This window comes from Struthio camelus, chromosome 4 (assembly GCF_040807025.1).
Source record: "Struthio camelus isolate bStrCam1 chromosome 4, bStrCam1.hap1, whole genome shotgun sequence".
In the NCBI taxonomy this organism is placed as follows: domain Eukaryota; kingdom Metazoa; phylum Chordata; class Aves; order Struthioniformes; family Struthionidae; genus Struthio; species Struthio camelus.
The window spans coordinates 5,714,620-5,828,092 of record NC_090945.1 but is presented as its reverse complement, the minus strand read 5'-3'; the positions used below and the strand labels follow the sequence as shown (position 1 = coordinate 5,828,092).

General features: G+C 45.7%; 4 protein-coding genes and 1 long non-coding RNA gene across 36 annotated transcripts; 4 read left to right on the top strand and 1 right to left on the bottom strand.

The window, feature by feature from the left end:
- Positions 1–247: 247 nt before the first annotated feature.
- Positions 248–49,368, bottom strand: WRN (WRN RecQ like helicase). 22 transcript variants are annotated; one of them, XM_068941232.1, is made up of 36 exons: positions 49,326–49,368; positions 47,894–48,012; positions 45,504–45,619; positions 44,393–44,538; positions 41,410–41,558; positions 38,994–39,143; positions 36,929–37,001; positions 34,936–35,047; positions 33,929–34,343; positions 33,173–33,253; positions 31,977–32,121; positions 30,637–30,712; positions 29,844–29,911; positions 29,354–29,462; positions 27,499–27,567; positions 26,900–26,982; positions 25,610–25,716; positions 24,630–24,817; positions 23,651–23,825; positions 22,824–23,005; positions 21,516–21,617; positions 21,062–21,154; positions 19,520–19,661; positions 16,077–16,247; positions 15,902–15,996; positions 14,244–14,316; positions 14,020–14,093; positions 12,215–12,296; positions 11,831–11,943; positions 10,366–10,480; positions 8,910–9,035; positions 7,050–7,212; positions 5,782–5,996; positions 4,242–4,313; positions 1,611–1,735; positions 248–375 (listed from the first exon to the last, which is right to left on the bottom strand). In XM_068941232.1, the coding sequence occupies exons 2-35, from the start codon at positions 47,987–47,989 to the stop codon at positions 1,613–1,615; spliced, it is 4,299 nt and encodes a 1,432-aa protein (XP_068797333.1). In that variant the 5' UTR covers positions 47,990–48,012; positions 49,326–49,368; the 3' UTR covers positions 248–375; positions 1,611–1,612. The 22 variants fall into 22 exon arrangements, 21 of the variants coding, with proteins under 21 accessions (XP_068797333.1, XP_068797331.1, XP_068797330.1 ...); XM_068941230.1 differs by lacking the exon at positions 49,326–49,368 and adding an exon at positions 49,069–49,184; XM_068941229.1 differs by lacking the exon at positions 49,326–49,368 and adding an exon at positions 48,971–49,091 and having other exon boundaries at positions 14,244–14,385.
- LOC138067107 (uncharacterized) lies at positions 1,199–38,985 on the top strand. Its single transcript, XR_011140765.1, has 4 exons — positions 1,199–1,489; positions 3,493–3,636; positions 4,225–4,327; positions 38,144–38,985. It is a non-coding gene; the product is annotated as an uncharacterized lncRNA (long non-coding RNA).
- A 111-nt stretch (positions 49,369–49,479) lies between the features above and the next one.
- On the top strand, positions 49,480–89,849 carry PURG (purine rich element binding protein G). 11 transcript variants are annotated; one of them, XM_068941249.1, is made up of 6 exons: positions 51,631–70,421; positions 70,875–70,938; positions 71,154–71,271; positions 79,636–79,817; positions 80,462–80,639; positions 81,188–89,849. In XM_068941249.1, the coding sequence occupies exon 6, from the start codon at positions 83,411–83,413 to the stop codon at positions 84,953–84,955; it is 1,545 nt and encodes a 514-aa protein (XP_068797350.1). In that variant the 5' UTR covers positions 51,631–70,421; positions 70,875–70,938; positions 71,154–71,271; positions 79,636–79,817; positions 80,462–80,639; positions 81,188–83,410; the 3' UTR covers positions 84,956–89,849. The 11 variants fall into 11 exon arrangements, with proteins under 11 accessions (XP_068797356.1, XP_068797355.1, XP_068797352.1 ...); XM_068941245.1 differs by having other exon boundaries at positions 51,631–69,690; positions 70,168–71,271; XM_068941246.1 differs by having other exon boundaries at positions 70,875–71,271.
- Positions 89,850–89,926: 77 nt separating this feature from the next.
- PPP2CB (protein phosphatase 2 catalytic subunit beta) lies at positions 89,927–103,878 on the top strand. The gene is made up of 7 exons (XM_068941179.1): positions 89,927–90,253; positions 98,640–98,849; positions 99,093–99,266; positions 99,778–99,867; positions 101,376–101,537; positions 102,356–102,474; positions 103,122–103,878. The coding sequence occupies exons 1-7, from the start codon at positions 90,152–90,154 to the stop codon at positions 103,192–103,194; spliced, it is 930 nt and encodes a 309-aa protein (XP_068797280.1). The 5' UTR covers positions 89,927–90,151; the 3' UTR covers positions 103,195–103,878.
- A 47-nt stretch (positions 103,879–103,925) lies between these two features.
- Positions 103,926–113,262, top strand: GSR (glutathione-disulfide reductase). The gene is made up of 13 exons (XM_068941178.1): positions 103,926–104,098; positions 104,577–104,603; positions 105,289–105,377; positions 105,954–106,023; positions 106,679–106,826; positions 107,497–107,551; positions 108,418–108,517; positions 109,364–109,450; positions 109,906–110,067; positions 110,449–110,560; positions 110,874–111,005; positions 112,044–112,177; positions 112,835–113,262. The coding sequence occupies exons 1-13, from the start codon at positions 103,970–103,972 to the stop codon at positions 112,982–112,984; spliced, it is 1,395 nt and encodes a 464-aa protein (XP_068797279.1). The 5' UTR covers positions 103,926–103,969; the 3' UTR covers positions 112,985–113,262.
- Positions 113,263–113,473: the final 211 nt, after the last annotated feature.

The following is a 113,473-nucleotide window of genomic DNA, read 5'->3' as shown; positions in this document are numbered from 1 at the left end:
ACAGCATACAACACAAAGGACAAGGCTTGACCTGTATATGCAATAACAAGAATTTTTTTCCATGTTGTGCACATAAGTGACACTTTAAGAGCAAGAATGACCACAGCTGCTACCAGAATTCACAGACTGATTCATGCTAATGAATTAGAGCTCAGAAGGAGACAGCAGACAACGTAAAACATCTGCTAAGCAGGACATTTTCACCAACCTGTGTTTTGCTTTGAGCTTGACGAGCCACCTTGTTCTACCTTTGTTTTCTTCTTCTTGGAAGATGAGGAGTCAGAAGATGGCGCTGGACGTTTTTCTACTGCTGGTGTGGAGAGGGCACGCTTTTTGAATAGCTCTCGCTCTCTCAATAAGCTTGGATCCATAATTCTGTTAAGAAAAACAAAGATTAAATAGATTCAATAAAACAATTAGGAGTATAGACATCTAATTATAAAGTTGTTTACTTTTAGTCTTTTTCCTTCTCTTCCTCTTCACCAACTCCAAGAAACTGATGTTTACGGGGATTTAAGTGTCAAAACACAATCTTCTTGCCAAACAAGAGCCAGAGACTATGGAATATACTTTCTGAATCAGTCCGCAGCTTCGCGTACGTTTGCAAGAATACACGCAAAGCCTACTTGCTTAACACTGAGCTTCCGTCTTTTTGCCGAGTCTGTCTGAAAGCTCTATAATACTATCGCGGAGCTTTAAAGTTACTGGAGTGACAAAACTTCGGTGGCAGCGCGACCGGCCGCCCTCACACTGGCAAGGAGCCTGGTTCACCGGCGCACCCCGCCTTCCTACGGGCGGGGAAGGGGCCCGCGGATGTCCCCGCGCAGTCCCCTGCCGTGGCCCGAACCCCCCACCCCCCCCCCCAAAGCACGGAGCCCCCACCGGCCCGCTGTCCCGGCCATACCGGCAGTCCTTCCCCGCCTCGCACCGGGCCGCGGACCGGAGGCCGCGCCAGCCCCGCGCCGAGCGTCGCCAACCACCGCCGCGGGCAGCTCCGAGGTAACCGAGGCGCGCGCGCGCCCCTCTCCTCCCGCCAACGGTCACCCCCTCCCTCCCTCCCTCCCTCCCGCCGCCAACAGCCCCCCGCGCGCTCACCCGCCCGGCCGAGCGCGAGCACAGCGCCAGCTCCGCCGCCCCCACCTATGGGGCCATGCCGCCGTCCCGGCAGCCCCCGCGCCGCCGCCCCACCCCGGAAGCGGGCCCGCCGTTGCCGTGGCGACCGGCCGGCTGCAGCCCTAACGGCCGTAACGGCCCGCAGCCCCTTCCCCGCGCCGCCTTTCCTGGGGACCCGCCGCGCCGGCACAGAAGAGAGTCGAGCCGCTCCGGCTTTTTCTTTTGTTGTTTAATTCGAGAGTCTTTCGACAAGAAGTTTCACACAGTGAAAAGCTTAAACGTGCTATGACGGCTCTCCCAAGGAAGATGAGCTCCAAAAAAGGAAAAAAAAAAAAAAAAAAGAGACGAAATCACTGTGGCTACTGTAAAGACACAGGTAGGCACAGTAGTAAGTTTAGAAATGGAAGTACCGCGTTCATTGTTTAGTATATGTTAGCCAGAAGGCTCTCTAGGTGGGGGGGGGAAAGGGGAAGCCGGGGGGGGGAGGGGGGAGAGACCTTCAGTTAAAGAGTCCTCTTCTTGTGCCTGCTTTGGGTTTCTTGTTCTTCTCAAGAGAGGAACTAGTTGCCTCCGAGGTTCCAAACCACTCTGGCACCTTTCTCTTCAAAGGGAGATTTGAAGTCTAGAAGAAGAAAAAATATGTATATCTTGCATTTACAAAAGAAAGCTTGAACAGTCTGACTGTAACCCCTGTAGTCCTGCACTCAAAACAGAGCTCATGAGGAGAAACTGAGGTGTCCACAGTATTCCTGGAATTTATATAGCTCACAGTGCAACACTGTTTTAGAGTAGTTCAGTGAACATGAATCACACTACACTAACAAGAGAACCAAGCCTTGGAAACATTTAACTTGAAAAAGCTCACTGGCATACTTTTTAAAGTTGTTATTGAAACATTCAGGAATTGCCAAAAGAACAAAAGAATGGCCACAAACTGCCAGAGAAGAGAACAGCAGATACTGAACATAACCTAAAAGATGACATATTCTGGGGGAGGAGCAACTTGGACACTCAACTGAAACCCACAGAGGAAGCTGTGAGTGCCTGTAACTGCCTCTGAGAGATACTTTTCTATCCCTCTCTCTACGAACATAAGCAGCCCAGGCAAACCCATGGATAGCGTATATCCCCTAAGGAGAGCCTGAACATACCACATTCTCTAGGACTGCATCTATTGTTTTCACTGTGGTTGGAACAGATATTGTGGCAATAAAAAGCCTTTCATTCCATGAAGAGCTTACAGGCAGTAGGTAAATTTTTGTTAGTCCTTCAGCCATCCATGTTTAAACAACACAACTCCATGCTGCTGAAGCCTATCCTTCCTCAGGCTGAGACGAAAAAGACTGCTGGCAAGCTACCGTACGGTAACACAACAGGAGGCCTGATCTCAAGCTGGGAGAGGTTGAGACAGTCCCTGCTGCAGAGGTGTGTGCATGAGGGCTCCCAGCCAAAGCTTAGGTCGAAGCAGGAGGCATACACAGACCAACACGCCAAACAACACTTTGTTCCCAGTTCAGAACAAAGGGGCTCAACTCAGAACAGATGTTCTGGATGCTCTTTCAAGCTATGACCACCAGATGAATAAGCAAAGATTTGCAGGAGTTAAATTCGATTGAGCTTGCTGAGAAGGCCTTGTGTTCTAGTACTCAACTTTCGCAATTCAATAGCCACAGAGCAAAGTAATTGCCTGGGCTGAGGTCTGTGACCCAGGAAAGTATCAGTGGATTCAATAACACAGAGCTCAACATGGATGATCTGATATGAGTAGTGGTTCAAATCGAATAGCTCCTGTGCTGTTCAAAGAATTACAGACTTATCTTCCCTCAGGGATGTCTGTTGATAAACCGGCCAGACTGCATGATGGTTTGTCTGCATCAGGTTTTGCACTCACATCAGTAACCCAGCCTCAAACTGGGAGTCAAGGCAAGTTGTACCAGGAGTGGTGCTGCTCAGAGCAATCCAAGCTCCTTTCCGACAAGCACAACATACATGCTTATGGGATTTTCTTTGTATACAAGACCAGTGCAAAAATCCTTAATGCGGTCAACGTGCAATCTCACTCCACCGATGTGAAAGAAGAAAACTAGCAAAATGTTCTCTCTAAACGTTGGAAACCTCTGCCACTAGAGGGCTGGCAAGATCTACTGAGGGAAAAATTTTCTGAACTGAACTGCTGCTGTACAAGCAGTATATTCAGGCACAAGCAACAGCAACAGAAAGGGGCATGCTGTCTTTACATTAAGCATATTAACAGAAGAAGTTGCTTTGCAAATTCACACCAGGCCTTTCTCTCAAGGTTTCTGGGTACAGGAAAGAACCAAAATATAAGCTGGGATTTTGGTTTAAGATCCGAATCACAGGTCTGCACTCTGTTCTTAGCACAGAGCTACAGGCAATCTCACTTTTGGCTGGCAGTCAGCAAACAGCTCCTCCTCATCCAGATTGAGGGCAGACTGTTTCCAGGAGGCCAACGTGATGGACATCTGACAGCCTGCTCTGCTGCACCTCCTTTACTATTACCAGGTTAGTTGCCATCCATGCTCTGTACAGACTTTCCATAAGAGAGTAATAATGCAGTGATAAACATAAATCTGCTTTAAGGCTGAGATATGAACAACTAACTAAATTAAAGGGAAAGTTATTTTTAAAGCAAATTAGTCTGTAGTTGTAAAAGGAGATCCAACACCTCCACTTCATGAGATCACTAGTATTTCTTACCCATTTCACCCAATAAGACATGAGCACACGAGATGCATTTATTTCTTAAACAAGGGAACTGGAACTTGTACTTGAGTACCTTTTGTAGTAGAGAACACTTCATCCATCCCAGTGGCTCTGAGAACTTTGAAATACTTGCTTCTGATTCAGAAGCGCTGATTTCGATTGCATTTTTCCAGCAAAGGGGGTTAGTTAAAAAAAAGGAGTAGCAGGCACAGATGCATTCACTTTCCTAAGCTCTTATATAACACCTTTTGTCTAGTGTGCAATGGAGTGAAGTTTCAAATCCTCAGCTTTTCAGAACAACCAAAGCTGAGACTGTAGATCAACTGTACATCTCTGTCTTTCTTAAAGCACTGCTAATGGGAAAGTCTATTGCATGTGTTGTTACAGGAAGAACACCTATTTACCGAAGCTGAGGGCACCACTTGCGGATGGTTTTTTTCAACTCCTTCCTTCTGCGTAGGCTTGACAGAATTACTCTGTAAAAGCAGCAGTAAGTAAAGTTGTTAAAATCCGAGAACATTCGTTAGCGATTTTCAAGGCTGTTTCCTACAGGGAGTTATTGGAACAAGGATATCTTCATTGACTTTCATCTCTTTCAGAAGACGATTTTAATTAGCTTTTGGATTCCCAGTCTACTCATTCTTATAATATTAATTTGACTTCTAATAGTGTATCATTCCTGTTATTAGCTGCAGTAGCTAACCATAACAAAAAAAAAAATATATAGAAGTGCAATCATAGCTCAAGCAATTGAGCTGCCAGGGGATCAACTTCAGGAAGAAGAAAGCTCAGACATGGATATTATGAAACCAAAAAAGGGATTAGGAAGGCAAGAAAATCCATCAATTTGGTGAAATAGCAAGGCTTGAAAAAAAATTATTTGAACCAGAGCTGAAAAACACACTAAAACTCCTGTAAATAACAGACATTAAATCCTAGCGCAGGCAGCAAAAAGATTCAGTTTGGAATTTATTTTCAATAGTCCATTCAAAAGGCTACCCTGCACTGAGCGACTCATGATGGAAGTGCTGAGCTAGGACTTGGGAGATGGGTGGGATATTCAGAGGCCAGCTTGAGGCTCAGAAAGCTAACCTACCCTTTCTCAAACAGCAAGTAAGAGCTCCTTATTCCCTGCTCTGAAGAGAGATTTCCTCTCAGTGACTCGGACTTACAGCACGGTGCTTTCGGTTGTGATTACAGCTTGCCAGACAATCCTGGCAGGCATCGCCACTGGCTTTCTCACCTTCTCAGCTCTCCTGGAGTCTTAAGACTTTCTGGGCAGAAAGGCGATCACTTTTCCCACATAAGGTACCAATGCATTGAAGTGAGGTGAGGACAGAACTTGGACTTTGCAGCTACAAATGGTCCATGCTTTCATACTGGGGAGAACTTCAGATTTCTACTTTTTCCTCCAGCTACTTTTTCCCAGCTACTATAGATCCTAGATTTTGACAGGGGACTTTTCACATCTACTTCCTGAAGGCCTGGAGGACAGCGGGAAGTGTTCGTCCCTACTCTCTGGGGTCACTATTAAGCTGCAGTTATGATGCTCTAAGGCAGCAGACCACTAAGTTTCTGGATCCTTTCTGGACTGCATGACCATGGCCCACGTGAGCTGCACATGAGCTGAGAGTCCCAGAGAGGAACAGCTCAGCCCAAGTGACATACTAAGCAGACTGCAGCTGGGCTGCATAGGGGCAGCATCTGCCATCTTCCTAGGTCAGTAGTTTGCAAGGGGAACCCTCTGGTTCTGGCCTGAGGTTTGCTCTCACAGAAGGAAGTGAGGCAGTCTTGCTCAGACGTGCAGGACAAAGTGGAACAGGAAGATGGAAACGCTAAAAACCTCTTCTGCAAATGCCAGCAACATACAGTGCTTTCAGCCTGCTCGTACAAAGGCAGAACATGCTTTTTTACAAAAGCAGTTCTGTAACTTCTCTTACCAACCTTTGTTTCAGTCCCCAAAGTGTTTTCCCCATTTGCTTCATGTGCTCCCGTTTTTTCTTGCTGCCTGCCTGACCCTGCCAGTGTCCTTTTGTTGTCTGAACCATCCTGAGGCCTACTTCCATCCTCTTTCTCCAATACTGCGATAGTCATCCTGATGAGATACGTTTCAACAGCTGCAGGAACCAGCTTTCTAATTGCTTGAATTTTGGCTGTGTCTTGGAAAAAAATATAAATACAATATAGATTATTATTTTTAAAACCCCCTGCCCTTTATTCACAGTGCTTCTCTGCTGTAAGATAGAGTTGTTGTCCCTCATTAAAGTATAGCATAGATTAAGGCATGGAAAAGGTTAAGAAACAAAACACAGTACGTGACTTGGGCCCATAAGCTCATGGGGTAAATTCCCAACTCATTCATATTCACACAATCCTACTGTCCTTACATATAGTCTAGAAGTATTATAATCATCTGCCTCTAAGTTGCACCTCAGTATCAATCACGTTCTCTTGAGAGGCAGACTATATTAGTTCAGGCTGAAGAGTCCTCATCTTCTCCCATGCTGGAATGGGGAGCTTGCACGGCATTAAGTTTAAGCAAACAAAGTCTAGCTGGGCCAATAGCTGCTGCTGAAAAGATGCATCAGTTAGTTTGCCATCTGACAGGAGTATGGAAGCTAGGAAGTCAAAAAACTCAGGAAGCCAAAGTAATTAAGCTCCTGGGGCAAAACTGAACTCCAAGTCACTCCATCCTCAGAGCCAGAAGTCAGCATAGATTTGTCTTCAGCCCTTAAACTAGCCTAGGGTGCCAGATCACTGTGTTAATATTGAAAACTCTTTTCCTGCACTGATTCAACCTCATCACAAGCAAATAACTTCCAGATAAGTTTTTTGGAGAAATTCTACAGCTCTTAATCAGCATATTGTTTGCAGATGCCAGAGACATGTTGCCAGGCTGACTTCAACTTGCCTGCTCTAAAGTTGTGTAAATATGGAATTAATTAAAGAATGATGCCTGGAGCTTTTCAACAGCTACAGAGTTGAGGAAGGGTTTGTAGAGGGCTACCCTGCTTTGCTCTTTAATGAGTCAACATTGTCTTGAAAGAACAGGAGGTCCCCTTGGCATTGCTGTGCTCTGCCTCGATATTGCCACAGGCCTTCCAAATGAGGGGTTCTACCTAAAGGAGCAGCAGAGTTGTCAGTTTTTTTCCATTCTCTTCATCTGTATGCTACTATCATTAGAAGCTTCACATTAGGGCTGTGATTCTCACCTGAGTCAATGGGAGGATTACGGATAACATCAGAAACCATCTGTTGAACTTCTGGAGTCAAACCTGCTCGTTCCAGGTTGACAGGGTAGCCAGCTTTCATTGCCCGGCATAGGTGATTGCCAACCTCAGAAAGAGGAAGAGATCTGCTCTCACTTATAGTCCGCTGGGGAAACAACGACAGAAGGAGTTAAGGTGACAAAAGTGTCTAAAATAGAACTAAAGGCCCAAAGCCTGGCAAGTTCTCATTCTCAGAAAGCAACCAGGCACTTGTCAGCACAACAGAAAACCCAGGGCACTTTGTTTCACCCAATATCTCCGATTTGTTTTCCAACTTGTAAAGAACATTTTTCTCTTGAGGCTATTGTTTCTTTAGCTTGAGTGCAGTGCCTCACCTTGAGCTTAATTCAGATGTTTCTGAATTAAGGGGGTTCTACACAAGAAGGGTTGTGTGTGACCACCTCTAAGGCTCAGAACCCTTAAGCTTTTAACCTTGGTCTCACAGCTAGTCTTGTCTCCTCTTCTCTACCAGGGTGTCCAGGACACGTTCTTAGATATTCTCTTCTTGTATCCTTGTGGTTTAACCTCACTCACTCCTGTGGCCTGTTTATATCTCGCATTCCTTGTGCTCTGAGATTGTCACCATCATCCTCATTCCACTATGTGGCAGCTAAATCCCACAACAGAACAGTTTTTACCACAAAGGAAATGAGCACTTTCACCTGGTAAGTTAGAGCATTAACCCAGCTTCTACTTTGTGAAGTATTTCTTTGTTAAAGCCTCAGATAGCTCCTGCTAAGTAGTCATTCAGCTACACCTGACCTTCCAGGGGCCTGTTTGACTCAGGACATGGCTAATTGTGCCAAAACAAATTCATACCTGTTCATTTTCACATTTGTTTAAAAAAAAAAAAAATTGCCTCAAGATATTTGCCTTGAAGAAAAGCATCTCAGACTTGTGGTACCTAAATTTTAACTTTTTCAAGGACAGATTTCAAACTGATTAACTTTCCTTCTTTGGAAGGACAGCTTTCATGTTTCTACTGACTTCTCCCCCAGACAATACACATCCTGTGCATATAACAATCAGGGTTAGTAGATAGAGAGCATCAAGCTACCAACTAATAACTATACAATTGCTTTTTGTTAATTAGTGCTTAGATGCACTTTATTTTAGTGACTATCTGACAGGGTTTACCCATACTCTTGGGAGGCACAAAGCAAAACTTGAAGCAACTTCAGTTTCCTGTTGCAGAATTAAAAAGCAATAAATAAAAAAAACTGTATACAAGCAGCTCATGAGGCTCATCTTCAGTGCCACTGAGGACATGGCACAATGTCAGTTTAGTCACATGCCCTGCAACACTTAAACGTTTAACTCCGATGTGACAGGTAACTTTACCTCAGCTTTTTTCACAAAAAGAAACCGCTTTCAAAATCTGAACTGGAAAGCTGCATTAATACTTCGTCTTTTAGTTTTGCACTCAATCTCCCTATGAGATTCATTTCTCAACATTCAAGTCTTATGCGTGGAGATGGGGCAGGCAAAGGGGATAGGAGTTTCCTGTCTCTAATTGATGCCATGCCAATCTCTGCAGGCGCTCTAATGAGTAGGGGGCTGGGTACCATCTTGCTGCAGCCTAGTTCACAGCAAGACCAGTTCTTCATACTTGTGGTCAGTACAGATGAGTTAGATGGGCTATTATTTGCCAGGGAAGATACAGCTTCAGTGCTTTAAAGCAACCCTCTCCAGCACTGTGCAGAGGATTTGAGAGAACAAACTTGCAAGTCCCCTGCCTGCTAGACACAATATCCCTGCTGTTAGTTTTAAACAGGGAAGAGACCTCCACGGGGAAGAACATACCAAGGAGAGATTCTTCTCTTGGAACAGGACATACGTGACATGCTCAGATGGAGAGAGGGTTCCAGCACGCTTCCAGGGAGTTGTTTCTTTCTGGTCTCTAGATCCAGACAAAGGGAATGCATCCATCTAAATGATATAAAGAAGGAGTATATCCCAGTAATAACCAATGGGTCAGCCTCCCCTATACAATCTGAAGAAGTAACAGAAATGGAGTCATTTATCTTTGAGAAAGTTGGGTTTATCACTCCATGTTCCGCAAAGAAGAAACAAAAGGAGGAAACAGGATGGACATCTACATATACCCGCCTTAATAAAACAACCATGGGATTGTCCAAGGGACTTGCAGAAACCGCCCCCAAACCAGGATCCAGATCAAGACAAGACTTTTTAGTTGGTACTCTTTACATACATACGTGCAACTATTTCATCAGAATCGTGGTAGTCTGCTGTTTTGTATGGGAAATTCCTCCCATTTATTTTCTATTTTTAAAACTTATGCCTAACACACACATACACGCACAGATTTCTTTAAATACAGAAATGCTTTTGGTCTCCTTACCTCAGTCCTAACAGCTTGATCTGCGAAGCAGAAAACTCCTAACAACGTTAAACGTGTTGTTCTCAAGCATTGAGGAGAATTAGTGATACTGCTCTACCTGCTTTCATAAATCTGTCTGCTGGTCTGGACTAGCAGAAATCCTGCTAACTCTAGATGTACAGAAGAATTAAAACCCCAAAGGGAAACTGCTCTGTAGTTCCTCCCACACTCTGCTCCATTACCATCTCCGCTGGTGCCATCTCTTGCCATAGTGACCAATGAGGAAGGCACAGTAAGAGGTGCCACTCTACAGACTAGAATGGACAGAAGCAAATCAACTATGAAAAGAGCCAACTCAAAGCGTTCACAATAGCCAGAAATCAAAGCCGTTCTGCAGGACTCCCAAATAACAACTTAGGGAAAGCAAAGATGAGTCCTGCCCTCCAAATCTTCTGAAACAATAAACCATGGTGAGGCTACACACCCTATCTATTTAGTCTCCATCCATCCATCCTCAAATCAGGATGTTTAGCTACAGGGTCTAGGTAACATGGCACCTACTGGGTACCACCCAGGCTAGAAGGGCAGCTTTTGTAACGATATTGTAGACTTTGAGGATGACAACAGCAGTCCAGAACATCAGCCAGGTCTGATTGTCATGCCTATGCCAAATGCCTCACCGTGGTCCTTCAGGACCGATACCACCATGGAGGTCAGCTTAAGCAGGAGCTAAGAGTGCCAAGTAGCATGCTCCAATTTGGGAAATATATTCACAGGCAAGGCTAACGTAGGTTAGCTGCCCTGCCTGGATGGCACAACTGTGATAAAGACAAACTCTGAAGGAGAAATCTGACAGCTGTGGACCAAATTAGTTCTTTAAGGCTCTTGCATGGTAGCAGGCACTTGGCTAAATCCTACCTGCAAATTATTCACTTGGCAAAACTCCTTAATTTCAGCCAGGAGAGGAGCCAACATGGTAGATTTTGCTTCGGATACACCATCAATTCTCTTCACATTCTCAACAGTCGTAGGCCTGGTTCAGGGTGAACAATAAAAATCAGTGGGAACTTCCTAAGCTGATGCTTTGGAACATCAAGCATCTGTGAATGACAACATGCACTTTGGCAAGTAAAGTAGCATTACTGTACTTTTATCATCTTTGCAACTAATAACGAAGTCTACTGTTCGCATTTCTGTGTCCTGAAGCTTGGCCACAGCAAACACCTTGAATTTGCTGCTTAACACACAAGTCTTTATTTGCTCTTTCCTTCCAAGAGTGTGTAAGACCAGAGATCTTACATGGAATAATAAGAGAGACACTCCCAAAACAGTTATTTAACATACTTTAGGAGCTGGGGAAGGCACTTCCGATGCATTACAGACTGAGCCGCCCTACAATACCCAGTCTTATAATGGGAGAACCAAAGGAATATTTTTTGTTCGTTTCCTTTTGATAGCTGTGAGAGCAACACTAACCTGTGCTTATTCATTTATGCTACAGAACTACCCATGGATATGTAGGGAACAGCTCTTGACCTGTAGCTCTTTTAAACCTTATCAGGATAAGAACATAGTAAACCGATTCAAAAAAAAATATATCAGAGAGGAAGTGGGAAAGGTAAGAATCGGCACGGTACATCATCTTTCCCCCTCTGACTGGGCAAGCTGACAGGAGGTCTGGCTACAACAGCATGTGCAAAGTAGGCATTTTTGAAACAAAAGCTACAATGAAGAGGCAAGTCTGATGTCAGTAATGCCATCAAACTTGCACAGGTGAGCAGTCTATAAGGGTATTACAGTAAAGGAAGAGCCTCAGGAAAAGAGCTGCTGCTCTACCAATGAGGCATGCTCTCCCAACAAGATCAGAAAGGGGAGTCCCGAGTTTCAAAGCACAAGTCAGTGAACAGACTTTATCAGGCAGCAGCAAAGGAACGCAAAGTTTGACTGAAGATACTCCATAAGCAGAAATACCCATACCCGAGTAGTTCACACACTGAAAGGAGTCATGTCAGCTCTACTATTATTAGTGTGCAAAATCTCACTGCTCCTCAGGCCTGTTAAATGGGGGTAGTAGCATGGAACAGAGAAGCTTTCCAATAACAAGAGAACTGCCCAGACAGATTTGCGACATACCCAAGCTCAGAGACACATAGCAGATGCACTCTATTCTTAATTCATTCTTTTGGTAGCACTAGGTTCTTTAACAAACTGGAAATCTGCTAACCTCTCTACTGCGATTAAAAAAATGACTGAACTAGAAGCGTATATGGGAACACAATTCTCCAAGCCACTGACACTGGAGAAGTTGCATGCTAGCTTGATTTTATTTTACTCATTTGGCTTGCAGTCTTTCGCATTTACATAACACGCAAGCAGACCTCACCTTATCTGGGCCATCTCCACCAGGACCTTATTGGTTGCCAAGACAGCTGGAGGAATTAACTTCTCATTAGCTAGCTTCTGTCTAGCCATCAACAACTTGCCATACAGGGCAGTCTGTGAAGAAGAAAGCCAAATTCTTTTGAAGTAGCTTTAGATCAAGCACATCAAAATAACTAAAATATGAGAGGAAAAACTATAGCTTCCCTCATCTTTCCTCAAATATACAACAACAAGTACTGCAACCCATTAACAATCTTAACACATTTAAATTCTCTCCTGGAACTTCTGTTCAAAACCTTTTCCAACATTAAGAGCCGCCCAGCCCAGCTGCTCCAGTACAGCAGATATCTGCAATTCACAGATATCCTTCCCCTTTCAGACTTACCTGTAGTTCTTTTTCTCGAGATGAAACATCAGGTTCTACGGACTTTGAAGGAAAAGATTTGACTGGTGAGCACACGGGGACACTGATGAAAAATAAAGAAGTATAAGGTCAGCACTTGTGTTGCACCAATTGATTCACGTACTCTGCACAAGGCCGGGGGAGAGCAGCAACCTAACTTATTCTTTTGCCTCCTGCCTGGTGACATGGCACCTCATGCTAGCAGGAGCGCTGGCACAGGACTTAAGCCTATCAAGGCAGCATTAGCTTTAGGCTAATTCGCCTAGTGGATCACGACATTGCCCACTGTTAGCATTTTTGTAGCATCATTACTCTTTTCCATGACAGCTACTAAGAAACTGTCGCTTTTGTCCTTTGTTTCTTTGCAGACAGGAGTCTCAAAGCAAAATCTAACAGGTATCCCCTGAAGCTGATCCTATACCTTAAAAATAACCTTTTATTGTACAGAGCTCAAGCAAGTGATGAAAGCTGCAGTTTTGTGAACTAAGAACCTCTATCCTTACCTATAGCTGGATTCACTTGTTGTTAACAAAGCTATGTTTTTATAAGTGCTTGTCCATTCATAATATTATTCTAACAGCATTCCACAAGGAAAATCTTGCATTTTTCCCCCATTGCTGACAACGTTGATCCTGGCCAAACAGATCTAATAAGTTTAAAAGTATCAGTGACAAGGACACAGCTGCTGTGCTGTAAGCAGAATTAGCTGTTAGTGCTAGGCACATCTGCATAGAGACCAGTGTCACAGCAACCAGCCTATAGGCTCCTATTCTTAGGGAAATTTACCTCTGTAATTATGCTATTATTGTTGTATTGCGATACTGCAAGTAGACAAGCTAGAAAAAGAGCGCCCTTTCCTTGCTTTGCTAAGCCAAGTGTGAAATAACACTTGCTTTGGAATGTTGTCCCTAAAATGATCTTTCCCTGTACAGCTGCAGTGGTAATTATTCAGCTTAAATGACATATCCTATTTTCCAGTCTTCTGCCAGCATCAGGCTGCTTGCCTGAAGGAGCAATACAACTGTTCAAAAACGTAAAGTGAGTTTAATCTGAAGCATCACACAAGCCAGGAAAACAAGTTTTTTGGCCTGCTTTTTGCAGAAGCTTGTTTTATTTCCTTTGACCTCAGTGAGCCTCAACTTCTTTTCAGTCAGACTAGCGTAAAAAGGCAGAAACCCATACCTACACGCTCACTACGGTCACTGCACAAAGTATACATTCAGTTCTGCCATTCTGCCGCTTTTAGAAGTCAGGCACATGCATTATATTTGGAAATTGTTCGAAAACAATTATTCTGTTTCTGATTTTAAGTCAGCACAACTTAAAATCCATGACAACTTAAACTACTACCGAAGACTACAACAACTGAAAATACAGGGACCAGTAAAAAGTACCCAATTTAAAAGAAGTTGCTATACCCCCCTCTTTATTAACTTTTTTTTTGGGGGGGCTAGTGGACCTGAAGTGCTACCAGTGAGAATGTTTCCACCACTGCAGTGGTGAATAAAACTTGCTTTGCCTGTGACACACTAGGAATATATTGAAGTTTAATGCAGCTTGCAAAATTCTGCAAAGCCTGTTAAATGTAGTAATTCAACATGTTGGCACATAACATGGCACATTAAAAAGTTTTTAAAACTTTTTAAAATATCAGTAACTTCTAATCATAAGCAGATCTATTTTATTATGGTCGCTTTGAAGAATACTATTTCAAGGGTCATATTACAAACAGTATCCCTATTAAATAGTTAAACCATTGCTAACCATTTGAATTTAGAATACCGTACCTGTTAAGTGTCTCATTGCTTCCTGTAGAAATTTTACCTTTTCTCTCGGTAGAAAACATTTCATACAAAGACATCTACAAGACAAACAAATGCTGATTTAACAGTCTTTGCAATGCAGCTGATATAAGCAGCACAACATTAATTTGCGAGACCATGATATAGTTAAAACTTTTAAAGCAAAATGATTGACAACAGAACGCAAGAAGAGTTGTACTCATACGGACCTGTTTGACTGGTGAAAGCTTTGTTACTTTCCCATCTGGGGAGCGCTGTTCAGAGACCACAGGTGCAGGTCTACTGCAGTAAGAAAACGAATTCAATCTTACTGGAATCAGACAGACGATCATTCGTACAGTGAGGCTGCCACTTAAAAAGAATTACGTGGCTAAGCAAACCAAACTGAACTTTGTATAGGGATATTTTTAGAAAAAAATCCACAACAAATTCTTATTGGTTTTCTTAAAAATATTAAGACCTCCATTCTTTAGGGAAACATTGAGGACCTCAAAGATGAAGGCCTGCTAGAACTACTGAAACTTTTTACCAGGAAAAAGAGTCTAGTCATCAAAATCCTCGTGTTCTGTAAGACAGAAACTGATTTTTTTTGACAACATTGTCTAAGAAAAAGATGCTACTTTTAAGATCCCATTTCTTGAGGAAAACAAATCAGTACCAGCTTTATGCTGTACACTAACCTCACAGCTGTCACTGCTTCTTACTGTTTTTGAACAAACAAAAGTTGGTCTTCTTTTAGCGGACCCATAGACAGTTGCTAAAAAAAAGCTACAGAAATGTAGAATTACAGAAAAAAGAAAACTGACATTGTCTCCTGGTGTTGCTAAAAAAAGTGATAAAAACCTGTTAACAACAGTCTAGATACCCAAAAGGTCACCATTGAAGAACTAAGTTCTAAAGTTATTTGTGGCGACAGCACAGTTGCTGCAACTTCTGGTTCATTATTCTGCACCTCAGAAGAGTTGGCCAGAATTGTTATTTGTGAAAACCAACAGCACAGTAAAATTGCTGTTTATTAAGTGTAACTGGAAGTGAAAGATTACGAGCAAAGTTTCACAAGCTGTAGTGTTGCAGCAATATACTCTGCAGCAAACACCTGGGACCACTGGCATAGAAACAACTCCTTTTTGCAGCTACACTCACCAAGACTTTAAATAATTGAAATAAATACAAGATAAACATATTAGATATTTACATTGAAAATTCTTGTTACAACACAAGCACGTAGTACCTGGCTTTTCTGCTTCACTGCTTAGCTTGCGTTGTAAGATAAGGTGGGTCAAGCGCATAATTGAGAAAACAAGCTGATAACTGCTCTAGTTCCAACATGAAAGACTCGTGGCGTAACATATCAGCATTAGAAAGAAGGTAAACTTTAACAGTTTTGGGGTTTTTTTGTCTTTAGCCAACTACTTTCCCCATCAGAAAGGGTTTCTAGAACATGCTTCCTATCTACTCATATTTATTCAAGATGAAGAAATTCCATGTTCTGAATAGCTTTGGTTGGGCAGACCAGAAGGATATCTGTGAATTACCTTTTCCCTCAGAGGGCTTCCCAGTTATGCTACCTTTTGATTAGCTGCACTGAAGACCTCAGTGATGAGGCACTGTCAGCTTTTAAGCCGCTGCACGCACTTTCAGGAGCGCTAGACAATGTATTACCTTTTATATCAGCAGTTAGATAACGTTGTCTATCCCAGCACTCCTGCTGATTTTTTGTACCTTGAAACTGCCAAAGGGAAAAGTTTGGCTGGGAAGTCTAGTGTAGAAATCTCCTGTCCAATCTAGGTATCTCCAGAAGCAATCTTAAGAAACAGCTTGTCTGATGTTGAAATAATATAAAAGCACTCAAGAAAACATGCATTACCTTCTAGGTGGTTTCCTTACATTTAGGTCTTCACTAGACTGTAAGAGAAGGCTCGGACTTGAGGCAGATCCAGCTTTTAAAAGCCAGTTTCTACCCTGTAAGAAACACACCATACGGTTTAGCTATGGATTGCTCAGAAGAGTCTCAGACAGGATTGTTTTCCACCAAAAATTACCTTCTGAGTAAGCGCACATATAGTTGTAAACTTGCTATGCCCAGAGGCTTCTCTGAGAAATCCCTCATTTATCAGCTGTTGGGCCAGTGATTTCCACCAGTTCTCTGGCCAGTCTTTTCCACTGCCAAAAAGAGCATGTCTTCGGTATCTGTCTGGCAAGCGCTGAGAATTCTGAAATCATCAGAAGAACCAGTTAGACCTCTCCAGTTCTTGTGGGAAGGAAAAAAAATGCCAGTTGTAACCGGTGAACCAAAAACCTGAGAGAGAAGGAGCACATCTCCAAGAGCATTTCTCTACAGTTCTGTAATTCTCTACTCTCGCAAATTCTCTACAGTTTCTGTAAAACCACAAATCAAAGCTTTTTATTTGAACTTCCGTACTACCCATTCAAGTTACCCCACTTACAACAGCTGAACAATGAGATGATAAAACTATGTCCTTGTTCATGTCACCTGAACAGCAGCTGCACCTCTGCTAACCTCATCTACTCCTGGACTTCCCGCCAAGGCAGTCAAGAGACCACGACCAGTGATTTTCTTTTGTAGTAAGGCCCAGGATAAAGCTGCACGGAGGTCACAGAGCTGTTAAACACCTCCCTTTGCACATGGGGAAGGTTACAAAAATGACCCAGCCATCAATGGCAGCAAAGAAAAAATAACCTAGTGCAGTTCACATTTATCCATGCCGGAGTAATCAAACTCACGCTACACAAATTCAAACAAGCATTTACCTCTGTTTTCCTCAGTTAACAAGAGCCTAGGGATAAAAAAAAAAATCTACAGGTATTGCTTAAGTCACAGGATGGGATGGGGTGCCAAGCCATGGGAGAAAAGGCCAGCCAGCCCCACCCCAGATGGGAGCTGTGCTCTAGCCACCCTGCGGAGCACCTCTTCTCCAGCACTGACCCAGTGCTGTGAGCCTGCTCGTGGGCAGAGCGGGCTCACAGCACATGTTGCCTCTGCTCTTCCTCCTCTAGTTGGCTGCCTGTTTCAGAGTTTAAATCTTTCTATTTCAAACTCAGTAAGGGGTGTGTTTACGTCACTGGTTTATTAGTCTCTTACCAATGATTCAGAGCAGAAGAAAACTGATTGGTAACTGCCTGATGGATCGTTGTCCCCTGAACTCAGGATCCAGACAGCCCCTGTTATTTGGGGACTTGCTGAATACCTTTCTTCCACTATGGAAATCAACAGCAGGCAAAAATAAAAACAAAAAACACACACAGAGAGGGAGAGGGCGCGTGCATGTGTACACACATGCAAATATATAAAATAAATATTTTTATAGCTATATTGGGGGGAGGGGCAGGGAGAAGTGAAAATGGTTTATGGTCATCTTCCTCTACTCCCCGCCTGGAGGTCTCCCTTAAGGACTGAAAGAAAAGTTCTCGCACAGAGAAAAGTATCAGCATGTGCCAGGCACCGGAAAAGATGATGCCTTTTTTCCATGACATAGAGCATTAAAGCCTTACATTAGTTATTAAGGTAAACCGTTTCAGTAATTCTCACTGTTGCAGTTCATGAAGCTGACAGTCCCAAGCCGCATAGGAAGGCCTCACGGCTCTGATGGTGAACATGGCAACTTCACACCCAATGCAGAGTATCTGCATTCGTGCATCTGTGATGCAGGTTCAGTAAGGGCATACCCTGGGGGTGGTTGTAACAAAGGCGTTTTTGACTAACAACTATAATGCTGAACCACAGGAGACAGTGGAGTGGTAGCCGATACAGAGGAGCAAGGAAGCCAAATAAAAGCCAAGTACAAGAAAAGCACAGAGAATGCAGTGCTCAGCACATGGTGGGCTACTGGTCTCCCTAATGTCTCCAGGAATCACAGTAAAGAGCGTTTAAGAGGAGAAGTTCGGAGAGCCAGGGAGAGAACTCCTCTCCAGCACACAAAGGGAGAAGAGCAGGAAGAGGAGCTTGTTTCTGACTTTTAACAGCAAGGGATCGAAGCAAAGAGCGCTGGCTGGTAAAAGATGATCATGTTTTAGAAGTTGCTTTAAAAAAAAAAAAAAAGCATTGGTATAAAATTTCAGTCAAGCAACTCTTTAATGCAGAGTTTCCCAGGGGACCTTGTTGGCTTCCGTGGTGTGACTCAGCTTTCAAATAATAAGGGAAATCTCATCTCTCCTGTGGTCTACCTGAAGACTGCTGGAGGCCACCTGGACTTATTTGTTGTTAAAAAGATACTCTTGAAGTTAAAAAAAGACCATCTAATTTTCCATAAACTGTACACAAACTTTTCAAGCAATACAGCAGTCATGTTCAGGCAGATATAACAAGCAAAACTTATGCACTATCCCGTAAGTGGCACCATATTTTTTCTAGAAGATGCCCAAAGTGATTCAACAAAGCAAACAAAAAAACCTGTTTACGAGTATGTTAGCCAGTACTTGAGGGAAACAGCAATTTTTAGTTATTCGCATTCCAAATTTGACATGCTCTTCAGTTTTCCCAGTAATGTCTAGCACTTTAACCATCCAGACTACTTTAAAATTTGTAACCGTTTTTTTCCTACACACACTTGTGATAAGTTAACAAGTTATTTTCTTAATAAAAGGGAAAAAAAAAGGATGGTAGCATTCGGTCACTTTTAATCAAGAACTGCAGGTAATTTTTTCCAGGCTGAAAACATATTTGAAGCAATTTTGTTACTATGCCCATGTTCCTTCTGGTCAGTTTCTCCCCTACTGTTTAAAAAGCTTTGTATTTGAAGGTGTGTATAAACCATTTATATTCATATTTATATTCATATTTATATTCATTCTAATATTCTATTTCCCATCTCACAACCCCAAGCAGGTCAGCAGTACGAGAGTAGAACACAAAATAATCTGCTTTATTCATAAACCAGCAGTTTATCACGAAAAGATGTGTTTGTTCTTAACTAGGAAACCACTACTCCTTTCAGGATAACGGAAATCATGGAGAAGCAACTTAACCATCTCTGTAAAAACATCCAATTCACTATAGAAGATACCTAAGCTCAAGGTTTATAGGAAGAGCCTCAGAACCTCTGCCAATACCTGGCTTGTCCTCTTGTGTGTCCCCACAAGGCAAGTGCCAGATCCTAATTCTGAGCAGAGCTCTTGCACCATGAAGGGCTCACTGCTGCACCTTTAGAAAAAAGGGAGGTGTGACAGGAAGATCTTGGAGGCAGAAACTGTTCCTTTGTTGTACTTGCACACAGTCAAGTAAACATGCTTAGGAAATATTTTTATTCCTGTTGCATCTAAACACAAAACCGACTAGTGAAGTGCAAGGGGAGCACTGCTGAGCACCTTCTGAAAGTCTATCCTACCTCTCTCTACAGAGATCTAGCTCTCTAAGGAAAAGGTACTGAAAGATACATTGATGTATTTTTAGAACACCAGGAAAGAGGGCAGGACACCATAGCCGTCCCTCCACTCTCCAAACACAAGGATTTTCAGTGTCACTTACAGACCCTCGGAGAAGCAAAATGGGGGCTTTAGTTCCAAACTTCTCATCCAGGGCAGTCACTGCAGACATCAGCTGGTAGGCTTGCTTTCCAAAGTCCTGTAAAATTCCTTCCGAGTCACTGCAAGTTGCAAAACGAGAGGTTCTGAAACAAAGAAAACTAAGATGAATTACATTCAAGTCAAGTCCCCTGCCCCTCTTTTTTGTTTAGTGCATGATCACTAAGCAAAACACACACTTTGCAAGTTCCATTCATACAAGCAATTAAATAGACTTTTAAAAGCAAAGATCTAAGTCTGAAAGTGAGACCAAGCAAAAGCCAGAGTCCCATGCAGTTAGGACAGCTGGACAACCAAATACTAAATAGTTCTTCACAGTACTTGCTTTGACAGAACCAATGTTGTCCGAAAAAAAAAATCTTTGGCATTATTTAGTGTTTGAATTTTTGGACTGTTCGTAGCACTTAACACACTTTTTTAATAGCACCTAATAGCCAAAAGGCTTTTTTTTTTCTCCTCTCTACAAAGAACAGAAAAAAAAAAAAAAGGAAAGAGCAGCCCCACTAAAGATTTTCTATGGCTTGTTATTACATGTAAAACTGACTTGAGGAAGAACCTATCCAAAAAATTATTAACATAGGTCCCCCCAAAGGAGAATAAGACAGAGAGGACAGAGATTTGTTTCAAGCGATTTCAGATCTGCAGCACAAATCCACCACATGGTCCTTTCCTGGCACAACATCACTGCCAGCAGATTGAAAACTATCAAAGAACAGAATTTATTTTAGAGATCTTAGTTTCAAAGAGCTTGGGCAAAAATGCCTTAATCCCTGAGCATACGGGAACCATAGCCAAATGGTTCACTTTTTGCAGAGAACACAGCATAACTTCTTGTCTCCAATCAGAAAATACTATGCTGCCAGCAAGTGCAGATAGACTATTTATTGTAATTTCAAAAGTGTGTGTGTATGTGCACGAGAGGCAGAGGGAGGTGTTTCTAGTCATAACTCCGAGTACTGATCTCCTTGCTTCCCTTTGGCACGTTTATGAGACAACTAGTAATGCTAAAAAGAACATAGGTCAGCACCCACTATAACAGGAGAAGTGCTCCCTTATCACTCATGCAATACAAATTTAGACACATGGTAGCGCAACCCACTTCCAAGTGTTTTCTTTTGGGATTAATTATTCAAGATAATTGCTTGATAAGAACTGATGCCAAAGACTTACAAATTGCTATGAAAAAAAAGTGTATTTCACAGTATAAGAACGTTCCTCTGAATCGTTTAAACCATTTTAGGAACTGGGACCATACTTTGTTTACAGGCTTTTCCACGGCCTAACTTAGCACTTACAAGCTGTCTCTTGGCTTGTTCAACTATTGAGTAGCAAGTTAACAGAGACAGTTGTTCAAAGATAAACTTCAGAATGAACATCTGCAAAATGAAGTGCATAAAAAAAGTCAAACCTTTTTTGACCATTTGCCTGGTAAGTCAGCCTGAGCGAACCCAACTTCCCGTATCCGTCTTCAGGGAAGAATGTTTACCTGGTCCTGCAGTTATCACAGCATTCTTCTGTGCCCATGATGCCCGAGGAGACCTTTCTGAGTTGTTTGTCTTCGAAATGAGACAAGATGATTCTACGCAAGGGAACATGGGGAATTAAATAAAAGCACAAGAAGTTACCCATTAAATTCGTTCCAGAAAAAACAATGAGTCAAAATCAGCATCATTAATTATTTCACCAAGGAGCCAATTATTTGGCCTTCGTTCCTCTAAAGGAAAGGAAGTTCGCTTTTTTGAAAGCTAAATAAGAAACACATGATGCATATATAAACAAAGATGCTAAAGGCCATATTTCTAGCTACTGCTTTTAAAAATTGAAGAACATGTTTGCAGAACACATTGCACATAAAAAGCCTTCAGTTGTGACTGAGCCACAAGGGCTCTTAATGCTGACTCCGAAACTACAGAAAACACGAAATAAAATACAATACTCACTTCCTCCTGCAGCTATTTGAGATAAGGTACTTCTCTATTTTTGCCACCATCTTTAATTTATACAGTCGGAACTTTTCATTGCGTATCTCGTTTAGACGATGTCTGTCAGTCAAGAGGAAAGACAAATAACCTTAACTACTGATCGCTACCCCCTCCGTCCCACAATGAAAGTGAAACATGTCAACTTAATTCAAACAGCTGTCTGTCTAGAAACAGCAAGAAAAAGAAAACTCCTACTAAAACCAAACCAAGGCCTGCCTGCTTCTCCAGAAGCTTGATCTTTGTAGCACAGAGTATTCAGAAAAGCCCCATACTCGTGCTCTTCCACATATGGCAATTATTCTCAACAGGGCAGATGGAGAGATCCAGAACCTCTCCTAATTCCACAAGCCACTACGCTTCAGAAATGGATGCTGAAAGGCACAGAGCAGGGAGGGAAGAGGCTATACAGGAAAATCCCTCTCAATCTCCAGTTTTCCAAACAAGCTCTGGCGGATTATAAAACGTGCTAGGACATTAACCACCACGCTTTTAAGAAATCAAGGAACAGCATGTTAGGCCACCTATTGCATACTTCAAATACACCCTAGGGCAGTCCCTGAAAGCAAGCAACTGAGAAAATAGCATGGAAGTGCCTTGGAGGCACATGGAGAATTCACTCTCCCCATACTCTGAGCTGCTACATATGAGCCCAACCTGAGCCACCATCTGCACCACGCTCCCTGTGGCATGCATGGTGTGGATAATAAGCCAATACTGCATGTGTTCTCATCACAGCTACACTGTTTCCAGCTCAAAGTTGAGTGGGGAAAGCTTTTGCTTGCCTGTAAAACAGCAGGAAAACGTATGCTTTCAGACTCTGGCAGTCTAGGGACACAAATTCAACGGACTGAGTTGCAAGGTGCTTCTGTGATCCTACGCTAGCTAGGGACAAAACCAACAGAAGACCTCTACAAGCAGAATTCCCCCCTTAAAAACGAGGAATGGAGAGCTGCAGGTACTTCTACAGCATCAGCACCTTAAGGGAGAGGTCTGAAAGCAACTCGGATGATTTACAAGATTTTATCACTGTCTGCCTTACAAATCTTCTTCAGGAAGCAGAGCTGGACCAAACACAGGCCCAATAAGATTACACTTTTTCTAGAAGATAACACACAACCATATTAATGTATGCAGAAAACGGTTTTTGGAACCACGCTGTTAAATTCATTACAGTTTCAATCAAAACTTCTTTCTTCTCTTGCTTCTCTTTCTTTGTAGCAGTAAGCTTTGCTATCCATGTCAAATCAGCTGTTCTCAATCACTTACCTGTTTAAAGCCAAGTCCGCTGACGTCCACAATACATGACAAGCAGCAGGAAGCCCATCACGACCAGCTCTCCCAATTTCTTGATAATAGGATTCCATTTCCTTAGGGGCACCATAATGAATAACCTTCCGGATATCCGCCTTATTGATGCCCATTCCAAATGCCACTGTAGCCACAACACACTACAAAACAAGGACCACACAGAATACATTTTGAACTGCACCTTAAAAAATAGGTCTAGATTTCTATTAATGCTCAGACACTTGATAATAACTTTTCACTACAGACTCAAAATTCAGCCTAAAATATGCAGGCTACAAGCTTACTAGCAGTAGTGTAGGAGTTGAGTTTAAGAACCCCAACAGTGGTAGGAGCACGAGCACAGGATTATACTAATGAGAGCGACAACGTGTTGTGACAGAGGCTACAGTTTTTTCAAGCAGTTTTTCCCAAAAAGAGGGGCACAAAACACATCCTGAAGGGGAATGCAAGAAACCCCAGGATAATTCTTTGCCTGCTCAGCTGCAGGAAGAAGAAAGCAGCTGACAACTTGGCAGGGCATGGTTCCCACTACCACCAGCTTCCTCAGATGCTATATGCTTTCAAGAGATTTAGTAAAGGATTTTGAAACACATGCCAGAAATATTACTGTCAGCACAGACCAGCAATTTCTTGCCCAAAATGGGAGATATACAGAGGAAACCAGAAAGACAGGCTGGTATTTCTAAGTTTTTCCTCTGTATATGTTCATGCAATGACTGCCCCATTTTCTACCAGAAACCCTACTGTTACAGATGTGGACTATGTGCACTTCATTTTCCACGTACCTGAATTTCATCCCTCATGAACTGGTGATGGATATTTCTCCTTTCTTTGATTCCCATACCTGCATGGTATGCACCACAGGCCACGTTCACTTTCACCAGCTCAGAAACAACTTGTTCGGTGGCCTTTCTTGAAGGGCAGTAGATGATAGTGGGTCCTTCAAACTCGTACGTGGAACTGACGAAAGTAATAGCAACATGTAAAGACATTGCTAAAACACGTAAAGATGCAGAAAAGGAGAAGCTACCCGTCTGCAAAAACTCTACTTGACCCTAATTAAAAAGATGTAGCTTTTGCAGGACTTCAAGATTTAAAGATTTCAACAGTTTGTAAATCTGTTTTCTATACCTCCCTTCTTTTAAATATTTCTACACATGGATAAGATCCCAGGCAGCATGAAAAGTCATCACCCCACGTATTTTAGAAGTACTGCAGCTTAAAACCAGTTTACCACCTTCCTATGGAGCTGTTTTAGTACAGCAAAAGTAAGTTTGTTCTCCTAGGTTTTGCACGGCTTGTAGCTTTCAGTGCTTGAGACTGATCTCTGAGCTTCACCATATGATGTGAAGAGTCTGCCAATCAGCTCTGCAAACTCTGCAGAAGTTTGCCAATCAGCTCTTCTTAGGAAAGCAAGAGGGAGAAGGTGTTTTGCCCCTTTTATGAGAATAGTTTGACTGTACACAAATTGTCTGTCCTTTAGGAAAATGGAGTTGGAAGTTTTTTTGTGCCTAGGCATGGTCACGTGGGAACAGTGATAGACCATCCTTCCCTGCCTCAAAACATTTATTTCTTTAATAACAAACTGAATGGGTGCTGGTGAACAAGACAAGCGACTCCCATGATACCAGTCAAGCTTGGGAGAGAGCCCAGTGCGTTCCTCACCAGATCAAAGACTGCCACCAAATCTTGGTACATTGCAGATATACTTTAATACTTATGAGGTTAGTGGCAGGAACATTGAGCTCAGGCTTCAACCCTCACCTTCCTTTTCTAATAAGAAACTGCTTCAAATCCCTAAGGATATTTCCACTTTGTCGTCCAACTTCTAAGTACAGGTTAGGTCTGTCAAAACTAGTACATGTGACCTGGGGATTCTTCAGGTTCAGACAATTCACTATGTCTTCTCTAATCGAAGGGCTTGCAGTTGCAGTTAAAGCAACGATAGGAACCTGTAATGAAAAAAAAAAAAAAAAACAGCAGAAACAAGTCATCCAAAATCCATTATTGATGCTTTTTTAGATCATGAGTCAAAACTGAAGTAACAGCATGAGGACAGGCATTTTCATCTGCTTATGTTCACTACATCAGCTCAATGATTTGAAAGAACATAGGCAATATTTAGCTTCCTAGAGCTTTGGTCTATTCTGCTCAGGGGAGCAGGATAAAACACTGTATTAAATATAAATTCAGGAAAAAACCTCTATATGTTCTTTATTTTTTATCTTCAGGGGCACTACAGTATTTTTCTGATGTGGTAGCCTGAAATTAAGGGATACTGGACAAAGCTTTCAAAGACAGACTCTACACTTCAGGTCTAAATTTTGGAGTTTGTGCAACAGTGCTTCAGGAGTGCCTAGAAATCTCTACTGCTTGTCCTAGCAAGTCACTTGACTAGTTTCAAAAAACTACTTAGATATTGAGCGAGAAGCTTTGGAACAAGATCTTCCAGTATAAAGGAAACCAATTAAATCTTAACTCTAATTTTCAGAAATATCTGGTAATCCATGTTCAGAATGTCCACTATTAAAAAAAGCCACGACCAATTGAATAGTAAGTTTAAAAAAAAAAACACACACACACACACAGCGCCTACTGACTAACAGACTGCATAAACGCCAAAACAGCATGGTATGCAAACCCAAAGAAAAGCAGTATCAGAAGACAAGATCTCAATCTATCAAATAGAGAGGGGACAGAATCCTTCTCTCCTATTTGAAATCAAACATATCATGAAACCTTACCGACGGCAGAGACTTCTTTAACAAGCCCAAACTCCTAAAGGAATTTCTGAAGTCATGTCCCCATTCTGAAATGCAGTGAGCTTCATCAACAGCTATGAGCGTGATACCTGGGAGCGGAGACAGAGCCACAACGTGGACACAACACTTGGATAGCAAACAAACAACATGAAGTTCCAGAGTACAAACACCACATTCTGCTCAATTTAAAGTTTTACTCAGAAGGCATCTAGCGGTCTGCTCTCCTTTTTGTTTCTAGCTGTCCTCTGCTGTAATGACTCCCAGCCTGTTTTTATATTGGCCTCTTATGCAAGAGGGTCTAAGAGCTTTTACAGATTTTTCCCTCACCTTTGCTTCCTTCTCCAAGTTCCAAATCTCAAACATCTCTCAATGGGTCAAACCCATGAGCTGTCCCCAACAATTAGAACATACTTCATCTTCCCTTTCCAGGCTTCCTCACTAATTAGCACATGCGTGGTTTTAGCTGAATTTCCTCAATTGTAAAACAAAGCCCAAGAGTCACAGGAAAGTACGGAAGATAAAACCATAAGCCCATAAAAATATGGGGGAGAGAGGTCAAACACGCCCCTGGAAAATAATGCTACATTTTTTCTCAACCTGGAGCAGTGGGGGCAAGAATCCTCAACCTGAGTAAAGGTATCACATATTCAAATCTATTAGTTTCAAGTGCCCTAGCCTCAGAGAGGCCAAGCGCACAGCTTCTCAGGTCTCCACAGATGTTCAGCTTGCTCAGCTTCTTCCCAGATGGTCCTATATGTTTTCAGAAACAGAGTTTCCAGTGCTGTATCACAAAAAAAAAAATTTCCCAGAATTGGTTCCTCAGATATACCCTCCTATTTAAGGGTTGGGTCAGCTGCATCGTTATATTTGATGAGAAAGCAGTTTACTAAGATACAGTATCATGTGTTTCAAAACACACAATTTTATTGTCACAGTCTGGAAAAAAATTTGATGATTAAAATACTTAAAAGCCTGAAACATGCCGAAGCCTTGTTTAGTAACACACATTTTCATCCTATGACTGAGAGATCCTGTTCCAGCAACTCTGTTCTCAGTAACTTCTTTTTAGCTTGCTAAACATTACTTGCTTACGATCATCTTTTTGATCAATGACACCATCTTCTGATACCATCTATTGGCAGTCACCACCCTAGCCTCTGAGCTGATTGATGAGAGAAATAGAGGTGGAAAATTCTCAAAGCATTAAAAAAAAAGTGTAATTATGAATTTAAGCTGTCTACCAACCTATCCCCAACCTTAACTCCAACTTACCAATAGTTTGGTCAAGATCCAGAAGCAACGATAAGTTCCCCGAACAGAACTCGGGAGTCATATATATGACTCTGTAATGACCCCTGCAACATCCGGAAAACACACTGTCACTGAAGGAGAAATCCCAACAATTCCACCAAATGACTGTCTAGATTATATAAATGGGGACAAGGACAGACTTCTGGATGGGGATAAGAGGAAGCAAGTGATGACTGCAGTGAAAAGGATGCAAAATTAGCAGGAAAGCAAACCAGTAAACAATGCAAGAAAGGAGATTTATTAGCTTTCAGAGCTAGAAGGGACTGTGGTGACAACCTGGTGACAGATACAGGTCTGAGACCCATGATTCCTGCATAGAACCTAACATAAAGCTGAGTCAACAAACCTCATCTCCCTAGCCAGAGGGCACGGGTAGGGGGCTATATGCCTCTCACACGCTTACGTTGCTAACAGGCACATGCAAGCAGTACTGCTGACTGCCAGGCTCCAGGCCTGAGCCACAGTCAAGAGCTTCAGAAATGTCAGATCAGAGCATCCTACTTGACTCAAACGCAACTGCGCCGGTACCTGCGGTCCCAGAAAGCTTAGGCAAGACTTACGCTTTGATGTCGTCTTTGATGTTTTTCGACTGAGCTGATCCAAGCAAGCAGGCTGGAATCTCTGACATTCTGCAGTTAAAAAAAGCACAGTCATGAGCTGACTTAGTCATGGACTTAGTTTTCTGCCTCAGTTTCCAGTCTATGCCAGCACTTAAAGCCAGCACTTATCAAAGCACTTAAAGCATTTATTAAAGACACTTCAAGCTGTGGGGTCATAGAGTATTTTCCTCCAAGGATCTCTGTGGGAAAAAAAAGACTCTTGAAAAACAAGAATGGTCAGTCACCATTCCTCTCGCCCAAATGCTTTTCCGCTTCCCCTCCAGCTGTCCCCCACATATTGTTATTAGAACAATAAGGAGTCAAGCAGATTAAGGCCATTTTCCTTTTGCAAAAGCTAAGCTGACTAATAAAATATCTGAAAGAACAAAATACGATAGGGAATATTCTCCAGTTACTATCTTAGGCAGTTCATCACATTCAGATGTCAGACTTATTAGCCTCCAGTCTTTTGCCTTGCCTCTAGTCTGAGCACATCCACCAACTTTCAATTGGGTAGCTGCTTTTTAATAACAGGTTCAATACTTATGCTTACCAACTTAGTCACTTGATATTCAGTCTTTCCCAGGACCCTTTGACCTCTGTCCTCTTAACTTGGAGATTTACTGCTTTTTAATACAGCTGTTTGTTTCATCACCTTCTCCCTGCTCATTCCTCCACTTTTCAGCCCTTGGTAGGGCTGCATCCAGACTGACAGCCCAATTACTGAACACATCAGGTTGCAGAAATTCATTCTCTTCAGCCTTCAAAATAAATGACCCTCTGAGCAGGTATTGAATAAAAAGGCTCTCATCTTACACTGACCATAACAGTGCAACAGCCAGAGAAGAAGCTGAATATATTATAGACACCCTGCTGATCAATACTCAGCCCAAGAACCAAGTGTCATGCCAGTTTAAGTTGTCCAGCCATTCAGCTGCACAAAGTCATAATTCATAGCAGAAAGTATCACATATAATAGATATTCCTTACTTAAAAAAGGTCTTTGTATCCATTCTTTCCTAAAAGGCATTTTCGTTCCAACTTGGACAAGGCAGAAATGACCTAGACAGCTCAGTATGATTTCCACAAACTCCACTCAGTAATACAGATGATTTCCACTCAGTAATACAGATGGAATATATCCAAACTGAATAGCTGTTACAATAGCAAACAGGTACAAACACAGAGAGCACTAACAGATATTAAAATCATAAAAGGGAGTATTCTGGTCACACCTATGACTGCTTGTATAAGAGTGATTCAGGGACATCCAGCAATTCCCACATGAGATCTCCATAACTTGGAAAAAGAAAAGAGGCTAAGTGATAGGAGATCTCCACCGTTCATCTTAAAAATCCTGTGCCATAACCTTGATCTGAAGTGCCCACAGCCTCCAGCTCTATGTTGTTCAGATACTACTGTTCAGATGCAAGGGATACCCTAGCAAGTTTTAAGATAACTCTCACAAGCTGGAACGGCCTGTGAAATTTTCACTGCATTTGCTGCATCTGTCTGATCTGAGCAGAAAAGGGCCTGCGGATCAGGCAGTAATTGAGGATGACCCACTTCATGAACCACTCGCCATCAGAGATCCTTTGCAAATTCAGCCTTCGGCTTATCTAGTTGGTGAATGTAGCGTTCTTGAGACTATTTACACAGATTACATTTGTTTCTTGAGAAACGTACGTTTTACGGCTGACACACAAACTGCTTGCTGTGTGAAGCTGCGGCCCTAAACACCAACAAAGGCCACAGGCAGAATCTGTGGGTTTCCACAGGAAATACAGCAGTAGCCTGTTACTACCGCGTTACTTACCTCAGCTGCAGCACTTGGTCCTCCATCAAAGAAATAAGAGGACAGATGACAATTCCAGTATATCCAGTGTAAACAGGGGGAAACTGGTAGCACAAACTTTTCCCATAGCCTTAAGAAAAACATAACAACAAAGCATGAATTAAAGCATCATGCTTTCTGTCACTCAGTGCAGCTATGTAAGACAATGTTTACATCATGTTGAGCCCTAAAAGAATTTGTTCCTTCAACAGAGGGACAAAGAGATGCGAGACAAGCATGGCCTGCATCCATTCAAGGCCCCTCCCCACCCCCAGGTCAGTGGTGAAGACTGGGGCAGAAATGCAAGCAGCATAGCAGGCTGAGACTTGCCCAGTCTGGAGAGGGAGAGGCGAGTCCTGCGCACTCCGCCCCAGGATCCAAGCAGGCTGTCTCCAAGTTTCAAAATCCTGCGTTCCCCAGCAAGGAAAAGATTTCACATATCTTCTTAAGCATGGACTTAAAGGTTACTTACCAGTTGCCATGACAACAAGATTATCTCTTCTGTCTTTTAAAACAGAACTGATCACTTTCCACTGGACCCTTTAAATTAAAGGGGAATCTTATTTTTTGTCACCACACATACAACGTGTAAATTCAATCAGATATGGAGTCTCACAGAATTAAAGTTAAAGAAAAGAGAGGAAACTGTATTGGCTAGCCAGAAGGATTTTCATGTTGCATCCAGCCAAACACTGCTTACCATAGCACAGGAAGTCCTGCTGATGTTACAGTGGCATTTCTCAACAAAAGTAACACAAGCAACATTTGATGCAATCATTCACAGAAGTCCACAAAACAAACAAAGTCTCTCATACTTCAATGAGCTGACATGCAAACACTGAGAACTATAGTCATCATCAACATAATAAATTCTAAAGAGGACCTTGGTGTCACCAAACACAGTTTGGATCCTTTTATGATCTCACAGATGTCCATAAGAAAGTACAGTGAATTAAAAAGTTACTTTCTCCCTTAAAACAGCTTTTCTCCAAATGTTGCTCTCTGACCATAGATCTGGTACACGATCTGATCAAAGCTTTGATCACACGAGTCGTGCCATCAGGAGAGTCAAGAAATTCATTCTCTGCAAGTTTTATTTCAATACCTTATTCTGGCAATGGCAGATTTTCCTTTTCCAAGGCTTCTGCACAGGTCCAAGTTTGTTAGTGGGTTTTAAATAAAGAGTAATAAAAGAGTCATTCCAGTTGAAACAAGGGAAAGAAACTGAAGCCCAGAGCGTACAGTTTAACTGAAGAGATACTTACGGTTTAAAAGAGGAATGCCCAAAGTATGTCTTCAGACATGCGACTTGGCTTTCAGTAGGTACTGGCAGCAATGGATCTTAAGGGGGAAATGAGGAAAAACAAAACAACCCATCTGCAACTGAATTTTAAAAAGCAGCAGCAACGGCTTGAAAGACAACAGGCTGCTTATGGTTAGTAAAGCCCAGGGCCTACGATTTGGGCAACTTCAGTAAAAAGAGGTATATCGAATTTTAAGGACATTTATGAGCTGAAATTAAGGATTAAAAAAAGCAGACAGGCTCCTGAGACACCCTACATGAAGGGAACATATGGCTTCATTAATGAGGTAACAAAGCAGTAGATACTGTGATGTTCAGCTGCATTACTTGGAACACGTTCAGAAGAGGTAATAGAGATGTTTCACTAATAGCACCTTTTAAAACCTTAGTAAAGTTATGCTGATCAATACCCGACAATAAGTTGCTTGCAAAATTGTGGTCCAAAAAGGACACACAAGTTCACAGCAAGATCAGGGAATCATTAAAGGAAACATATTTCTTGAATAACTTCACTTAAATTTACAATTCGCATTCAGTGAAAAGCAGTGGAAACCATTAAATTTCCATCTAGTTTGTCTGCTGGGCAAGCACACGTTTCCTGTAACAGCCTGTCAGGCAACTGTTTAAAGGAATGAAGCTAACAAAGTTGAACTGATCTGTCCCTATCCAGCAGTCTACGTTCTGGATGGAATGAATAATCAAGTGGCTCTTCTCTTGACTGTTACTTTTAGTAATAGGGTCCAGGGTGTAACCTGTACCACTGGTGAAGGAGGCTATCGGGCAGCAAGGGCTGAAACAAACTAAGGTGTACTTCGCTTCACATTCCAGTCTGCTCTCCCATTTGATTTATATCCACACGGCCAGTTCTAAAGTATTAGGTCAAGATCACCCCCAAGCCAGAATTTCCCAGAAGTCCTACCAAGGGAAGGAGCAGTAGTGGTGACACCACAGAAGAAAACGCGCAGTGCGATTAGCGTCTTCTCCTATGCTGTATTCTGAATAGATCTCCTCTATTCTGCATGACCTCAGCATCCCAAAAATCACTTTCACTCGCATCAAGTATACATAATGCCTACTGATCATGGCAGAAATCAACAGTATTTAGCCAAGGACACCTTTAGCTTTAAGTTTTGATCTTAACACATCAACAGGTGCTCCTTTTGAAATCAGGATCATCTTTTACTTTCCGCTTCAACAAACCAAGTACAACATGTCACTGTGCCTCCACATCTGCTTCTAAAGACAGTACATTATTATTTTTGATTTAATCCATGCATTATTGCATTATAATTTAAAACATACCCCAACTTTCTTCTTCTTCCTCCTCAATGCGTTCATCTTCATCACCATCTGGAGCAAGGTTCAACTCCGTGTCAGAGGTTTTCCCAGTTTTATCGGACTCTCTCTCAGCCAAAACCACTTTAGAATTGTCTACATCTGCTAAAGACTGAGAATTAAGGCAAAAGTTAATTCAGAGCACAAAAGGGTAGATACAATGCATGTTTGAGGTAACATGACACAGTGGCACATGATTTAATTCAGTTATGGCATAGCTCAGATCTGTCAGTGCACAGCACAAAGAAAAATCACAGTAACAGAACTTTTAGTAGTAGAAGTTTTCTCTTTTGGTTGAGAAGACAGAAGTTTCATACAGAAGTGACTTTGAGGCTAGCTGCACAAAAAAAAAATGGAAAGAATAGGATCCCAATGTCATGTTATACTCGGTGTTTCTCCAACATGGCACTCCAAGGAACATTTAAGCTTCTCCTATTCAAATTAGCTTTTTAAACCAAAACTGTGTTTCTCGGAGATGGACATGCAGCACTGAGATCCCTCTAAGACAGACCTGGCCCCTCCCTAGAAGGAAACACAACACTTTCCCCCTGACCTTTTGTATTTTGCTTCTTATTCAGCTGTAAGCGACACATGCAATCTCTACATGTGTATGGGCACATCAATACTTGTGACTGCCATAATGGAACTGTTCAGACATGTCATTTGAAATAAACACACACTCTGCAGGATCGGAGCAAAGCAAGGATAAAGACAAGTGAGACAGAATCTTTCCTTTTTAGGAAAAAAAAAAAATTACACCAGTAAAAATACCAAAGAACTGAGCCCTGCAAAACACATGGCTATGAAGCAATTTGTTTGACCTACAGCCCAGGTGAGCAGCATCCACAGTACACAAGCTGCCTTCTCAGCTCAAACCCTCAGGCAAGGGTTTGAAAGTGTGATACTTAGAGCAAACCAGCTGGTGAACGATGATCTACACAAATGCAGAACAGGTGGAAGGAAAAGTCCAAGCTGGTACAGTAAAGATGTGGCAGGATAGGTGGGATATTGAGGCCTAACACTGGTAACTTGAAATCTTTAGGTATCCACATTCACCTGACTTCTGTATGCCTTTCATAAGCAACCCCCTTTGCTTTGTTCCCTCCTCCCCTTAACAAGGCCGTATGCCACTATGACCCAAGAACAAACCCAAAGGCACTCACTTTAAGCATCTCCATCTCCAGTTCTTCATCACTTTCAATTACATAGGAAATATTTTGTTCATTATCTGTGGAAGATGCCTCCTAGGAAAAAAAAAAAAAACATACATGTTTTTTCCTATCATGAAAGCCATTCCCATTTTGCTCAACCTTCTTACCTGCTATCAACTATTTCTGTACACTTTTAACTCTTATTGAAAATAACTCAGCCCAACACTCAGCTCTGATGCCTGCCCATAGTGAAACACATCTGGAAAAATATTAGAACACAAGCCCTGCGATAAGAAAACAAAACTAGAATTGCCAAACGTGGGAAATACTTGGCACATAAGGAAATTACAGTTTGATGTAAAAAGCATCACTCCACATTCAGCAGTCAACAGAAGGACTGCAATTTACAGACCCCTTAGATAAAGATCTGCTTTCTATTCATGATCAAGTTGGAGGTGTTTTTGACTGCAGCATTTGTCCTCATACTGCAGGAATTTCTTACCATAAGCGTATTAACAATTGAAAGAGTAAAACTAGTCAGAGTATCTCGAGTTTCTGTATTCAGTACTAGTTCTCCCAACAGGGCGTCTGAAGAACAGCTCAGTGTTAGACTACCTCCATGAGTACTTTACAGACTCCAAGCCCTTTCTCTAGCTTGCCTTCATTTTTCCTCTCAGCAAGACACCCTTTTAAAATCCCATGGGAAATTAAGGATGAGATCAATTCCTCTGGTGAGTGTTTATGTTTTACAAGGGCTTTTCTCATTACCTCAGGCATAGCTTCATTTAGAAATTCTTTTGCAGCCTGATGCTCCAACATCTGTAGTTCGTGCTCGGTAACGTCTAGTGACATGAAGTCATCTCTGTCCGCTCTGTCCTCAGAACCAGCTGCTGCAGCCCCATCTTTCTTCTCAGCATTATCACTCTCTGCTTCTCCTTCGTTACCGTCTCCCTTCCAGAAGCCAGCTAACGTAGCATCTGAGCAGATGTTGAAGTCACCTTGAAGTTTTTTAGGAAATTCAGATGTTTCAGCTTTTTCTGCTTCAACATCTGTGGACTCTGCTTCAAGTTTTGTTGGAGCTGCACCACAGCTCCTCTCCAATACAGAAGCGGAGCTGGAACCAAATAGCGTGCTTCTTAAAGCATTTACATTTTCGGATATATCAGCTAATATTTCTGCAGCTCTGGAAGGTAAAATAGCAAAGTTAAATCAAAACAACAAAGTATTTCTGCATACATCTTATCCCCAAATAAAACTGAGAATTCTAAGGTACTCAGCTTCTCCAGATAGATTTCTCCCAAATCTCATATACAAAGGCTTGTCACTCAGCTGCAGCTTGCTTTCCATCAGAACACAAATCCAATCTCTCTGAGACTGAAGAAAAGCTACAAAGATTCTCCAAAGACACTGTCCATGGTATTGCTCCCACACTTACTAGAAGTCTAGATACTTGATGAAATTAGTTACATGAGAGTCCTGAATACCTGGGGAAGTAGGTCTTACTGAGCGTTTCAGCAAGAAGTAATGGATCTAGCAAAGTTCAACTTCAAATCCACTGCAACTAGGTCAGAAGAAAAACCTATATTTACCACATCTAGATATAAAGGCAACATTTTCCCATGAGTGAGCTTTGCTTTCTTGTTTTTTAAATAAGGGTGCAGAAGTAACACAGATAGCTGTTAACACAAATACACTGTGTTGTGTCATACCTCAGCAGACAATAATAACGCAAAACACTGATAGGTGACCAAAAAAAAAAAAAAAAAACACACCACCTCTGCAAGTTTCCAAGTTGTCCAGAAGAGCCAGGGATATGAGTAGCCAGATCCACCATCTCTTCAGCTAGAGAAGTCAAACGCTCCTTCACATCATCTGACAGCATCTCATCTATAAGAGGTGCCGCAGAGTTACTTGACAATAATTTGAGTTTAACATCCGTACTCAGAAAAGCTCCATTCAAGGAACCTTTCCAATAACTGCACTTCCATAAGATCTACATCTGATGGATCAGCTTCCTCAGTGCTTTACATCAAGCATTCTGAATCAGATCAAATTTCCATCTGTTTCAGTGCTGCATCTCTTCCAGTGGCCTGTTACTTACACTTAGGGAAAGACAATAGAGAACAGGACCACTTTAAAGGGATCCTTCCCCAGTATATCCTCCAGCTTCCAGAAAGCAGCAGCAGAGCATGCTGAAGCCTGCATGCTGACTAGCCTTTCTAAACTTTCCTCTGTGACTTGGTCTAATGGCTTTTTAAATCCACTCGTACCCTTCACTTTTGCAACAGCATGCGTGCACAAGTTCACATACACACACAGTGTTATGTGAAAACTAAGTTCCTTGTACTCCACTTAAACCTTAACTACCATCCCCATCTATCTTCAAATCTTTTTTTTTTAATCCCCTCCCTGACACTTTCCCCATCCCAGCCTTCAGATAAAGGCTAGAAAACAGACTTATGCTGTTTACCCTCTTCCAGCGTGTGCAGAAATGATCACAGAATGGCTGAGGTTGGAAGAGACCTCTGGAGATCATCTAGTCCAACCCCCAGATATGTATTGGAGCAGAGTTCAAATTGTTCAAGAAGTTTCATTTACACAATCAGAAACTACCATCCCAGTGATGGAAATTCAATAATCTGACTACATCAACCACCTTCCTGAACTTCAATGCAAGGTTTGGGAAAAAAAAAAAAAAATCTAGTTTGTATCAGCTTCCTAAACAATGAAACCCTACTTGCAACTTTCAGTCCAAAAGGAGCTGAGATAGAAGTGATGCACAGTATGACTACACAGATATTAGCACAGAGCCAACTTTGCAGTCCTACATTGATACTCTTCAGGCTGCACCGACTGTGCTCCTCTCCCGTTCTTTCCCATTGAGCCCCTTCCTCTCGAGCCCCTGGGAGCAGCTAAGTAACAGCACTTCAGAGACAACATGATCTTTTCTCATGTAGGTCATTAGAGAATGAGAAGTAAGTTTGTTTGTTGTTTTTGTTCGTTCACCTGTGGGGCTTGCAGATCACCGCAGATCACCAACTCCTATCCAAGAGCAAGTCCTGTGCATTTCAGGACTGTTGCAGTAAGAAAAGAATCCAGAAATTTAGTGCAAAGTCAACTCCCGAGCCCTGTTCTCGGGAAAAAATAATTACTGCTGTAGCTTTCAGCATGACAGCAGTCTTTGAGAGAAAAGGAAGAGGCAGCCAGCACAACACAAAGAAAAAAGTTTTCTTTTTAAACCATATACTACACACAACACTCAGCTTCCCTGATGAAGCATGTAACTGAGAAGTAAAACCAAGGTTTCAGAGTCACTATTTCTAATCAAGTAAATAAAGCTGAGCTGCTCTGAAAAAAAATCTGGGACCTCTTTGCATGCCTCAAAAACAAACAACCTTAGTAAGTAACAAGTACTTTTTCCATCTTAAACTAGACTTTGGTCCCTGGATCAGCAGAATTTATATTAACTCACTGAAGCGATCTCATTAACGAGCTAGTAAGGATGCCTGCTCTCATTCCATCTCTTCATACAGCAGGAAAATAGCACACACACTGCATTCCCACATCACTGTGGAAAAGGGTTGCACAGTATGGTAACACAGGTCATTTAAGAGCTTTTACTGTCTGCTCTCTCTGGAAGCTGTCTCTTATCCCCAATAAGTCAGACACAATCCCGACACAAGGATACCATGGAAAAAAACTTAAGAGGAAAACTGAACGTTCAGTTGTACATTGAATAAATTCCTTATGCTTGAATATGTAATTTACCTCGTCTTAAACTAAATATTTTCTGGTCACTGCTATTCATGTTTTTCAGTTTTTGATAAATGATGAAGCCAGCCTGCAGAGGAAAGCAAACACAATTCAGTGATCAGTACTCTATGCAGAAACCACATAGAGGTTTAAAGACTAAACAAAAGGAAGCCAAGAATTAGTTCAGCAAGCCATGGCATGAATTCCTTATGATTACCCTACATAAGGCATTCTTAGGCCACACCATACAACTGCAAATAACAAAGCACTGCGACAGAGCAATCACAACCACGTAACATTTCACAGAACGTTTCACAAAGGGGAAGTCCTGTCCTGAGGTCCAAACCATAGCAGATATTCTTATGACTAGATTGTTATCTTATAACATTAGCTGCTAATAGAGAGCTCTAAGTACTCCATTCCCCATCTCACCATCTGTTCCGTATCATTCGGATTTTATGTAATGCTCCAAGAGAATACTTATGAATCTACCAAGATAGATGCTGTGTGTTTAATATTTCCCTTGATATGAATAACAAGTTCTAACAGGAGAAAGCAGCCTGAAGCCAGGAATGTGCTAATTAGGCTACACATGTTAATCAAAGCATCTTAAAGAGGAAGGAGAAACAAGTTACTCCCCCGTGCTTTCCTGTGAGGCTCCAAAAGGCAGGCCAGGTGAACAGAGCGTAGCAGGAAGCCAATATGGCCAGGAAAAAGCTGACTAGAGCAGCCGCACCAGGCAGCTCTGAGGACAAGAGGCCCCATTCTGCACTGGTTTGGGTTCTACGCCCTCAGATGAGCTAACCCTCCACGGCTGAACAATTATCTGGAAGAGAAACATGCAGTGTTTTCAGAGCCACAGAAGAAAACGCAGGAGGAAAAGTGGGGCAGTGTTACCTATCTGATCTGATCACAGAAATAAAACCATGAGGGGAGAAGAGACAGAGTGCTGTATTCAAGGGCTGCCATAGAGAAGCGTTTTCTCCCAGTAAGCAGACAGCACTCAGCTGCACATTAGTAAACCCCTTCACAGGGCACAGAACTGCAGGAAAACTTACCTCTTTCCAAAATTATGAAAACAGCAGAGACTTCTACAGAGCTACAAAAATTCATACAGAACTGTAATAGTTACTCTTCCTGGTAAGTCAAACTGTGGTTCTGTTGTGTTAACCACTGAATAAGGTTATGTTTCTTGAATGATCCTTATTAATTTTATTTCACTTATCATAGTTAACAGGAGCCGAGGAGACTGGATTTTCGATCCCAAGAAGCTTATAAAGAGACAGCCAAAAAAGCCTGGAGAGAACACATCTGAGCGCGCTAACAAGTTACAGTAAGCATCTGCAGACAAGAGAACCGAAGAAACGAAAACAAACAAACCAATCCACGTGTCAGCTGCATTACAGCTGCTTAGAATAGTCACTCTGCAAGAGTGTAGGCTCATTGCACACAGATGCAGATAATATCCACATCATTGCTCCATTAAAATTCACTTCCCTGAGGTGACAGCATTAAGTCAGTGCAAAGGGAGTGACACTCCTCCAGCATACTTGTTGGTTTAACCATTACTTGACGAGTTCAGAGACAGCAGAACCTCCGGGAGATCCGATTCATGAACAGACTTCACTAAAAAGGCAAATCTTGCAACACCATACAACAGTAAGAAAAGAGGACCTCATTGTAGCCTCAGGGCTATTGCGGAATGGGATTTCTTCCCCCCCCCCCCCCCAACTACATTCAATTTTATACCTAGAACATCCACACAATACCCTCTTCAAGTCTTTCAGTAAATGAGAGAGTTCATTGAATCAGGTACAAGTAGTAACATCTTCAGCAAAGATATTCTGACAGCCCTGGTTGAACACCACAGTCTAAAATGCCATTTAAGGCAAAGAAGGGATTGGACAGCAGCCTATTTGGTGGCATTTCTACTTTCAAACATCTGATACCCATGGTAGACCACAGTATTCATATGTTCACTACGTTCTGTAGCAGAAAGGCAATAAAAACAGCAGCAAACATCACATTAGAAAAAGAAATTATATATAAGGAAGAAATGGCAATCTCTCCTTGTACGTACATAAGCATCTGTAGCTGCATACAGTTTCTGCTTCTCATTCAGTGGAAACTCCTCCCAGTTACTACAGCGGACAGACTTATCTTTCAGAAGTTGCTTGCCAAACAGGTGTTTTACCAGACCATTTAGGCTCCATATCTCCTTACACTTCAGCTGGAAACAAAGAAGACTTGTTTACAGGGGAAAGCAGTTGTGCTTAGCAAAATGTATTCTTTAAAGCGGCAAAGCATATTTAATACTTCATTAGGCACAGAGCGCTCCAGATTAGTCAGAACAAACTAGTTCCTCAGACTGACTGTTCTTCAGGCCTAATTCTGCTCTTACCATATTAAGAGGTAGTTTGGCCACTAGAAACCTCTACTTTCCTGCCCTAAAACTGCAATCTTGTAGGACATCTTTATGCTGTCAAGCTGGAAAGACTATATTAGGGCCAGATGAGTGCATGCACTGCAAGACAGTATTGTCACGTTACCCAAAAAAAAGGAAGCACCTGTATAATGTACTCTCAGGACAAATAAAAGCAAAAGACAAAACTTAAACACAAAACCCTCCTTCCTCCAGCATTTTTTATTTGCCTTTTTAAATAATAACAAAAGGCTATGTAAAACACCAATAATTTATTTGATAAAAACAGAGGAATATCCGTGTTTGCAATTACTGTTTTGTCATCGTTTGCATGTCAGAGAAGCGAAGTGCAAGGCATAATGCATGCAATTGTACACCATGTAAACAGTTATTCAGCCTACTATGCAGCAGTTCACTGGAAGACTCCAGAAATCAACCCACTACACTGCTGTTTTCAGTTGCTTTTCTAATCATCAGTGTCATTCACAGTGGCTATGGCCTGTTGTCCTAATTGGCTTTCTTATAACCAGCGTGGGAAACTTTCCTTCAGATTCCAAGGATCCAAGACTCACAGGCATGGTCCTCCACTATTCTAACTTAAGAGTATTTGCAAAACATGGACAACTGTCAACCTAATGAAGCAGTGCAGCATCATGAGATCATAGTTTACAATTTGCTTTCAAAAACTTGTCAACTGCTGATTTTAGGACCATCCCACCTTCTTCCCCGCCCGCCCTCCCACCCATTTTGCCATTATATCTAATCCCAGTCTTTGTTCTCTCAAGCTTCACTCTCAAGGTTATTTATGGTCCGTTTTCTCTCTAGCAGAAGACTTTAAAGCTGCTATCAGATTACATTGCTCAACTTCACAACAGAATATCCTGGAGTTGGATGCTGGGGGAAGAGGGAAAGGAGGGGTGAATTCTGGAAACTCCAGTTCTGCAAAAAAAACCTAGCCTCCTCTATTGCTTGAACAAACAGATTTCGTTTTTATAGCTCCCAGTCCGCTGCAAACTAAAACCTCAAAGGGGCTCACTAGTTTGGGAGCACTGCCCTGAATGCTGAAGATGCCTTACATCCCTCTCTTTTCCACCATGATTTAATTACACACGATACATGAAGCATGTTACAGAGGAAGGTATGAGAAATACTTTTCCTCTGCATAAATCCGTCCTCTACCTGGAAAATGTGACTGACGCTATTATCCACATAACAACCCACAGAGGAAAAGGGAGGTTCACAGAGAGATTGAGTATAGGTAAGGAAAAATTCTGCATATACAAAGAGCAGAAAAGCTTTGAGGGACACAATTGAAATACGACAATAAGGACGATTTGGAAGGTAATGAGCTTTTTGCCCACTTCCCTAATAAACAGGCACAGAGATGTAACTACATTGAAATTCAGGACAGGCAAAATATAATACAGCTTCTAAATAGTAGGTAGCCAGACCATGGAAACCACCCCCACATGAGAAGACAGATACCACAAACTTAGCAGTCATGGAAACAGAGACGTTTCTGTGGTTCTAGGTCATCTGACTAACAGCCCTGCATGGAAGACGTCGTGGAAGATCAGACTTCCCACGCCAGGTAAGCAGTAGCAAACAGGGAACTCCTTCAGGAGGCATCAACCCTTCGTTGCCTCTGCAGCATTTCTTTTATCTTATTCTGAAGGTTCAGCCACTGCTGGGAAAGGTACGGCATTAAAACCGGAACCCTGACTTGATACAGTCTAGCAGTTTGTCACTGAAAAGTGTAAGAAATACATCTGCAGCCGAGTTTAAAATGCTGTACCTTCTAAACGAAAAAGGAGAACAGAGCTGAGAGGGGAAGGAAAGTTGTATTAAAAACCTGGCTCACTATAACAGAGCATTTAATTCTGCAGACTTTATTGAGAGTTCTTTGGAAACTCAAGCTTCCCCTCCACCCCCCAATAACTTTTAATACTTCTGATAGCAAGCATGTTCTGTGGAATAATTCAGAGAATTGAACTCCTATCAAGACAAGGAAGCTTCCTTTTACATAGCACAATAACAAGTAGCCCTCCCCAGAACAAAAAGGTTTAAGTTTTACTTTCTCATTAGCAGCGTCAGCCAGCTCCACAAAGCTCTTCAGTTTGATTTCAAAGTCACTCATCAGCTTCCACTGATCGCCCTCAATTCCTACGCCAACCTTTTTAATTGTTTCATCTTCCAGCAGTCTTTTGAGTCCCTTGGGAAAACCTAAAATAGATTAAGCCCAAACTTTAGAAGCCATACACTGAAAGATGACAGATATTCTAATGGAAATGACAAAATCCTAGCATGAGACCACTTGAGAAAGCCTTTTTTTTTTTTTAAATAAAGAGGAAAATCCCAAAAAGTTGTGATGGCTATATGATTCAGTTTTTACTCTGAAGTGACTGGAACAACAGTTGGTTGCAACCTAGACAAGTAGGAAAGATATACTGAAAACATGCACGTTCGTTTTGTGTCTGAACATATGTGAAGTCTAAAGACGACTTCCGTTTCATTTGTCTAACTCATCATCAAATCAGGTGACAAAAATACAATGTCTCCAGGGCAAAAAACATTTTAATCTACAGAATCGGATGCACATGAAACCAAATGCAATATTGCTTTACTATTTTCCATATGATAACCATTCCAAATTATTGCCCTTCTGTGTTCAGTGGAAATACTTTAAAACGTAAGTATGGGGAACCATCAGGAGAACAGACTTTGTGGTACATATTCAGTGCTAGCACTAGGCTGGTCCAAAAACAGTATGCGGAAAACATGCAATTAGGCAACCAGATCCTCCACCTAGCCCAAATAAGTCAGTCAAAAAAAATAAGAATCAGCCCAAACTGATCTCATGGCAATCCTAGATCAAAAGGTATTTTGAAGTTTTCAAGATTGAATAAAAGCACACGGCTCTTAAATCTTGTTTTCTAGAAGAAGAAACAGCCACAGGTACTTGATACCAAAATGAAAGCTTGCCATTTTCCCCCTATTTCATCAGCATTTATAACTCACAGCTTCCTATTTAAACATGTATCTTCAGGAACCCACAGCTGAATACCCTGTATTAGGCCCAAATGCAATTCCAGTACCTACAAACGGGCAGTATTTCACAAGCACAAAGGCACTTAAAGTCTTGGTTGGTTTTGACCTCAGATTTCACCTTTTCACTAAGGTGATCAACATTTATATATGCCAGCAATCACTGATTCTACATTACACAATAATCTCCATGCTTGTACAGAATATCAGCAGAAGCCATAAAGACTCTTACGAAACTGTAACTGCAATCAGCTGTACTGTGCGCTATGAAGCTGCGGGTCCAAATCCAAATGTCAGAGAATTACTATTCCAAAGATAAAACTGCGCTAATCTGGGGCTGCAAAAGGCAGACCCTCTGAAGTATGACACTGCCACAAGCACCTCAACTGCAACAGACTCTGGAGAACCCTCTGAAGAGGGGATACACGTGGGAATTAAGGCATATAACATATGCAACTAACTTCCTGAACGAGGGATTTTCACTTAAGAATGTCATCATGCAAACCTTCAAGGATGGGAATTTCCCAGGGGAAGACCTTCTGCTCCATTTCTGCCACGTCATGTAAGAAAAAAAAAAAAAAAACACTCTACGAACGACAAAGGTCCTAGTTCAATACCACACAGAGGCTACAATCTGAGTAACAGGCCTTTAAAAAAAAAAAAAAAAAAAAAGGAGCTTTAAAAGGGAAACAGTGACTAAGAAATAGAAAATCGCCAAGAATCTTGCTAAAAAACAACCAAGAAAAAAAATACTTCTCCCTATAGGCAGAAGAGAGAAGAGTTGATGGACTATATTTATACATGCATCACATTAAGAGCAACATTAAAAATATGTATTTATTCTTGCAACAAAATATGGTAAGCCCTGTCCAATTGACTAGATCTGCCAACATTTATAGTCCTGTAAGCCAAGCATTCTGAATAATAAGCAGAAATTGGCTGTGGTTCGTGGCACAAGGTTTATTATACCTCTGTCAGTTCAAAGTGCATCTCCCACTGGCGTGAACGGAAGTTTTAGAAAATGACCCAGGCAGAAACACCATCTTCAGCTGTAACACGCTTAGTAGCGGCTCACATACAACCACATCCAACATCAACAAATAGACAAATAATTTCACCTTTAGAATCAAAAGCGTTTCTGCTCTTTGTGTCTCCTCTTTCCTTAGCTTGCTTTCCTCAAACCTCTCTCTTTTGTGCACTCATACCTTTCTGCCTCCTGGATTGAATAGCCTCTGGCAATTAAGTTTTCCACTTCATTTGCTATAAATGACAAAGGATTGAACACCACCATTTAAACTATCACTATTATACCTCAGCATGCACACCCCAGGGAAATCAGAGACATCTCGCGGGCATCGTTTCAATCTAACATTCAAACTAAAGGTTATAAAATTGCATCAGCTTACCCCCATTCCTATTTTTCCTATTTGCAAGCTTTTATTCACAGCCATAATGAGTTCAGACTCTGTTGAGCATCCGCCGTTCCCCACGGCTACATCACACCAGGTATTCAGAGTTCTTTGTGAAAACCAGTGTCACAAAAATGCAGATATTAAGAACAAACAGCACAGTGGCCATTTTTGGCCATTTTTGTTATTCAAGCCAAATTAAGAAGTACAGCCATCTAAATTTAGGTTTTGTCTTTTTGTGCCAAAATAAACCTCATTATAGCAACATGCAATTAACTTTCTTTTAAGAGGTGTATTCAAATATTTTTTTCAACAGAAAAAAAATTAACCCTCAAATGAAAATATCATTCAGAACCCAACAAGCTATACGCTAGCATACAGTGCAGGAGTTGGGCTATGATCCTCTTGACATACCCCCCTACGTAAGACTCCACGAATAAATCCCTATATTATAAGCGAGGGGGAGGAGAAGACGAATTTTTCTTTCTATCAAACGTAGCATGAGATATTTGTTACTGCTCAAGGCGAAAGCTCGGACCAAATGACACGCAATGTGGTAACTCACTCATGCCCAGACTAACAGGAATAGAGGAAGTACAGTACCTGACATGGAAGAGATGTGAAACAAGTAACATTTTTCCTCAGTTACACATATTTGGATTACAGCTATTTTCGCCATTTTTCCTTTAGTATATGATGGCGGCCATTCAATATCAAATCCAACAGCAGCCCCATCAGATAAACTCCCCCTGAAAAGACATTGACATTCTTCACATTTAACTGTCCTTCCTTCAGTACTTAAAATATCAGACTTAAGTCATTATACATAAAGATGTCTGCAAGAATCATAGCCAGTATATTCTTCCTCTCGCATGCATGGGACACAGAAACCACTTTATGACAGTTTTCAGCATACAACCCTGTACAGCAGGTGGAATTCCTACTTCAAGAAGCTACCTAAAACTTTTCGAATCTGTCTGATTTCTGGCAGATGTTATTCCATGCAGATGGTAGTACAGCAGGCCTCAGGAAATAACCAGATACAAAAGGAGGAACAGATTATTTCCCCTTGAAGGTTTGCTCTTTATTTATCCTACTGCACTGAAAATTTCATATTGAATTATTTTCCCAGAAAGATGAGTTGTGCTATCCAAAAAAGAAAAAAAAAAAGAAAAGAAAAAAGAAAAACCCATTTGCATCATGAATTAGTATTTCTTCAAACATACAGTCCATGGGGTTTTATGAATTCACACATACCTTTGATTTAAATACAGTTCATATTTCCTATTTAAGTCATTGGAAATCATGGAACTATTTTCACCATGCCAGATAAATCTGCATCAGAGCTTGTACTGCACAACTCCATTTCAAGTGAGCGCAAGGTTCAACCACAGTATCTCCCAGGAAGAGTCCTGAACTACAACCATATAGCACAGCGCAAAGATGTATTTTGGAAATTCCACTCACTACGCATGAGCCAGGGATATCCCCCACAGGGATAATTTGTTGTCATAAGCAACAGCTTCACTTCGTGCTTGCAACCGCTGTGCTTTGCCACACACAACAAGAAAGCCAGTACCACCAGAGGTTTTCTCTGGCTGACCTCTGGGTACACAAAATGCACAATCAGCAAGGAGAAGCAGAGAGGAAGAAGAGCCAAGTCCTTTTCAGAGTGGAAAAACGCACTCCAAAGAAACAGAGAAAGAGCTATTACCTGATATCTTCAGAGAGAAGAGAACAGTCACTGGCATCGTAGCTGTAAACAATGGAGCCACAGAACTCCAGGAACGGCAGTCCGTCCTCCAGAACGCTCCTCTGAACGTTAGACTTCTGTTGAATGACATTTGGAAGAGAGCCTGTTTTAGGCCACACGTACCCTTGCTACAGAGATGCATCAGCACTACAACTGATAAATACTATCTTAAAGCCATATCCCAACAGGTTTGGGACACATCGTTACTAAAACCTCGTTGCAAAACCTCACTCCATATGCAGAGCTAGTACCACTGTCAACTAATAATTGGCTACTGCTTCCTATCAGGACCTTTGGGTTTACTCCTTGATTTCTTTGCTAAGCTCCAAGTACTGGGGTTGAAAGCATGCAGACTGAATTTGCATCTCAATTTACCTTTTTTGGATTGTTCCAGCCAAACGAATTCAACTCTTTAAAAAACAGCCTTTGGGAAAAAGCGCAATTTTGATGGTGTTCAAAATGCTCAGTGCTATTTCAAATGCTGTGGCACTTCCCCACCTCAGAAATTTGATAAGGAGTGGCCTTTGAAAGTCATTACGAAATTCATTCAAATGTGGTCAGGTTATAAGCCTCTGAAGCACCTCCATTTGCAGTACAAACTCAACTGAAAGCAGTAGCTCATGTGTCTGAGGATCCCCAAAATAAACTGCACCACTCTGTGAGAATAAAATTCAGGTAATTCTAAATCTGGTCATTTGCCATCTTCTGGGTACTCAGCTCTACAACCTCATTAATGCTCTTTTTACACCGCACTTTGTGGGCAACACTCAGAAGTAAACAGAGCGCAGCTCTACGATGCTTGAAGAAGAGAACGCAGAAGGAGCAAAGAGCTACTATGCCTGTGGGTAAGCTGCAGTTGCAAAGGACAGGACTAGGAGCAAAGGCATCACAGGCTATGCCATAGCTCAGTTATCTATTTCTTTGGTCCCTTGCTTCTGCCAGCCCGTTTCACTATATAGTTAAACACTGCCAGCTAGATCTTTGTGAAGTCTGTCATGCACTAAGTAAAATCCATGGATTTAAAACCACATGTAGTATTCAAATGGACCAATATTCTCCATCAACTGAATTCTGGTTTATGGTTGGAAAGCTTAAGCACAGAAGAGAAGATAAAATTGAACTCTCCAGTCAGTGCTGTTTTTTCCCCAGAAGCCTAACTACCCAACATAATTGACTCAGGAACTTACTCCAGCTGCAAAACATCTGAAAACATTCACCTGCTTGCAGAACCTTCAGGTCAGTAACAAGTATGCAAGTAAGCTATGATGACAGTAATAATATGTGACATCTGTCATACTTTTTAAGATTTAAGGAACTGAACAAGCTCATCAACCAAGACCAGCCCCATTACATAAAACAGTTTATTAACAGCATTTCAGAAGTGGTAAACAGTCTGGAAGAGGGAGAATCTGAATCTGCAAAGATTGCAAGATCTGCAAAGATGCTGACAATTTCCTCTTTGCACGAAGAAATGTTTCCTCCTCTGGTTAATGAAGGAGAGTTCATCAAAATCCTCCCCAAATAACTTTTTTGGGCAGTGCGCCACAGTACACAGGTTGTACCAGAGCAACTGAAAACCATGTTTTCAGATGACTTGATTAATCTCCATGCTACTAATTCTTTCTTCCCACTTTATAGATGAAAACTGCTGAAGTGAATCTTCTGCTTTTCTTTAATTAGTGTTCTGATTGTTAATGCATTCACAAGGTTTTTTTTGTTTTTTGCCTTTAATGGAAAGTTTTATACTTAAAGTGCTCATTCATGCAGGAAAAAATACATCTAGGAACACATTATTTGTTAACAGCAGGAATTTGGGCAGAATACTGATGACCAGCTCATTCTTCCGATATTTCTGGCCAACAAAACCTTCTGAAATACTGACTTCCTTCATTTGCACAATTTCAAAGTGCCTTACCGGGATAAACTCTTCTGTCAGAGTACCACTTCCATTTCATTTTGAGCTCCCAAATTACATAGATGAAAAACATCCAGTGTTTAGTGATGTATGGACAAAAACATTGAGTGGGCAGATCACTAAGACCTCTGTTATACTTAGTTCTTTCTGACAATCTTGAACCTTAGTGACAGAAGCACCTTTCTACAGGGGTAAGGGCAACATCCCTGCGCCGATATCTGACATGCTGTTAAAGTGATTTTTCTTTAAGTTAAACGAGCTAATTAAAACAGAAATAAACTGCTCAAAAGTGCCTAAATATAATTACAGTTCATAGGACAAAACTGCTGTAAACACTCCAGCAATAGAAGTCGGAGGCATGCGTCTAAGTATGTACAGGCCAACGTTTTTGTGCAGCCTAAAAACAAGACTGTATGGTCCCAATGTGACAGCATACCTTTTTATCACCCGGAATTCCCTCTTGGCTCTGGGCAAGCATCCACCGAGGATATTTATTTTGCAGAGTAGTAATTACCACATCCATTTCATTCATTTTCTCACATGCCCGCTACTTTCCTTTGAAAGAGAACATAGAATTGGAAGAGTCAGTAGTTTGTACAGAGACAAGTTACTATGATTTTTTCCATTTTCAGGCCAGAAAAACAAAAAAAAAAAGTCACCCAAGACACCACCTTGAACTTAAACACTCCATGCACAAGAAAGGAAATCTACAGAGCTACCTGCACTAAACCGTGGAAGGGCTTTACATGTAACAGAGGTATACCAGAACAGAGCCAGTTAAAACAGGAGAGGGAGAAGCCTCTGAAAGCCCTTCTGGGAGAAAGGAGATTCAGTTTGGTTTTATGCAGAACACTGATTCGGATGCAAGAGCACACCTCCGGTCATCTCTGGTCCACGCTGCCATCGATAACCAGATGCACGTACCCAGAGGCAGAGACTTTGCAGCCTTTCACGAACAGCATAGGAACCTACTACCTAGCTTAAGAGCACCATCAGCTGGATCCACCGACCAGCGAAGGACGGCAGAGGAACACAGATCCAGGACGCGAGAGGGGAAGGCTGGCACAACTATGCTTCCCGAGGGCTGCCCGCCCGGCACAGGCCGCTAAAGACGGTAAGACGCAAGAGGCAGGACTGCGAGGGCCGCCCGCAGGCAGGCGAGGGGCAGGCTGCTGATCCCGCCGGGGCAGGGCGGGCGGCGGCCGCGGCCGAACGGGGCGCCCTCAGACTCGAGCAAGAGGGAAGCACCAGGCGGGGGAGCCGGCCGGCTCCCGGGGTTTCCGGGGACGGGGAGCACCCCCGCCAACAGAAAGGCAGTCCGGGGTGGGGGGGTGGGGGGAACGTAAACCGCTGCCCCAACGTGCGGTTCAGAAACCCTCCCGGCCAAGGGGGTAAAGCGGTTTCCGCAGAAAAACGATCGCTCACCCTGTTCCCCCCCCCCCCGCCCAGCAGAGGCTCCCAGCCAAGTCAGGCTGGTTACCGCCTCGGTCCCGGCCGCCCCGCAGAGGCTCACGCTCATTTTCTCGGCCAGGAAGAGCAAAGCCGGAGCAGGGCGCGGCGCGCGCCCCCACCCCCGCCCCAGGCTCCCGCAACGCCGCCGCCGCCGCGCACCCCGCACACAGCCGCGCGCTTCCGGGCGCGCACATGTTAAGCGTGCGGGCGCGTCGCGCGCTCCATACGTCACCGACGAGCCCTCCCCGCCTCCCCCGCCGGCCTGTCTCGCCAAGCCGCGGCCGCCGGAGGTTACCCGAGGTGACGCGCATGCGCGGCTGCGGCGGCGGTGGGGGGGGCGGCCGCCGCCGCCGTTTGGCCGCGGGGCATTGTGGGCAGTGTAGTCGCGCGGTCCGGCGAGAGCCGGCGGCGCTCACCGCGCTGCTGCTGCCGCCGCCGCCGCCGCCGCCGCCGTCGTCGTCGTCGTCCGGGCCGGGCGGAGCCGGGCGGGGCCGGGTGGGGCGGGGCGGAGCGGGCGGCGGCGGCGGCGGCGCCCGGGGGGGGTGCGCGCGCGCGCCTGCCCGCGGCTCTGCGCGGCGGGGGGCGGCGGGGCCGCCGGCGGCGGCGGCTGAAGGGCAACGGCGGCGGCGGCGATGGGAGCTGTGGGGTGAGTGACCGCCCCGGGGGCGCGGGGCGGGGCGGGGGGGCAGTGGGGGGCAGGGGGGTGCGGTGGTTGGGGGGGCAGTGTTGGCAGATGGGGGGGGGATGGGGCTGCGGTGCCGGGGGCACTGGGGGGCAGGGGGTGGGGGTAGGGGGACACAGCGCGGGGATGGGGGGCAGGGGGTGCGGTGCTGGGGGACACAGCGCAGGGGATGGGGGGCAGGGGGTGGGGGGGCAGGGGGTGCGGTGCTGGGGGACACAGCGCAGGGGATGGGGGTGCAGGGGGCGCAGTGCTGGCAGGTGCTGGAGAAGGAGATGCAGCGCTGGGGACAGGGGAGCGACGCTGGAGGGGCTTGGGGGGCAGCCCCCCCAGGAAGGACGTGGATGGGTGGTGGAAAGGGAATGCAGTGCCCTGGGGAGGGCCCCTATAGCCCGGGGGCGCGGAGACGAGGGTTGCGGTGCTGAGCACCGGGGCTGCTGGACGGGTCCTTAGTGCCAGAGGGGACGGGGCTGGGGGGAGCACCAGAGGGGGAAGACAGCGGTGCAAAGGGTGGGGGGGCACGGCGAGGGGTGCTGGGCAGCAGAGGGTCGCCGGACCCATGGCACGAGGCTGGGGGCGCAGGGGGGAGAGGCCCAGCAGACAGAAGCCCCGAGGGGTCGCTCACGGCTCGCCGCACCCAGGCTGGGAGGCAGAGCCGGGGCGCTGGGAGCCAAGGGGGCTATGTCGGGGCAGCAGCCGGGGTCTCTGCCGGCCGCCGTGCTGGAAGGAGTTCACGGCAAACACCAGGAGCTGCTGCCCAGGGAGGGCAAGGCCTGCTCACGGTGGGGCTCTGGCTTGCGGGAGGGCGTCAGCGCCTGGGACGGGGAGCGGGGACTGCCGGGGCCAGCGGGGACAGCCGGAGCGCCTGGCATCCCTGCGCTGCGATGCTGCGTGTCGTGGCAGGAAGCGGGGATGCCGGCGTCTTTGCAGGGAGAGCCGCGCCGTGCGGAGCCGCGGCCAAGGCGCTGAGCAGGCCCCCAGTGCTGATGTTGTCATCCGTGTCTCTGTTATGTATTACTTCCAGCTGATTGGTAAAGATGGAAAGAGGGAGAGGAGGAGGAGGAAGGAACCTGGGAGGCTCGGGCCTGCACAGGAGCATTTATTCCCAGTCTCAGCAGCAGTACCACTACCCGGCCTCCTCTCAGGGGGGCTGCATGGAAATCCAGGAGCTGGCCTCCAAGAGGGTGGACATCCAGAAGAAGCGATTTTATCTGGATGTGAAGCAGAGCTCCCGAGGCCGCTTCCTGAAGATAGCGGAGGTCTGGATCGGAAGAGGCCGGCAAGACAACATCAGGAAAAGCAAGCTGACGCTCTCCTTGTCCGTGGCTGCCGAGCTGAAGGACTGTCTAGGGGACTTCATCGAGCACTACGCCCACCTGGGCCTGAAGGGCAGCCACGGCCACCGGCACGAGCACAGCAATGGCAAAGAGCAGCACCTGAGACGGCGGCAGCAGCACCCTCCGCCTTCGCCTCCGGTATCCGTGGGCTCTGAGGAGCACCCGCACAGCGTTCTCAAGACGGAGTACATCGAGCGGGACAACAGGAAGTATTACCTGGATCTGAAGGAGAATCAGCGAGGGCGCTTCTTACGCATTAGGCAAACCATGAGTCGAGGACCCGGCATGATCGGCTACTTTGGCCACAGTTTGGGGCAGGAACAGACTATCGTCCTTCCGGCGCAAGGGATGATCGAGTTCAGGGATGCTTTGGTCCAGCTGATTGAAGAGTACGGCGAGGGGGACATAGAGGACCGCCGAGGGGGAGGTGATGAGCCCCCGGAGCTCCCCGAGGGCACCTCCTTCCGAGTGGACAACAAGCGGTTCTACTTTGATGTGGGATCCAACAGGTATGGCATTTTTCTGAAGGTAAGTGAGGTGAGGCCACCGTACCGTAACACCATCACTGTTCCGTACAAAGCATGGACAAGGTTTGGGGAGAATTTTATCAAGTATGAAGAAGAGATGAGGAGGATTTACAACAGCCATAAAGAAAAAAGAATGGATGTCAGAGGGGACAGTGGTGAAGAGCAAGAGGGTCTCGAATAGAGTGCATTGAACTGACCGTCTGGCAAAATTAAAAGAAAGGGGGGGGAGCAGAAATTGGTGAGAGGGACTGGTCTAAAGTAATTTGAAGTTGCCCCATTCTTTTTTTGTAAAAGTCCTTTTCGGGTAGTTACTACTAACTCCAGTACATAATATTGCAGGAGTCTGGTTATCATGTTAAATTACACTCAAAACATCTCTGTGTTTCTTATGAAATACCAGCCTCCCAAGTCTGTATGAGTCAGCTGCTTCAAGCGTGGAAGACTATGGAAGTACGTGTATCAGCACAAAAAAAAAGCCTGACATTCTGACCTTTAAATTGTCTAGATAAGGCTTGTGTTGCACTTCAACACAGTACAAAAAACCTCATACGGAAATGTATCGGTTTCTGCTTAGGACAGATGTTCTGGAAATGAATTCTGTCTGGGCTTAGTCGAAAGGCTGGAAAGCTCAGCCATAGGGCAGTTAGTAAAACCGCCAACTTCATATTAACTGCTCACACGTGTATGAGGAGAGGTAGATGTTTTGAAATTGGTATCTGCTGGTTACTCAATTTGAAATGATATTCTATATGGGTAAAATCTTCATAACTGGTCAGACCTTTATAATGTGCTGGTGAAGGATGGAAGACTTGTTATTTAATTTTGCGGTTTTGAGCTGACCAAAATAACCAGAGTATCCCATGATCGCAAAGCTGTGCTTGAGTTCTAAACCTTCTGAATTAATGGCAACGAATAGTAATCCATCCTTCATCTACGTGTTCTGCCCTTGTGAGGCTGATGGTTTTTTAATGCATTTCTCAAAATTTCAAAAGATATTTTTATACTAGGGGTGTTATGGGTTCCAGCAAGCGGCTGCGAAGCAGGTGTCGAATGATTGCTGTGATTGAGATTCCAGGGTTCTCTCCCAAACGGGAGATGAATGCGGTGGTGATGTTAAAAGTGTGAAGAAAACATCTGGGCATTTTTCTCCTCCTTCTGTGAGAAAGACCTTTGGGGGGTTTGGTGCACCATTTGATTCATATAAAAATGCATCTCGATCATATTTATCCGGAGTACATTTTCAGTGCCGTAGTTAGGTTTGCTGTCATGTTGATTTTACAGATGTTATTATTACAAGGTAATATTCATGCCCTACGGTCGCCTCCTTCCCACCCTGTCAAAGCTGGGGCTATAATCAAGCGAGCTGATACCTGATTGCCTACTAGTAGGTCTGCAAAGTCCCACTGAAGACGGTCAGTCTCTGTAATGTAAATTTTACAGGTGTCCCCTTTTGCAATATAAATCCTCTACTTGGAGAGAAAATGTGTAGAATTACCTGTTTAGGAGGCTTGCGGAAGGTTTTTCAAAATTCCTTGGCATGTCTTAAAAACCAAATGTGTGTCATTTAAGGGACTTTCTCAGCTGTTGGGGGACCAGTTCTCTTCCTTCTGAAATCAATGGGAGTATGATTGAGCTCCAGGTACTTTAAGTCATGTGTTGCCTACCTTTAAGATGTTTTTTTACGTATGCATTACTTTATCGAATCAGATATTTATAACCACGTGAATTGTTTTTTACAGAGTGGCCTTGTGTGCGTGTGGACCAGATATTTTCTGATCCAACCATTACATGTTCCTTTTAATCTGTTTAGAAACAAATTTACCTGCAACCAAACCGTTGCTCACTCTTAGTTTGAACCCACCTGCACGCTGCCTGGCCACGCTAAATCCGAATGCTATTCTCTGTTATATCATTTACCATAACAAGAAAGGTTGGGGATGCGGGGGTGGGAACTAAGAGAATAATCTGGACTTTAGTTTAGGTTCTAAAAGTAGTCCATTTGTTTTAACTTTAAAAAAAAAATGAAAAAAAATGAAAAAAAAAAAAAAAAAGCTTGCACCAAAGTCACCAAAGAACCTTTAGGAAAATGTTACGGTTGTGACAGGAAGTAAGAAAGTTAATTTCACTGTTTTAGGTGATATCCCCTTTATGTAAAACCACATATAGCAGTTACCACAAACAAGCGTTTGGCTCAGTGGGTCAAAACTACCATCCGTTTACACGTAGATTGTTCTTTCGGGTACTTTTCAAACGATATCAGAGGTTTCTCATTCCACTACTTGAACTGCTAGCAGACCATGATGAATCAGCTGGAGGTTATATGGGTCCTGGTTCATTTTGGCTTGTAGGGCTTCGATCCCAATGTTTTTAGCAAGTCAAACATACCATTAAAATAAATTTCTTCCGTATCCTTGGTATGAAACCAGAGTTTCGCGAATGAGTCGTTGACGCATAAGTTAGCGTATCGCTGACTGCTGCTGCCCGTCACAGTGCCTGGAGCAAAGAGTAACTTAGCAGAGGTTCCAACCAGCGGGAGCCATGAATGTACAAACTTTTTACGCGTGCTTTCCCTTTCACGTTCCTGTGTGGCATTCCCCCCCTACAAACTTGACATCTTCCAGTCAAAACTGACCGTTTGCCTCGAAGAATAGTAAAAGCTCCTATGTTGGAATTTGCCTAAGTTACGTGCGTGTTGTGAGTAATCATGCATTCCATGTGTTCCTTTAGAGTTAATGAAGAAAGTACTTGCTACGGGCAAGGTGATTAAAAAGGTATATTTTCTTTACAGGTTAAAAAAAAAAAAAAGATGCAAAATGGCTTTCGTTATTGCTGTCCGCCTGCCATTTTGACTAGTGGGTAGCTAAATGCAGTCTGGCTGCATCTTAGTTAAACTGAGATCAGCATCTGCTTAAACCGTTTTTTAAAACTCCTTTTCCTGTGTTCTTTAATTGGCCTTCTAATTGCATTAGATTATTGTAAATATGGCCCAGGAAATCGGTATCTGCTGGCTACTGGGTAGGGCTCAATTCTGGTCCGCGGGTATTCCATAGGGTTAACTAATGCATTTACTCTCCCCAAGCGGGTTGCACCTTAGTATCCGAAACTGGATCGGGATCTTTGAGTTAATAGCCGACTACCGATGGGTAAACCACAAGTGACGGGTTTCCACGGAAATGTAAAGCACTGGTGTTTGCAAATGTTGTCATTCGAGGATAATAACAGACTAACTCAAAATGTAGCAATGCAAGATTGTACCGGTTAGATTTGGAAACGGGTTCCTCATTATTTTTGGCAGTGCGTTTTCAACTTTTGAGGGCAGCAATAACGTAGGCTGCTTGTGCACAGAAGGGCCCGCCGTAATGCTTAGGAGTGCTGAATTCCTAATGCATTTTAACTTTTCATTCTTTCTGCCCTAAAACTGCCATGTCCCTTAAACTTGAGAAAACACAAGCTTATTTGCACTAGAAAGAACGGCCAAAAACAATTCTAGGAGGACAGGGTGAAGAGCACCAGTCTGAACCTCTTTTTCTCATGAGAGAATTTCATATTTAAGCCCTCACCTCTGTTGCAAAATTGTATGGTCCAGGCAGAAAGTCTGTCAGTTCAATAATTAAATCATAATGCACTTTATATTGTGTAAATAATAGGAGCACATTTCTGCTACTGGTCTGGTAGGGGGTGCTTCGGCAATGTAGTCTAAGAAAGACGTCGTCTCCTGCATGCACGTGTCTGTTAGAGATCTATTGTAGTTGCTTGGTCCGGTTCCATTCGTATGTTAGAGAAGGACAGGCACCGTACTAAAATCCAATCAAGTCACCAAGAGTCGGGTTTTTATTTTTGAATTTTCGGAGCTGCTGAGCATCCACAGCTCTGGGCAGCCTTTGCTGCCGCTGCGGATCCTCAGGACCTCTGTACATCAGGCCCCAAACGTTTACGTTGAGATTTAAGCATGTGCTTTTTACGCGTGATCTTGACAAAGCTGCGTTCGGTCGCTCTGTGCTACTTGGCTTTCTCCGCTGTTGGCACAGAAGCTCTCGCCGGCCCTGGGAAGTTTATTCCGGGTGCAAGGGACCGCGTGGGCTTCTCCTGGGTTGCAGGGCGACAGTTGGCCTTGACTCCAGCCCGTTTAGCATAAGCTTTCTTTCTCGTTAAAGTACTATCACAGGAGAGCGCTCGGGAAGAGGCGGAAAGCTTTCTGCTCTGCCGTGGCAAGGCTCACCCACGGGAGGTCCCAAAAGCGGTGACCGCGTAGACTGTCCCACTTGACGAAATGTAAAAAAAGTGACAGAACGTTGCCGGGAGGTCCAGCCCCGGCCGTGCCGAAGCCCCAGCCTTGCTCTTGCACTGGGGAGAGGCTTGTTCTTGAGCAGCGAGAGGTAAAAACTCTGACCCGTAGCCTGGGTGCCTCTTTTGGATACGTCTCCGTGACGCACGCGGTGTACTTTACCCAGAAAGAAGCTGTGGTGGTATTGGCAATCTGCTCTTTGTCATAAATGTTTTATATGTATTCAATATATAAAAATTCATGTTTACATATAGGCATTAATATATTTATGTGTGTATGTTGTACCTTGTAGTAGCTCGTAGCGAAATAATCTACTTATCTCAAGAACACAGTCTAAAGATGGGGCATAAAAGGCAGTTTCTCCTGCTCCGGGTTTGGATAAACGCGTTATCTCACTGAGAGCTGTTCGCGTGGTGTTTATCATGGCCCTTTTAAGATTTCTGCTTTTGAGTGCTTTCACCTGTTCGGTTTTCAGTGAAGTTGCAAGGGAAAAAGCAGCTGAAAAAAGGAAAATCGCGTACTTCATGGCGTTGTCGGGTCAAACCAAGAGCTGTGCTTAACTGACAGCTGCATGTACTGCAGGCCACATTTTAAAATCCCCTAACTCTGCAAGCCTGTAGTACAACAGTTCATAAAATCCCAAACATGCTGTTAGTGTTACAGAACTGGCCTTTATGCAAAAAAACAAGCAATTCCCAAAATCAATGTTGGCATACTTTATTTCTGCTACAGACATCTTAGTCTGATGGCTGCATCATTTTTCCCCCACGGCCTGTTCAAGTGACCTAAACTCATGGGGCAAAGAGTTGGTAGCAGTTGGGAAGCCTTCTGCTCAGTGGACTTACAGCCCTTTTATGCAAAAGCATAGTATTTTTGTAGCAGAAAAGGGTTTATTATTGTGTGTTTTTATTGTGGAGATCTAAATGAATTAATAAGCAGGTTTTAGCTCCACTGCGTTCATACCTTTTTGCTGTCCATACCATACATATGTATGTACAATTTATAAAAATGATTCTTAAAGAAAAGTATACCTTCCTTTTAATTGTCTATGCTGTTTCCTCCAAAATTAAAATGACCTTTTTTTTAAATTACTTATTTGTTGTGATATTTAAAATTCTCCTTTCCCCTGCTGCCACTCCCTTCCTTATAAATAAAGGTCATATTTGAAATAAGTAGTTTATCCAAATAAGAGTGAAAATATGGACTACACTTAACATATCGTACCATATCATAAACTACTTCCATTTTAGTTCTCTTTGTGGATGAATTCAGCAGAAATCTTGGAAAGATCACAATAACACAGCTAAGGATTTAGCAGTTTGTGTCCAATACCTGGGCGAGCATATTCCCGTTTGCAAACACAAGTGAAATTGTAGTCCAACAGCCTTTGCTGAAATAAATAATATTATTGGAGTTAAACGTAGCGACACAAACACTTGCGTTGCGGTCCAATGTATCTAGCGCTGCTTTACGTCCAAATTTTCCCAGATATGCTGTCTTTTTTTTCCCCCCATAGGTTTTGTGCGTGTGGGAGAAAAAAGGGAATGTGGCCGTTCCCTGAGAAGTCCAGGTAGGAGCTGTCTGACATTAGGAAGCTCAGACATGTGGCTCGCACACCCCGTCCCGTCTGAGATTTCCCCTGGAGGGAAACATTTCAGAGCCTGAAACGATTCAATAATTCTTCTGCAGGCTTGGCCCTTAGGCCTCATCCTGTTGGATGGGCACTTTGGCAACAGATTTAAGCCGGTGTCCGTATACGAGTGGATGCCGCAGTATGCACAAGTTATTTCTCTGTTGTTTTTCCGTAGGTTTGTCTATAGGGCATAGTCTCTATTCAGCAATGGCTATAGTAGTCTCTTTGGTTGACCCCATCGTTCTTTCATTTTCGTCTGGAGTTGTTAAAATTTCTCTGCGTGGCTGCAAAAACAAAACCAAGCAAGTCTGAGTATCTGGAGAAACGTAGGATTTATCTGTTACACTATTGTGTTCTTTATAGACATGAAACTATGGTTTTGTGAACTTTCTTTGTTTCCCTCTACATCCTAAGTGCTTGTAGTTTGTTATCTCTTAGTCTGTCGGTGCTGTGAAAGCACAGCTGCCGCCGTCCTTTATAGTAACTGTCTTGCCTAAAACAACTGAATTCTGTAGTGATCACAGGAAAAAGCCCCTGCTGGGGGGACAAGGTGCTTCTGGACTCAGGCATTTTGAAAAAGCTACAGCCAGCTCTTACTGCTATATCTCTTCAAAGTGTGCAGAAGCTTCAATAGGCTGACACCATTTTTGGAAGGTCATTTTGGTGCTAGCAGCTGTCATTGTAATAGAATTGTTCTTCCTAATGTTGTGTCGCACCCATGTTCAGTTCCCCACCTGTATTGCAATAGAGGCAACAATATTTATTACATTAAAATTCAGGAACTCCCCACGGGGCCACCTATTCCATGGTAGGTACAGATATCTTGAATGGTTTGCACGTAAATTGAGCATAGCTGTAGTGGCATGCAAAACAAAACACTCACGGCCAAAATGATGCGTTTTCAGTGAAATTCCAGCTGATGAAATGGGGCAGGTGACCAAATTGTACGATAGCTTTTCTCTGCGATGCTTGAAAGCATGCTCTTATGGAGAAATGCTGGCCCTATGAAAGCAGCTGTTTGGCTGAGTTTTGGCAGATTTTCACTCTGAATCTTCTAGCGATTTGCAGTCGGAGCCATGCATCTCCTTTGCAGGCCCAGCAAACTCCTTCGATGCCTGGCTGGAAAAGCTCGTCGGCCACGGCTTCTAATAATAACAAAAATACTTTCTTGCCTGGCTACACATCACGTTTGTGTTCTTCCGTAGAGATATATTGCCTTTTTTTTTTTTTTTTTAATACTAGCAAAAGTCGTAGATGGCATTGATTAAAAACTGGTTTTCCAAAAATGTCAGATTTTAGCACTTTGCCGTTGTTTTGGCATTTCTGCCGTTAATGCAGTTGGATCGTTCCTTCCACGTGCTGAGGCATCATATTAAACATAAACCCCAAGCCTGCTGCATCTTTTATGTATGTTAAATTCTGGAATTTTATACACTGGAGTTCCTTTCTGGCTTTTTCCTGTTTGCTGTACATGTTTTGTGTTTGCATTGTACGCAGAGGTCCTGGCCTGGGGCACCCACTGGGGTGCCTGGGCACCACCCCAATACCACTATCATTAATGACACCCCGCTTCCCCTTCCTCTTTGACAGGCTACCTCTAAATGCTTGAAGGGGCAAACAAGAATTGCCAACTCTGAAAGTAGCCACTTTAAACGCTTTGCAGAGACATACTCTGTCTTTTAGACATCCCAGACCTACCCTAGGTACTAGTAGTCAACAGGGAAGGATAGCAGCTCCTGCATTGTAGATGTTGGTTAGAAATACTGCCAGTCAAATTGGTCTCTTAATCACTGTGGGGCAAATCCATCCTGTAGGCAGAAGGACTTTGTGTCTAGCTGTTTCTTAATCTCAATAATTTACCGTCGGTGGATTAATCTGAGAAAAAGATCACCCTTCATGTCAGTTGACTGAAGGCAGCTAAGGCTTTCTGCCCAGCCCCGCTAAGCACAGTGCTGATGTACCATCTCTGGATTTATATATGTAGGCACACAAATTAGCATAGAGGGGAGAGAGGAATATTAAATATATATATACAGGTATATAGATGTATCTATATATACTAAAAAATAGTAATCTTTTTCCTGTTTCCAATAGGTCCTTCCCTTTTGATACGTTAAAATTTTTAAATGTCGTCTTTTCCGTTTTCTACATGGGATACGTCCAACGTGCAATATGAGCAGGGAGAAAGATCTCATAAGCAATATCAGCCGAGTATGCTATTAACACTAAACCTCTCCAAGCTGCGTGCAATAGACTCTCCATCTGAAAACAGCAGAGAGGCTGCGGGGTAAAGGCACGGGTTAACCGCTGGCTCCTGCGCGTGTCCCCACCTGGCCGTGTTTTTAGTGCACGCTGTTGGCAAGGCGCAGCGGGAGCGGAGGGAGTAAGAGCAGAGCGAAGCGCTTCCCGCTGGGGTAGAGTACGGGAAAGGGAGCGGGGGGAGAGCAGCCAGGGCACGACTCGCGCTCCGGGGAGCTGCGGAGCGTGGCGACTGGTATCGGTGATGCCGGCAGTCGGTCGCACCGTCGGTACTGGAAGGTATTTTCCCGCAGAACGGGGCAGAGCGCTCAAATCCCAACGCCCCTCGCAGGGTCTCCTGCCGCTTTGGGGCACGTCTGTCCAGCAGTAGCGCACTGCTGCCGGACAGTCAGCTAGTCCAAGCCCGTGCGGTACCACGGGCTTGAAGCGTTTAGTCTTGCCGATAAATCCCATCAGGGTCAAGTCGGTCCATGGGATGGAAATGCTGCTTTTTCACTTTGCTTTTTGCAAGACTCAAGTAGCTTTACGTTTACTTTGCTGGAGGAGACGTAGGCTTGCACAGGGTGCGTGCTGCAGCTTAGGGGAGCATACAAGGGTTGGTTGCCTGTTAGTTTGCTCCCGCGTCTCGATGTATGCATGATTATTTTGTGTGTTTTTCACAGGAACCCTTCTCCACTCGCTGCTCCGCCTGCCTAATGCTCCAGAAACTGGTTGGGGCTATGTAACGGAGGGCCACTTTATCTGTAGGGCAGCTGCTCTTTTTCGCTGCAGAAGAGGAAAGGTGTGGTGAAAGCTGGAGGGGATTAGAGGGAAAGAAAGGATGGCTCCTGGTGAAAGCAGCTTTCAAGACAAAAATTCTGTGCCTGGCTTTGCAAAAGGGTTTGTGTCATTGTTAACAAGACACTTTGCAGGCGATCACCCCATACATAGTCTTTTTTTTTCTGGGCACCGGTGTCAGTACTCTGAGGTGTGATTTGCAGAAGCGGTCAATATTAGCAGCTGTTGAAAGCTGCACTTTGAACAAGCAAAGTGCTATATAATTGCAAGTACTGTGGAAAACCCATCCACATCTGAAGCCGGGCCCTCCTGATAACGGAAACTGCCTAATTTTGGCTTTGTTCTGCCTGTGCTTGTGTTCCCCACTGAGCAGAAAGGGCAAATGATACCTCCCTGCCTCAAAGGGGTGTGATAAAGGTAAGTTCCTTTGGCTTTGCAGTCTGTGAGTTGATCTGGTACTGATCAATACTGATCATCTCCAGAAGCAAAGGAAGAAGAAAAAATTCTCTGAGGGATGTACTGAGTAGATATTCATGCGGCGTTTGGAAGGTACACATAGGTTAAGCTTGGATTACGTGCAGAATGGTGAATGAAAAAGAAACCTATATGCTGGAGGAGAAGGGAAAGTTGTAAGAGAGAGCGTAATTAAACTCTCTATGCGTATGTCCAAAGGTTGGAATTAAAGTCACTCATAGTCCTTAATTCTGCCAGTTCCTGACTTGATTGCTCAGTTTTCCGGCTTTTTTTTCTCCGCCATTTTGTATGAAACTACATTGGCATGCTGTCTTGTCACAAAAAACGCTGGGTTGTTAAGTAGTTTTGATTTGCTGGTGCTGAACAGAGCCTCTCCTTTGCCTCAGACTTCCCTTATCTTCCACAAGACCACGAGAAGTCCAAGGGCGAGGAGGGTGAGAGGATGTTTTAGAAGCTGTATTAAAATAGGGCTGGCAGGGCCATCAGCTGTGTTCCCCCATTGAAAGGTGGGACTGGCTAAGCCAGGCCATTTCTCACCCCGATTTTCAACCCAGCTGGCACTGGGCAGTCTGCAGAAAGTTGAAAGAAAGTAATTCAGTTGACACTAAACTTAAAACTGCTATTTGATGGTCCTAACCTATGATAGTATGTTTCAGGGTCCACACAGCAAAGAGCATCTATATTTTTTTCCAAGTTAAACAATTGATCAAATCAGCTTTCTAAGATCTCCAATGATGGATATTCAGAGCCTACTGTTAGATGCTTTTCCTCCTGTTGAGCCCATATTTCGCTTGCTACCATCTAAGTCTGTTGCTTTTTGTCTTACAGGCGTGCTCTGGGAGAGGAGATCTGGAAACAGTTTGTTCTCTTCCTTATTGCAGTGCTTTTACATAATCGAAGACTGTTCTTGGGTCTCTCCTGCGTCCTTTCCTAAACATATACAAAGCCTTCCGCCAAGGGTAATTTTTAGCTGTCATCTTGTTCTTGTTGCTTTCTCTAGACTCTTTCTGATGAGTCCATCTCCTTCCTGAATCCGAAGTTATGGAATCCAAAACTGGGAAAAGTACCTTCGCTGCAATCCTGCCAGGCTTGAGTAGAAGGACTGCAAACAACACAAGGGCCTGTACACCTAAAATGCTGATTTTTTGTGACGGCACGCTGTTGACTCATGCACAGTTTGTAACTGTGTCTTCCCAGCTCCTCTTTGGTAGAAACTGCTGCCGAAACAGTCATTTCTTGCTCTATGTCTGTACAGAGGCTTCTTTCAGCTTTACCCCAGAAGCTTGCATTCATCCTGAGTGAGTTGCAGTTTATCTCTTTCCAGATTATTTCTTGAGTTTGTCAAGATCAGTCTCGATTCTCATCCCATCCCTCTGTGCTTCCAGTCCTGCCCAGGTATGTGCCATCTGCGAGTTAAATAATTCATACCCCTTATCGAATCATTGAGTCAGACAGGGAAGAGTGCAGTACGCAGGGCAGACCTCTTCAGCACCTCACTTGATGAAGCCTACCAGATCGACTGTAATGCTAATTAAGTAGACTAATTACAGAAGTCATAACCACTTCCTCCTTGAGGCTGTGATTTTTTCCAGTCGCTGACTTCTGTTTCTCCATGCTTTTTCCAAGTAGGCCATACAGAACCTAAACAGTAGTTCTTGCCCTTTTTTAATAGTTTTAGAATATCCATACTATTAAAATACCGCAGTACAAATTTTGCACAAAGCTTTGTGATATACATCTTTTTTTGTACATGGTAGGGCAGCAGAACACCATCTAACATTTATGCCTTTGCCTCCTAAGTAGGACATAGCAGAATAGCCCGTCAACAGGCGTTCTCCTAAATATTAAAGTTATTTTTATTGGTTTATATGGATTGTTTTAGTGGTCATGCCCTTACTATCTGTCGGCTCTCCTTTTTAGGCACCCACAGTCTTGGCTTAGCCATGAGTGTCTGATGTAGAGAAAAAAATGTGTTCTTGTAAATCAGCCTTTCCAAATCCTGGTAAGGTAGAAAACTGGCCATAATCTAACTGGCCAAAGAAAGGATATTGGATGAACTATGATGTTCATCAAGCATGTTTCCTCTAGCATAAACGGGATATCTGTTTAAGCACAAACATAAAGACTGCATCTAGTGATGTTATAAGCTCCATGGGCCGATTGATTTTGAAATGGAGGCTTTCCCTTGTATCCCCAAATCTTCAAGGATCATTACATAAAGGTACAAAGATTATTTTTGTCATGCAGTAATTTAAATAGTCAACCAAAATACTTGCATGAACTTTATTAGTGCCAATTATGTTTTAGTCTAAATTGGCACTTGTCTGTGCTCTTTCTGCTGCCCTTTTTCCTCTCCTGCCATCCCTATTTGTGTTTGTGTTCTGTCTTTCCCTCCTCCCGTTACTTCGGCGGGTTTGATTTTCTGCGGCATCATTTCTGCCTTGCTGCCGGTTGTTTCGTACAAGTTGGGATCTCGAGGTTAAACCTGGCCAGCGCTCAAATTTCATTTTTCTGATGGAAAAGGTATGACTGTGAGTTTTCTGGCTTTTGCCTGTCAAGAGTTTTTAACTTGCTGCAAGTCATCTTATGTTCTCAAGCATGACAAACTGCAACTATTTTAAATGGGGAATAGCATTGTCCTCAGCGGGTGAAATCCTGTTTCTTTTTGCAAGTCAGCAAGACTCTAAACATTGGCGTACACTCGCATCTTCTACCTGAGCTGTTCCTGCTCCCTCCAGATAAGTTTTAGGCACCTCTTTGTATTTCCTGGGTGGGGAGCTATGTATTTTACTGTACAGAAAGTGTTTCGTGTATCCTGTCATAACGTAGTTGTGTCGCCGTCTCTTTCCCAGCCGTGCTGCAAGCAGTGCCCACCCAGTGGTGCGTGATAACTGACTGAAGAGCTCTGGGTTTGCATTTTTTTCCAAGTCCCGGAAGCTTCAGCCACATTGAAAGTTAATTGGATTTTCCTTAGTAAGGTTTTTATTGCAAGGTGATCTGACAGTTTGGTGCAGCTATAACTATAAAGAAGTTCCTCCTATTCTATGCAGGTTCTCACCCGGCTCTAATCACTTGACACATATATCCGAGCGCTTTCCAGAAGTGCGGTTAAGCGTATGACTAACATCTGTCACACAGCAGTTGTTCTTTCTTTCATCCCCTTCCTAGAGGGAAGACTGACTGTGCCAGTGTAGTCCTGGCATTTGTAACATAACTTAATTATCCATGCTGTTTGGCGTTAATGTCGTGAAGGGCGAGCTGCAGCCCATCTCGTGCAAGCAGCGGCAGACCCCGATGACTCCCCGCCGCGGGAGCAGACCAGACAGCTGGCTCGCGGGTGGCCACGTTTTGCCTTTGGCACCGAAGGCTTCCGCTCTGCCAGAAGAGAGAGTTCCTGCTGTGACTGGAACCAGCTCAAAACCATGGCAAAGGGCAGTGTGGAGGGGTGTCCACATCGCGATACTTTAGATGTCTGATTTGACTCCCCCCAGTCAGCCTTCCGAGGCACCTAAATCACGTGTGCTGTTAGTTGGCCTTTGTGAACAGCCCCCAAAGCCTCGCTAAGACCGAGGTGGTTGACCAAAAATAGCTTTGGCAGCTGGGCTCTATCCAGTTCTTCCCTGCCTTTGATGTCCCAAGCTCAGCAAAGCCCAAGATCTCTCTCTAAACAGTTACTACCTGATGTAAAAAAATCATCCCCCAAACGATGGGAAACATAAGGCCAGAAGCAGCGTAGAGGCTCGGGAGGAGGGCAAGTAATGAAGCAGGACTGGCTCGCGGGTTGGGCTGTGCTCTTGGTGCGTGCCACAGGCTAGTGCTGAACTTTGTGCAGGATTTTTGTTTTCCTTTTGAGGGACTTGAAGGAGAACAGTTTTGTGGCTGGATTTGGAGACTCCTCCCAAGCATGAGGAGCAGCTCTCTGAAAAAGGTAGTACCAGCGAGCAGGGATTGGCACCTTGGTCTGCTCGGAAGTGGGAACTAGCCTGTTGCTGTCGAATGGCAGAAGGTACAGGACGGGAATGGGGAAGGTCTTGAAAATGAAGATAGCGACGTGCCAGAGCAAGCTTTTGCTTCTGGTGTCAGGCCAGTAAAAGCCTCTAAAGATCAACTTTGAGCTGTTTCAAATGGCGTGATGCCATTTTCGGATAACAAGTCTTCTGTTTCTGGGCAAAGCCCCCCCAGGTCATTTCTTTGGACCGTAACCTCCTTGCGGTTGTTGCTGCCTGCTGCACTCGCAGCGCCCCTAGCCCAGGGTCGGAAACGGCCGCCCAAGGCATCTCCTCTAGGCATCTCCTCTAGGCTCCTATCAGGCAGCGTCACCCATCTCAAACCCTCGGTGCAAGCTCACCTCTTGTCCACAGAGCTTCATAGCATCCTTTAAGAGAAAATGATGTTGACAGGAGCTGGCCTCTTTAAGAGAATGTGTTTTCCTTCCAGTAGTGCTAATCTCAAAGGCTAAAGGAAGCAGTTGCTGTTGGGTCCCCTTCTCCTTTCCATGTGTCTGAGGACAGCAGCGCTGGCGTTCCAGAAAGCCCTCAGGTCGCAGAATTCGTTGTGATCTCTGAGTCCAGTACTCCTTGAGAAAGTTTTTTATACGTGTTGGCTAAAAACTGATCCGGCCTCATTCCCTCCTGAAATTTCACAGATTGTTTCCAATATGTTTTTCCATAAAGTCGGAGTATCTCCTAAAATTTGCTGACATTCTTTTATAAGACCTTAATACTGCAAACCAGCTCTAACAGGCTGGGCAGATGGCATCTTGTCATCTTCTTTACTTTTTAATCTACGCTCACGTCAAATACATTTCCAGTCACGTCTGTTCCTCTTGTCCTGGTCTTTACTGATAATTGCTTGACTCCTACAAGGTACAGCAATATCATTTTGTCCCCCAGTTTTCATGAGGCCTGAAGGAATTTTCAAGTAACACGCTTGTGCTATTTCATCGAGAACACAACGAGCAGGAAGCTTTTAAAATTAGAAGTTGTGGCTCGTGGCCGAGTCAGCCATTGTCATGTAAAAAGAGCGAGCGTGGCGTGTAGAGAAAATCATTTCAGCCAAGCGTACAGCAAGTGCTGTATTAGAATACTTAGCAGAAGTTGTGTTGTGCTACAGTGTGTAAGGATTCATGCGTGAACGTGAAAATAATCTGTAAAGAGGGCTTGAAATAATTCCTAGGCTTCCACTTGTCCTTTCGTTTGCCCACTGGGAAGGACATCCTGAGATCCGAGGGCAGAGGGTTCTTCTGGGGATCCGAACCCCGAGCTGTCGTGCTGGGCACCGGCTTTCGTAGCCCAGCCCTGCCCCAGCACTTGGGGCCCTTTCTTCATCTTCCACCTGCGAAGGTAATTGCAGGTCAGTTCCTGCACCACTAATTCTGGATGTGGGGCAAAAAAAGGACGTGCCTTTCTGGCAGATGGGCTCTCCTCTTGTCCCCTGCAGGCTTTGGGGGTGTTCCTCCTTCCTACAGGTCCAAGGCTTCCCTGTTGTAACGAGACTTTTCTGGATTCTCACATAGCTTGTAGTTACCTTCCATCCCTCGTATTTTAGTTGCTCCCTGTTCTCAAGAAGCAGCTGAGCGAAACTGCAGCAGTTATCCCCGTAAAGAACTACAGTCTCATTTTCATGTTACTGCTGGATGCAGGTTGCCCACAGCACAGCAGAAGCACTGAGCTAGGCTTTCAGATTCAGGACGGCAGTGCCACCTCCATTCATATCTCGGGAGATGTTTTTGTTTTGGGAGAAGCTAAAGTTTCGGTTCTTCAGAAGATGACAATCTAGCCCCTTGCTCTGCTAGCTGGAAGATCTCTCTGGTGGCCAGAAGCTGCCATGGAAATAAAGTCTGCAGCCTTGTGTAAAAATCTTAGTCATAAAATTATGGATTGTTGCAGTAAAAATACACAGAAGCAACCATTTACAGTTGCTGTGTATCGAATGAAACTCGACGTGCAGTCAGCAGATGTATTTCTGTTTGCAATGCATCCACGATAATTACTTTCTTTTTTTCTTACAGATTTGTGAATACTCCCAAGATTTTTATAGCAATGATCAAAACAGATATTTGCAGCAGAACTGAACCGCCTCTGAGGACAGTCTGTTCGTTGAGGTGCCAGTAAACTCTGGCGCTCGGCTGCCGCCAATTTTAGAAGAGCTTTTCCCAAGCCAGGGCTGCAGCAGGGCTGAGCTGCCATGGTCCTGGCGAAAGCGTGGCTTGGGATCCGTGCAGTTACCTGTGCGTGGGTAGGGTCTCCTGAGGAAAAAGCTGTGAAGGGCTGTTTGAAGGCACGTATCCTGTATCATCTGCCACAGCATTAGCCCTGGAATATCCAAGATATGCTGCTTGCTTTTCTTCTCTCTTCACCTTTTGTGGTGGGTCGGGGTTATCCCAGTGTGCTGTTTAGACCGAGCACTGCTTCCAAGCAGTTGCGCGTTTCCTGTATTCTTGATTGCATATGCAACTGCCACAAAACTGCCTCCCTTTGAATTTCTTCCAAACCTTATACTCGCTGTGATAATCGATATCAGCGTGACAGATGCGGAAGTGCTCAGCGCTCTGGCATAGTTTAACTGTACATGTTGCGTGGCCCAGATTGCAGATCATCGTTTTGTCCAGCTATCTGGAAAATATAGTAGTATGTGGAGATGACCGGAGGATATACATCACAACACAGCTTGCAATGAAAAAGCACTTTCTTATCTCGGAGACCCGGTGGCAGGAGGGTTGCTAGGGCTGGCTGTCGGGTTCCTCTAAGCTCCGGTGCTTTGCAGGTTTGCAATGGTAAGTGCTAGGGGAGGAACTAAATGCAAGGCCCAGTGCTTAAGCTTTGGTTGACTAAAGCAATTGCATGTTTCTAGCTTCTAAATGCTCACTGGAAAGTGAATTTTGTCAAATGGTGTCAATATTTAACACATCCATCTCCCGAATCATCAAAAATTCTTACCTTAAAGTCCTTTAAAGCCTTAGCACGTCTCCTGTTGATGTGATCACTTTTCTTCCTCTCTGAGATATAAAAGGTCGGGGAGATGAAGCCTTTTGCTGAACCATTCCCAAATGTTGTTTGAACTTTACTGTAGTTAGTGGTGAACTGTTACAGTTGAAGAAACTCTCTTCGGATGTCTGCCTGCAGGCTCAGAGCTCATGCTTCTAGTCCAGAAATTTTAGACTACATTTTTATATTAACCTCTAAATACTGTAGATAGCATTTTTAATTTGAGCATTTAATTATACCCATAACCACGTAACGTGTTTTTATTCTCATTCCTGGAAACAACTAATAGCCTTGGTTCCCTCTTTCCTTGTGCTTTTGCTAACTGCTGCAGCCAATAAGTCGTGTAGGACACAAAGATACATGGTTGGCGTTATTTTTTTTATTTATTTTTTTCCCCAGCAGCTGTTTTCCTCTCTGTCTCTTCGGTATGCTTCAGCCTTAACCATTCCCATTGCTAAAGGCATCCTGTTCTGCAGCAGTCACGTGCCTGTGCAGCTATCGCATGGACGTTGGGGGTTTGGGAGATGTTAACTGTAAACGGAGGCAGGTTCTTGTCGCGTTTTGGGTCACGCGGCAGCAAAACAGTGGTTATTCAGCCGCACAGTGGTTCCAGCTCATCCCTTCTGTGCTCGTTCTCATGTCGAGCCGGGTTGCACAAATCAGTTACCCAGGGCAGATTTGATCATGGACTAAGTGTAAGCGAGCTGGCTGCGAGCTGGTATCAGGTAGTGTGCAACGTCTTGCTTGTAGTCAGCGTAAAACAGCTTCCCCAGGGAGGAGCGTTACTGCGTGTGCTACAAGTACTGCTTGGAGCTTAGACTCCTGCTTCTCACCGCAGCTGGATGTTGTGGCTGGATCCTTTGTTATGTGCAACCTTAATTTTGTTTCATTTTTGTTTCCTTGAATGCAGAAATAGGCTGTAGCCTGGAAGTGCACATCTTAAGCTAAACATTGCCAGGATTTCATTGTCCTCAGGACATTGAAATTAGCTGCAGAATAACTGGAGTCACCTTTCTGCGCGCGTAACTGTGAGTCCCTTCCGCATCAGTTTGTACAACAACCCACGGGAGTGGTGTGAGTTAGTAAATCCAGGTATGTGGCATGAGCATTTTGGGGGTGTCAGGAAGGGCTCTCATACCCCTGTGGCCCCCCTGATTATGTTGTCACTGCCTGAGCCTCAGCATGGCACCGCGAAGGCTCTGCCCGCAGAGGAGATGAGTGCCCTGGCCCGTCTGAGCTCCCGTTGTGGCAGTGCCTGGCGATCCAGGGAGCCACCAGGACAAAGGACGATCAGGGACTGCCTGCGGGACCCGGCTCAAAGCGGCAGCGAGGGGAAAGCGTTCCCGCTGCCCTCTGAAAACGTAAAGGACAAGAAGGGGCTGGAGGAGGAGCTGGGCTGTACCTTCACGAGAGATTTCCCCTCATCTACAGCTTTTGGGGGGCTTCTCTGCCACTATCCCTGTTGTTGTTAACTGGGACAAAAGGCAAGAGGCAACTGATCCTGAAATCCAGCATTGCATCAACCTGGTGAGCTAAGAGCAGCCACAAAGACCCAGGAGGCCCTGAGTCACAGCCATCTGGATAGAGAAACCTGAGCTAGGCAAGGGATCGCTTCCCACATGTATTGCAAATCACGATATCACTACACAGGGAAGACAAAAACAACTCTCTTCTGGGTACTGCAAGAGCCCAACTGTTTTAACCTTCCTTGGCTGTCTCGTGGGATTTTCATTCTTTCCTGGTACTCAAGAAAAGCATCTGCTCCGGAGAGCGTACAGACTTTTCTGTCCTTTGGAGCTGAACGTGCCAACATACAGTCAGCATGTAAGCTTGCTGCATCCCATGTGCTCGATAGCATTTTCTGCTTACACCAGCACAGCCATTCCTCAGCTCTGTCTTAGCTTTGAGCTAAGAAGCGATAAGTTTCTTCTAGCTATCTATCTTGTAAGAAGAGGAGGTGCTGGAGTAATCCAACAAACATATTAACGCATGTTGTCAGCTTTTAGCTATGCATGGGTTGTGGGAGCTGTTGGTCAAGACACGTTGCAGAGACTTGTTTAAAAAACAGCCTAAAACTGCCCTGCTGTCTTGTTTATTTTGCAGTGTATGTTTTATGCTGGTAGGTGGGTGTCCCAAGGAAACTCGCACCCCACAGTGGAGGTGTCCGTTTAGTCCTTCCTGCAGCAGCAGAAGCAAACTGCGGTTTAACCTGTTGCTTTTCTGAACAAACCTCCTTTCTACTCTTAGGAGACAGCCTCTAAAGTCAGGATAACCTCCAGAGGTGTGCTTATTCCTTTTTAGATGATCCGCAGTGTCACAAGGTTTCAACAGCAGGCGCAGCTCCTGAAAACTGCTGCCATTTCCAGGCTGACCAAAGAATGGGAAAGGACTGCAGTTCCACGCCTGGCAAAGAAACGGTCATTTTTGCTGGCTCATCTCTAACGGAGCAACAGGAGCTCAGGTTTAAAAGATGACATGTCCAAAGTATTTCTGCAAGCCCCTGAAAAACAGATACAGAAAGTCACAGGAACAGGCCTTTGAAACACAAGCAAGAGGTAAGAGTGAAGGCTGAGCCATGGCTTGCACTTCATGGACCCTTCTGGAGAGCACGCCAGCTCTCCGGGGGAGGACTGGGCTGCTGCCTGTGTTGTCTGTCTCTAAACTTACTTCTGAGATACACTCCTAAGTGCTCTCCAGCAGAGATATGCTGTTTCCTTACCCGTTCTGTACTGCAGGAGAAAAGCCTGAACTGGGAGATCTTGACAACGTGAAGTGTGGAGAACGCAGTGGATCTCCCTCCATAGGGCTACTTTTCACTCAATGTTCACAAATTTCAGTGACGTATAAAGCGCAACCTTGTCCATGCACTGCTCTTTGCTTTTAGGCTCTAATGAATTTTAACTTTGCATAGTGAAGCACTTGCTCACAAGCAGTGCATTTCCGTTTTAAAATAGAGGAAAATCAAAGAAGAATCTTCATTAAAATGCCACTAAAACGCTTGTTTTCAGAGCCTGCAAGGTGCGCTGGAACAACACCCGGGGCAAGTTTGCACTGCAGCTTTTGAGCACCGAGGTGAGTATAGTAAATGCAGTGAAAGCCATGCTGGCACACGGGGCTCTTTGTCCAAGCTGAGACCCTTGAACTGTCGCAGTATGCCCTGCAGTAGTCCTCTCTGGTTGTTTGAGACCTGTGCCAACCTCTTCTTCGCCATGCTGGGGAGGCCGTAGATGCTGTGCAAAAGAGGACAAGCAAGAGGATAAGCACGGGATATTTTTCACTTGCTCCAGGCTCCTCCAGTCTTTCAGTCTTCCAAGAGCGTGTTTTGCTGTCATTCTTGCAAATACTCAGGCTGCAGTTCTCCTGTCCAACTCACCAGTCAAAGTCTTGGCAAACTGAGCAGTCCAGGTAAGCTGCGTGACGGAACACCATGAGGCAAAATGGTACCAGTTTCAGAAAATGCGACTCCCAGGGAAATTTTGGCTTGAGGTAGCAGGAGCATATGGTTTTCTAAATTCGTTCCCAGAGGGGCTTCACTTCAACCTCACACCAAAGGTTTCCCAGCTTTCTAGCCAAGCAGTTCATTTTCTAAAACAAGAGAAATCAGCAGTTTTGTGCTAGCAATGCTTGGAGTTATCTTTTACCAGTGAAGGAATCCTCTCCGTCTCGTTCGAATTTTGCATAAATGCAGAAACTACTGTGTAAGAAGAGTTGTAATATTGAGACAGGGGAGATCAGAACACAGCATTCCTCTGGATATAGTTTGATGCAATTTTGAGCTACTTACAGAAGATTGGCTGAAAGGTAAACTGATTAGGGCAAAAAAAAAAAAAAAAAGCTGTGCTATTAAACTATGTTAGTGATTCCTTAGTTTGGAATAGCTTTTTCACGATCTCAGACATCTAGGACAGATGCGCATATTTTTCATGTCAGAATGAAGGTGCAACTAGCCAGCAGCTCTTGTGTTTGCAAAGCCGGCGTCCTGCTATGAATCTCATCTCAGTCCGTTGACTGCAGAGCCCTCTGACTTTGACCTTCCTGTGTACAAGTTGCACCCCGGGTACATGTGATAAATGCCAAGGCGGGTATGGTGTGGAGAGCTGTGCTTTGGGAGCCGTTGGCCAGCTGTTGATCGCCAGCTGTTGTAAAGGATGCTGCGGCGTTTTGTGCAGCAGAAAAACTGATTCTTGATTCCTGGTTGGATTTCAGGTTAGGGGATTGTTTTCTGCCAAGCTAAACTCCCCCCCACAGTTTCAGCTGTACGTTGCTCCCTTTCTATTCCAGCGGCACCATTATGCACTGGTCATCAGCTGCTGCATTTAATCTCAGAAGCTGTAGTTGGTAGCAAGCAAAGTGATCTCCATATAACCTCTGTCTTACTCATAAGCGTGCATTATGAAGCTTAACCGATGGTAATAAAATGTTTCGCTTTCAACATGCAGTCCCTGTGGTCCAATGTTCCCGTTATTACAGAAGCGCAATGTATTAGAATTATTCTGCTGCCCCCAAGTTTCTCAGGAACGTGTCTCGTAATGTTGGGTGCAGGCATCAACTTCTAGGAGTGCATGTGAATATCCTGGTAGGACTAGGTAACGCTGAGCAGCCGTAAAGTGATATTTTATCTTTTTGGCCTCAGAAAAGTAACTGCAAATGCTCCAAACGGCGTTGTTCTTTGGCAAAGGCTGGTATCTTCACGGCCGAGACGCAGGCACTGACACGGGCGGACGTGCTAAGGCTCTTGGTATCTCCCTTGCTTGTGACCCGCTCTGGCAGGTTTCAGTCTGGCTGCAGTAGTCTCACGGTACAATTTTGTGTTAGTGCCTCTTCCGAGCCTCCTGTGGTATATGGGTGAAGAGAAATGTATTGTTTCCCACTGCTTTGCACACCTTCTGCTTGCCTTTTTTTCACCCCTTCTTGAACTACTCCAAAGAGTCATTGTTTTATAACAGTTTTTTATTTCAACTGTGTACAAAAAAAGATGGGTTTATATCATCCTGCACGAAGGATATTTTTGTGCAGGAAAAAAAAAAAGATGTTTCTCATCTCTATTTAAGTAACCGTACCACACGCAGAAAGTCAGAAGCCTGTTTGTGGAATTTCAGTTTGGTTAACGCATCATCGACGCTTTTCTTGAAAGCATCTTTTCTTTTAAAAATAACTTAAACCTCATACGATTTTTTGTTCCCCGAAACTGAAAGCACGAATCTCCACGTCTCATTTTTGTACTGTGGGTTGAGTTAAACCTACAGCTGGTGGGTTTTTTTGTTTTTTTTTTTTTTTGAGTTGGGCGCAGTTTCCCATGCGTGAAGCTTGTGGAAGGCAGTTCCCAAGTGTGAGTGTGTACAGAAGATGGATGATGATTTCTTCCTGGAATTGGCCTTCCGCTGTAAGGTCTGGTTTTCTGCTGTGCTAATTCACATATAATTAGAAATGGCCCTGCGTTTGCGTTACGCCTCTGATACTGTGTGATCTTGGGTCGCTTTTCACTGTGTCTGGGAATCACTTTATTCACCCCTGAAAGTCTGCGTTTAATTGCGGCATACAGATACCTGCAGGCTTCGATGCAGCAAAAGCCTCTGCATCCAAAAATAAAGCGTTGCTTCTAAGATGCTTTCAAATTGGTCCTATTTTTGGAGGCAGGAGAAGTTGCCAAGATTATTTACATGAAAATCTGGTGCGCTGACTGAAGCACGATTTCACTCATTTCTTAAAAAAACAGCTCTGAGCAGAGCTTGAGCTGAAGGTAAGACCATGAGCTAACACACTCTCCTGTGAGAAAGGAACATTCAATAAAAAGACCTGGAAAATGAGCAATTTGGGTACTGCAGTTTCCACACTAGCAAGTTTTCAGTACATGCAATGTTTGGGTTTGGTCTCCATTTTGACGCCCGCGTTACTGGAAAGCAGTGTTCTCCAGGCGTCTCCGGATATAAGAAGTTATGACATGGTAATATATGATCACCCAGTGTCACGAGATCGACACATTGCATTTGATAAGAGCAGTCACGGAAAACGCTGCCTTGCCCAACGAGATGCACAGCGGTCGCTTTTTGTCCTGGAAGACTCCAGCATCGTTTACCTTAAAGCAGTATCGTGAAAGTGCAGACACTTTTCCCCCGGTGAGTTTTGGGAGCGACCTATTTTGTAGGTCACTTGTTACCCTTTGTAATTTTTTCCCGCAGTAGATGTGTTGTCTGCTTCTGGAAAAACCTTCTCTCCCTAGTGTCTGCTCTCTAATTAGGTCCGTGAAAACGCTGACAGCTTTAAACCGAAATGGACCTCTGCAAACACAAAGCGCATTTCAAACCGTTGTGCTCAGTCCCAAAGCGATTCACAAAAGGGGCAAAGCGCTGCCGAATGCAAGCAGGAGCCTCAGATGGCAAACTCTGGCAGGTGAGCACTTCTGTTTCGAAAGGAGCTTTCCCCGAAAAAAGATTTGCATTGGGATCGCGTGCCCCAGGTGTGGGGCAGCCGGTTGTTTCCTCGGCAAACGCTCGGGATGGTTGATCACGACGCATGTTGTGTTTGTGAGGGCCTGGGAAGGCATTTGGGATGTTCAGTGACCGTTTTCTTGGTGCCTACTGAAGCATATTGAGGAGTGCAGGTCTGCCCCCCCCCTTTTTTTTTAGGGCCCTTTCTTTTGAAGAGAAATTGCCCTTCTGTGATTCCTGCGTGCCCATATAAAGGATGAGCCAAACGACATTTATGCTCGGCTTCCTTGCTTCTTCCACGGCTTCCTCTCCTCTCCGGCTTCCTTTTCCCAGCTCGTTATTCGTTCTCTCGTAGCTGGGTAATACCCGGTGCTAGACACGTTTAGGCCATACCTGCTTATCCAAAGTCCTTCTCTGGCATGTTCCCCGTTACAGAAGTGAAGAGCCGACGTTAGGATCGTCACGCTTGGTAGGCTGCTTTCACCGTCTTGGCACTGCATTGAACGTTCTTTCGCTGGTAGGGTGGTGAAGAAAAAACAAACGAGAACAAAACACGAATAAGCAAATAAATAGGCTAAGTGTAAGATAGCGTGTAAAAGGAGGCGGTCGGCAGCGCGGCTCCTCCGTAAGCTGCATGACGAGGGCCGGCGAAGCTTGCCACGACGCCGGGCGGGCTCACCGGGGTTGCTTTTGCTAGACTCGGAGTAGCGTAGTAGCAAAGACTCATAACTGTCCTGAGAGATGCTTGTTTTTTCTGGTAAGCGGTGTCCCTTTGCTTTCCCGGCTGGGCTGTGTTAATGGCATTAATGGAACCGTCCTTTATCGTCCCCGAAGTGGCGTCGAGGTGTTTGCTTGCCGGCGTCCCCGAGCCGAGCGGCAGCAGCATGCGGCACTCTGCGGTGGTGCGATTTGCCGCCCTTGTGGTGCGGCCTGTGCCGTCGCGGTGCTGCCTACGGGTTTGCTTTCGTCCCTACCTGCCGCGCACAGTCTCCCCGCGCTTTGGACGCCGAACCAAACCGACTTGCAAGCTAGCACTTTAAGTATTAGTAGTCACTTTGCTCCTGACTGTGTTGAGCACTGCACTTTTTGGAAGTACCGTTAGCACTGAGTTTGGAACCGCGTGTTTTTTCCCTGTCCGCGCAGCCTCTTACGTGCGCCGTGAAATGCCGTAGGGGCCCTCAGAAGATCGTTTTGAGGTGTGCGTGACCACTGTCTGGTGCCTAATTTCCATTACGTATATGGTAGCAATTTTATGCGTTAGGGGAATAAACCCGTCCAAACTGATTTTAGGTAACGGAACGAACGTCTGAATCGCTGGTGTCCAGGTGGACGCGGTTGCTCTGAACTCGGAGGTCGCCCAGAGGACCAAGAGCATGGCTTTTAAACCACCAAAGATACAGGAGGGGTCACAGAGGGGGTCGGGAGGGAGCTGGATTGTATATTTTACACTTCCAATTGCACAGACCATGGGATGTGCCGTAGGGCTCGAGCGAGAAGCGTGTGGCAGGTGCTCTCCATTTTGACACGAGAGCTTGGCCTGCGGTATCAGGGTGGGTCAATGGGAAGTGAAGTTAAAACCACTCTGAGGTGCCGGCGTCGATAAAGACTGCGCTCAAGCCATCGCAATAAAAACCATCACTGTGCCTGTACTGAAAGTGCTGTCGAGATAGCGTGCGGGCTTAAACTACAAAAAAGGGGGTTTTAAACAAAAGTCTTGCAGATGATTTAGAAGTCGGAGAACGATGACTGTTGAATCGCAAAAGCGGTGGCAGGAGTTCATCAGGTTTCGCGTTTGGGAGCAATTTTGGCATGCGTCGTTCTCGCTAAGTCAGTGCGACACCGAGGTACGGCTGCTTTGTGACCGGCGCTCCCTCGCCAGCAAGAAAGCGGTGGGATAGGGTTTGTCCCACACGGCAAACGTAGCTGTGATCCTTGGGGGTATGAAATCGGGCAATGATCCTTGGCACGTAGACAGTTCCAGGTTTTGATATCCCAGACTGTAAACTCGCAACCCGCTGGCGGTGTGTTGCTTCTTTCCACACCCTGACGGGTTTTCCGTGGCATCGCGGTGGTTGCGAGGGTGCTGCACGTCCTTCCCGCGAGGAGATCTGCGTTTCGGATTCCTGTTCGTCCTGGTTTATTATACAGAGTCCATTGAAGCCTTTTTTGGCAGTGCCCCTTGGTGGCCGTTTCTGCCTTGACCTGATGGATAAGGGCCGCTGTTTGTAGCAGTCAGTCGCAGGATCAGTGTAAACTGAGAAAAGTGAGTTGGACCTTGTCCTTCACCACTAGCAAGCGGACGTGGTGGAAAGAACCTGCAGAGGAAAAAGGAGGAATAGAGGTTGTGTTTCTTTCAGCAGATGAAGTAATTTTTTCCTGACCGGCTCCAGGCTGGGAGGATGTTCTTGCTTGGGTCCAGCTTAAGCTTTTTTCTTCCATAGACCTTTTTGGGTTTGGGTATTCAGTCAGAAGTGGGAGTGATTAAAAAACAACAAACCCTGAGCAGCCTGAAGTCTTACGCTCGTATATTCTGTATCATTTGATTTTTAAAGTGGTAATGACAAATAGAATCGAGATTTTTTTTTTTTTTAAACAGCCAAATTGACTCTGCAAATCCACCTTTAAAGAAATACTATCTGGCAACATTGCTACATCTTAGCCCCCAAATTATAGTGGACCCCGGGGATCGGCCTTTCCGGAGAGTAACTTTGTGATTTAGAGCCTACATCCCGCCGGCTTTCACTAAGAAGTAGACTTACACTTTTGAAAATTCAGCCCACGTGTTGTAACCCCGCAGTGAGCGAAACAGTCTCGTTTAGTCTTTGGAAATGAAGCTTGCAAGAAAGAGGGGACTGTAGACCAGGTCCTTTTTTCCCCCCTCCCCGGGCGTAGTCTTTTGCCCCTTCAAGTTGGCATCTCGTCCTTCGGGAGCTTAAAAATAAGTGTTTTCTGCTGCACGGCACAACGCGATGCCCCAGAGTGTGGCACCGCTTACTTTGGAAGAACCTTTTAAGAGGAAGGAAGTTCTTCTAGGGATTTTTCATTGCTTGGTTTTAAGGTAGCTCCTGGAAAATGCATTGTAATGGCGCACAGACACTGTGTTACTGACCTGTTCTTTTTAGGAGACTTTTTAATTTCCTTCCGTAGTTTTGAGTTCTTTTCGGAAAGTATTTCAGACACCTATAGCCGGCCTTGAAATGAGTCAAGTTTATCAAAAAAAACCGTGCGTTGCAGGAAGCAGTCCCAAAACGCGCACGTACCCATGCGCCTGCCTGGGCGTACGTGCATGGCTGTATGTGGGCGTATACATAGATAGATATTTTCCCCAGCGGTTCTGTTTTTCGAGTTTTGTTTTTATTTTTATTTTTTGCAGGATATTAACCAAAAGGTGTTTTAAAGTCATGGCATGAAAAATCCTAAATGTAAATCTGAGTACATTGTGATGCTGATGAACAGGTTTTCTGAAACTTATGTGATGCTTAATATTTTCCTTGGGAAGTTTTGTTTCATGTTAGATCATTGTTCCGAGGGATGTTGGTCCTACTGGCATTAAAATAACGGAAATAAAATGCATGTGTTACCAGTGTAGAAACGGTGAAGAATTAAGTGTGAACCTTACTGTACGATACTAAATCTGTTCTCAAACAAGCTGTTTTGCTGTTCAATAGTTGACATATAAAAATGCAAATGTACTGTAACTTAGCACTTTCCCAATGGACCCTGTTCTCACTATGCCGGAGGTAAGAGGCGGGTTTGGCCGGGGGCGTCCGGGACGCACTTTCTCCGGGCGCCTCGGTACCGTCCCCGCTTGCGTTAGTGCGTCGGGAAGAGGAGGAAGCTCTGGATCCTTCCGGCGTGTTTTCTTACCGAAACTGGCCAGAAGGAAGCGCAAATTTTGGGATCTCTTTAAAAAGAGAGTTTTCCCGTCAGCTCAGCGGCTGGCCGGCACGGTGGGTTTGGGACGTGCCGCCAGTCGGGATCTAGGGGGGCGCCGGTGCCCGGGCAGCCTGTGGCAGCGGCGATTTCGGGAGCGGGCGCCCGGCGCCGCCGCCACCACCTCCCTCCTGCGCGAAGCCCGAGCGAGGGACGCGGCCCTTGCTAGTGTTAACAGGGTGCAAAGTGTTACTTGTCCTGTACTGTACTGAAAGGGTGAATTGATCAGTGGCTGTATTGTACTGTATGAAAACTCATAAATTGCCTTGTATTGTTTATAACAGACTGTCCCGTGTCTCCCCCCCGCCCCCCGCCGCGTTTTTCGGTGACGCGTGTTACCAGTTAGGTCCCACAACTCAGTGGTGCTAATTCTCCCGTATCCAATGGTGCTCCTGTGGACGCTAACTGAGGACATGCTCATCGCAGCTTGACGTCTACGTGTCTTTCCCGTCCGTTTGTACGACGTAAGACACACCACACACACACACACACATACACACTCACAGCGATAAACTTGAATTTGTTTCAAAGTACCATTGACAATCCGATGTTTTCTATGTGTGCTTTTATTTGGCTTTTCCCGAAAGCAGCTCCGCAGCACCTGTTTTTGCTGGGAGACGATTTCATCCCGGCCGCTTTGCAGATTCGGCCTGGGGAGGTTGATCCGACAGGAGCCGGCGGGGAGGAGGAGGTCTTGTGGAGAGGTTGCCTTTTGGGGGAGACTAGAGGCAAAAGCGATTGGGCTTAGCCCCAGCGCCGCCGTCCCCACCCTGGGAACGAGGGCGAACATCGTGCATCTCGGCTGGCAGAGGAGATCCCACCCGACACCGCCGTTTGGTGGCCCACCGGGTGAAGGGAGCCCCCCTCCCCAAATCTCCGCGCGAGCTGCTTTCTGGAAAAGGGAAAATCCGAATATATTTTATATCTATTTGAAAACCGCGTCTGGTATTTACCCCCTGTCACCAACTGGATTTGCATATCGTTGTTTGCCACAATATTTGTTCCGTCTTAAAATAAATTTGCTTACTTGTGTAGTCTTAACTGTCTGGTCTGCTTCTTGTAATCTGGTTTCTCGGGTGGCTGCTGCAGGGATCAGCCACTCCAGCGTGACTTTGTGGCGTCCCTCGTCGGGGCGCTTGCCGTGAACGCAGCAAGGAAACGTGTCTGCCTGGGAGGGGAAATAATTCCAGCTGAGACTCGGCATGTAAACGTTTCGCTCTCAGTTACCTCGCGTTCATCTCCCGGGGGCATTTTCAGTTTTATGTCTTCTTTTCCCCTTTACGCTCTCCAGTAAGCGTGCAACAGAGGGATTGCTGCGTTTCAGTCCGCTTCCCAGTGAAGAGATTAAATTGTTGCTGACGGATTTCCTGAGGTTAAGTGATGGCGGAAGCCAGTGTTTTGCATTTAGGAACGGAAAGGTGTATTGAGAGGAGCTCGCTGAGAGCAGGAGCAGCCCAAAGCCGCGGACAGCAGCAGCCTGAGGCTGAGCAAACTCCTCTCTCCTTCACAAGAGCAGTTCAGCACCGGTGTGGCCTTACGCTGCAACGCGGTAGCGGGAGCTCTGTGCCCGACACCGGAGGCGTCGCACTGGTAAGTGGGGCTGACACGGGGCTAAGAAACCCATTTTCGCACGCGTTTCCAGGGATTGGTCTGATGAGCAGAGCGGATTAGCTAAAAGGAAGGAGCAAACGCTCCGGATTTGCATTTGCTGTCCAACAAAACCTCTCGCGACACCTTCAGATTTCAGGGTTTTTTCTCCCTCCCCCCCAAAAAAACTATTCTTTGGTTAAAAAGGTTGTGGGCTGCTGCATTCGGGGGCTTTCTGCTGCCTTCAAAATGCAGCTGTATCTCCGGTGAGTATTTCAGAGGAGCCTGCGGGAGGGCTGGGGCTAAAGCTGCTGAAAACTGTCCCTGTCGATTGGTGATGATGGGGGAGGGTGTTGTCAGGCCAAAACCACTTGATTTCAGGTCTCTCCCTTCCAAAAATCAATCGGAGCTGAGCTGCCGGGAGGCAGACAGGATGCGCAGGCTCATCGTGGTGTCAGGGGACGCTCTCTGCGTCCCAGCCGAGCAGCGCGAGTGAAGATGCCCCACGTTGTTTCCTGGGGAAGCTGAGGGCCACGGGGGACGGGGATGGCCACCGGTCCCAGCTGCGGCGTGGGGCACGGGGAGTTATTCCCTTTTGCTTCCCCCGCTCCCGCACTAAACCTTTCTCTTGGCTTCTTTTCTTCCAGGCTGCGATGGCTGCTGCTTTGCTTTCCCAGTAAATCTGAGGGAAAAGTCTCGCCAGCCTTTTTCCCCAGTTTGTCAAGGTTTCACAGACTGTCCCTGCGGTTCCTCGCCGGACGAGGGCAGGCAGCAGGATTGCATCGAGCACGGCTGGCGGTTTCTTTTCTCCCTGCGGCTCCGCAGGTTTGAAATCCCAGCGCAGGAGAAGTGCTGTGGAAGTGAGGGAGCCCCGCGCGGGAACGGGGAGGGGGGCCGTTGGGGAATCGCGTGGGGGGAAGCAACCGATTCCCTGCCAGACCGGCACGGAGGCAAAAGCCCAGCCCTGCGGCAGCTGCTGCCAGGTACGGGGGCCTTTTCTCCTCGAAACCACCACTATGTCATATTCATAAGGTCTGTGTTGGGGCGAACGTGGCTTTTAAAAGCCGTGGGATCAGGCGGCTTGCTTTATTCCAAACCTCCCATCGGCTTAAAGGCTTCGAGACCGCTCGCAGGGTAGATAAATTCTTGTGGCCACGGCCCCAGGCTATATAACTGCCTACGGTTGCCTAAACAGGGCCGGCGTTGCTCACGCCCACGTGTTGCTCCCGCCGCGGTTTGGGAGGAGGGGAGGTGGCTGTGGCTCGCGGCGGGTGCGGGGCTGGCGCTGGCCATTCGGGGCGGCTCACGGGGGCGTCCGCCCGGCACTTAGCCCCTGCTGTCCTGCGTAATCCCTTTTTGTTTTGTTCCCGCAGCGTCGCCTGGAAGCGTGCGATGGCCGGATGCTCCGCTCGTCGCTTGGAGGGGCCATCGCAGTTACAGCAGGATCTGTTTGCGTGGTCAACGTGTTTCCTTTTTTGCTTTAAAATCCTGGTATAGTCACTAAGCCAGTGCTGGAAAACTGATGCGGGATGGGTTTTCCAGGCTCGGATCACACGCCTCCATGGGTGCTTGGCCTGGGGAGCGTGCGGGCCATCCAACTCGACCTGATCCTCTGGCAGCGCCTCGGCCAGGCGTTTCGGCTCCCGGCCGTAGGCGAGGGGAATACGTTGGCTCTGTCGCGGCTGGCGCAGCGGCTCACGGGCTTTCACGAGCCTGCCGCAAGCTCCCCACCGTGGCTTCTCCGTCCCACTGTGAGCTGGTGTGGCAGCAGCCCAGGCGCGGGGCCGTCGTCCTGAGCCTGCAGGCAGCCCGGGGGCAGGAGCGCAGCGGCAGCATAGTTGCGTGATCAGCAAACCTGGGCGCTCGTCGCCTGGAGGAGCCCACGCCGCCAGGGTGGGTGGCGGGGCGGACCACCAAAGCAGGCAGGCAGCAGGGTCTGCACGAAGGCGGACAGAAAGCGGCGGCGGCTGTCGCTGGGCTGCGGCCGATCGCCCCGTCGCCCCTGCTTAATAAAGTGCTCGCCGTGGCGTTTACTCCTCGTCGCCTCCGCACCTGGTGTGCGTCGCCTGCCTGGCGCTGCCTGTCCGGGGCCGCGCTCGACCCACCCAGCAGCGTGGCGCTTCCCCGCGGTGGCCCGCACCAACCCGGATTCGCTTCCCCGGGGCCAATTACCATGTTGTGCTTCATTCCCGGCACAGGACGCGGCCCAGCTGGCCTGCCGCCAAGCTCCCCGTCCCCTGAGGCGCCCCCCCCTCACTCTGCCCCTCGCGTGGCAGCACCACAGCTGTCACACGCGCACCCAGCCTCAACCTGATGGCTGGGAGGTGCCGGCAGGCGTGAGGCGACGGGGACGAGGTAGGTCGGGGGCGCAAGTGCATGCAACAGCGCGGGAGCACGCAGGGGTGCGGGAAGTGACGCGGGTCTGCGTGTCCCCTGTGCCGTGGGGCTGCACGTGGAGTGAGGGCACAGGTGGGGTGCAATGGGGGTGGGGGGGCATCCTGCATCCCAGCCCCGATTCCGGTTCCTGGACGGCTGCGGGAGCCCGTCCACCGGCATCTCCCCGTGCTCGGTTTCACCGCCGGCACCCTAAGGAGAGACTGCTATTTGCAGGGCACAGCTGATTTTCTTTATTTAAAGCCTTTCTCGACGGCCTGCTGAGTAAAGAGTGTGCAAGCACAAATCCTAGCAAGCAGGCTGGAAAGTTCATTTTATATCCTCACATGGAAACATTGTTAACACTTAAGAAACTCATGAGAGAAAACAGTGCAAAGATGCACAGCTGTAGTTTAAGGTGATGCGACACACTAATAACACAGAGTTAAAAACCGGAAATAAGAGTAGCTCAGTAGCTCAGTTTTTCATCATGTTTTTTATTCTCTCAACCTTATTAGACGGTCTATAGTGATCCCAGCGCGAGGGCTTGGCCTGGTTCATGCTCTTTTAGTGCCCGATAGAAGCAATGACTTCACTGCTGTGATTTTTTTTTTCTTCCCCTTAAAACGCACGTATACTGCTAGGAATACAATGCGCTTGCAAAACCAGTGGCGAAACCCCAGCAATGCCTGCCATACGCAGCAGGCGCAGTAAAATTTATTGGTCACCAGGTGGGAATGGATACTCCGCGAATGCCCCAAGGAGTTCCTAACTGCTCCGGCACGGCTCACGGAAATGCTTTATGGGGGGGTGGGGGGGGGTTCATGTGTGCACTTTATCCGATTTACTCTGCGCTTTACCTGCTGTTGCTCCTGTTACAAATTGCAATTTTTGTTCCCTTGCATTTTGCATCAGACCCTAAAAGAGCAACTTACCACAGAGTTAAAAAAGCCTGAAAATAAGAACCCAAGCATCCCAATCAAGCATTTCAATACTCCAGAGCCAGCGTTTCTTTCGTGCCCCTTTACGCTTGCCTTCATGGCTATTGGCTTTCAGAAGATTTTAGTGCCAAAATTATTAAACTTTAGAGACCCCTGTGCGGAGTAGCTGCGGGACAAAGCAAGCAGCCCCGGCCGGCCCAGGGATAGTGGCAGCTCCTATGCCCAGAGCCGGGTCCTTTTTCTCCTTTTGCTTTCCCAGGAGATAGAAGGACCTGCACAGTCATGAGAAGGATTGGCAAAGGAGCCTGCGCCACCATAATCCACGAGCGTTTTGGGAAGCCGAGGGGGGTCTGTCAGCTCCCAGCCCGGAGAAGCAGCCCTGTTTTCCAGCTGGGAATTGGCAAAAACGCAACTCGGGGCTCCAGCTTGGCGTCCCACCTCGGGAGCATGCAGCGGGGAGAGGCCTTTGCGGCCAGAGCCCGGGGTGCAAAAAGAGGCCAAGACCCCTCGGGCACGTGGGATTCCTGCCTGGACAGAGGCTCCTTTTCTGCTTCGGAAAAATGGCGGATCCCGGTTTCTCCACCTCGCAGGCACAGCGGCTCAAGCCTCCTGGCCACTTCGAGGCTCATTCGGGATCGGGGACTAACCGCGAGAAAGGGTGTGCTGGTGCGGGAGGAGGATTGCACCTTGGGGGCTCGCGGCCAGCACAGAGCACGTCCCTATGACCCCATGGGGAGCAGAGGCTGCACCAAAGCCAGTGGGGACGCGGGCGGCTGCCAGTCTGTTCCCAGGAGGGACTTAATCCAAAGGAAGCCCCAGGCAGCTTTTCTTCCCCAAAAGCTTGAAGAAACGCATGCTTTTGCAGGCCTGAGCTTTGAAATACCAACGGTGGCCACACCTCACTCCCAAAACACCCCGTGCAGGACAGCCAGAGCGGCGCTGGTGGTGGAGGAGGACCCTGCAGAGCCACTTCTGCAGGGCCTGGGGCTGGGGGCTGAGGTGGAGATCTGCGTAGGGGATGCCGGCGGCGAGGGGCTCGATGGGGTGTACCGGCGTCTCCAGGGTCGCCTGGCCTGGGGCAGCGCGCGGGGTGACGGCGGCCGCTCCATGGGGACAGCAGCCTGGCCCAACTTGGAGATCACGGTGACAGCCGCGCACGGCCGCGCACAGCGGCATCCCCGCATGGCGGGAGCTGAGCCTGGCTCGCCTGCCCGCAGAGTCACCTCACTGGCCGAGGGACGGGTGAAAGCCTTCGCCCGGTCGGAGAGACGCGTGAGAAGCGCCCTCGAGGTGCTCCGCAGCGAGGTGGCTGTGTGCCAGAGCAAGCGCCTCTGTGGCAAAATCGCGGGAGCCGTGTTTCACCTGAGGAAAGCTCAGAGGAGGATTCGCAGAGCTCTGAAGATTGTAGCTAAAGTTGGCGAGAGGAGGCAAAGGGGCGCCCTACCAAAATCCTACAAGGCCATACGCAACACGTTGTGGGAGAGCTGTGACCTTGAGGGCTGCAGTTTCACAGCAGCCAGGAAGGCCTCATCTTCCACTCACCTCTTGCGGGAAAAAAAAAGCAAGAAAAAGGCCAAGAAAGCAAGAAAGCAGGCAGATCACGTGAAGCAGGCAGTGGAAAGGTCTAAACGCCGAGGGGATGACGCGAGAGAAACAAAAATGTCATCTCTGGAGGTGCTGGAGGAGCAGACTGCGGTCTGCAACGACCTTCTTCCCTCCTTCGTCGGCACTTTTGAGGCGGATCAAGGACGTCCATTCAAACATGTCCTGGTTTCTCGCACCTCGCTGGCAGAAAGCAAACGCTGGCCCAACCGACAGCTGCAGTAAAGCTGTCTGCTCCCTGCTGGAGCTCCTCAAACTGGAAACCATCCAGTTTGTTGAAAACAAGATGAGCTTTCTAAAAAATGAGCTCATTTTCCACAATTTATTTTGGTAGGATGATTCCCTGTATGGGGAGTTACTCTGTCAGCCATCCAGGTGTCAAAAGCAATCCAGCATTTAGCCAGCTTTCCAAAGACAGTTGAAATGTAATGCTTTCAGGGTGCTTCAGAGCTATCACAGCGGCTTATCAGAAGTCTTTGAAAAAATGTGCCAGTGAGAAGTATCTCTCTATTCACTCATGAAACTGAAGCGACAGATAGACGAACGCGAAGCAGTTCTGCGGCGCAATTCAGATTCTGCTGATTTTTTCCCTCTCTGTGCCATTTACCTCTAGAGCTGATTTTGGAGATACACTGGAAGACTTGGCAACGTCAAAGAAAAATATTCTAGAAGTGATAAACATGTACAGGAGCCTTCCAAACGCTTGCTCCTGTGTCTAGAAAAAGGAGTATCTGTGGATTATAATGGAAATTATCTCTACAAAGGTAGCCTTCATGAAAACTTGTGCATCAGCAAACATGCGGGCGTTGTCCTTTGGTCTTGAGCATATATTTTTGATGCTGCCAAAAGTTTTGTTTGTAGAGATAAAAAGATGTCTTTAAATAAAGCTGCTGGCCAAGAGAAGAACCAACTTTTGTCTGAACTCAACCGAAAGGTCTTGTCCAAACTGAATGAAATCTATGGGCCCTCGGCCAAGGAGCTTAAAACTGAAACATCACGCAAAGTGACAGATAAGAAACATGAGGCGGAAGTGCCAAGGCATTGCAAAAGTCACAGTTGACCAGCACAAGAAAAATCCTGATTTCCTCAATGTTTTGAGATCCCATCCTGATATTTGCTGGGTAGGAGAGATCCTGGAGGAAGCCCAGTTTGCAGATGTCGAGAAGCTGCAGGAGCTGACGCTGAGATGTACAGAGCATTTTGAAACCCTGAAAAAGCATTTTCACATTCGTCAGGAAGAAGCTGTAAGCACTATTCTGGTCACTGACAAAAACGTGCTGGGCACAGTGAAGAACAACAGCCTCAGTCCTATAATTTTAAAGCCTGAGCTGTTGAGACCTGCACTGAAGTGGCCATGATGTACGAAATAGTTCACTTCCTAAACAATTCAGTAGCAAAAAAAGTAGAAGAACAAAGATTTCGGGGCTTGTTGTGGTTCGATTCATCACTTCTCCCGGAATTACTTCACTGCCAAGAAGAAATGGCTTCCTTTTCATTCCTGAAAAATAATTCGACAGAGAATCCAGGTAAATCTGTCGAGTTGGCCATCTCTGAGCTTCAGGAGGAACTGAATGTGATTTACGATCATTGTGGAAGCATAAATTGCTCTTTCGCATTTCACCTGCTGACCAGAGAACTTGTAGAACTTGCGGAAAAATGGACATTACTGCAAAAGTCTAGATGGTTGTTTCTCCTCTAAAATTCAGGGTAACGATGTACTTCAAATGTCACAACTCGGTAACAGCTAGTAAATATTGTTACCTGATTTTGCTACAAGCCTCAGGATACTTGTTATTTTTCACAGAGAGAGTTGTTTGAGAGTTCCACTTTAAAATGCTTTTTTTTCCCCTGGTTTTTTCGCTTTTATTAAAAAATCAGGAAAGCTTGAAAATTTGACTAATTCAGGAATCATAAATAAAAAGAACTGGACTTTAGTTTTAACGCTGTATCATAATCTTTTGAGACCTTGAGACCAGCCACATGATCATTTTTACTGCAGATGTCTGTTCTTGAGTGCACTTGCCGCAAGCTGCCCTTGTAAAACTCTCAGATGAAACAATTTATCATCCTGGAGTCCAAGAGCCCGCGTTCCCATGCTGAAAGTATAACCTTATCACGGGGCTATTTAGTTCTCCAAAGTGCCGCAAGTACAGGCAATTCGGAGTTAAAAATAATCTTCTGAAAACCCTGTCAAACAAATGACCAAACGGAAAATCTAAGTGTATGAACATATGAAAATCAGGGGACCCAAGGAAGTTTTGTGCTGCAGGGGTGCTATGAAATAACCAGAGGATTATGACTGTAGTGGTTAATGTTATGGCCTCAGTTGTTCACAAAACCATAGAGATTGCCTCCTCTCCATTTCTGGCTATCAGCTCAGGGTAAAGAAGGTCACCTGGGTAACCCTTTGGGTACACGTTCATACCACCTCAGGATTCTTCTTTTTACATATATACAGAAACACAGAGAGAGTGCTCAGAGCTCTATTGACTGTGTTTTACAAGTTAGGAGGAAGTTCTCTACTCTGGAGAGGTGATAGGAATTTCTGAACACTTCCCGGAAGGCTTAGCTTTTGTGGATACTGCCATGGCAAATGATGGGCAGCTTTAAGAGTAATTAGAAGATTATCAATATAAATATATATATAGAGAGGGATAGTTCCTTTTTCTTTCTTAAATGTATTTATAGTTGGAAAGTTCACGTAGGCGTTTGCGGTATTTTAAACCCTTTAATTTCCTAAGTCACTTCAGGGAAGCAAAAGTGTGACAAGTCTGTCTGTTTTATCCAATGAGAGTCAAGGAAATTGATCTTTTCTTGTGACTGACTTTGGTATTCCTGGTAGCTGAATACCAAAGTGCAGCCTCAGTACCTAAAATGAAATTCTCTGCCTTTCCATCATAAATGAAAAACCCCATAGGGGTCCACTGGTTTGTCTTATTGTGCTAAAAATCCCAGAAAAGGTGATTTCATGTTTCAACCTCCTAAAATCCCATTAAATTGTATGTGGCTTTTTAGGGAATGACAGCAGATTAAAAGCAGTAAAATAAAGTAAAATAAAATGCTTTGAGACAGCAACTTCTTACATGCAAAGTACTTTCTCTCGGCTTTATTTCCAAATTTGGCCGTGTGCACTAAGTCCAGTCCTTGCTGTCTGGAGCAGGCACTCTCGCATATTCAATTGCTCCAGACCTTAGCAAAGTAATAACTATAGACATTTTGTCTTTAAATTTCTGTGTCTTGCAGCTTTATTCCAAATGGCTTTCTCTTATCAGCTGTTAATACTGCTGATTAGTGTATGACAACATAAATTTCTTGCACCCACCAGGGAGAAGACAGTAAAGTGAGTAGAGAATTGTTTGTATATTATGGGAGAAGAAACAGGATTAACAGCATTTTTAGGAATGAGAAAAACATAAATACTCGTGTCCAAAGCTTGCAGAAGAAGAAAACAGGGTTCGGCATGCTGCAGTAAACAGAAATGTTTGCGGTTCAGTAGCAGTTCAGAGCTGGCCATGAGATGAATAAAATACCAGATTATAAGCAAATATGTTAACTGTAAAAGACAAGACTGTAATGTATGCTATGCTGCATTTGGTACATCAGTGTACAGGCAATCAATTTTTGATAAAAAAAAATTGTATAAAATACAATTTGAATATTGTAAAATATAAAATACTATAATGTGGCTTAGTGTTTACCAGGGCTATTATATAAAATAGGGCAATCTTATAGCATTGCTATTGCTAATCTTATAGTAGTGCTATGCTGCAAAACTGTAAAGGACAAGTGAGTTAATAATACATGTATACTGAAACGATGAAAAATAAATATTTTTTTAATTACGTTCCCAGGTGAAAAACTGTCTTGCTGCTAATCCTTGGTAACAGTGTGTCTATGTTTCCTATGTTAATCAGACTTTTCATCCAGAGGAGGTGCAAAAGTTCAGAACGATGTTTCCTCCTTTTTAGAGAGACCAGGCCAACTTATCTCAAGGATGGAGTACGTTCAGCATCAGGCTCCTCGTTGGGTAGCCTGCGTCACACAGCAAGCTGTACCTTAGAAAAACTACGCAGAACCAATCATGTGGGTTAGCCGCAACCTTGGAGGAAATCGAGTCTGTCCCACGGGGCTCAAAAAGCTCACCTGCCCTCCCGAAAGGCTTAGCCGCCCCGCTGGCCGTTGCAGCAGAGGAGAGGCAAGAGGAGCTCAGGAAACACCCACGGAAACATCAGAAAGGTGGCAAGAAATGCGAAACTGAAAGTCTGGCCTCAGAGAAAGAGACGCGAGCTCAGAGATCCCTGGGTACTCCTTCATGTTCAACACGGGTGAAATCCAATGGCCCCACCGCAAAGCAAGGGGCCAGCTTCTCGGGGCGCTTGTAGCACAAGGAGTTAACGCAGGACACGCAGCAAGGTCCAGTTTCGTGCCTGACCCTGGAGCTACCCGTCATTCACTTGCACATCCTGACAGGAGGAAAAGCTTTCGCCTCTGCTCCCGAGCCCTCCTGCCCTTCCTACTCCTGGTACTTTTGGCACCCAAACGGGAGCAGTCATGGCCCAGCAGCTGCGGTGCGCGGGTTCGCATCTGCCCCCTCAAAACTTGCCACCGTTTTAAAGTCAGATCGGTCCCCTCACATAGAAACCGGCACAACCGAGGCCACGTCCTGTGCGCGACGATGACACGGGAGGAGAGTAATACCCAGCGCCTGTATTGCCGCTGAACGCTTTGTAACAGCAAGCACTGGCCGCGGCCCAAGATCTGGACTTGACCTTTCAAATCGGGCAGAAAAGCGTGGGAGCCCCCCCGCCCCAGTTTAACAGAAAGGGCACGTCCCCCGCCTCGTTGTCAGGACGGAGCCCAGGTTTCTCTCCTCACGGCGGGAAACGGGTAACGCGCTTTGCGAGCGTTACCCTTTAATTTTCCCCTCAAAAAGGAGCCGCGCTCTCCGTAATTTCAGCGCTCGCTTTTCAGAGGAATAAACAGAAGGGCCAAGCTCTGCCTGCGCAGCGCAGCGACCCCGGCAGGGCGGAAGTTCCTCGTTTTACGAGTTTCCGTGGCACTTAAAACCGCGGAGCGCCGGCACCAACCCCGCGCGGCGACCGTTACCGCGCGGCGACCGTTACCCCCGCGACCGTTGCGGGGCGGGGCCTCGCGCCGGAGGGGGGGGTGCGCGCGCGCGCGCGCGCGGGTGGTGGAGGGGGGAGAGCGCGTGCGCCGCCGCGGCCCGGAAGCGCGTCGCGGGCCCGCGGGGTGGGCGGGAGCGGAAGTGCGCAGGGCCGGGTGGGGGCCGCCATTACGGGGAGCGGAGCAGGCCTCGCGGCGCGGACGTTGCGCCGCGACCGTTAGGCGGGCGCGGGCTCGGCGGGCCCTGCCCGGCTCCCCCCTCCCCTCCTCCTCCTCCCGGCGCCCCGCCCCGCCGCCATGGAGGAGAAGGGTTTCGCCAAGGAGCTGGACCAATGGATCGAGCAGCTGAACGAGTGCCGGCAGCTCAGCGAGAGCCAAGTCCGCAGCCTCTGCGAGAAGGTGAGCGCCCGGGCCGGCGGGGAGCGGCTGCGACGTTACCGGCTTTCCACGCCCCGGGTTGCCCGCAGGGAGCAGGCTCTTCCCTTACGTGTTTGTCTTCCCCTTGAGGAGGCTCAGGGGTCGCGTGTACGGGGAAGAGGGTATTACTGTATTTTGGGGGCATCGTGTTGCGGTTTTCCCTTATCTCCCGTAGCGTATAAAGCCGCCCCGCGCTAAAACGTGGAGCCCTAAATCCATGAGGAAAACTTGTGTGACATCTGATGAGTAATAATAGGAAAGCAGACAGAGGGTGACAGGAGATACGCTGTAGCAGTGACCTAAACAGAGAGCTTTCAAGCTGTTGGGAGGGGACTAAAATAGAACAAGAAAGGGTCGGATAAGGGACTTTATCTGCTTTTTAGGACTGTTCTCCGAACAGTCGTTTGGTGGACTCCTGTTTGGGCTTATTCAGTGTAGGTTTTCAAGAGATTTTATGTCTTTATGCTTGCATTGAGTTCTGACTGAGGAGTTAAATACTTGCCTGTGAAGACTCCTTCAGTACAACAGTCTATAACTAAATGAAAATTGTTGGGATTTTTGTTTTCTTTTTTCACAAGAGGTGAAAGCTGAGGAATTGAAACAGGCCTCTTCATTTTTCAGTAGCAAAGATTGTTCTTTCTACTTGCTTCTTACTTCACTAACTAGCAGAGAGCATTGCTGTGCATCAGGCTGTCAGGGGAAGCTCTCAGCTTCCTTTCCTGAATTGACTGAAAAATTGAGGTATATGGGGTAGAGTAATTCAACCTTCCTTTCACCGTCATGTTGTTGATGGTGATCTTCACGTTGCTACGCATTACCTGCATGTCTTGCTCGGTTCTCTTGGAAGCAGAAGCTTTATTTGCTGATACCTGTTCCTGGCAACAGGTTTCAACCAGCGACTAAATATCTCAGTGCAGACTTTGGAAATGTAGCTCTTTTTTTTTCTCCCAGGTCTCTGGTAGCCTACCACAGCGATACAAATAGAGAGGGTCTGCGCTGCAAGCTCATTACGTGCCAAAAGTGCCCTTTGGAAAAGTAGGAGCTGTTTGTTTGAATGCTGCAGGCAGAGGCTGTGTAGGACTCTGGGCTCTGCCTTCCTGCTCAGTGCTTTCGTCAGCAGTTCTGACTTCTAAATAGGCATCTTGGCCTCTGTTTTCTCTCTCCTCTTCCCTCTTTATCCCATGTTGGGGCTGTCCGCTTGCTTTATGGCTTGCTGCCTTCTCACAGAGCTGCACCAGCCCTGAGGATATGTGGTGAGGAGGCCTGGTGCTGCAGCAAGGAGCAACAGCAGTGGCTTGGGGAATAGGTATCTTGAGGAGGGCTTAGGAGCTCCTGGTGGCAGTGCTATTTCCTGTGCAAAGTCCAGCTAATAAACCTGAAAGAATTTATTAGCTTTTTCCATGCCCTGCTTTGAGCATTGCTGGTTGGGAACTGCTGTTCTAACCAGCAAGCGTTTAGATAAAGGGCATCTCTCCCTGTCTCTAGTTGTGTCATTAGTTAAGCAGCTGTGGTTGCTGTGTTTGGAAAAGCTGAAGAACAATGCCAGCAGGTTGTGGTAACAGTATACAGTAAATAGGGAGAGTGGCAGCTTAGGGCACCGAGTTGGGAATATAGCTGGAGATGAAGGGGGCGCTTGTCATCCGCATGACCAGTAAGAACTCTGAAGCTGTGGCGCATGGCGTGTTTTCTCTGAAATGAATGTAACCTATCACAGTGCCTAGTATTCAGGAAAGGTGCTGATAATTGATTGAAATAGCTTGTGTGTCAAGTAAATGCTCTGCAATGGTCTTACTCTGCTTATTAAGTTTTTCAGGGAGTGGTAGTATCTTATTCAGGTGGTGGTGGAGGGGAGCGTGTAAGTACTTGGGTATGCTTTCAGTGTGAAGCAGCTCTGCTAGAAAGCTAATTTGGTTTGTTTGCCTGTGATAGTGTTTGGAGAAGCCCATACAAACTTTGCCCAACTTACTTTAAGCACTCCCTCTTGTGTGACTCATTTCTAAAAGGTCAAGTACAATGACCAAGTACCTCATGCCTCTGGTTTAAATTTGTGAAAGTGTTCAATGGTAAAAGGACAGGAAGGTTTAAAGCTAAGTGGTAAAAAATAAAATACTAATAAAATAAAAAGTGACGCACATTTTGAAAGCCTTGGAGTTTTTTTTTAATTGCTGGCATAACGGTCAGTAATGAGGAAAGGAGTGGGCATAGCTAGGCTTGCTTAGGGTTTGCCAAATTATTCTTCACTCTGAGAGGTCTTGAAGATTTTCACCTGTAAAATCATGTTCTGTTGAATGGCTTCACCTTCCTCGATGCATTAGCCGCCAAAATTATGTTGTAACTATGTTGTTTATGCGGTTAACCAGGATTTCATCTAAAGAAAATAAGAAGGCGCTTGTTTCTGGTTCTGCTGGTCTTGAAAATGAAATCTAACTAAAATCATGCTGACATTTAAATGGTAGTAGAAGGACAAATGGTTCTGATTACTACTGGAGCTTGCAAAAAATGAGAGAAATGTTCCAGCATGTTAGGGAAATGACTTCAGATGCCTTGCATCTCACACTACTTCATTCAACATCATTGTCTTAGACTCCCTATAGAAGAAGGTTGTGAAAACAGTTTTTCGCTCTCCGAATAGGCAGTAAAGACCTGGAGTTCTGTCTTGGGTTATATCTGCACTTCACTCGGAGGTGCAATGACAGCTTTTGCATCTGTGCTCATGCTATCTTTAAACTTGTTAACATGGGTACTGCCAGCAGGGTAGTGCTTGCTGTAGGGAACTGCCTTTAAACTTGCCTAGGTATTGCTGCCCCCTGTAAGCTGTGTTTTGGGGTAGCTTAGGTCAGGCTAAAAGGCCAAGGAGTTGGATTAATTTAATAGGAAGTAGTCCCGAGTTTAGACAGTGAAATCTTTGAATGCAGACCTCTTGTTTTAAAGTTCAAGTTGGGCCAGCAAGTTAATTCTGATGCAGGTCAGAGAGTTGAGAGCGCCATCCTAATTCTAATTGCCTTGAGGAGAAAATGTTTTCATTGAGTATAAAAGGGGGTGGGGAAAAAAAAAAAGGCAAGTAAAAGGCTCTCTGCTAAACACTGGTGAACAGTTGTCCATCACCATCTCATTCCTTGCAGCTTCCTTTTCTCATTTTTAATTCTTCTTTCTATATGGAAGAAGGGGTACGGTCTTGTTGCTGCCAGCAACTCGAGAGCTTTGTGCTGTGAATTAGTGGGAGTTGGGGGGTTCTAATAGCTGATGAAGAGTAGCATTTCTTGCACAGTTATTGAATGGTAATTGTAAATTGATTCTTCAAACCAAGCTGCACGAGCTAGTTGGTGCTGTAGGAAATATTGCTGTTACTGGCACATACCTATGACACTCCTGCCCGCTGAGATCTTTTTACCTAAAAATTTTCATAGAATGAGCTTGTAAACTCTTCTGCACTAGTTGGTGAAGTTAGTATGAATGATGAAGCCAAGTAGCATTCTGGATGCTGTTCAAACCATTAAATTCCAAGTGTTGCGTTGGGTTGTGGCCAGGAGCATGTCATCTCTCCTGTGATGAAATTCTTCCTAGGGTACGCTAGCCCAGATCCCTTTACAAGCATGAGTGCATGTTGACAATCTGCTTTGGGTCACTCTTGGGGCTGTTGAGTATCCTCTGGTGCCTTGTTGCAGAAGAGCAGGATAGTCCCGTCCCTCCAGTTTCTGCTCTCAGTTTGGAGAGACTCTAACTGATATTTACCATGCCAATGATTCTTGTTTAGCCAAACTCCCTGGGGATCTGTGAGATTTGAATAGCCTCGGCACACCAATTGATGTTCTAATTCCAAGCTTTCCGGCTGATCAAATGACTATTGTACTGAATTTTGATCAGAAATTCTGTAGCTGTTTTGTCAGATCTTGAATTAAAAGCCTGTGCGCATCAAACTGAGGTCATCCCACAATAAATGAATCTTCCGGAAGGAGATGAGCTTCTCTTATCTCTCAAAATCTGGTCCTGTATGCTGATCAGGTGCTTGGGGTCTTTGTTGTTCTCTGCAGAAAACCTGAGGCTGAAAATCTGCCTTCTGGTTAGATCCCCTTGCCCATGGAACCAGACTACACAGTTCTTGCAGCCAAATCTGAAAAGTGTAATATTTGTGGACTTAAGTCTATCATGGAGAGGTTAGCTTCCTTCGAAATCCTGATGTTAGTCCCCACGATGGCTTTGAGACTCGCATTTCAGAGTGGAGCGTGAAGGAGCTCTATTCAAGCCCAGAGACAACTCTGTTTCCTCCTGCAAGGAAAGACATGGTAGACCATTGGGGCATGTATCTTTGAGCCTCCACGCTGCTCTAAGGTTTGGACAACAGGAAAGCTTGTTTTCCAGGCTACAGAGGTGATATATAGAATGCAAAATTTGGGAAGAGATGGGAATTGGGAAGAGATGGCAAGCTGACGGCTGACAAATAATCTGCTCTTCAAACTAATTTTCGGCGCAGACGTTTTAATTATTGTGCTTAGTGTAGCTTTACTTAATAGGGAGCTTTTAGATATTTTTTGTTCATTCTGGCCTGGACAGCAGTTTTCATCCAAAAGCATTGGGGTCCCTGTTTAGAGAAAATAAGATGTCAGTCACAATTTTCTAAAACAAAGGTGCTATAATATGACTTTAAGTAATTTTTAATAACAATTAGTCTCTTTGGTTAGCAGAATGTACCAATTACTGTTGAAAGTTAGTTGTCTTAAGTAAATGATGATAATGCTGGACAGCTTACTTGAGTCAGTTTCTTACTTGTTTTGTAACATTGCTTTTATCATTTTAAGTCTTTTTATTTCAATGTTAGCGCTACACACTGAAATGTGCAAGCAGAATGCACTGGTTAATTGCATTTTTTTAATGATGCCGGGGTGTTTTTAATGATGCTTAAGAATTTAAAGGTCTTTTTCTACCTTAGAAAAAGCATGTGAGAGTGAACTTGCATGGCCAGCTCACCTCCCAGTTCTGATATGAACCAGCTCAGCAGTGTTAAAATGATAAACTTGATCTTTTTTCTGTGCATGTATGTTTGTCTACAGAGTCAGCTAAAGGAGGCTAAACCGTAACAGCTGGCAGGCAGCTTAAGAAGCTGCCACCTTTCAGCTGCTAGCTCCTCCTCTCTGCCAAGGAAAAACTTGAGGTTTCGGTACTAGGAGCATCTACAAGAGTCGCGTGCTGGTCAGGCTTCCTAGTGTGCGTTTGACGTGAGTGAGCGGGACCCGTTACTGCACGAAAGGAGTTCTTCTGTCTTCCTTCTGTGCTGCTTTACCTGTACTTGGTTTCAGGATGGGTGCATAGGGTTTGTGCGCGGGTTGGCGAGATGGAGGATAATGGTATGGTTGAGACATTAGGAAGTACGTGAGATATCTGTGTACAGCATCCTGTGTCTCTTCCCCAGAGACTGGAAGTAAGTGTATTTCTCCTTATGCCTAAGGGAAAGGAGCAGCATGCATGATCTGAAAAGGCAAAAAATGTCTAACATCTGTGGTTACAGAAGTAACTCCAGTTTACAAAAATCTCCTACCTGTTCTTTTATAAAACGTATGTCAGAGCACAGAGAGAAACTGTTTGGTGACAGTTTGTGTTTATATCTGTGTTTCAGAGGGTGGAAACTCTCAAAAGGCAGCACAGGTGCTTTTAAGACATGTCCCCCTATAAACAGAGGCAGTTCTAGTAGGGCTGTAGCAGTCAAGGATGCAATGTGTTCAGCACTTCCCAGTCAGTACAGAACTGTAAGATAAACTCCACGTTATCAAGTCGGAAATAGCTGCTGCAGATATCTTTGAGCGTCAGCGTGCAGTCCCTGGGGTTACGTACTTTGTTCTGCATGTGGCAGGTGTATGCTGCCCTTGTCTGCTTGGATTTTAGTCACTCTATCCAAATGTGCACTTTCCTTGAAAGAGGCAAAAGGGGCAACTTTACAATTGAATGAGAAGACCTGCTCCCTCAGGGAGCCAGGGTGTCCTCAGTAACCAGCTCTTCCTACTGTTAATGGCAGGTGGGACCTCAGTCATCCTAAGCTGAGGGACTTGGTGGTGAATAGCCAGAGGATCACCTGCCAGCGGCTGCTTAGCACTGGTGATCTTCTTTTCCTTTTGTCCAGCCTGGACTGAGCTTATTCGTGGATGTTTGCTGTGCTTCAGATGCGCCTGGAGCTCTAATCTGCATCAGTTGATGAGGTGGAGGCAACAAAACAGATGTGGTATTTGATAACAACAATAAGGTAATGCAGAGAGGCCACATGTTGCTGCTGTAATTAGCAGAGAAACTGCTGGGTGTAGAAAAAGATGACTAAGTCCAGGGATGCCTTCCCTCCCTCCATGGTCATTTTGGCACCCGTTGGGTAGGTTTTATGAAGCTGGCGGTGGCTCCGTATGTTCAGATTGCCTCTCACTTTCCACTTCCAGGTTTATGTCCTGCCTTTAGACATTCTGAACTGTTGTGCTAGGAAAAGGGTTGGAAAATTGACAGGCTAAAAGTGCCCTGGGCTAGAGAAATGCCTCTGGCACACAGAGTGATTTTTCTGTGCAAGGTTAGTAAAGTTAAGGTTAGAAATACTTCTGCAGTAGCATAAGCAAGATGAGATCTGCCATTCTCCAAAGGAGGTTTTGATTTGTTAGTGAGCAAGCATTCCGGGAATGGCTGGAAATAGCTGAGAAAGGCTCCCTTTGCTGACGTGTGGTTCCCGTTATCTCTTTCAGATAGTGTTGCTGTGAGTAAGTGCAGCACCTCCAGAGAGTTGGGGCCACCCCAGAATCCACTGAATAGGCACTCACAATTCAGTATTGTTCTGCTGAGTAACACAGCTGGTCTGATGCCTTAGTGGTGCCCAGCTTTTCTGCCAGACAAGTCACTTCTTCACGCGGAGCCTTCCCTAACAACGTCTCCGCTCTGTGATCACACGATGAGCTGACTTAGATGCAGAACAAACAAGCTGTTCATAGTACTGTTTCCATGGCACAGATCTGCTTCTGCAAAGGCCTGGTTTTCAGGCAGCGTGTTTGCGTTACGGGTACGCAGTGATGGGGGAAATCCAGAGGGATCCCAGGGGAAGAAGGCAGTAAAGAGGAGCTCAGCGTGGCAGCAGAAGAGGTGTTCCAGCCTGCTGTTGTGTTGCCAGCAAAAGTGGCTGCGTGGGACTCGAGAGCAGTCGGCCAAGCAACTGAGATGGTAGCCAGTCTCAAGCGTGGCAGGAGGGAGTTTATGTATGCAGTGCATCATTGCAAGTGAGGCGAGTTCTCAGAGATGCCTAAGAGGTCATAGTTTTCCTATTAGTGTAAGTACCAAGTACCTTTATGCATGCTTTTGCAAACAGAGTTATTTAATAGTCGCCTGGGTGATGTTCAGCATCTCCTCAGGTGTTTCTGACCTGCGAGTAGAGAGCAAGATTATTGACTACTCTCTATTCATGCAAGTTTGGCACTGAACTTGGTGACAGGACATGGGATGGACAGCTGTGGTTCTTGAGGTAAAAGCTTCTTGGTATCAAGAAACTGAAGAGCACTTGACTTTGACTCCAGCTCAGTTAGTTGAGACGTACAGACTTGAGTTCTGTTGAATGTGTAGGTGGAGAGATCTATGAAGGGACTAATATGTTTACAGAAAAAAACACCTGTGCTTGAAGACATGCCTGTGAGACTATTGGAACATATTGGCATAGTGTTTTGTATTGTGTGCACTTCAAAAAAAAAAAAAAAAGTCTGAAAGCACAGGATTTGTGGGTGAACCCCAGGAGTGATAGAAGTCTTATATCCAATGGAAGTCTTGGAGCTCATACCCCTTAATCCTAGGGGAGGCTGAGAGATAACTTGCTTAATTTATAGCTCTTTGAAGAGCTCTCTGTACTTCAGTAAAGGCCTGGGGCTGGAGAGGGGAAGTATTTAATTGAGGATAGAGTCTAACTGAATGAATTGCTGAGCTTTGGGAAAGCCGATTTCCAGAAGAAACAACAGTCTCCTTATTGTTTGAAGTATTTTGTGACTTTTTCTGTCTTACGGCACAGTTTGCCTTCTAGTAGTACTCAAGCCCTTTCCAGCCTCAACATTTCCAGCACAGCTGATCTTGAGTCTGCCAAGAATTTTTAGTGCATGTATCAGAGATTAAATTTGTTTGCTGTTGCTTGTAGTACTAATAAAATCCTAATGACCTGGCCTCACGGTAACAAACGTACTTATCTCTTTCCACAGCAATTTGTAGAATGCACTTTGTCTTTGCTTATCCAGCAACCTGTTTTTCCAGTAGTCAGCTTGAGCTACTAGAGCGAAATCAGAGTTGCAATGCGAACACAATGGAATAACTTTGGCATCTGCTTATGGAGGAGCCTCTCACCTCTTAGTCCTAAATGTCTTTTTCTTGCTAGGCTAAGGAAATTCTCACAAAAGAATCAAATGTGCAAGAGGTACGTTGCCCTGTCACTGTCTGCGGGGATGTCCACGGTCAATTCCACGATCTTATGGAACTCTTTAGAATTGGTGGGAAATCGCCGGACACAAATTATCTGTTCATGGGAGACTACGTGGATAGAGGCTATTACTCGGTGGAAACAGTGACTCTTCTAGTAGCATTAAAGGTATGGTCTGGCAACTTTTTTAAACGGTCTTAAATAAGACCGCCTAGCGGGGAGGAATTGACGCTGCTGTTGGCTTGAGCTAGACACATAAAAATTGAATGTTAATGGACACGTGCTTTTATATAGGAGCTGAATGCTTGCCTGCCACTTGAATTTTTCCATTAGTGTTTCCCTCCATGTTAACTGTAAAATGCTTATGTTTAAAAAAATAATAAAACTAAAAAGTGTTTTCTTCATCAATAGGTGCGTTACCCAGAACGCATTACAATACTGAGGGGAAATCACGAAAGCAGACAAATTACACAAGTGTATGGCTTTTATGATGAGTGTCTGCGGAAGTATGGAAACGCCAATGTCTGGAAGTATTTCACGGATCTGTTTGACTATCTTCCTCTTACGGCTCTAGTAGATGGTCAGGTAAGCTTTTCGGCCTTCCGTTAGGAGAAACCCGTTCATGAACGGTCTCAAGCAGGCTCCCTTAGCATGTAGGCGAAACTCTTTGAAGCTCATTTTCTTATTGGGGATCGTGGGAAGAATTTAGTGAAGTATTAGTTCAAGGTGATGGAGCAGCAAGGCCTTTGCCTCTGCTTGCTAAGGAATGATGGGGTTTTACACGTTGGGTTTATTTTAAATGACTGCCCAACAAGTGGGAGGCCCTATGTGATCTGTTACAGGTGAGTTGTTGCTGTGAGGCAAGATAGTCTTAAAGCTGGAGGAATACTATCCTTGCTGCTCCTCTGATCTTTATATGGGATATGTAGCTTTTTAGTTCTGTTCCCTTTCACTGGAATTAAATTTGGTTCCTCTGCTGTGAGAGTAAGAAGATTGTGATTGTAAAAGAATGATAAGAATTTCACATAGCTATTTCTGAGCTGAGTCTTCCAGTAACAAAATTAACTGAGTGGATTGATCTTTTTTCCCTGAACAGATATTCTGTCTCCATGGTGGCCTCTCTCCATCGATAGATACACTGGATCATATCAGGGCTCTGGACCGCCTGCAGGAAGTTCCACATGAGGTAACAAGAAAGGAAATGTATTTTAATTTTAGATATCTGTTAGTTGACAGTGCAAATGCAGCCTCACTTTGAAATCCATTTACACAGTGAGATACACTGTTACGCAGCAGATTATTGCCTTTGTTAGAGCTAGAGCAGATTAACATTCATTTGGGCAAAACGGATCCCAGTGAATATGCTCCAATTACAGCAATCTGCAGAAAGAGAGCTGTGGGATTTTCACAGCTGTTTTTGACTGTTGTGCTGCCTTGAATTGTATTTGGCAGGGGAGAGTGCTTACTACCTTCATCCTGGTCACAGACTTGCTTGCGAACAAGCTGCAGTCGTGTGAAACCGTGTCATGTCGCCATCCCTCCTCCCCCACTACTCCTTTCTTGTTCTGTGTGGATCACTAGCCCTCCCTTCTGGGGGCCTGTCAAAGCTGGGGGGACCCTGTGGGATGTGCTGGTGTGGAGCAGCTGGGGGATGCTGACCTAAGACCTGGACTGGAGAAGCCCCCTTCCGAGGGCCCAGGGTAGCAGATGGCTCGGCCTTGTTGGAGTGGTGGGGGCTTACTAAGAGACATGAACGTCTGCTAAAGAGCTGCTTGTCCTGGAACACTGCACTTCTTGGGTGCAACACCAAGGACCGTGCAGCAAGGTCTGCTCAAACCTTCCAACAGCCTGAAATAAGTTGTGTGGATTTCCTCAGCTCTAGGAAGCTACCTAGTGGGGCTCTTAAGTGTATTTAATGTTAGTGAATACTTTGTTGCTCGGTGGATTCCACAGTCCCCTGCTGCATATCTGTGTGCTGAAATCTGGTTTTCCTGAGGACTTCCACGTGTGGTCAGTGCAGTACCTGCCATTTAGCTTGAAACAGCAGGCAGGAAACAAGAACAGGCTTGCGTTGGTAGGGTGTTTTTACTGGCACTTAGTTCCTAAATAATTCAGAAAAAAAAGCCACCAAGCTTCACTTGTGACTGTTAGAAGATTGATACCAGAATGCTTCCAATGTGTCAAGTCTAGCAGTACTGTTTAGGAGAGGAAATCGAACAAATAGTAAGTCCCCTGGCAGAAGGGCTGCTGAAGACTAAACATCCGTCTCATGAGCAGTTTGTAGCCTTCTGCAGGTCCTTGCTCTTTCTTTAATTTATTGCAACTTGGCAGGTGTAATTAGCCCCTTGCCTGTCTTTGGACTTGTGTGCCTTCTCACGTAGGCCTCATTACAGGAGTGAGAATGTGGATTTGTTGTCAGTATCTTCATGTTGCTTGCACTAGCTGAAGTGTGCATGGAGAAGGAGGTGGGAACGGTTTTCTGGTTACATGGACTTCTTTATCAGCTGTATACATACTCCCTTGTGAAAGGGTGTTGACTGATGCACTAGCTGATGATAGGATATATAACACTTGTGGGTTATGTGCATAGAAAAAAACGCTGGCGAGTCTTTTTGCTGCAAATAAAATATGTTTTAAAAGGGGACTTTTATGACTGTCTAGCAATCTAATGAAGAATGCTGATTTTTCTCCTAGGGGCCCATGTGTGATCTGTTATGGTCAGATCCGGATGACCGTGGTGGCTGGGGTATATCTCCTCGAGGTGCTGGCTACACGTTTGGGCAAGATATTTCTGAAACATTTAACCATGCCAATGGTCTTACACTGGTCTCCCGTGCTCACCAACTTGTCATGGAGGTATGGCAGGTGCTTTCTGTGCTGCGCTTCCACTGCTGATCTTCCACTGATGAGTTTGTTGACGCTAACACCTAAATGCTGAGCAGGCACATATCTAAGAGGGGTTTTTTATCATGTGAAAACAACAAGCAAAGTGGAATGCTGTGCTGTGACCTGCTACCTAGTAAAAGGGATGTTCTGCCCTTTCTTCCACCCTTCTAGTAAATCGCCGAAGAGATCCTGTCATATACCACGTGTGGAAGTAATAATCTACTTAAATGCTGACTGTTCCTCCACTGCTGTATTAAATAGGCTGTCCTATAAGAGAGAGCAGTCAGATGTGACAGGGATTAAGCTATAATTTTGAATGTTGATAGGCTATTCTTGTATGCCTTACTGGAAAAATGCCAGATGGGTCAATGGAGCAGACTTATTTTTAAATCTGGTTCAAGTAGATCTTTATAGTAGTAGTGTGTGTCAGAAGCCTCTCGCATGCGAGCTGGTGAATTGTAATACTTGGTGAATGAAATCTGGAGGTTTATCTAAGCCCCTCTGGTTCTTTCTCTGGTATAATCCATAACTTGTGTACAAAAGGATGAACACACAAGTGACGGATGGCTTACATGCTCTGTGTAGCAAAAAGCTTAAACTATTCTATCTAACTACAGCTTGCTCTTGCTGTAGAGCGTTCTGTAAAAGGAAGATTAAGTCAGTTGGAAATACTTAAAAAGGTACTGTTTCACAAATGCCTTTTTATCTTTTTAGGCCTTGAGAGGGAATTCAGGTTGGACTGAGAGCAGAGATTTAACAGAAACCTTTTTTCCTTTTTTTTCCGTCAGGGTTATAATTGGTGCCACGATCGGAACGTGGTTACCATTTTCAGCGCGCCCAATTACTGCTACCGTTGTGGGAACCAGGCTGCTATCATGGAACTAGATGACACTTTAAAATATTCCTTGTAAGTAACCTGGTTCAAGCCGTTCTCTCTCTCCCTGTTTAATTAGAGCTCTGCATTGGTGAGAGAGTTTGATCCTTTTCAAAGGGAGTCTTTTGTGAAAAGCCAGCTGCTTAAGCCAGTCTGGGCTTAGCGTTGTGTACTCTACCTGTAAGATGATCTAAAGCAGCAATTTGAGCACTTAAAAGCTCTTTACTACTGCATGCCTCATCTTCCTTGCTCCCTGAACAGTTAGAGCTTCTGTGTTCTTTTAATCACTCCTTTGCCCAAACTTGTTGGAGAAGTGAAGATCATTTTTTCTTTTGTTTTGTGGATTTTTTTTTTTGTAGCACTGGGCTTTGTAAAGGGTTGTGAGGGTGCGTTTTGCATTCAGCTGACGTCCCATAAAAGCACAGACGGGCTGTGGAAACGTTCACTGCGTAAGCAGAATTTCTGTCAGGTGATGAGTTGGCCTCCCACCAGTTGTCATTTTTGGGACCTCATGTGTCCCCTGGATTTAGATGTGGGGTTGTGGGAGGTCTGAACCATTTTGTGTGGGAGCAGCTGGGGGTAAGGAAGCGATAGCAGCAGGAGAGCGTCTTGTGTGTACTGTGGTGTTTAAAAATACCTTGCGTGGAGGGGGAGAAATGATCTCTTTCTCTTTTTCACAGCCTTCAGTTTGACCCAGCACCTCGTCGTGGAGAGCCTCATGTTACCCGTCGTACCCCAGACTACTTCCTATAAATGTCTCCTAACCTCTGTAGAAGGAAGTACACCTGGCATTTTAAAGAGCAACAATATTTACACGTTTCTGTAAGAAATCGGGGTTCGTCTCAGCTTAAAATCCCCATCATGGACCAAAATGTGCCATACTGAGGATGAAGAGTGTTTAGCACAACTTGAGACTGAATTCCTTACAACACTATATATCCTATACCAATCAGTCCAACAGTCAGTTTGCCTGCTGTATTTGTAGTCATTGTTTTTTGGGGGTTTTTTGTTTTTCTTTTCCTTCTGGACTGTTTGGAGAGAAAAGATAACTCTAACACTTCCATCTCCTTTTATGCTTCTTTGTGAATTTTTAGTTCTAGTGGTTAACTGGCATGAAGTAGCGTTCGGAGTTTATTTTTTAAGGGACACTAACTTCTTAACCTGCCACTCTCCTTTATGGAAAGGCGACCGACTTAACTGGAGCAAGGGAACAACTCCGGGGGGGTTGGGGGGGGTGGGAGAGGGCGGCATTCCCTTTCCGAGCTCCGTTCCCAATCTGTGCTGACCTTCCTTTTTTTTGTTGTTGTTGTTGTTGTTGTTGTTTCGGTTTGGTTCGGTTCCCCCCCACCCCGCTCCCAAAACCGTATCTTGGTCATGGAAGTGCTTTTGCCTCGGTGTATCGGAACGAATAAACTCGGCCCTTGTCGGCCCCCCCGCGCCCGGCGCAGTGCTGCGATGCGGTGGGGCGGGAGCAGGGGCGGCGCGAGGCAGAGGCGCGGCGGGAGGCGGAGGCGCTGCAGCCGCGGCCATGGCGGCGGCCGTCTACGAGCTGCTGGTGCTGGGCGGCGGGTCGGGCGGGCTGGCGGGGGCACGGCGCGCCGCCGAGCTGGGCGCCCGCGTTGCCCTCATCGAGCCGCGCCGTCTCGGCGGCACCTGCGTGAGTGCGGCGGGACCGCGCTGCGCCGGGGTTGGGCTGCGACCTCTGCCGGGTGCGGGGTTGGGGGGGGGGGGGGAAGGGAGGGATATGGACAGCGAGCCAGCTTTGCGCCTGCAAGAGTGGCCGCGCTCGGCCTGAAAGCACAGGAAACGAGTGTTGAGCTGCGCTCTCTCGGCGAAACTTCCTTTAAACGGTTGAACGAGAAAGCACCTTGTTCTCGAAGACCTTACACCTGCCTTGCGCTTCAAGGAAGTGAAGAAAGATAAACTAGGAGATATGGAGCCTCCAGATACGGCTACAGCCGCCTTCTCCTCTGAGAACACGTGTTCCTGCCTCTCTTTTCTTTCTTTTATTTTGCTAGGCAGAGGGGTTGGGTTTGGTGCCAATTGTGGGATTGTCAGAGAGGATGCGTGGTGCTCTCCAGAGCATTGCCTTTCAGAGCTGAAGCGTGCTAAGACTTGCTCTTCTTCCCTCGTAGGTCAATGTTGGATGTGTCCCCAAAAAGGTAAGCGTGCTTTCGCTGCTGTTTTCAGCTTGTGCGGTCAGTTTCAGCGCCTCGGCCTTGGATTCGTTCAGGTGCGGGTGTTTCTGTACCGCTACAAAAAAAATGCGTATGTGGGAAGCCACCAGAGAAGCCTTTCCAGGGTCCTTGTGTACCATGTGCTTTGCAGATGGATTGATTCAGAGGACAAACCTGGCTCACAGACTTCCAGTCTCTTGCGAGTTTATACCAGAGCAGGATCTTAGAGCAGAATCTGATTTTGGTTGTTTGTTGTTGTTGTTGTTTTAAGATGCCTAATTGTGTGCTCTGAGCCATGTGGATTTTATGGTGTCTCAGGTGCCCAGGGCTGGGTTGTAGGATCAAGTCATTTGCCCACGTGCTTTTGTGAGGATTGCATGCATCTCTGCCTTGCAGCAGAGCTAAAAACCGTGGCCTTGGTGCCCCAGTACATGCCAGTGGAGGAGAAATGTATCGTGCTGCTTGTAAAGGGGCATTGAGAGCCAGCAGGAGTTGGATTACCCTCCCATACTGACTCTAGGGGGCTGTCATGGCAGGCATTGAGGCCCTTCAGGCATATGTTGTTTTTTTCTGGAGATCAGACTGTTCCTCCTGATCCGACTTGTCTGTCCTGAAGCAAGTAGCGCTGCGGTTGTTGGTGCGCTGAGCATGCTGTTCTTTGTGCGAGCAGGTGATGTGGAACACAGCAGTTCACGCGGAGTTCATCCATGATCACGCTGATTACGGGTTTGAGGTGGCTGGCAGCAAATTTAACTGGAGGTGAGTTGGAAAACAGCCCATTTGCATTCACTCTCCTGAAAACATTTTGCTGCATTTGTGTCTGCTGGCAACCACTTCCTGTGACCTTGGGCCAGGGTGAGGTCTCGGGTGTATCCTCTGGGAAGCAAAGGTTGAGCATCTGCAGTTCGGTGCTGTATCCCCATAGCAGGGACAGGTGACCAGCTCATGTTTCCGACAGAAGTCAGGCTCCTGTCTGCTTTGAAGTTTGGTGTGGACATGCTGAGCTTGGTTTGCAGTAGAGCTGGTAATGTGACTGGCACATGAATCCTGTGTTTTGGAAGAGGGGTGGCAAACAGTCTTTTGAAAAGATTCAGCAAAAGATGGTTTCTTGGCATTTATGCCTGGTGGGGGAGAAAGCTTTAACAGGCAGATAAGACATGAAAACCTGGTGTTAGTGAGGGGGAAAGCTAATGACTGTTGGATGGCTAATATCTGTTTTATCCTGTGGCTTGTGTGCCGCGTACTGCAGGGATTTGAATCTTTTGGCTAAGCTCTATATGCTCATTAGGAGAGGACGAACATGTGTAGTGATAATAAACTTGTATTTTGTTACAGAACTATTAAAGAAAAGCGTGATGCTTATGTGAGACGCCTGAACGAGATCTACGAAAATAATGTAAACAAGGTGAGTACACTTTTGTTCCGTGAGCTGAGCCTGGAATGAGTCTGCTCTGTGTACCTGCATTTTCTCAGACCCCCCACAAGAGCATTGCTGAGACTTTTAGTTTGAGCTTCTGTTTGAAGTTTCTTATTGCAGTAACTGTGGAATTTGTCCCTCTGGGATCAGAACGAGAGCGAGGGCCCGTTTTTGGGTAGCTGGTTGCTCTAAGAGCTCTCCCTCTGCAAAGCAGAGCAAGGAAACCGTTCGATGCCCAGTCTGGAGGAAGGGGTAAAGATACTCCTGCAGCCTTGCTGTGTGCTGATGGCCTGCAGTCAGGCCGCTGTTAACTCTCTAGAAAGCTACTGATGCTTGGGAGACAGACTGACAGTTTGAGAAAGCAGTGAGATAAGGACTCAACTTGGAGAGGGCTTTTGGAGTGTGATGCCTCTGTTGCGATATTGCATGGTATTAATCAATTGGGTCACCATTCTCAGGAACGGAGCTGCTGATCCAGAGAGCAGGAGAATATGCCTTTTTGGCCACTTTTTCAGCCTTCCAGGTTTTTTCATCTATCTTCTGTAGCTGGGCAACTCATAGGCAGGAAGGATTCATTAGCTGGCTCTAGCATCTAGTTCTGTGGTTAATAAAATAACTGGATTCCCTGCAATTATTTCTGTAGGCTCACATTGAAATCATTCGTGGCTATGGAAAGTTTACGGCTGATCCAGAGCCTACAGTTGAAGTTGATGGTAAAAAGTACACAGCTCCTCACATCCTTGTAGCTACTGGTGGGCAACCATCAGTCCCTCTTGAAAGTGAAATTCCTGGTAAGTCTTTGCATGATGCAAGAAATGTTACAGTGTGCAAGCACTGCAGGGTAGAGATGGCACTTGGGCTGCATCTTGCTTTGCATCTTTCAAAAGGAAATTATTCAGCTTTAGAAAGCCTCCTGCATTTGCGGAGAACTTGTCCATGGTAAAGATCCTGCTTGGTCTTATCTGTGGGTTGCCTTCAAAGAGGTCTACCAAAGCCTACTGCAAAGACTGTGCTTGGGGTTATTCTCGGGACGTTTGGGGCTGTCAAGTACGAACAGTGGGCAAGTGAAGGCCAGGAGCATTGAAACCCGATTCTGTGTTTGACTGCAGCACTCGAAAGACAGCCAGCGGTTGCAAAAGATTCTTGGCCTGTTACAGCATAGGACAAGGGAGAGAGCTTTCTCAGCATCTCCACTCAGCTGGGATTTTGGGAGATAAGTGGTTAAAACACACTCTTCAAACTCTTCCTCTTCCTGCCAACCCTGCAATATTGTGCACATATCTTCTCTAGGCAAAACTTCTTCCAAAGAAAGATCAGCCAAAGCTGACCTTGATGTCAGAGTGCTTGAAGGAGATGTAGGTTTAAGTAAGAAGCAGAGCAAGTGGGCAGGGCTGCTGGGGAAGCTTCCTACCAGGAGGGCTGCTTATACTGATGTGCGTGAAAGTTGGCTTTGCTTTGCAGGTGCCAGCCTGGGTATCACCAGCGATGGGTTCTTTGATCTTGAAGAGCTGCCCAGGTAAAGTGGTGCTCTTCCTCTGAGCAGGGAGGTGGTCCCCGGTGCTCTGTGACTTCTCAGCGTCTCCAGCTGGTTCATTTTGCAAGCTTGCGCTAATCCTTTCGGCTTGCCTTGACTCTGCCTCTGAGCCTGGTGGTTGCGTGGGTCTCGTGTTTTACGAGGCTCAACCTGCTGCACTGCCTGACATGAGCTGTTCAGAACTGCCGTCCTTGGGAGTATCCCCTTGGTGTGTCTCTGCGTTTTGGAGGCAGAAAAAAAACTGCCAAGCCTTTGGCACTGGTGCTTGTCAGATTTCAGTAAGTCTCTTCAGTGTTAGGCGCAGCACCTGGATGGTCTCAGCACCTCTGAATGACCCAGGGATGACCTGCCTGCCTGAGCACAGTGTGCCGACTTCCGCTTGCAGCACCTCAGCCCTGCCCTGCCTGCTTGCAGCACAACATGCAGCTCTGGCTGCCCGCCCTCCTTCCTCTTTCCTTTGCTTGCACTGGGGGAGGGAAGGTGAGGGTGTGATTTGAGAAAGCCACAGGAATGCAAGCCAGCCCAGACTATGACTGCAACACTAGAAATCCCTGTGTTGCAATGTGGTAGAGACACGAGATGATCAGCACCCAAGTTGGTTTCCTTGAGGCGTGCGGTTGGTGAAATGGCAAGTTTGTGCTGTGAGTGCCAGGCAGCTTGAGGGCGAGATGGGTTCCCTCCTCTTATACCAGAGCACTAGCAGGAGGAAGGAGAAGGAGGATACAAAGATGCATTTCAAAGACCTGTGATGAGTTGGGCTTCTGGGAAGGGCCTCACACTGTCAGTTTGGGTTGAAAGTGTTACTGTAAAGCTGTGCGTGTGTGCATGGTATCATTGCTTCTTCACAGGCGCAGCGTTGTTGTTGGTGCTGGGTACATTGCAGTAGAAATAGCAGGGATCCTTTCCACTCTGGGCTCCAAGTCCTCCTTGCTGATACGTCATGACAAGGTACTGCTGTTAGCGATCCCCAGCAGTGTTTCCTGCCGCAGCGCTCTGCGGCTGCCTGCTAGCCAGCTGGCAGCGCTGTAGGCCTCTGGTCAGAGCAGAATCACTGGGTATTTTCCTGGGCATCAGGATTTCTCACGTGACCTTGGGAAGGAGGGTCTGAGTGAGCACGAGTGTAGAAATACCACAGTGCCACACTGCAGACTGGTTCTTCCGCGTTGCTTCAAGTTGCAGTGTTAAAAGCTTCATGTGGAGAGAGCAAGAGAGGAAAAGTTCATATTTGGGCCCTCTTGCATGTTTACTTGCTGTTTCAGTGTTTTGATACATAACAGGAACATGTGGAGCTAGATCCAAGGGGAACAGCCAAAAGCAGGTGTGCTGTCAGATGGGAGGGCTAGTTACTTTTCTACGTTTTATGATGATGATTAGGGAGAATCAGAGGATCAGGAAGGTGAAAATGGAGATGTAGATGAAGATGTCATTAGGCTCTTCAGTGGTCCTTAGTGGCATGAGAGCCTGGGATGGGCCAGGAAGGGTGCTTCTGGGAGAGAAGCAAGAGTGTAGATGTGCTGTCGAGTGTGTGCAACACCAACCTTTGTGCAGAGCATCTATGTAGAAGTGCGTACCCTTGGCCCGATTTCCCTTAACTTTATTTCAGGTCACAACCTGGAAAAAAATTGGGGGGGGGGGGGGGGAAATAAACTGCATCATGAGCCAGAAGCATCCCAACACATTTGTGACTTAATGGGGCAAGAACACAGATAGAAGGGAAACGCCAATGGATGGGGCTGTCAGCCAGCGCCTCTGTACATGGATTGTCATCCCCAAGTGATAAGGGTTTCTGCCCAGGTGCTGCGGACGTTTGACTCATTGATCAGTTCAAACTGCACCCAGGAGCTGGAGAACACCGGGGTCGACGTGTGGAAGCACGCACTGGTATGGACTTGCCAAACAGCTCTTGGCCTGCCGCGTTGCACGTGAGACGCAAGGAAGGGGCGCTGGCAATGTGCCGAAGGAAAAGCTTGCGTTTTGCGTACTGTTTGTGGGGTGGTGGCTTTGGCTGCAGCCAGCAGCCCTGGCTGTGCTGTGCAACCTCCTGTGTCACCTCACAAGTAGCCTGCCTGTTGCAAGCACCACTTCCTCTGCAGCCACTGTTGCGCCTCGCGGGGGAGGAGGTTGGCCCAGCCTTTGAACGGTCTGTCACACTAACTGTGACAGATGAGTAGGAACACAAGGCAGCAAAGAGGGTTTTTGACATCTCTGAGCTCATGGGGAATACAATTTCAGCTTCCTCTGGCAAAACTGCACAGTTTCTTTCAAAGAGAGGGTGATCATCCACAGAAGCCATCAGGACCTTCTAACCTTGTCTCCTGGCTGTTACTTCCCCACAGGTCAAGACAGTCACGAGGTCCCCTGGTGGGTTGCTGGATGTGACAGTAACGTCCTCAATGCCTGGCTGTAAGCCAACGGTTAGAGTGATCCAGGATGTGGACTGCCTTCTATGGGCCCTTGGGAGAGTCCCAAACACGGAAGGGCTTTGCCTGGACCGAGTGGTGAGATGGGAGCACGTCCCTCCCTGTTTTGAGGATGTCAGCATGTAGTGGCCCAGCCCTGTTGCACATGTTGGGCTTACAGAGCGCTTTCTCCACCTGGAGCTTGCAGCAGGATTATGTTCCTGCTGTGGCCCTGAGCTGGCTCTAAAATTGAGGCAGCTGCTGCTGTGAGTGGCACAAACATTTTCGATGCTGGTTTGGGCTGTGTTTATAGAGCTTCCTGATGGTGTGCATGGGCACAAAACATTTGCATGTTTCTGTCTCTCCCTCCTGATGGGGACCTGTAGGTTGCTGTTGGGACCAACCTTTCCTTCAAACTGCCACACTATATTCCCCAGGGCTCTGTGTGTCTACTCACACCGTCGCTGTTTCTAATGGCAGGGTGTTAAAGTGGATGCAAAAGGTCACATTGTGGTCGATGAGTTCCAGAACACCACGAGGAAAGGGATTTATGCTATTGGGGACGTCTGTGGAAAAGCCCTCCTCACCCCAGGTAATGTGTTGCTGTCACCTTGCTGTTCCTTGCCCTTGAGAGGAAAGGTTTGCTCGCATCATCACACCTGATCAGCAAGACTGTGACCTCAGGAGCTTAAAACTGGAGAGGGATTTCCTGCAGGAGGCCTGGTGGTGACAGAGCCTGACAAGGATGACTTTGCAAAGGAGAGTCTCTTCTGCTTTCCTCTGCCTAAACTTACTGTGCGTGCACATGTATGCATGCATGTGTGTGCGCCTCCTTGGTCGTTGCCACCAGGTTCCCGTTGGCCTGAGCTGGGCTGTGCCTCAGGCTCTTGTTTCCCTTTCCACAGTTGCGATAGCAGCCGGCAGAAAGCTCGCACACAGGCTCTTCGAAGGCAGGCAGGACTCCAAGCTGGACTACACTAACATTCCCACCGTCGTTTTCAGTCACCCGCCCATTGGGACCGTGGGCCTCACCGAAGGTAGGGATGGGACGGATGTGCTGTTCTGACTTCGTTTTCCTGCTCTGTGTTGATAGTTCTCCAAGCCCTGATTTTTAAGGGAGTGAGGGGTAGAATTGCCTCTGGGCATCACATCTGAGGTAGATGCTGAGAAATGGTTGCTTTAACAGCATGTTTGACTTAAAAAGCATCTGATTTTTCCATGGACTGAGCTCAAATGTTAGTTTGAGCTTGAGCTATTGGCAGCTGAGGTTTAACAGGAACCTGACAGGGTCTTGCAGTTTGCTGAGCAATTCCTCTTCCTTGCTCTACAGGTAGTGCTTCAGCCAGCACACTCATGGGAGAGAGCTGAGAATTTCTTCCTGGGGATGCTTGTTTTTCTAGCCAAACTGTAGCTTGTCTTTTATTTCAGGATGCCCCTTGGGAAGAGGTGAACTGTTTGCTGCAAGGGGCACCTGTAGTAAATGGCGAGGGGTGGAAGCTCATAAGCTCTTTGAGAACGCACCGAAGAAATGCAAAATGCAAAGAAATCCATGCATGGTGTTGTAATGAGCTTTAGCCATTTAGCTCAGTGGTCCTGTGGCAGCAGAGGATGGTCGCACAGTTTCCTGTAGAGTACCTTTGCTGCCCAGGAGCACTCCTTCTTTTACTGCTAAAATTGTGCACCATACCATTAGCTAGAAATCGGGATGCAAACCCACAAAAGGGTACTTGAGGGAAGGCCAGAGACAAGTCCCTAATAAAGGGACTTGGTTTTTGGAGAAGAGCTGCTGGATCTCTTTTGGAAGTCTGGAGTCTTTAAACTACTGCTTGAGAGTCCATGATACTTACACTGACGGACCCGATGGACTACAGAAACAGGCCAAGGAAATTGAAGCTCAGAGTGACTCCGGTAATAAGTAGTTTACTATTTTGTTGATTAAGGAAATGTTCTCAGCTCCAGAAAGCTGTCCTCAGTCAAAGTCTTATGAAAAAGCCCTTTGACTCATCTTTTCAAACACTTTGTGGGTATACCCTGTAACGCTGCAGCTCTCTGATGCGCAGTATCTCCTCTTGCAGATGAAGCCATTTCTGCGCATGGGAAAGAGAATGTGAAGATCTACAGCACTTCATTTACCCCCATGTATCATGCGGTCACCAAAAGGAAGACTAAGTGTGTCATGAAACTGGTTTGTGCTGGCAAGGAAGAGAAGGTGCGTGAGGGGCTAGGGGGGATCTGGTTGAGTGCTGTAGGGAGGTGACTGGGGTGTCCTTCAGACCTCGACTATGTCTGTCTAGCTGTCAGCTGGAGTGAGATGAGGGCCCCTCGCAGGGACACTGCTGGGAATACCACTGATTGTCATATTTTCCCTGTGTTTGACTACTAGTATTTATCTGTGTACACAATTGCTACTGGCCTGTTTCAGGGCCAGAAGGGTTCTGTGTGATCTGCTCTGACATGCACAAGTTAGAACCTAACTTGGATCCACCTGCCTCCACACCAAGCCTGATATTTAGTCTAGACTTTGCCTTTTGCTAGAGAATAGAGCGTCTTAGAGGCTTAAAAGGAAGCGTTTACTGGCTGTAGCCTTAATCCTGAAAACGCTCTGGCTGGGCGCTTCCAGGAAGACAGTATTGGGGCTCCTTGTGGAAGGGCTTAGATGCAGTAAATGTTTCACTTCCCAGTTGCCAAAGATCTGGAGTTGACCCTATTCTGTAAGGGCCTCAAGTTGAGCAAGGCCTGTTGGCAAAACTTGCACGTGTAGAGGGCCGGGAGAAAGTTTGGACTTCCTGTGGGCTCCAGCCATGCTGGAGCAGGGCTGCCTACCCACCTACCCTCCTGAATGCACCATCTCCCTTGTTCTTTGAAGGTGGTGGGATTGCACATGCAAGGGCTGGGCTGTGACGAAATGCTGCAGGGCTTTGCTGTGGCCATCAAAATGGGAGCTACCAAGGCCGACTTTGACAACACGGTTGCCATTCACCCTACTTCTGCAGAAGAGCTGGTGACACTGCGCTGAAATGGTGGGCCTGAGGAGCCTGAGAGGTGGCAGCTGAAGCACAGAAGCCAGCTGCCTTCTCTGGGCAGTGCGTCTTCTCTGCAACCAATTCCATGAGCCAATTTTCTCCTCCCCCCCCCCCCCCCCAAAAAAAAAAAAAAAAAAAAAGTTTTCCTTGGGAGGGAAAAGTGTGCAAGTGTCTCAAAATGCCTTCAGATGAATCAGCTGCCTGGACAGCAAAGTCTTTGTAAAACGGGCATGGCTTGATTTGGAGTGGAAAATAAATACAGTGATTCTGGGGAGACTGTCTTTTGCTTTATTGTCTTTGTGGCTATTTTCCCTGGCCCAGTCAAAATGCACAGGGTTGGAGTGACCCGTTGACACCATTGGGGTTAACGCAGTTGACGGCAGGGCTCCTCCTTTCTGGTCACGTGCAACATACTGGACTTGGGGGTGCGGGGAGCAACAGAGCAGGGCTGGCCGACTTCATGGTCAGGGTGCTGGAAACAG

Coding starts and splice junctions, on each gene's coding strand:
- GSR (XM_068941178.1), top strand. CDS start 103,970: ATGGCGGCGGCCGTCTACGAGCTGCTGGTGCTGGGCGGCGGGTCGGGC. Junction 106,024..106,678: donor ACGAAAATAATGTAAACAAG/GTGAGTACACTT, acceptor TTATTTCTGTAG/GCTCACATTGAAATCATTCG. Junction 107,552..108,417: donor GATCTTGAAGAGCTGCCCAG/GTAAAGTGGTGC, acceptor GCTTCTTCACAG/GCGCAGCGTTGTTGTTGGTG.
- PPP2CB (XM_068941179.1), top strand. CDS start 90,152: ATGGAGGAGAAGGGTTTCGCCAAGGAGCTGGACCAATGGATCGAGCAG. Junction 101,538..102,355: donor CTCACCAACTTGTCATGGAG/GTATGGCAGGTG, acceptor TTTTTCCGTCAG/GGTTATAATTGGTGCCACGA. Junction 102,475..103,121: donor GACACTTTAAAATATTCCTT/GTAAGTAACCTG, acceptor TCTTTTTCACAG/CCTTCAGTTTGACCCAGCAC.
- PURG (XM_068941245.1), top strand. CDS start 83,411: ATGAGAAGGATTGGCAAAGGAGCCTGCGCCACCATAATCCACGAGCGT.
- WRN (XM_068941225.1), bottom strand. CDS start 47,989: ATGAATGAAATGGATGTGGTAATTACTACTCTGCAAAATAAATATCCT. Junction 32,122..33,172: donor TGGAGATGGAGATGCTTAAA/GTGAGTGCCTTT, acceptor CTTAATTCTCAG/TCTTTAGCAGATGTAGACAA. Junction 29,463..29,843: donor TCTTGTTGTCATGGCAACTG/GTAAGTAACCTT, acceptor GTTTTTCTTAAG/GCTATGGGAAAAGTTTGTGC.